This window comes from Melospiza melodia, chromosome 14, assembly GCF_035770615.1.
Source record: "Melospiza melodia melodia isolate bMelMel2 chromosome 14, bMelMel2.pri, whole genome shotgun sequence".
NCBI classification, from domain to species: domain Eukaryota; kingdom Metazoa; phylum Chordata; class Aves; order Passeriformes; family Passerellidae; genus Melospiza; species Melospiza melodia.
The window spans coordinates 15,423,404-15,564,595 of NC_086207.1; the positions used below are offsets into that span (position 1 = coordinate 15,423,404).

At 46.5% G+C, this 141,192-nt stretch overlaps 3 protein-coding genes and 2 long non-coding RNA genes across 8 annotated transcripts; 3 read left to right on the forward strand and 2 right to left on the reverse strand.

Moving 5' to 3' along the window:
- Positions 1-20,314: 20,314 nt before the first annotated feature.
- Positions 20,315-101,738, forward strand: GALNT10 (polypeptide N-acetylgalactosaminyltransferase 10). The gene is made up of 12 exons (XM_063168887.1): positions 20,315-20,488; positions 57,465-57,567; positions 58,444-58,582; positions 61,911-62,077; positions 79,022-79,207; positions 80,711-80,894; positions 81,779-81,896; positions 89,986-90,093; positions 91,862-92,083; positions 93,352-93,468; positions 95,186-95,335; positions 96,022-101,738. Exons 1-12 carry the CDS (start codon positions 20,315-20,317, stop codon positions 96,187-96,189), a joined length of 1,836 nt encoding a protein of 611 aa, XP_063024957.1. The 3' UTR covers positions 96,190-101,738.
- A 3,493-nt stretch (positions 101,739-105,231) lies between these two features.
- Positions 105,232-111,426, forward strand: SAP30L (SAP30 like). Its single transcript, XM_063168888.1, has 4 exons — positions 105,232-105,488; positions 107,262-107,384; positions 109,004-109,102; positions 111,034-111,426. The coding sequence occupies exons 1-4, from the start codon at positions 105,303-105,305 to the stop codon at positions 111,160-111,162; spliced, it is 537 nt and encodes a 178-aa protein (XP_063024958.1). The 5' UTR covers positions 105,232-105,302; the 3' UTR covers positions 111,163-111,426.
- A 10,531-nt stretch (positions 111,427-121,957) lies between these two features.
- LOC134424800 (uncharacterized) lies at positions 121,958-138,012 on the forward strand. Of its 4 annotated transcripts, none has more exons than XR_010029487.1 (3): positions 121,958-122,053; positions 128,206-128,300; positions 137,539-138,012. It is a non-coding gene; the product is annotated as an uncharacterized LOC134424800 (long non-coding RNA). The 4 variants fall into 4 exon arrangements; XR_010029490.1 differs by having other exon boundaries at positions 137,546-138,012; XR_010029489.1 differs by lacking the exon at positions 121,958-122,053 and adding an exon at positions 125,457-125,664.
- Positions 124,936-126,116, reverse strand: HAND1 (heart and neural crest derivatives expressed 1). The gene is made up of 2 exons (XM_063168889.1): positions 125,560-126,116; positions 124,936-125,105 (listed from the first exon to the last, which is right to left on the reverse strand). Exons 1-2 carry the CDS (start codon positions 126,064-126,066, stop codon positions 125,004-125,006), a joined length of 609 nt encoding a protein of 202 aa, XP_063024959.1. The 5' UTR covers positions 126,067-126,116; the 3' UTR covers positions 124,936-125,003.
- LOC134424799 (uncharacterized) lies at positions 127,116-129,325 on the reverse strand. Its single transcript, XR_010029486.1, has 2 exons — positions 129,230-129,325; positions 127,116-127,584 (listed from the first exon to the last, which is right to left on the reverse strand). It is a non-coding gene; the product is annotated as an uncharacterized LOC134424799 (long non-coding RNA).
- Positions 138,013-141,192: the final 3,180 nt, after the last annotated feature.

The window sequence follows — 141,192 nt, forward strand, 5'->3', positions numbered from 1 at the left end:
ATCCAGAGCTTTATTCCTGGCCCACAGACCTCTGAATCCATCAACTCCTCCAACAGAACTCCCCCAAACCGTGTGGTTGCTGTTCCTTTTAACCCCCAGGGAGAGGGAAAGGGGGAGAGAAGGAGCACGGAGGGCTACCAACCAGGTATGGGGGGAAGTCTTAAGGGACTAATGAAATGATACCTGGATGGCCCAGGGGTGGAGGGCATCTTTTCAACTCTGCCAATCACTCGATGCCTTTCTGGAATGCCAGGACTGACAGACAGCACTCAGCAAGGGTCAGGGTGGAGGAAAGGAGTGGTGATTGACACACCTGGAGAAGGAATCTACAGGGAGGAACCCCGAGGTATCTGAGACAAACCATCTGAGACAAACACCACAACACAGGAGCCTGGCCATGCTCTGCAGCGAGGCCAGGTCCCTGTGCAGGTGTCCCCTCCCCAGGTTTCTGTGCAGGTGTGCCCTCCCCGGGTCCCCGTGCAGGTGTGCCCTACCCAGGTTTCTGTGCAGGTGTGCCCTCCCCAGATTCCTGTGCAGGTGTGCCCTCCCCATGTCCCTGTGCAGGTGTGCCCTCCCCAGGTCCCCGTGCAGGTGTGCCCTCCCCAGATTCCTGTGCAGGTGTGCCCTCTCCATGTCCCTGTGCAGGTGTGCCCTCCCCGGGTCCCCGTGCAGGTGTGCCCTCCCCGGGCACTGTCCCCAGGTGCTGGGGGAGCTCGGGGCTGCCTCTGCTCGGTTTTACCAGCGCTCCGAGGCTCAGCCTCATCGCCATTCCGTGTCCTCGCGGCGTCTCCTGACACTGGATCATTTACAATGCCCAGGAGGCAAATACAATGACTCATTATTATTAGTTAATGAAGCATCCAAGCACTAAACCCACAGTCTGCCGAACGGATAAAGAGCTCCGGCCGAATCCGATTTAGCACGGCTGCATCTCGGCAGCTCCTCCGGCAGTGCTGCAGCCCCCGGCCCCTTGCCAGCCTGGATGGGGCAGGAGCAGGGAATAGGAACAGGAGCAGGGAACAGGAGCATCCATCCCCCTGCCAGAGCACTTCTGGCTGCTCCCACTCAGCAGAGACTGTTGCGGTGTGATTTCAGGGTTTACCTCAGAAACCCAGGTCCCTCCCCTGACAATTCCCTCCCAGATGTGTCAGTCACCTCTCCTTTCCCTTCCCAGCACTGTCTGTCAATCCTGGCATTACAGAAGGGCCTCGAGTGATTGGCAGATTCAAAGGATGCTGTCTACCCCTGGGGGGGCATTGGGCCATCCAGGTGTCCTTTGTCCCTTGAGATCTCCTCTCCTGTACCTGGTTGGTGGCTCCCTGCCCCTTCCCTGCCCCTCTCCCCGGGGTTAAAGGAGCAGCAACCACGGGCTCAGGGAGTTCTGTTGGAGCTGGTGCTGCATTCAGAAGCATTCTGGCTGCCTGTGGGCCAGAATAAAGCTCTGGATCCAAACCCTCCATCAGAACCGACTCCTTTCCTTCACCATCTCCTTAAAGCTTCTCCACCAGAGGTAAACACGAGGAGCAGCCCCTGTTATGGGGGGAAGCTCCATCCCAGCACCACCAGAGCTTCTGCAGGCCTGGACTTGTCTCCACATGCTCAGCCGCAGCACCCAGCCAGCCCAAAGTGTCTGTGGGGTGAAACACCACACACCCAGCCAGCCCAAAGTGTCTGTGGGGTGAAACACCACACACCCAGCCAGCCCAAAGTGTCTGTGGGGTGAAACACCACACACCCAGCCAGCCCAAAGTGTCTGTGGGGTGAAACACCACACACCCAGCCAGCCCAAAGTGTCTGTAGGGGGAAACACCACACATCCATCAGCCAAAAGTGTCTCTGGGGGGAAACACCACAGTGCTGCTGTTTGGTTCAGCACCAAGGCCAGACACACTCAGGCACATCCCATCCTGCTATATTGGTAATATTCCAATATAAGAGACACCAGTGAGGCACTGGTATTCCCTCCTGCAGGGCAAACCCCCAACACAGAGCTGGCTTCAAAGCCACCACCCTCGGGGACACCAGGGGACAAAGGATGGTGCTCTGCATTTCAAACCTGCACCCTGGGTCAGGGTGGGTGAGGGCAGGGGAGGCAGGAAGGACATGGCACGTCCTTGGCCGGCAGCACAGATAATGCAGAATTTCTCAGGCTGCATCTCCCTTCCCAGAAGAATAAATATTTGATAACAAATTACTTTGAAGATAATCCACTTAATCCTTTGCCATGTCTCCAGGTTTCAATATAATTAAAGCATGATTAATGTTCTAAAGAAAAGCTGAAACCCCATGCTTCTTCTTGCCCCCCCTGCCTGCAGGGGATGGGCTCAGCTCATGACAAGGGATGATGGGGTCCTACCAAAATCACCACAGGTGGTCAAGTAAAGTCCAAAACTGAACCTACACACATCCTGCATGGCTCAAACCACCAGGCTTGGAGCAAGGACAGGCAGACCAGATGTGCTTCTGGCTCCGGGAAGGGCTGACACATGCATTCTCATCTCCCACAGATGCATCCCTGGACTGGGAAGGGGCTTTTGACCCCATACCAGCTTCCTTCCAATTCTCCACCAGCCCCTCACTTTCACTAGCCCTTGTCCCCCACTCAGGGCTGCTGATGTCCCTCTGGTATCCCAATTTCAGGCTGTGGTCTGCAGAGCTGACAGGATGCTCTTGTGCATCTCCCAAGGGCTGATGCAGCTCCAAACCTGGAATTCCAGATGCTCAGCCCCTTAACCCCACCTCCAGAGAGGCAAAAATATGTTATAGTGGTATCTTGGCAGGGATACACACGTGACAGAGCAGAACTGTGTGGGCTGGGGAGCAGCACAGAGGGGAGATGTGTGGGCTGTGCCCTGCTGATGGAGTGGGATCACCTTTCCAGTCCTCCAAGCACTGAAACCAGGGTTGAGTCAGTTGATTAAAAATAGAGAGTGAGGGGAGGTGTGAAAGCCTTGGGAAAAAAAAAATAAGAAAACAGGAGAAAAATAAAGAAAAGCCAAGCAACCTAAGACAATCTGCATTTGCCTCCCTGAAGGTCCTGGAGCTGGGAGGGGAGAGCCTGGCACTTGGGTGTTTCAGAGCTGAGAGACCTCCAGGGAGCCATGGTGACACCTCCCTGGTGCTCCCAGATGTGGCAGCACTGTCCCCATAGGGATGGTGGCAGCTCTGACTGGTCACAGCACACAGTAAGGGATCCCAGGGATGGTGAGGGGTGCTGGCGGCAGGTGACACCACTGGAGCTGGAGGACAGAACCCTCCCTCTGCTCTTCTCTTGCCAGCACAGCTATCAGGGATTTCAATGTGCAGAAACACTTCGTTCCCTTGTCCTGGAGCTGTTTGCAGCAAACCCAGGGTGGATTTTCTGAACTTTGCTGATCAGTGTTGAATGAAGCTCCCTACAAACCATCCCCACAATGTGTCTGGGGCAGCACAGGCAGAGCTTGTGCCAGCCACAAGTGTGTCCCCTACCATCAGGGAGGGGCAGTGTCACAGACATCTTTTATGAAAAATCCTTTCTTTAGGATTTTTTCTTCTTGAGAAGCTGAGAGTCTTTAAGAACAAAATGTAAACAATGATTATCTAATGCAACAGGATCTGTGATTGGCCCATGTTGGTTGTTTCTAATTAATGGCCAATCACAGTCAGCTGGCTCTGACTCTCTGTCCAAGCCACAAGCCTTTGTTATCATTCTTTTTTATTCTATTCTTAGCTAGCCTTCTGATGAAATCTTTTCTTCTATTCTTTTAGTATAGTTTTAATATAATATATATCATAAAATAATAAATCAAGCCTCAGATCCTCATCTCTTCCCTCATCCTCAGACCCCTGTGAACACTGTCACAGGGCAGAGCAGAGGAAAGACGCAGCCCTGGCTGCTGACACTCACATTCCACCTCCCTTGTGGCAGAGCAGCTCTCCCAGCCAGCACTGGGAGGATGGATGTTGCTGCATGCAGCTCTGCTCCTGGTCCTGCATCACTGGTGCCACCCCCTTTGTCATCCCCAGGGATTCCCCAGCTCTGAGCCAGCTCCTCTCAAGGCTGGGAGCCCTGAGGAGTTCCCAGCTCCAGCACAGGCTGAGGGCAGCCACATGAGCAGCCACAGTGCTAGAGCTGAACTGGACTTCTTGTAGGAGGTGATCCTGCCTGGAGACATTGCAGCATGCCCATGGGCAGGGAGCCTTGGTGCCACACTTTGCCTGCACCTAACCAGGATATGGATCCTGGCTAAAATTAACACTGTGCTTTCACTCCTCAGGTCCTGGCAGGGCTTTCCTCATTGTGTGCCCTAGGATAGTTGTGTCTTCAGGTCAATCCTGTTAAGAGAAGCTTTGGAGCTCAGGACCATTCACCATGAAGTTAAAAACCCCCTTAGCAGAGGTAGCGTGGGAGAGCAGCACGGAGCTGCACTTATCAGACAGTGCAGCCCAATCAATGCTGGCTCTAAGGACACTGGCAAAGCCACGGCATTCAGAATATGAGCTCTAGCTATTGAATGTCAATAGCTGGCCAGTGCTTTCAAGCATCAAACACAGCAGGCATCTCGCTGCAAGTCAGGATGCTGCCCTGGAGCTGCTTCTGCAGCCGGCACGCGGGCAGGGACGTGGAAATCTGCTGAAGGGAAGGAGCCAGCTGTCAAAGCCTGCCAAACTGTCAATGGGAAAAGAGTTACACTGCTGAAGGATCAGTTATTCAGCAGAGATGGCAGTTTCATTGCTGGGATGAATCACAGAGCCGTGGCAGCCATGCTGGGGGAGCTCTGGCCGGCAGAGGCTGTGCAGCCATCGGGGTCTGTGCTGCTGGAGGCTCTCAGAGTCATGCTGGGCACCAGGAGCAGGGTGGGTTTCCAACAAAATACCAGCAAGTTTTGCATCACAAGCTGCAGGGCTGACATTAAATGATAATGATAATGATAAGGAATAAAACTCAGCACGTTCCTGAGTGCTCACAGGTGCTCAGCAGAGTGCAGCCTGCAAGGCAAGAGGGCTCTGCTCCGTGTGCTTTGCTTTTGCTGCACCCTGGGATAGCCCTGAGGAAGGGAAGAAACAATTGCTTTCACAAGCCCTCCTCCCTGCCTCTTTCCTCCTTCTGTTTTCCCCATTGAATTCAGACTCCCAAATAAAACTGAGCAAAGAAACTCTCCTGGTGGTGTCTGACAGCTCTCTGCAGCAAGAGGTATTTTAGGAGCATCCTGCTGGCCTTGCTCTCCTCCCTTACAGGACCTGGACAGCCACAGTGCTAAAGACCAGTGGGAAAGGGATTGAAATCAACCTCAACCAGCACCTCCAAACCCACTTGGCAATGCAGGAGCCCCAGAGTCCCTTCCCTGGCTGTCCCTCCGCGCTGTCCCCTGAGCCCTGGGATGCTCCTGAGGGCTGTGCCCACACTGAGGCACTAAGGGTTCACCTGGGGCAATGCCAGCAGGCAAGTTTTGTATTTATCTCCCTTGAAAATATGTCCTTAACAGGCAGTTAACATTATGCTTAAGTGACAACGAATTACACATTTCATTTAAGAGCAGGCACAAGAAACAGTGTAATTCCCTATAGACTAATGGTGCATTTCTCCTCACAGACAGTCAATTAAATATTTAATCAGCACAATAGCCAGTTAAGTATTGTATATGGCCATAAATACAGCCCAATACATTTCCATGCCACATTAAGCTGAAGCTTGTAGACACTTGTCTCCCCAGCATCAGGCACAACAGCTCGGTCAATGCATCCTTTGAAAGCAGATTCTATTTATTGTCTGTCATATTAAGGAGGCATCATTTCTGTCCTGTCCCAGCCAAGTGTATTAACTCCTCAGCAGCACCATGTGAATAATCTGCATCAAATTGTGGGCTAGGGGAGGATTCCTGCCTTCCTGCTCAGCAGCTGTTTGTGAGGTGACTGCAAATTTTTTTGAATAATTTCTCTTCGGGTCACATCCTGGAGCTGCAGCAGTGGCTGGAGGGCTCCTGCTCCCTGTGCTCCTCAGATGCTTCAGAAGAGATGAAAGATTCAGCAATTAAAAACACAAGCTACAAAAAGAAAGGGAAAGAAACGAATTCTGCTTCTCCTCATTTAATAGAGAGGACTGAGGTTGGAAAAGCAGCAAAATTTAGGTTTGCAGACAGAGCATTGCCAAAAGGAGGGAGGAATGGGGCTTATGGAACTCCCCAAGGACACAGCAGAGCGCTGGGTGTGGGTTCTTGGTGGCAGCACAGCACAGGCTGTGGGCACAGTGGAGCTGGCCCCAAAGGAGAGCAGGGTCTGGGCATGCAGGGCCATTCCAGGGCAGTGTCCAGAGAGAGAAACATTCATTCCTCTTTCCCACCACTATCTGGGAGATGTGTTCTTTCACCAGTGTCTTCTTTCAGGCTTGATTTCTGCTCTGCTTCCTTCCAGTCCCCACTTCCCAAGCTCTCATCGGCTCGATTATAACCGTAAGGATAAATCTATTTATGGTGCCTTGTTGCAAAATGAATCAATAAACCTGAAGCAAGCACAAGGCCAAATCCTCAACATCCTGAATGGTTTAGTGTCAGCTGCAGCAGGGGCTGCCTCCCACATCCCCCCTGAGTCTCTCAGGGGTGCTGTTTGCCAGCACAGGGTCATTCCTGGGACAGAAAATTGAGCATATGGATTATTGACAGATGATTTTCTTTTCTGGCTTTTGAGCAACTTCAGATGCAACTCAAAATCCTCTTTTAAGTTTTGGCAGCCACAGTGATCAGTGCTGGTAAAGCAATGAGAGGAATATGAATCCCCTCTTGTGCTTGGAAAAGGGGTCTTTGCTTGATTTCTGGATTTCAGGCACATATCAAGGGCACGGCACCTGAATATGGCAGAACTCCCAAAAATTTGGGACCATGTAACTGGAGGGCTGTACCAGAGTAAATCCTACAAAATGCCACTGTAAATGGCTTTTCAAGGGTTGTGAGCCACCCTTTGGAGAGCTGGGGACTGTGTGTAAGGAAAGGGAAAATTATGGGAGGGACACTAGATTTTGGCTCATTTTCCCTGTTTTAGAATAATTTCTGGGGAATTCTGTTACATTACATAAAGGTTTGGGAAAGTAAAGACTGTGTTACTCACTGGAGGCCAACGCACAGATGAGGTACCCCAGGCTGAGGGGGTCACACTTGCCCAGTGAGCTGTGGTGGCAGCCAGGACTGTGACAAGTGGCTTCATGACCTCCCAGAGCTCCATTCTGACACAGAATTCCATCCTCAACCTGGCCACCATACTTCTGCTGACTGCATCCTCTTGGCTTTAAGGCACACGAATGCCCCCAGTTCTGTGGCCCTTGCCTTAATCACAGCCTGAATTTCATCAGAAGTCAGTTTGGTCCTGGGCACGGGGAGAAATGGAGCTGGGAACTGCCCACAGGTGCCCCCAGCCACCCCCATGGGCTCCCTACTGATAAATCCCCTTCCATTAGGAAACAACAGGCAAGCACCAGGGCTGGTTTACACTTTTCTGTCTCTGTTGCTCTTTGTTCAACCTCTGCAACAGCTGCCAGGAGCCATAAATCACCAGGCACAGTCCTGGAGCTGGGGATCACTGTCTTGTAAAACAAACATCTTCCAGATTTTGTAGCACCTGATGCTGGTTACAAACTGTTGGTTGTCAAATTCTTCCTCTACCATTTATTTCCCAGGCCCTCATCTCTGCTGCTCCTTGTCTGCTATATATCTTCTGTTTATTGTTATTTCTTTTCCCCCTTTGTTTTAATAACTCTTTTACTGTGGATTCTTGTAAAAACAGCTGCTCTAGCCAGTAAAAGAAAAAAAATAAAAAAGAATATTTGGAAACAGATGCCCTGGCGTTGCTTCAGCTGTAATCTGTTAGATTTATAATTCCTCTTCAGTTCAATATTGATTCAGAATAAAGCAACTCAAAACACACTGGCAGCTCACATTCTTTTGTAGTCTCCTCCAGTCTTTCTTCTTCTCTGCCACAACATTTCTTTTCTCTTCATCCACACAACTCAAAAAATATGCAGAGGAACAATCCAGTCCAAGCTGATGACATATACCCAGGTGCCTGTAGAGCAGAGAGTTTATGTCTGTGGAAGCTCAGAGGAATGATGTCAGCTCATTTTTTATTGTTTTAATTTCTTTCCTCTCGTCCAGAATGATGTCCCAGCACCCCTTTAAGTCACTGCCCTGTATTTCAGGGACTCTGGGAGTCCCCAGAGCCCACAGGGAGGCAGTGGCAGAGCACAGCACCTGCCAGAGGACACAGCTGGGGCCATTCCCTGGGCTGAGGGTGCCCAGGGAATGGGCACTGAGGCTCCTCTTCTGCCTCTGAGCAGCTCCACAGGGGTTACTGAGTCCCCTGGCACCACACTGGGAAGGAAAAACCAGAATTCCCCTTCCATAAAGTGCCCTGAGAGCCCCCACAGGGCAGGAGAAAGCTGTTAGCACACATCTCAGGTCTGTGGAGGAAAAAGCCCGTTTAGGATGCATGTGTTAGACATAAGGCAGCAGATGTCCCTGAAGCCTGACTGTGAGTGCTTGAGGGCCACAGCACCCTCCCACCAGCACACAGATTCCTTTTGACTGACCCCACACCAATGAGACTCTGCCTATGTGCTGAGTGGAAGGGTTGTCTGAAGCCTAAAAGAGGAATCTGCTCTTTTGAACATTTTCCCACACTTTATTCAATGCCACCTGCCTCTTACATCTCCATTTCTCCCAGGAATATTTGCTTTGAATGGTTGGGACTATTTGTAACTGGCCAAGTCCAGGGTTCCTTCCTCATTCCTGAGAAAACTCTGCCAGTCCCACAAGCTGTGTCTTCCCAGTGGAGCTCTCCTTTGGGTCCTGTAAATGTATTAATTTCTTCTTTAGGAGAGGTGGCCTGAGCTCTCATTGGATTGTAAAATGTCAGATGGCTTCCAGTCTCACATCTCACCCAGATATGGCACCACCTACATTCTCCCCTTGGAGAGATCCCCTCAGATTCTCCCCTGTGTTCTCTTCTCCTCTGGCTTTTTAGTTTTTCCTTTTCCCTCTGAGGAAGTGAGCCCAGCTCAAGGGCAGCACACAAAGCTCAGCAGCCAAGTGTCTGCACTTACCTAAAGCCAGGTTCTAAGAGGCATAAATTTAGGCAGTATCAGTCCTATGATAAGGTGGAAAATGCCACTTCTAGCAAAGCCAGATTACTGCAGGGAATTGGGGAAACAGCTCCCAGTGGTCCAACCCTCAGCCAGGTTGTCTCAGCTGGGACAGAATTTCCCTGATTCCCCTGGCTGTGTCACACATCAGCCCAAAGCTGAGAACCCCTCCCGCAGTCATTTGCATCCCTGAGCCTGGAATGGCAGAAATGCTTCTAGAAATGTCCCCAGAGGCTCCACATCAGCAGGAGAGCTGCTCTCCACCGTGGAGTGTCCTGTTCTCCCCAGCACAGAGCCTCTGTCAGGGTGGGTGGTGGTGTTTGCAGGGGTCTTACGATGAGGGAAGAGACGGGGATCTGACTCCGTGTTTCAGAAGGATTGATTTATTATTTTATGACATCCATTATATTAAAACTATGCTAAAAGAATAGAAGAAAGGATTTCATCAGAAGGCTAGCTAAGAATAGAAAAAGAAGGAATGAATAACAAAGGCTTGTGTCTCAGACAGAGACTCCAAGCCAGCTGACTGTGATTGGCCATTAATTAGAAACAACCACATGAGACCAATCACAGATCCACCTGTTGCATTCCACAGCAGCAGATAATCATTGTTTACATTTTGTTCCTGAGGCCTCCCAGCTTCTCAGGGGGAAAAATGCTAAAGAAAGGATTTTCATAAAAGATGTCTGTGACAAGGGTGGGTGATTCTCCAGTAGGGATGGGCAGGCACTTGTTTTTAGCAAGCTCAAGATCCATCTTCACCATGCTGGCCCAACCTGATTCATGTGCTAGCCAGGGAAAATGGCAGCCAGGAGCAGCTTTCTGTGCTGAGAGTCCCTGTGGTCCCCAGCCGGATGTCAGGCACAGCCTGCTGTAACCAGACAATGTCCCCTGCCCCCTGCCCAGCCTGCATCCCAGCAGAGCTCACAGGCAGCTCTGGAAAGCCACCAGGGAATGGCAGCAGTGAATAACTGTGTGCTCCCAGCACAACAGCTTGGGATAATTGTGGCTGGTTGTGGGTCTGGGGTGCACCAGAGTGTCAGCACATCCTGAGCAGGCCAGCAGGGTGACAGACACCAGGGGTGCCTCCCTGCCTCTGTGTCCAGCTCTCAGCAGCAGTGGGGGGGTTTGCCGCTTCAGTGTGTCACATTTTCTGTGCTGTCCCCTCCTTCCCATGGGAACAGCACCAGGACTGAGCCCTTTTGTGAGCTCTCAGGTCTGTCAGCTGGAGAGGTGGGTCCTGTGACCTGTCTGAGGTTTGTCACAGCGTCCTTGAATTCTGCTGGTGCAAAACAACTGGGATTTAACAAGTTGGCAGTCTCTGAGGGGGAAAAAAAACCCCTGTTCTGTGGAAGCATTTCCCACCAGCTCTGTGGTCACTGTATTTTTCTTTCCAGAACTGATGCATTGGCAGAGAGGCACAACCCACACAGGGTCCCCAGGGCGGCTCTCCCTGCCTTGCACCTCCTGCCTCTCAGCTCATTTCCAGCACATTCCACTGCTGTCCATCACCACTCTGCATTTCCAGGGGTGTGCAAATGCACACCCTTTCCCAGGGGTACCCAGGCAGGGCCAGGTCCTGCCCAAGCCCAGAGGGGCAGCAGGGTGGTGTGGGCAGAGCTTGCTTGCCCTGTGCCAGGGGCTGGCAGAGCCATCACCAGCCAGTCTGGGATTGTCCTCATTTGATTATATCTTGGCTGCCTTCAGGGTGCTAGAGGACAATGCACAGAGCCAGGACACGCCTGTGGGCTGGAGATGGAGATTCATTAGGCTCATTGCATACCCCATTACACACTTATGAGACTCTCTGTGGCTCTGATGCAGCTCTCTAGAAGATTTGCAGTCACATTGCTCTTCCCTGGTCTGTCTGTATTTATTTCAGGGAAGAAAAGGGGAGCTAGGCATGATGGTGGCTGGAGAGACAGTCCATGTGGAACTATTCCCATAGGAGAGTCCACACTTCTGCAATCTCTGTGCAAGGAACAGGGAAATGTGATTTTCCAGACGAGAGCGTCTCTTCTCCAGCGCTGGACACATTTGCTGTGTTTTCCTTCCTTTCTCCCTTCTCAGACAGCCCAGCAGCAAAGCAAGATGCTGCTCTCTCAACTCTGCTTCACCCAGCTCGTCCTTTGCTTGCTTTCCTGGGCAAATCTATGTGTCAGCTTCAGGCTGAAATCCAAGAGTCCCAGAACTGACTTTCCTGCTCAGTTTCCAACAAATTAAGCAAGCAAACACCAGAACTGTACAGGAGAGTTCTGGGGCACAGAAGAACGTGAACCCCTTCCCTTTGTCTCTGCCCTGGTAATAGGGGGACCCCCAATACCACTCCTCTGACCCCACAGCTCAGGCCAAGGGACTTTTCTGCCTGCTGTTTCCCCTCTGTGATACGGACAGGGTTCACCCTGAGGTCTTCCTTGGGTGGATGAGTTTTCCTGCCTCCTCTGAAACTTTTTGATGTGTTTCCCAGGAGGGGAAGTCCGGGGACATCCCATGGGAAATGCTTTGTCTCACAGTGCTGTGTACTGCAGGATGATGGCTATTAGCACGCTCAAAGCAGCTGTCAGTCACCTTTCATCCTGCTGCATCCCCTGGGAATGAGGCAGACAGCTCTGCGCAGGGCTTTGCTCACCAGGCTCAAGTCTTTAACGTGGGCCTGCTGAATTAACAACCCTCAGCAGCAGCCACAGCAATGGGATGTGACAGCCCCAGCCTGGGATGCCTCTGGTGCATTGTGTGGGACCTGCAGACTCACCTGACAAGCAACAGGGATGTTAGATGTGCAGGATTTTGCTTCCCAGGTTCCTCCAAAGGCAGCAGCATCCCTGCTCTGTTCCTGCTCCCTCCCCAGCCCAACACTGCTCCTCCCTGCAGAAGGAGCCCAGGGAGCACTGAAAGGCTGTCACAGTGAGTGCTCCTGATGCTCCAGGTTAATCACTGCCTCTCACTCACACAGACACTTCAGGCTGATGTTTGCTGCCCCAGGAGACTCATTACTGCCTGCCTCACAGGGCAGGAGGAGGAGGATGGGAGGGATGAACTGCACACTACAGGGGGAGGAGAAGAAAGGATATTTGGGCAGCACTGAACTTCACCTCTCCAAGTGCAAACATCTGGTCCAAGTAAGTCACTGCAGCATCTTCCCAGCCAAAGAAGGGGAAAATTTCTTCAAAGGAGAGGCTGCCTGTCAGAAATACCTGTTGGGACAGAGCCTTCCAGGGAGAAACTGCCTCTTCATTGACCTCCAGATAGTGTCTGTGTACTTCTGAATATCAGAGCTAAAATGTAACAGAATTTCAGTTGAATTACAAGATTCAGCTGATGGGAGCTGTACAATTCCTTCCACAATGTCTCTGTGAGTCTCAGAGGCCAGGAGCTTTATCAGGCTCTGAAGAAATAGAAAGAACAAGAGCAACCCTGGGGATGTGAATAAGAAAACATGAGGTACCCAAACCTCTGATGTTAAGATACGAATTCATCTCCAAAAGATAAAAAAAAACTGGCAAAATACACTGAGCAGCTGAGCAGCCCCATCCCTGGCTGATGCCTCCCTGCAGCCACAGGGCAGCCTGTAGGAGTGAGGCTCCCTGAAGGTGCAGAGGGCAGAGACTGAGACACAGCTGAAGGTCTGAGCTGACCCAGCAGGGCCTGAGCAGCGAGCTGCTGGTGCCACAAAGCTGCTGGATCTCCCTGCTCAGCACCAGGGACCAGCATCTGCCCTGCCAGCCTCATCCTCTCATCTCATCCCACACTGTCACAGACATCTTTTATAAAAATCCTTTCCTTAGGATTTTTCCTCCTGAGAAGCTGGGAAGCCTCAGGAACAAAATGTGAACAATGGTTATCTGCTGCTGTGGAATGCAACAGGTGCATCTGTGATTGGTCTCATGTGGTTGTTTCTAATTAATGGCCAATCACAGTCAGCTCGGACTCTCTGTCCGAGCCACAAACCTTTGTCATCTTTCTTTTTTATTCTATTCCTAGCTAAGCCTTCTGATGAAATCTTTTCTTGTTTTCTTTTTGTATATTTTTAATGTAATATATATCATAAACTAATAAATCAAGCCTTCTGAAACATGGAGTCAGATCCTCGTCTCTTCCCTCATCCTAAGACCCCTGTGAACACCGTCACACCACACCACGTCTGCAGCCACATTTCTCCTCACAGAGAAAAGCAAGGCACAATTCTTCCCATTAATATTTCTGGGTTTCACATTTTCTGAACCTCAGAGAAAGGAAAAACAATTATTATCTCATTTGCTGTGCCTGTGTTTGTGCAAAAGTAGGATGCAATATGGAGATTGTTTACCCACAGTGATGCTGTTTTGTTTCCTTGGCCTGTCAGGGCCAAGTGTGTAGCCCCACATTTCTCTTCACAGAGAAAAGCAAGGCACAATTCTTCCCAAGAATATTCTTATCTCATTTGCTGTGCCTGTGTTTGTGCAAAAGTGGAATGCAATATGGAGATTGTTTACCCAAAGTGATGGGGTTTTGTTTCCTTGGCTTATCAGGGCCAGTGTCTGTGTGTGTGTGCCAGGACAGCTACAAGATTCTGTGCAGTTGAGTGCTTGGCAGATTCAGTTTAGATTTAATGTCATATAGTGGAATATAATATAGAATAATATAGTATATATTATAGATATAGAATAATATAGTAAATATTATATATAATATTATATATTGTATATTATATATTATATATTATATATTATATATTATATATTATATATTGTATATTATATATTATATATTATTATATGTTATTATTTATTATATATTATATATTATGTATTATATATTATATATTATATATTATATATTATTATATGTTATTAGATATTATTAGATATAATTAGATATAATAAATATAATAAATAATATATATATTATTAGAATAATACAATATAATAAAGTGATTAATATAGAATAACTTAGGATAAGAAAGTGATTAATTAGCCTTCTGATATCAATGGAGTCCCCCTCATCATTTCTCCCTGCCATGAGGGTCCGCCCATTTCAATACACGTCTGCCTTCCTTCTCTGCTTCTCAAACACAGCTTTTTCTGCCTTTCTTTGTAGAGACAGAATATAAAGGACAGAGGTCCTGGTTTCCACCTAGCTCTTGAACACAAGAGCCCTTGGAGAGGATCTATTTTAAGAGAGGAGAGCCTTCCCACTGCCGGCAGAGCAGTCCAGCAAGGGCAGGCTCAGTGCCGTGCCCTCCAGTCGGGCACTTGAGACACCTGCTAACAGCCTCTCCAGCTGCCAAATGCTCCTCCAGAGTGGCACAAATCACTGCCTCCACCACAAACCCTGGCAGGATCCACGGGGAAGAGGGGGGAAGGCAAAGCCCCCGCTGCACACCTTCTGCACTGGCTCATGGCACGGGTGGCAGCAATGCCACCTTTCCCCTGCTGGGGGGCTCAGGACCCCTCCAAGGCTGAACATGTTGTGCTTTCAACCCACAGGGCTGGAAGAGCTGCCCAGGCTCCCCTTGCTGAGGGCAATCATTTTTTCCTCAGCATGAAAAACCCTGAAGCTGATTTTATGTCAGATGCAGAAGATCCCACAGAAGCCACTTGGCACATTTTGTTCTGTGCTCAGAATCACAGAATCATTTAGGTTGGAGGAGACCTTTAAGATGATGGAGTCCAACTGTCAACCCAGCACTGCCAAGCCCACCACTAAAGCAGCTTGTGCTCCACGGTCACATCTCATTTTAGAAAGCCCCAGTGTGCCCACTCCAGCCTTGCCTGGTAGGTAATTCCCTGCTTTTTTGATTCTTCACTTGGGAAGGTTCTTCTTGACATCTGTTCCAAATTTGATTCTCCTCTATTCAGGTTTTATAGCCCTTTTTCCTCTCCCCTTGGTAATTCAGATGATATTATCCCTATCACTTAAGTTTTTAATCACTTCACCTAAATTTTCTTATAATCAGCTTTATTTTTCCCTTTCCATATTTTTTTAGTGGTGGGTTACGCATCTTTATCCTGATTTCCCCTTTCTACATGGTTATTTTTTATTGGTGTAAACAGAGTTTATCACACTTAGCAAATAATCTGTTAAAAGAGAGCTTGAGCATACAGGCATTCTGATCCACTGCAGATCCACCCTAAAGAAGACTTTGGACCCCAGTAATGTTCCTGTCACCCCAAAATGCATCCAGCAAGCTGGAAGAAGAGCAGGCCCATCCTCCAGGTTCAGCTCAGTGATGTAGAAATGAACCCTGCTCAGAGTAAAGCTGCAAACCTCCATTGAAACCAGCTCTTTGTTGCTCTCACATATTGGAGAGTGCCTTTAAATTCCTCCTTGTCAAAACCATGCAAGCCCTTGGCATGCCTATTCTAAGAGCTGGTACCTGTTCCAAGCACTAATGCTGCTTCAGGGGACAGAAAAGCAAGGCTGAAGGCTACGATGTTCAAAGCTGCCTTAATTATTAGAGCGTGAGCTTCCAACCCCCTTGAGAAGCACAAGTTGAGTGTTGGCCTCAAAATTCACAGCGTGCTCAGAGCAGCCAGGGATCCAGGGAGGTTTGGGGACATCTTGACTGCAGTCTGTCTGCCTGGCTCCACCAGCCTTGGATTGAGTCCTGTTCATTGCAGCAGCTCTGAATTCAGAGCAGAGGGAGCAGACAAGGCTCATTGCCTATTCCAGCCAGAGAGACTGCAACAACATTTGTGGTTTTCGGGTTTTTTTCCCTTTAAAATAAGGTTACTTGAGTAGACAGCCAGGAATAGACACTCAGTCTCCTCGTTCCTATACTGAGCCCAACTGATAATTATGCACAAACTGTCAGGGCTGCTTTGGGAAAGCAGTTCTAGAACTGAAGCAGCCTGACATGCAAAGCTTTGCCTGGAGAAGTGGTGTCCTCAATGACCACCAAAGTCCAGCAGGGAGAGCTGGGACCATTCAGACCCTGCACAGTGCAGCGAGAGCTTTTTCTCTTGGCCACCACTGTTCCTGAAATTGGGCAGCCTGGCCAACAGGGGCAGGGATTCATGTTTGTCCTGAGGAAAAATATGTTCCTGTGCAAAGGAAATCTGTGGATATGTAGGATATGTATCTGTTTGCAATGTGGAATGCGTGAGGCTCCCTCCTTGCTTCATACTCTGCTCTGGTATTTATCCTCCCAGCAAGCCATCACTGCCTCATCTTCCAGGACTGTGCTTCAACTTAGACATCAGCAATTTCCCCTGCCACAGGCAATCAGTGAAATTACCTGACTTAAGGCCAGAAGAGTCAAAAATGTTACACTTTGGAAACCTCTTTGCACAGCTTCATTGCTTTTGCACATCTCCAGGCTGCAGACAGACACAGTCACTTCTTCCATTTTGCACCAGGCTGGAGCAATGACCACTGGTGATGGCACCGCTTTCCAAGAAGGACCCTGAGCATCTTCCACCAGCATCCAGCTTCAGCCACCCTCCCCTGCCCTGCACTGCTGGGCTCTGTTTGTCCAAAGTAAATTCAGGCAGATTTCCCTGTTGACCGTGGGGATTTTGCTTGCTCAGGTGGATCACCATTTTTATTTTATTTATTTTTCTGCTAAAAGTCTGTTCTATGTGGATAAAACCCCAGGTCAGTCACGCCACAGGTAACTCCCAACCAGGGCACAAGGATTCATGGATGTTGGTGCTGTCTCTTCATTTCTTGGGAGGGATGGGGAGAGGGTTGGATGCTCTCCCGCAGTGACAAGGTTTGCAATTTCTTTTTAAAAGCCTGTAATCATCTCACTTCTGTGAGCTATTCAAGCATTTACATTGTTTTTCAGCGTCTTGAGTGCTGGCTGGAGGCAGCTCCAGGGTTTGGGGGAGTGCAGCAGGGTGGCTGTGGGGGGCTCTGCTGACAGGCACCCCCATACTGAGCAGAGCAGAGCTGTGCTCCTGCCCACAGGTGAGCAGGTTCCTCTGCATTGGCTTTTATCAGGAAAGAAAAAAGGGGGGAAAAACCCCAACAAATCAATTCTGCTCACATGAAATATGAGCTGAACTTCCAACTAATAAACACCGAAGGATAAAGAAATGCCACGAAAACAAAAGTCCTGTTGTGACACAGCCATGGCTGAGCTTCATTCATTTTTTAGAGATTGTTTTTCCTTTTCTCCTCCTGGCTAAAAATGAGATTTTCAGAGAAGAGAAAGCATCACCAGCATACAAACACATCTCAAAAAAGGAGCTGACTTTCCCTGTGGGTGCAGCCATCTGACACAGGACACAGGGTGGACACAGAGACCTGGATGGAGCTCCCTGCAATGTGTACCTGCAGCACTGGGAACCCAAGGGAAAAACCTAGCAGGCTCTTGGGTGATATTCTTCCCCATTTATCCCATGGCAGATATGCCATCCCTCTGGCAGCGTTTTCTCCCCTAGCCCATGCTGTGAGGCTGGCACAGCAGTGGGAGCATGGAAAGCCAGCTCTTGTCTCACTTATGACCACTTGGCAGGAGAGGGGGGATCCCATAACCATTCACCTCACTTGCAGGGGTCCAAAGGACTCCCTGCTTTCCTTTAGCCACCCTACAGAAGCTCCAAGGTCGAAATGCAGCCCTTGACAGGAGTCAGTCCCTGCCCTGAGGAGCTGCAGGCAGAGACCAGAAGGCAGGAGAGCCCTGATTCCCTCAGCCTGTGCCATCTCATCTCCGTGCTGTCATGCCATCTGTGGGCTCTATCCCAGCAACTCCTGTCACATCCACTCCCATTAGCATTTCTCAGTGCTCTCCTGCCCTTTCCCAGCATCTGCTGACCAAGTCCCTCCGGTCAACCCTGCTCCTCGTCCTTCATCAAGGCTTTTCATTTCCATGCTGCTGTTTCCCACTTTTGCTGCACTCTGCCCTGCAGCTGCTCAGCACACGAGCTGCAAACCAGGCAACCCAGCTTGCTAGCAAAGAGAGCTTCCAGACAGGGATTGAGCTGCTATTAATTTATCCTATATTTGTTTTGAAAAGATGCCTGGGGAAGGTACACCATTTCCTTTTCCAGTTAGAGGCTTAACAGCCACAGGCTTTCTCCTTTCTCAGAAATGGAAATCCATGTTTATTTTGCATGTACTCTGTCAATCCCCAAGGCATTGCATCCAACAGGCCAAAATCAGAGCTCTGTCTCCACCAAAACACTTCAGGAGAAAGAGCAGAGGGAGACATGCTCTACCTTTACTAGAAGAAACATCTATTTATTTGGGACCAAGGCAGCTGCATAGAGTATAAATTATTTTAATTGGTAAACCCAACAGGACCCACTCCCTCTTAAAGCAAAAAGTAAGACCTGGAACATCCATTTGCAGAGTCATCACTGAGGAGCAGCCAGACTGCAATTCCTAAGAGGCTCTTCAGAGGGTTTGATCATTCAGGATGCTCTCCCATGTACAAAGTACTAATCTACCTGCAGCACCAGCCATAATCTGCTCCCTGCTAAAACTTGTGCGACTCTGCTGAAGCCAATTTATGAAGCAAACATTTAATTTAGCGAGCAGGCTCACAATCCTAAATTTAAACATATGTCGAGCCAGCGAGTGGCTTTGTTTTAATTAACTCTCAAACTTTGTGGCTGTCATTTCTTTATATAAATGAGGATGTTCTGCCAAGGGCAGCCTGTGTGCATCCCTAGGAAACCTCCTGCTATTTCACAGCCACTTTTCAAAGAGCTCTCGCAGAGGTAAGGGGATGTGGATGTTATTATAAGGGTCCATATGGCAGTACACTGGCACTGCAGCATTAAATCAGAGGTATTGTAGCTTTCCAGCCCGGATTCTCGCAGCACCAGGTAATGTATATGTAGCTTTATTGTTGTACAATTTTAGCGGCCATGCATTATTCAGGAGCAGCCCGAGTCTCTGCACTGCCGGAGGTGATTCAGCGATGATAAAGGGAATACGCTTTGCTCTAAAGCAGGAGTGAAGGGATTTCACGGGTCGCTATCTGCTCCACCCACGGAGAAACAATGGAAGCGTTAACACTTCTGCTAAGGAAATCAGCTGGCGACAAATCCTCATCGATAATTAAAATGAAAGCGCAAGCTGCCTTAACGTGTAGTTAGACTTAGGAACCCTAACCTGCTCTCTAAATTAAAAGCTTTCCTTGATAATTTGCCTCTCGCAGCAGGCGCTGAAATCTGCTAGAAGATGCCATCTAGTGGGTTATGGAAGTTTATTTAAGTTTAAAGCCACTTGCTGATGTGGGGCGAGGGTGGCAAGAGCTGCAAATGCTGGGGTGCGTGATGGTTTCTTTTTGTTGTCGCTCCAGGAAATTCGGCATTTCCCCGCGGGGTTTTGCATTGGAAGAGAACTAATATTTATTTTCCCCGTGCCCAGAAGGGCAGTGGATTGTCAGAGCTTTGCTGTTGACACAGCCGAGCCTCACGGCTGTTGTGCTGGCAGAGCATCTTCCCGAGCGAGCGCCGGGGCTGCTGCTCCTCACTGAGGACACGGATCCGCTCCCAATTCTTGGGAAAGCTGGGCCGCCATTGCTTTTTTCCCCTAAAAAAACCCTTCAAACACTAACCCGTGCCTCTAAATTGAGTCGTTTTCATTATAGTTGAAGCCACTTAATTGCTATCCGGCTAAACAGCAGTGGTTTTGAAAGCGAACTAGGGATGGGGATGGATTTGGAGGGATGCTTCGATGGCATCTCCATCCCTGCTGGAGACTGCCTTGGTGTCCCCCGGTTATTGTGTGCCCATGGGGGCCACCGGGACCCTTTGGGGAGCATTTGCAGCCCTAATCCTTCAGCCTGCCCCGCTTCTCTCAGCCCCAACTCCCATCTAAGGGGTCCCTCCCTCATTAAGGCGTTTTAAGCCAATTAACCACTGCGACCCCCTCCCCACCACCGACGGCCGCTTCGAATGCCGCTCCGCCAGACACCCCGCCGTGCCGCGGCACCCTGGGAGCGCCGTTCTTAGAGAGTCATTAGCGGGGAGTCATTAGCGGGGAGTCATTAGCGGGGCTCATTAGCGGGGCTCATTAGCGGAGGGTCATTAGCGCAGGGTAATGAGCGGGGAGCGGGGCGGGGCCTCCCCGGGCGGTGGGCGGGGTCTCCGCGGCCCCGCCCCCCGCGCGAGCGGAGCGGAAGTACCGGAGTTGCCGCCCGGCGCCGCCGCCGAGCGCGGGCGAAAGTTGCGCTCCGGGAGCGCGGCGGGGGCGGCCGGACCGCGCTCCCTGCTCAGCCCGCGGCTCCTCGGCCCCTTCCCGCCGCTCGGCCCGCTCCCGGCAGCCGCTCCGATGCGGCGGAAGCAGAAGCGGCTGCTGCAGGCGGTGGGGCTGGCGCTGGCCGCCCTCGTCTTCTTGCCCAACGTGGGGCTCTGGTCCCTGTACCGCGAGCGGCAGCTGGAGGGCGGCGGCGCGGCCGGCGGGGACGGGGCGGCCGCCGCGGGGGCAGCGGCCGGGGAGGCGCCGGTGAGTGGCGGGGCTGGGGGGGCCGAGCGGCCCTGGGTGTGCCGGGGGGCTCCGGTGGGATCCGCCGGGCGAGGGTCGGGGGGCTCCGGTGGGATCCGCTGTGGCACGGGGCTTGTGCGGGGCTGGGCGCGACCCTTCCCATCACAGGGGGCAGCGAGAAGCGGCAGCCGCCCCCATGAGAGGATGGAGCAGGGCAGGGAAGCCGGGTGGGCTCGGTGGTCCCCGGGAAGGAGCTGGTTTGTGTATCCTGTGCCTGCGGAGGAGGAGCAGCGCGAGTACTTTCTTGGCAATTCACGGGAGGGTCTCCTCGCCTTTTTTCGGCTGAGCGTGGTAAGGGAATAATAAAGCAAGGTCTTTGCTTCTTGCGCCAAGGAGCGAGGCAGGGCTGGTCCCAGCCGTGCGCAGAAAAGAACGCCGATTCCGCTTCCCAAGGGTGTGTGTGCCTCCGTGCCATTTCTCCTCACCTGCCCTGGAAGGGTGTGGGAAGCAAACATCACCTGTTACTCTGCCTCCCGCAGAGCTCAGGGCGAGGGCTCGCAGGGAGGACCGGGTGGAGCTGGCGGATTGTGCCCGAGCAGCGATGCTCCTTTGGGAAAAGCGGAAAACTCTTCCTGAGAGGCAGAGGATGCCCGCCGGATATGTGGCCTGAGGTTGTTGCAACACATGGCTACTTTCCTTTCCTGTCCCACTAGTGTATAGTAAATTTCACAGCCAAACCTGTCTATGCGGCGTGTGAGTCAGGAAGGCTGGATCACCCAAATTAGACGTTTTGGAAGCACAGTTTAGCTGCACTTACTTTTGGCTGTATAATAGCTTTGTCCCCTTCTGGGTTTAGCTTTGTGCCATTAAGAATGATTGGGACTTGAAAGCTTGAAATGTCATTGTGTAACTATCAGTTCAGCTGCCACTCTGAAAGGCTCTACTTGTTCAAAACCACTTAAAACTCTTATTCGTCTAAATCTTTTCCTCCTTGGAGACTTCCTGCTGTAACTGCACCGTAAAGGTGGAGAAACCTGCTGTGACAATTTCTGCTCTGAGGGAGAGAAGGCTCTCAAAGAGCTGTACTCAAACTGGGACTGAGCTCTTCTTTCCCCCAAGAAACGCTTTTTCAAATTCAAGCTTTTTAGTGTAAGTCTGGAGAAAACCATGCTCATGTCCCATGCTGCTGGGGAAAGGGATCAGCTGTTGCCTGTCACAAAACATTAATTTGCTGCAGATCCTCAAATCTGCACAGAAATCCTTTTGACTTGACCACACACTGATCATTACATGCCTGGAGTTCCTGATGTTGCTGCCTTATGCTTGTATTTCTGTGGGATGCAGGGAGTCGATTTTGCACGACGGGTAAAAACCAAGCCCTGCTCCATAGCTTCATGTGTTAGGGCGGAATGAAGACCTTTGTAAAATCGTGTGTCCTCCAGAGTAACGAGGAGAAAGTTGGTAATTATTCTTAGGAGGCTTCAAAGTGGCAAGTTGGCTTTTATGGTTTTGGTCTTCCAAAATTGTCCTTGCACTGTAGGCTTTGGGTGGATGTAAGCCAGGCAGCATCTCTGCTGATTTCTGTGTCCTTGCAGTGATCTCAGTGCTCAGCTGTCCTGAGCTGCCGGTGTTGTACACAATGCCTGCTCCATTTTTCTTTATGTCTCTGTAAAGTATGGCAGCTGTCAGTGATTTGAGATCTGCTTTTGTTTTGATGGTGTGTGGAGCTGGGCAGGAAACGCCTGTGCAGCTCGCAGGAAAATTCGCAGTAAAACCTCTCTGCACTTGTGTAAATCAGAGCTGCTGGGTTTCAGGCTGAAGGCTTCATCTTCCAGTCTAATTAACGTGGAGTTATGAGCTGCAGGGGGTCTGTGAGTGAAGATGTATTTGTGTTGTGAGCTTATTTTTTGAATGATTTGGCCCTGCAATGATAGCTCCAGTTACATTGAGCTAGGGAAAACATAGCCTTAAGGACAACAGGCTGTCTTGGTAAAAATAATTTCAGATGAAGCAGGATAAAAACAACTCAAATGTGATTTTGTTTTTCTGTTTAGTTGTGTGGGTTTGTTTTACTGTTGTCATAGAGGTATCTGCCAGCTGACTGCAGAGAGTTTTTTGGGTATCCTCACAATTAATTGTTCCAGCCTCCCTTCCTTGGTCCCAACAAGCATTCATGGGTTTTGTACTTAATAATCAACTTCCAGCTTGTAAATGAATATGCTGTTTGTCTGAATATTCTTCTTGTTCCTGAAGCCTTTCAAAAGAGCTGACTTCTTAATACAAAAACTCCAGATGATAGGAGAGAATATAATGAAAAAATATATTCAGAGCAGTCAGAAAAGATTTTCTTCTGTTTCTGGCTTTAATTTGCCTTTTTGTGCAGGCTAATCTTTGAATTGAGGACATTTCCTATGTACTTCAGAATTGAGCTTTTCAATGAAATCTCTGTCCAGGCTCATTCTTTCTCTTTAAATGGTGTCTGCTGTTTCAGTCAGTAGTTCTATCCCTCAGAGTAAAAGCAGAAGAGGGGGAAACGTTTTAAGAAACAGCTGAATTAAAGCTATAAAACAATTCCTAGAACCTTGTTGTATTGCTAAAATTTTGAAGTTTGAAACCAGGCAGGAGTTTCTGTTGTCTGCCTGTGCTGCATGTTACCTTCAATAACATGGCAATATATGCATCACTATAGGTGATTTGGCTTTATTTAATCTTTCTAGTGCCCGAAACAAATGTGTCAGAAAATTAAGCAATCAGAAACGATGTAAATATATTCCAGGGAAGATTATTCTAAACGGTTTCTGCGGAAGTGCCTAGGCAGCTAATTACTTCTGTATTTACATGTTCAGGGGAAACATTATGGTGGCTGAAAATAGTGTCTTGCTTTAATAAGGAGGGTGAGGTATCTGCTCTTTCCTCTGCCTTTGGGTTTGTTCTTTTGCAGCTCTGTGGGTGTTTCTCCCTGCACAGAGGAGAGATGGAGAGAAGTCAGCAAGGTCCTGGCCTCAAGGTCGTGCTGCAGATCTGCTTGGAAAAGCTGGAGCTCTGAGTTAGTCCTTGCTTAACTGCTGTGTGCTAGAAGTGGCCTCTGTCACTCTGTGCAGTGCTCAGCAGAGGAGATGATCTGGGAAGTTCTTTTTTCCCTTTTTTCCTGGGGTGTGTAACAGGTCTGGCATTAAATGGGGCCGGTGGCACCGTGGCACTGAAGTGTTTCTGCTGACAGCCTAGAAGCTGCTTTGACTTCGTGACTGTGCTGTTTGCTCATCACTACGTGAGTCTCAGCGTGCTCACGGAATGCAGATTGACTTTTCTGTAGATTCATCTTTTTCTTTTTTTAACAACTATTCAATAAGTAAAAACATACGATCTGTGGGTGTGGGGGTAGGAAGAAGCAGAAGGAATGCAGCTATTCCTTTTGTCTCTTGGATCTCTGCTGTCTGCCTCAGAGGCTGCTGAGCATCCTCAGCCCAAATGTTTAATTGATGTGGATGTAGCTTTGCAGTGTGTAAACCCTGGGTGAGTTAGGCTGTGGGCTGGTGGCTTGTGCTTGGGCTAATGCAAGTGTTTATGTGGCTTTCAGTGCTCTGCAGAGCTGCTGCTCTGCTCCTCTGTGGTCAGGCTGGAGATCCTCGCTGTGTGAAACCTGCAGTTCTGGGAATGTGGCTTTTGAGCTCGCAGAGATGCTAAGCTGGAAGGTTTTTCTTTGAATTGCTGGCTGAAAGCACTGTAGCAAATGAGCTGCCTTTGGTGGCAGTGCGTTTTTATCTGATATGATGAATGCTTTATGGAGTCGCCCTGTAGCTTGTTGTAGCAGTAATTTGTGCTCTATAAATTAACTCGGGAGCATGATGGAAGTGTATAAATCACATCGGTGATTGTGTGGTGCCCTCTGCTGCCGGCTGGCTGGAGTGATGTGGGGTACACCCTCCTGCTGCTTCCTCGGCAATCAGAAACCAACTGCAAACTCGGGGTTGAAAAATGCCTGGGCAGGGTGCTGCTGTTGGAAAGTTTGGAGTGATAAACTTTGGCTTTAGTGCCAGTGAGCCTAAAGTTTCCAGCTAGCATGGCTGAAAATGCAGCCCTGGTGATGGGTGAGTGGGGGAATGATGCTGCTTGTGGCCTCCTCATCTGAGGAAGAGGATGGGCTTTGCTGTTCTGACCTGGGGGCAGCTGGGAGCTTGTCAAGGTTTGTCAGCATTGTGGTGTGGTTGGAAAAAACTAATAAGGAAGACCTAAAGCACAGTCCAGATGCCAGGAGCCAAAAAGTTTTGCAGTAGAAATCTTCCTACCACAAAGAAACGTCACCATTGCAGGAATTAAGCGCACATGAAGCATGTTTGAACAGCAAAACAGAACCACTTTTCCAATAACAGAAGGGAGAAGAAGGACTTGGGAAAAATCAGAGGAACCCTGTTGTGCTCTCTGCCAGCCAGAAGGGAATTGGGCAGCCAGCTTGCTGTGCTTCACAGGTTCCTCTGGTCCTGTCCCAGACCCTGCTGCTGCCCCACAGAGCTCGTGGGCACTGCTGTGTTTGCCAGGCACTCAACAGCTGATGTAAAGGGAAACTTTGAAAAGCTTGTTTTGTAAGCAAGCATAAAACAATTGGCATCTAAGGACTGGAGTGCAAGTGCTACAGCTGAACAAGTCTGTTTTAATTCAAGAGTGACTGATTGAGTGTGGGCTGCTCTGGAGTTTATCACTTCAGTGAGTGCACTTGTGAAATGAGCAGGGTTTCCTGAGCTAGGTAAGCATGTCCTGCACTTGTGGTTGGCAAAGGGAGCTGAAGTGGAGTGTCTAAACCATCTCACAGCTGTAAAGTGCAAAGTAAAATCTGAAAATATGTTTATAAAGAAAGTGGAGCTTTCAGTGGCCTTCCCTCAAGGTCTCATTGTGGTGATCTTTGTTGTAATGGCAACACAGAGCTGGATGAACAAATGGGCTGTGTTGTAGGTCTCCTATGCTGTGTGAAAATAAATGGTTTATTGTACTTTGTTCTTCATCATTGAGCAGGTCCTTCTGTTATTGGAAAAGTGGTTCTGTTTCACTGTTCAAACATGCTTCATATGCACTTAATTGCTGCAATGGTGACCTTTCTTTGTGGTAGGAAAGTTTCTACTGCAAAACTTTTTGGTTCCTGGCATCTGGACTGTGCTGTAAGTCACCGTTGAAAACCATAATCATGTGGTGATCTCCAGAGCTGTGTGCTTTTGCTGAAAGAATATTAATCAAACTGCAAGAGACAACTGATTTAAGAGCAACCACAGTTGTAAATTTCCTGGCAGATAACTACCAGGTATTTGACTTAAGAGGACTGGAAAAACTAACAGGAATTTACTTATTACCAGTGAGGAGGGTTGGTGAAATTAGGCAGAAAAATGTTATCAACCAGACTTTGTTATATAGTGCCACCTCCCACTCCCTGTTTGAATACAGGTACAGGTGTCACTAGAAAAAGAAAAAGGGCTGCAGTTTCCCTTCCTGTCACTCTGTATTTGCTTCCTTGTGTATAGAAAACTGGCAAGGCTGAATGGATTAAAAACTGTCTGCTGTGATGGCAAGCAGACATTAATGATTATTTTAACAGTCATTCATTTAAATATTATTTCAATGTTGCTTCAGTCAGACTGAGCTAGATTGGGAATAGTTACTTTCTGTTAATTGAATTTGCTCTCTGTTCCTATTCTGAAATCAAATCAGGAATAGCCTTTCTGCCTGGCATTTGCACTTTGTCTTAGCCTGATCTCCTGTCCCTGGACAGAAGGATTTTGGTCAGTGCTAGTGCAGTTTGGCCACTTGGATATTTCTTCTGGATACAGCTTGGCCTGGGATTCCTGTGCTTCTAGGGAGTTGTATAAATGACATTCTATCTTGCCTTCAGGCCCCAGATTGTTTGCAGAACCAAAGCTGTCGGTGGGGATTTTTAGCAGTTCGGGGATAGTGTGAATCTGTTTATCATGTTTCACAGACTCCTGAACAAATTCTGGTGCCTGAGTCACTTCCAAGAGTGTATGTAACAGTGTGATGCTTAATTTCCAAATCCAGGGATAATAGCCCCCACTTCCTAATTTTAAAAATTCATGCTCTACTTTTGGACTGCCTTTTGTCTTGGTGGTGGTGAAAAAACTTCATTATACTCTGTTATCTCTTAAAGAGTGTGCTTGTGGTTTTCCCTTCAGGTCATGACTTCTTACAGCTCAGGGAGCCAGTGAGTGCTGCTGGTCCTGCTTTATTCCACATGAAGCCTGGCCCCTCAGTGGCAATGGTATCTTTTATATCAGTGTAACCAACACCTGTGGTGGTATTTCCTGCATTTGTGTTATCCTGCATGGGTGATGGATAGGCAACAAGGAATGGAGTGTTTATCTACACAGCTTTGTTAAGAATATAAGTAGTAGTGGATATCAAATTATGGCTGACTTGTCAGACTCTGCCTCTTTTGTTAGATTTACAGGGCCTGGCAAACGATTGGAGAAAGCTGCAGATCAGTAAATCAATACCAGCACAAAGAGTTGCCAGGCAGTCCTCCTTTTCAAATGCCTGGGTAGAAGAGTTAACTTCTGCTGTGTCTGAGATCTGCTGGCAGCTCTGCACCCCCTAAAATACAAGAAATTAATTGTTTGACATGTCTCCTTATTGTTCCTTGTATAAACTTGATAAAGCTTTAACTTGCGGCTTCAAAGAAGGGAGGTCTACCAGTTTTTGGTGCTTAAGTTTGCTTTTCTTTCTAAATAATTACCTCTCTTCCCTTTTGCAGTTCCTCCATTTTCTCTAATCTTAGCTCTAGGTTATAAGAGAGCTCCCTGGAGCATATATCTATAATTAAGGCTTTTAAACCACAATTACAGTGGAGCATCAGCGGTGCTCTGCTGCGACCAATATCCAAGGGAGGAACTTGCTTCAGAAGAAAAGTTGTTGATTTTATTACAAACAAAATCTCTCCCGTCCCACTCACAGAGTTTCCTCTGATACTGCTTCATGCCTTCCCACTTTGCTGAGTTATCTTCCTAAAGCTGATGTCCACTAATGGCCCGTCTTCTGTAGCTCACAAGAATAAAAAGGTTTTATTTAGTCCCCCTGTCATTTTCTGGAAACACAGGCTGCCAGCTCTACTGCAAATCATTCCCTCATGAGTACATTCGGAGAACTCCAGGGTTTAAAATGGAAACCCTGTTTTAAGCAAACTCATGTAACTCATGTGGATATTTTGATTCTTCCTTTGGCCAGGAATAGAAAGCAAAGGAAGGGAGGGAGGATGGAGTTCAGGAAGGCTTGACTGTGTTGTGCTGCCCAGCTTGGTGGAGAAGCTCACTCTTAATATCACCAAATAAAATGACTATGTCTTCCAGTCTCAACTTCTTATTGATTTCTCAGCTTTAATACCTTTTTCCTTTGCAATTAGCACAAGTAGCAGAAAGCAACTTCTAATCTAAACCCTGTCTTTGAAAAAACAGTGAATGCTGACATCCTCCCCTGTTAGGCTGCAAATTGCTTCTGCCCAGAGGTAACTAATTCCTGATCAAAGCATCTCCCCTCACCACTAATGTGTATTTCTCATGTGTGTGCCATGTGTAGCTGATCTAACAGTGACCTGACACCTTTCCCTGATGCAGCTTTCAAAGGGAGAACTTGTCCTGTTCTTTGTGGTTGCAGATCACAAGGCAACTGCTGAAGTGGAACTTCCAAAAGGCATATCAGATTTTTTTTTTAAATATACAAAAAATGCAGCTGTTTACTAAAATAATGACCAGCAAAGGGGTTAAATTTCAAACAAAAAGAACTCGTGTCTTAAACTTGGATGCCTGTAAATGAAGCCTGTCTTCCTGCTGCAGAACTATTTGGTCATAAAAATAAAAGATTCACAGAATAGCAGTTAATCAGTCTGTCTCCTGCAAGAGTTCATTTTCTGGATGCATGGAATTTCTTGTTTGAATACTCTCCCTTTCAAAAACTCTGGTTAGATTGGCGTTTTGTGTTTGTTAGTCAAGGTCTTGTGATGTTTTGGGACTTCACCAGATCTTATCTGTAAACACTGTCAGCTGTTCCTCCTCCACACGGAGCTGCCTTGCCTCAGCCCTCCTGAACAACTGGGGCTTTTTTACAAGCTTAAGTTGCTATGAAAAGTTCTGCTCTGCTTGATCCCTAAAGCCTGAAATCCTCTGCTTGCAGCTATGTGTGCAAGCTAAGGTGACTTTTCAAAGCAAAGTCATTTCATTCTCTGTCTGCTTATGATTATTCAGAAGACCTAATATTTAAATCCCCCTAGTAGCCAGTCTTGTTTTTTTCTTTGTGGAAGATCACATAGGCTCGTTTTTCTGTAAGTTGCCTTTATTTGTTTTCAGATTCATTTGGGAGGTTGCTTTTCCAAGTTGATCACACTAGCAAGGAAAGAATTTTTCTCCATGATGGCAAAGAACTATTTTTTTTTCCTTTCTTGAGCTTCCCTAATGTTTCCCATCCTTCAGATGGAATCCAAGGAAGAAATGTTCACAGGGATTAGTAAGCATGAGCTGTTTCTTAATAAATAAAACAGGTGAAACAGAGTTGGAGTGTTCTTAACACTTAGACCAAAGTTTTCAAAGATGTCTTAGAGTATGATGTTGCTTTGAAAAATAAGAGTCTTAGTGACTTTGATCTAGGGTATGGGATAAAAATAACCACAACCAGGACTGGCATCCCGTAAGATTTCTTTTTGTTTGTTTTTTGGGAGTTTTTATAATTTTTTTAAAAGAGTAAGCAGCTCCTTCACTTCTGCTCAGACTGACTTTAATCTTCACTCTGCTTCCTTGGAAGTGGCTCTCTTTAGAGACTGTAATTTCAGCGCAGATAAATACAAGCAAAATATATTCCATCACTGAAGAAAATCTGAACCCCAAAAACTAGATAAATAAGACATAATGATGTTGTAAAAGGCTTCCATTGGGCAAGGAAGTAATTTTCTGTAACATTACAGAAGGTCACTTAAATTTATCCTGTCCAGCCATGTTAGCCACTGTGTAACAGGCTTGTTCAGGATCTCAAAAAGAAGTGAACCCTGTGATTATCTTCTGTTTTCTCATTTATCTCCCTGGTGGCCTGTTGCCAGTGTTTTATGTGTGATAGCCAAGTAAGAAGGAATAACTCCTTTTTTCCACTCCTGCATGTTGGTTTTGCTGATCCACCAAATACACTCTGGGCTGTCACTTCCCTTTGATTCTCAGGCTGTGTCAGAAATATTTAAAACTCCTATGGATATCTTGCTGCTGCATGCTGCCTGTTTTTTTATGTGTGTTGCTGTTTTGGAAACTGATTCAAGGTACTAATTTAGCCTAGAAAAAAAAATCTCCCTTCAGAAAACCAGCATCTGCTCACAGGTCTTATTTGCAGCAGTGAAGAAGTTATATTGGTACTGTTAAAGTGTTTGGAGTGAAATTTCTCAAGATTATTTTGCTTGCTTGGTACTGAGGGCATGGAAGGAAACTACAAATATCTGCAAAGTATTGGAAGGCCTGGGATATTGACGTAGAAACTGGCAGAATTGTATCTGATTTTGTGAATGGAGACCAGAGAACTATCCAGGTTATCATTGTTGCTGTTGCAGCTGATTTTTGGAAATGTGATTCTTGACCCATTGTGCCCCAGATTGTGTCTGATCTTCAGATGTGAATTGTGTGCTCTGCTATGGGAGATGGGGAAAGTCTTATCTGCAATGTGTGAAGGTCCTACTTGTTATCCTTGATTTTTGACTGCTGCAGAGAATCTGTGTAAAATCTGTATAAAACATAACAAGTCCTCATTCATTGTACTGCCATATTTTCTGCAAATAGGAACTTGGGCTTGCTGATTACAGAGTCTTTGGCAAAGCAATTACAAACTAAAAAGAAAGTGTCTTGAATTGCAGTTTGTGCCAACATCCTTTTCTGTGCATCTTGGCCAAAGCTGTTATCAGCATAAACTTACACCAATCACCCTGGGTGAAAGGCCTATGCTGTGGAAACAACTGATGGTTTGTGGCTTTTCAAGTGCTGATATTTTTATAATAAGTGGCTGCTCCTGGTAGAAATGCATCTGAGAAGTTATGAATTGTCATGAATACATGAGTAGAGAGCACTGGCATTGCTGATAAATTAGCTGGGAATTGTCAGCTGTGTAGTAGAACTCAAATATTGGCTTAACCTGAAAATGTGAAATTAAATAGAAAAGAACAGATTTTCTCTCTGGATACTTGAAAACAATAACAAGTCATGTGAAAACTTGTTTTAGAAATTATTTCTAGAGGGTATGAGTTTTCAAGCCTAATGCAGTGAAGTCTATTTTTATAGTCCTTGAAAACAAAACCTGACAGACCATATTTGCCAGCACTTATATTGCTCTGGTGACAGTGCTTCTTTTTAGAGCATGCCAGAGGAAATACTCTGTACTGGAGCATATGCCAGTGATTAGTGGGGCCAGTGCTGCAGGATGAAGTGGAAGAAATATGGCTGTGTGAAGAAAAAGCTGAATGGACAGAACGTGAGAAATGTAGTGGTTTATGGGTCAGGTTTAGGGTAGGAATGGAAAATAGTTATTTTTAGGGATGTCTGTATGTGGCTGACATGCTGTCTTCCAAATCACTGAGGTTTAACTCAGAGGATGACTGCTGTATTTCTCTGTGTGTTCCCCATAATTTCTTCTTCATGTAGAAAACTGTTTTCCCTTTGAATCGATCCCTGTTTGCATTCTGCAGGTGTTACATAATGCAGGTATTTGTATGCTCAGGGTGAACTGGAAACCTCAGGAAGGGAGAGACTTTGGCACCCACCCTTTTTGTGGATTTGAGGGCTGAGGCAGAGAATGATGCCCAGAAACCAGCCAAGTCTCTCCAGACCTGACATCCTGGCTCCAGCCAAGCCCATGAGGTGTGTGCTCATGTTTGGGTTTGGGATGGGATTTGCAGGTCCGGCTGCCCCCAGAGCCACCTTGTGAAGGGTGCTGAGGTCAAAACACAGCTCTCAGCCCCAAGTTCTGGGTATTTGTGTTCAACTCCTGGGCTGGAGGAGGAGGAGGAGGATGGAGCCCTGCAGTCCTTCTCCAGCATCACTGACTGCTTTCACTCCAGAGCTGCAGTGCAGCAGCTACAGCCCTCAGCTGACTTTGCCTCCCTGCTTTGACCATCCAGAATAACAAATATCTGTGTTCTTTGCAGGCACCAAAATGTGCAAACAGCTGCAAGTGATTTGTGTGCAGTATAGAGGCACAACTGTACATAAATGTACACCAGGTGAAAAGACTGTCACAGACATCTTTTATGAAAAATCTTTTCCTTAGGATTTTTTTCTCCTGAGAAGCTGAGAGGCCTCAGGAACAAAATGTGAACAATGGTTATCTGCTGCTGTGGAATGCAACAGGTGCATCTGTGATTGGTCTCATGTGCTTGTTTCTAATTAATGGTCAATCACAGTCAGCTGGCTCAGACTCTCTGTCCGAGCCACAAGCCTTTGTTATTCATTCTTTCTTTTTCTATTTTTAGCTAGCCTTGTGATGAAATCCTTTCTTCTTTTCTTTTAGTACAGTTTTAATATAATATATATCATAAAATAATAAATCAAGCCTTCTGAAACATGGAGTCAGATCCTCATCTCTTCCCTCATCCTAAGACCCCTGTGAACACTGTCACACCTGTCATACCCAGTTGTTTTAATGGGATCCTGAAATTCCCCACAGACCCCACTGTGGGAAACAAAGCTGGAAGTTGAGCTGCAAGATGCACAGCCTTGTGATTTTCAAGTTTCTTGTATATTTAGCCCTTGACATCATAGGTTAGTCATCAGTCAAGTGCTGTAAAAATGTTCTGCTGCCTCACCCTGCTTTTCATATCTTGTCACTCGACATTGGAGTGCTCCAAAATTTTTGCCATTCAACATAAATGGGAAGAAAATGAAAATGCTCTGTTCCCTTTATCACAATTGATGCCTGTACTTGAACTTTGCCGGTATTTGTTTATGAAAACTGCTTGTTTTTCCCTCTGAAATGTTTTTGTCAGAGCAGCTCAATACAACTTGTATTAGGGGAAGTCAGAAGAGGTTAGAGAATCCTTGAAAAGTGGAAAAATAATAGATTAGATTGCCACATAGAATTACCTAACTGGTATCAAAATTAGACTGCTGCTGCAAACTAGGTATTTGGCTATTAATATTTAAAGAAATAATGCAAGAAGCCAAGCAACATTCATCAATGCAAGTTATAAAATAACTGTCTTCAGCTCACTACACTTGTGATTTACCTGATTTAGACCTTTTTTTTGCAAAGTTTTCCCTCATATTTAAGTGTTTTAAAGCTATTTTAGGTCTGGTTTTTCTAAAAAAACATGTAAAGTTCTTGCTTGTGAATAACTCTTGAGATAACTGGAAAAACAGAATTAAATTATTTGGGCCCTTTAGGGAAAAGTGAAGGCTTCATGAGATTTGATTTGTATTTCTGTAGCACACAGGAGGCCTAGTCAGAAGTCTGCAAGGAGAAAATAAAGCACCCAAAGGCAGACTGTTTCCCATAATGTAACCCAAACTGAAAGTATATATTTATTTTCCTTCCCTAAATTTGCTCTGTAGAAAATATCTTAAAAATTTGATTGTTTGGTGGTATTTGTACCAAAAAAGAGGAGCTTCTCAGCAGTGCAATAATTAGATTTTTGTACTGTGTCACCAGTACTGCATGGATTCTGAAAGGGACATCTGGATTTTCACTGGTGACTGAATCCAGTGTTTAAAGATCTTGATGTTTTCAGTCTGATATGTGGTGTCTCTAAGTTGTCATTGTTTCCTACTTGAATCTGCTGGCTCAGGCATGAGATTCTTGGATCCAGTTTCCTCTTAGTTTGTCAGAGCTGTGAAAGGAACTGACTTTGAAACCTTGATTACAATTCATTTTTTGCTTCCTTGCAATTGTTAAAGATGTCAGAGTTTAGGCGGAGCAGCAGTTTACCTCATTTGGGAGTCACAGCTTCGCAATGACTTGGGGTCTTCAGCAGAATCTTTTCAAGCTCGTGGAAATTGGATCCATCTGAAATGGAGTCACATTGTGTCTGCAGACACACCCTGGGGTTTTTCTGTTCTGCTGGAGGGTGGTGGAAGCTGTGGCTCTTGGTGAAGTGTTGTGGTGTTACTGTGGACTTGTTCATCACCTGCACTGATCTCTGCTCAGGAGGGGGAAGAGAATTCCAAAGGAAATTTCCTTCCATCCTGCTTGGGAACGTCATCAGCTTAACATGAACGAGTTTGGGTCTGTGCTCAGTGCTGCTGGATGATGCAGCTGGGATTCTGTCCTGCCTCCCTAGACAGGAGCAGCCTGTAAACCATCACCATTCAGTGTGTGTGCAACCTGCCTGGGCTCTGTGCAGGCAGCAAGGGGCAGGATTTAAATAATGGGATCAGATCATGCACCTGGATCTTGTTTGAAATCACAGGGTGAAAAGCTTCTAAAGCCTCTAAAACCTCTCAGCAGCTCCTCAGAAGAGGAGAATGGTTGGCACACAAGACCCTGAAATCTGATGGGTTATAGTGCACTCTTAAAATTTAATGAAATGTAATCCAAGGTTTTAATTGCATGTCTGGGTTTGTGCATTTCATGTTGACTTTAGCAATTCTGCGCAGTACCTAATGAGGCTGAACTCTTTGTGTAACGGTGAATCTCCTCCAAAAGATCTTTAGATGAAGAAATATTTGAAAGAGCAGGGAGGGAGAGACAGCAGTTGCAGATATCACCTAGTTTCTTGAAGCTCCTTGAGTTTTAAGTGTCCTTTGTGGTTCAAAGTAATCTTGACTTCAGTTTGTTATGAAAATTTCCTCCTTGCTGGTCTGCAGGATGGCTTGGGTGACCCATGGCAAGTGTGTCAGAGATTTCTGTGATCTGCAGCCAGAGCAGTGGAAGCATCAAACAGGCTCTGCAGCAAACATACTGCAGAACAGCTTTCCAGGGGGATTTAGAAACATCCATTTCTTCATCTGCTCCTCAGGCAGCATCCTAATCCCAAACCCAGCAGCCAGAGTGGGCTGTGATGGGCAAACACTTGGCACTGACTCCAGGAAAGCTGATGTGCTGGGAGCTGGCATCCTGTGGATCTGACACAGTGCTTGACAAAACTCTGATCTGTGCTAATGGAATTGCCTGAGTGGCCTCAGTTTCTTCACTGTGGAGTCACCAAGGGGGATGTTTCAAGTCTGTGGGGTTGAATATTTGCTCCCAAGGTTCCCACCCAGCTCCAGGGTGGGAATTGTGTTCTCAGCAGGTCAGTGTGCAGCTGATGCACAAGGTGGCTGCACTAAAGCAGCACTCGGAGGTTAAAATGCATCAGGAAAATAAAGTTGTCTGGCCTTAGCACCAGTGACCATCTGAGGTGATCATTGTGTGTCCTCTCTCTTGCTTTCATGTGTCAGAATTGCTCTGGTTTCTCTCCTGGTCTGCAGCTTGAGAGGAAATGTCTGTCATGTAAACATTTTTGTTTATGTATAACAAACTGTAAACACTGAGGTGTTTTGGTATCTGCCAGTGTAAGGCACCATCCAGAAACAGTGGCATGGGTTGGATGGGCAGCTTTCAGAAAGAGAAAGTTGTCTCTGCCATAGCTTCTGCTGCTCCATCTATTTCTATCATCATTTCTATTGCTGGAAGGGGACTGGCTGTACTTTGGAAAGGTTACAGTTGAAAGAAGTTACAAAACAGCACCCAGCAGGGTATAATCTCCTCTAAATAAGTACTTGATAAGGCATTTCAAGACATAAGCCTTCTTTAAAGAGTAAATGAAAGTTCATTGGTGTCCAGACAAAGACCCTTTGGCCATCTGGACTTGACTTACTGTTGTCTGCTCCCGTGTGAGGAAGGGCTGTCTGAGCTCTGGATATAAGGTGCTATGCAACACTTAAGCTCCCCTGACCTAATTCACTTGCTTTTTTGCTGGGGCATGGATTAGCGGTGGCTTGCTGGTGCAAAAGTAAGCAGCAGTTAATTCTTGTAAGTCAAGTCCTGTATGGCTGTGATTTGGGTAATGCCATCTTTGTGGAAAAAGCAGGGCAGATTCCTGAAATGAAGTGATAAAAGAGTGGCAGGGGTGATCCTGGAGGCAAATACCAGCACAGCAGATGAGTTGTGTGTTCAGGTTTGGATGATGCTGGCTGCTTCTGACTGCTGCTTTCCCTTTCTAAGTCATGACTGATCTCAGCTCAGGCAGAACAGGCTCCCTTGGAGGCCTTAACACATTCCACAGGATTCCAGATTGTTCTGAAAATGCTTTCTAAACACTCTGGTAATTAAAGATTTCTCTAAGTCAGAATTAAGATATTAAAATGTTCCAGGCATTTTGTAGAGGTCTTTTCAAAGCTGGCTGTACATTCCTTTCAAAGTTGATCTACTGCCTGTTATGAGTTGCGAAGTAATACTGTGCTGCTTGTGGGTTACAGATAAGTTCAAATAAACAAATGGTTTGGGGTTTTTGCAGTGGCTTGCCGTTTTGTGAACTGATATTGCTATTGAGTCATTCTTTAGGATTTTGCAATGGTGTAGCTGTGGTTTTTCAGCAGTAATGGAAGCAAAAGTTTCATGTGTCAGGGAGGGCACTTCTAAAATCCCTGGGTATGTCAGAACAGGTAGTGCTGCACAGGACAATGGTCTAACATCCATCTAAAATGCTTTTGTTTTGTTTTTCAGAACCTGTGTCTGCCTCTAAAAGACTGGGTGATCATAGGTGATAGATTTTGTATCATACAGAAAAATTGCACTGTGTGGTGAGTTTGCTCTCTCAGCTGTGGTTCTGCAAGAACTCAGTGTGCTGCTGAGGTGATCTGAAGGGGACAAATGCCAAAGAGAGAAGCTGTGCTGTCCTGGGTCTGTCCCTGCCAAGCTCTGTGAGAAGAGAGGGTTCTCTGCCACCAAAATAGCAGTGAGAGCCTCAAACCCTGCCCTGGCTGTGGATGTGTGTACTGACATGGATTGAGTGCTGTTGTCTGGGTTTGAATCAGGCTGTTAGTGTTTTAAAGGCACACTGCAACCAGAAATATTCTGTGTATCAACATGAAAAGGCTGTGTATTGGAGGGAAGTGGATTTCTGTAGCCGTAAAGTGAAGTCCTTAGCTTAAAATACATGTTTGTAAGAGAGCTCTGCTTCTGCTTCCTTTGCAAATCCAAGTTCTGCATAAGTTATTTTGCAGGTATTTTGGAGGAGCTTCAGTGGAGTTGTAACCTTTTCCTGGCTGGTGTGGTTAACTTCTGCAGGAAGATGATAATCAGTGTCCCCTTGACTCAGTGTTAGGAAACCTTGGCTGCTGGTTCCAGGGTAAAGTCAGGGCACTGGTGCCTTCCTGAGCTTGCAGTTTGCTTTGGCATTTTGCTGCTCAGCTCTATGAAGTTACAAAAGGTTTAAAAAAAAATTGAATGAGAACCTTGTCAGTTTATGTTGCTTTTGCCAGGACCCAGGAGCAGCTGTGAAAGAGCTGATAAAGTTGATGTTCCAGTTCTGACTGGAATTTGGAAGGGCATTTCAGGTTAGAAATTGGCCTGAAAACAAATGTGTGGTTATAGAGAGCACTCTTGTCATGTACATCATCCCAAAATCTTTTACAGTAAGTGAAATGTGAATTGTTTTCTGTTTGCTCTGCAATCTTCTGCTGGATCAAAAGCTGTGCAATTATCTCTCCTTATTAAAAGTTCAGCAGAGGGAATGGATGACTGTGTCCATGTTTGCTGTGCAATTACTGTTAAGGAATGGGAAAGCCTGCTGAGGGGTCAGTCAGCAAAAGCATTACTGGGAAACTGCATCTGTGGAGCACATGGGAGCAGAAGACAAATCTTTAAATGTCTTTTGTGTTCTCAAAGAAGGATGGGAGGCAGCTCTTACAAACTTTGCACTGAGATCAGAGTCTAAGCAGTGAAGGCAGTGAGTGCATTAATCCATGGCGCTGAGAAAATGTTTCTTTTCCTAAGATAACAAAGTTTGACAGGGCTGTTTGTCTCCCTTAAGTTTCACAGGAGGTATGAACTCAAAATACATTGTGCTCAGCCTCTTCTATCACTGTGCTAGATAATTCCTTTGTAAAATATCTTGCCCAGAGAGATCAAGTTTTTAGCACAAGCCTTGCTCCCCTGTTCCTGCGCTGGTTTTCAGAGTGTTTTACAGATGTGCCTAGTTTGTGAGAGGTGCTTTCTCCAGGGCACCAGAGGTAAAAATGAAGTTTAGAGCTGCTTGCATTTAAAAGACAAGGCTGTGCATCATGGCTGTGTGAACAGTTGCTGCTTTCTGACCCACAAAACAACAATTACTGGGGAGATGGAGTTTTTGGGGAAGGTTTACATGGTTTTTAACCACTTCACTGCAATCTGGAGCACAAGCTGTGTTTGCTTAGAGGATTTCCATCACTCTCCCAGTGCTCTTGGTCTAGATCTGGCTGGTGGAGTGTCCTTAGTGATGCTGAGCTGTGCTCAGAGGCCACAAAATTGTGCTGAACATTTGCCATTTAAATTGAACATTTTTGACTGCCTGTAGCACAAGTTATTTAAGGTGGCTTTAGCCTTTACATTCAGGAGTGCCTGTTTAGGGCCATAGGAGCAGCAGCTCAAGGACCTTTGCAGCAGGAAAACCCCATCACCTTGTTTGAATGGCTTTCATTCAGAGGGAATGGAAACCTGGGTCAGCACTGGGTTCCTGACTGATTTAAAATCCCTGCTCTCATGTACTTCTTTTGAAGCAGTAAGCCACTATTTATTTGAGATGAAGGTTAAATTTAAAACCCACAATGTAAATTACTTGGGAAGGGATGTCATTTTGTGCACCCATGATGGTGATAAGCTGAATAAAACAATTGCAGGAAACTTATTTCTGGGGGAGTGGCCAAGGGAGGTATTTCAGCCATGGCACTTTCATGATAACTTCTGGAGCTTGCTCCTCTTACCAGAAAGATTATGAATATTTGACTGGTACAATCAAAACCAGCTGGATTTGGGGAATTTTAAGGGGTTGTTTTTTAAAGCATGTTTATAGAAGTCCAATTAGTAGAATTCAATTCATAGGAGTTTAAAAATTAATGGTAACTTACCTTATGAAATATGAATCACTTGAGACTAAACTAAGAGCAGACATATGGTTTTGATTTTTTTTTTTTTTTCCTTTAAACATGGTCATGGTGCTAAGGCCAGACAACTTTATTTTCCTGATGCATTATAACCAGCTGCAGATGTTTTAGAAGTTATCGCTTCTAAATGGGCTCTGACAAATGTCTCCTGGAAGCCAGCAGCTCTAAATATTACACACACTGAATTCCAAGGAAATGTTGAAAATAAAGTTTTAGGAATTAAATGTTCAGTGTCTGAATCAAGAAAATTTACTTTCTGCCTCTCTCAGGGGGATTTGCTAGCTGAGAACATTATTTTGTGAGACAGGCACAGATGTTAGTCAAGGCACACATGGAGAGTGGAACAAATATTGCCACAGATGGTTTTGCATGGTGTTATTTACTGGCCCTCTACTGCTAATACTGGAAGGTGGACACCTGAAAGGGTACCTTGGCATAAAACTAATGCTGACCTGGAATTTGTAACAGGTGTACAGCTATTCAGCACTAAGGCAAAAAAAATTTGAAGTATTTATTAAACCATATGGAAACGTTGTGTTTCGTGCATCAGTGAGCAGGGCATGGCCCTCTGCTACAAAAACTTGTGATATTTCACTTGCTCTGTTCATGATAGAAGTAAATAGTTTTAACTGAAGATTTTTGTGTGCTTGTCTTTTCTGCATAGCTTTGAATCACCCAGAAGGACATTTTCCCATATATATGGCATACAGAGCATTGCTTGTGTATCAGGTGTGTGGCTTTGTGGGGAGAGAGGGACCATATGAATATTGACATGGGAATTGATGTCCTTGACTTGCAAAATTCAGACAGCTTGATTCATCACTGCATAAACCATTCACATTCATTTTTCCATACCCTGAGAGAGAGAGAGAGTGGGAAAATATCTGTGCTTTTCTGGAGACACCTCATTGCCGTGTGATTCCATATGCAGCTCTCAGGTCAATGGAAGAGGAAGGAGGTGTCCTGAGGGGACAGGCTGAGTGACTAAAGGCTGAAAACTGGGTAGCAGAAATACCTCTTCAGGCAGGGATGTGCCAAACAGGCACTGCGTCTGACAGGGTTTGTTCATGTGTTAGCAGCTCACCAAGTAATGGTGGTCCTTGAAATTTTATTGAGAGTCATGCAAAAAGTCTTTATGGTGTTTTAAAGGAAAATGGGAATTGCTGAAGTGTTATCAGTAACTTTTACCTTTTTTTGTGTGAGAGCTGTTTTGGTAAAAAGATATTTCAGAACGTGGTATGTACTGATTATATGTATGAAAGGGTAATGATGCATCTAGTTTGTACCACACAGGGTGACCAAAGGGAATCTCCTCGCCTGTCTGTGTTACCCCTAAAGCTTTGGTCTGGTTTAAATATAAGCCAGCTTGTGCTCCCTGGAATCCCTGGAGCCTGCCTGGCACTGGGGAGCCATTCCAAGAGCAGATTAGGGCTGGAAGCATCAATGGGACCTGCCTGCTCTGCTGGGAGGGACATGGCACCGTGCCCTGGGTGGGAGCAGAGCCCAGCAAATGCAGGTCTAATGATTTGGATTTTGCTATTTCACATTAGTGTTTAAAACTGCTTAGATATAATCCCCCCAGCAAATCTCTGCATGCTGTGGGATGGTGAACACTGGCTGCTGCACGCTGGTTTTTAAGTATGAACTGGTTACACTGAATTCTTGTGCAGCTGAACAAAGGCTCTCTCTGGTGCCTGGCAAAGAGGAGAAGTTTTCATGTCTGATTCTGTTTGTACAGCAGCATGAAATGGCTCTTTGTATCGACATGCTATAACAAATGAAACATTCAGGCAGAGGTTTGGTTTGATGCTGGCCAGTTGTGTGCTGGCTCTGGAAAATCACAGAATGTATGCATAAAATCCTTGGCAGGGAGGAGAACTTGTGCTGAGTTCAGAGTCCAGAGCTACTGGTTGCATTGTTGTTGAGTGGACATTTTGGACATTTTTCCTTGGCTTACAAATCATTACTAAGAAAGTTTATACATTGAAAGTTGATGTTTGTAATATGAATCTTTTCTTAGCGGTTGCTCACCTAAGCCACAAAGAAGTTTCTTCCTTTGGTCACCCAGGATATTTCCACCATCTCTTGAGCTTGCTCTGGTGTCATGCCATAACTCCATCAGAAGAAAAATATCTCAAAGATAGAATGTGCCCCTCAGCTGCAGCTGTCTCAACATAATTATGCTCAGAGGTCCTTTTTCTCTACTGTGTGTGGAGCCTGAATCCCTCACATTCCAGATAAAAGACAAGCCACAGTTCATTTTCTGAAACATCAGTCAAAATGCACACAGTATTTTTGTAGAGCTCTTAGAAGATTGATCTGAATACTCTGAAATCCATAGAAGCTATGAACTTTGGCTTGCATCTTCTTAAGGAAAAGAAAATGATCCTACCTTTGATGGAATCTAGCAGAAGGTTGGCTTCCATTTAACTTGAAGGAATTTGGGGTGGTTTCTCATCTCTGTGGTCTAAGTGGAATATCTTGGCTTGTTTGAAACAACTGCTGCTTTTTAAAAAATGCATTTAAAGGAATTTTGGAGGTTAAAGTATTTGATTTTCCCATGTCACTCATCATGTAGTGTAGTTTCTTCAGACTTTCCCCCTCTTGGAGGAAATATTCAGCTTACTGCAGTGAGAGCTGCTGCAGAAAGTGTTCCAGGAGAGTTCTTACAGAGGATAGAGGATTAAGTGATGAAAGCTTTTATAACTACATGAGCATTGGGTTAGTTTTGGGTTTTTTGGGTTTGTTTTTTGGTTGTTTTTTTTTTTTTTTTTTTTTTTTGCAAAGGTCTTTCTAAAGCTTGCAAAGAAGATTAAATAGAACAGCGTTACTGTGGAGTTGTTTAATCGGGCTCTTCTTTGACTGTCACTGAGATTAAAAATGTTAACACAGGTTGGATGCAGTTCTAGAAACTAAAGCAACTGCCTGTTTAAAGTTTCATCTAGGGAAGGTGACTTAATTTGAGCAAATAATTAGATTCAGCTGTTTGGAGATGTTAAAATAGGTGTACTAAGCAGACAAAAATGTGTGGAATTTCTCACCTACTAATAATTATTTATTGATTCCTTTAAGGCTGGCACTGAGGTTTCCCTTCTCTTTTGACAGAAACAACTTTCTGCTTCAAAAGGTTTTTAACCTCTTTGATTTGATAAGCCTAAAAGTTGGGGAGAGGTGGAGGTCGATACATGTTCCTGTATGAGGAAGTTTGATTTTTGGAGTGGTAGAAATGGCAGGAAGAATAGTAAATTAATTGCCTGAATGTGCTCTGCTGCCTGAAAAATAAGGATGCAGTAACCAGGTCTGTTAATGAGAACTGTGACAGGGGTTGTCTCAGTAGTAGAGGCAATTTGATGATCTTGCCCCCATCTTCCAGTTTACTTTTCCCTCCACTGCCCTGGTACAGCCCTGGATGGGGACTTACTGCAACCAGATCGATGAGAGAAGCTGGGTTTGAGACAAGAAAAAAGCCTTAAACTGAGCTCTGCTTCCCAAGATGATGAGTGTAGAACAGCAGTGTAATTCAGCAAACTGGTTTTGCTCAGCTGTGTAGAGTAAAAAGATTGTTGGTCTCACCCCTCCAAGGAATTTGCAAGGATTTACTTCAGACCATGGACAAAAGTGTCAGGATTTATCAATCTAAGATTAGCTTTACTTGAAAGTACAGAGCAGCCTTGATTTTTGTTTTGTTATGCAAATTGGACACTAATTCCACTGAATTGCATGTACTAAGAATCTTTCTTTTTACTTTTTGGCAAGATTGACATCTCATCATTACAGTAAGTCTTATGGTCCTCCCTCCAGTAATGTAATTTGTGAAAATCCAGTCCTATGTAGGCTCTTCTGAGCAGCTGTCCTAAATGGGATTACTGAAACACAGACATTTATCTGAGCTTTTTGCTTTTATAATTCATAATAGTCTACTGCTCTGGCTTAGGCTTTATGGGATGGTGAACTTGTCTTGCCTCTTTGCACAATGGTAAATTTATGGAAATACATAAATATTTCCTAATCTGGGAGCATCATGTGGACGCTTAAATCTCGAAGTCTCTTTGCTTACTTCAAGTTTCAGAAGCTGTTCTTAGAAATAAAAAAGGCTAGTTCACTTTATGTGTGGCCTCTGGAGTGTTCTGTGACATGAGGCATTGGAAAGTAGGTCTGGTTGAAGTCATCTGTGAAGAAGTACTGAGAGAGAAGTGGCACTTCTGTCTGAGGTGGATACTGAGGAGGGGTGAAAATGTTTCCTGCTCTGTCTGCATGGTGAAGTGAATTTAGATGCCTCTGAAAGACCACTCTGCTTGGCATCTTGCTGCGAAATGCCAAGGCTGACTTTTAGTATGTGTTAGATATGAATTATGAAGTGATCTGGGTCCATATTCAATGTGCATCTCTTAATAGCATAAAATTATTCAAAGCTGACTTGTTTCCATGCATTAAATGTCTGGCATATTTATGATTATCTTGCCTTTCTAGGAAAGGTGGCAACTTCCACATCTAACATTTAACATTTAGGTTGTGTTTTGGGAAGGCAGTTGCTCAGTTGCTTTTACTTTTTTTTTTTTTTTTTTTTTTTTTTTCACATTACCTTAAAATATGTAGCTTGTCTCCCAGTGGTTTTGCATGTGCTGACACCCAAAACCGGCACTGTATGGAATGGATTTGGGATTCAGACTAATGTTCTTGGGCAAAACACACTTGCCATGTAGCATCATGTTTCATGATCTCATGGGGAGAGACTGCTCTCAGGATTAGGTGTGGCTGCCTGTGGTTTGGGCTGAATAATCTGCCTGCTGATTGCTGCTGGTTTTGGTAACCAGTGTGGTGTCTTTTCCCCCTGAAGCTTGACAAGCACCCATCCTGCTGCAGTTCCACCTTTATTTAAAAAGCCATCTTTCTTACCACAGCCTGTGTCATCCATGAATCCTTACCCTGAGAGCAGCACTGCAGAGGAGATGTTTTCCACAAGAGGTTAGTTGATTAAATGCTATGACAAATTATTACAGCTACTTGAAAGCAGTTGCTTCTGTCTTTAATTTTACAGTGTCAAGTTACTCTGTCTCACTCAAGTGCCAACACTCTCCAGCTGCTTTTTGTCAAGGTCATTGTCCATGGCTCACCTGTGAACGTGTTCTCTTCTCTGGGAGGGGGGAACAGATGTTTCTGCCTCCAAAAGATGCTGCAGGAGATGGTCAGCAGGCTGTCAGAAGCAATCTTTATGGGCAGGCTGGTCTTTCACAAGGAGATGTGTTTACAGAGCATGAAATGAACATTTTTGCACAGAAGCAAATAATTGCTTACAACGGAGACTTTAGTAGCAGATTTGAAGCTTGGATGATCATTAGTAAGGTCAGCTGGAGCACACACAGTGTCTATCTCCTGAGCAAAGTCATCCAGGACTTTTTAGCTGTTCTTTTGTGCTGAAAGGTTTTAAGACATCGTAATGTTCACGCCATGAGCTTGTCACTTTTGATAAAAACTTGTGATAGGCTGTGCTGCTACCTGTATATATGTAGTATAGTTTCTTGCAAAGCATTCTTGAATGGAAAACTATTTTTGGACTAGCAGGAAGAGAGGAAGGAAGCCCATGCCCATTATGTCAGTCTTAAATTAATATTTAATAGTATTCCAGCATTGGCAAGGTTTTTAAGATTCTCTGCATGAAGTGTGTGTGAAACAGGCTGTTGTCACAAGCAAAAGGGATCTCTGTGGAAGCTTTCTGTGGTCAGGAGATGGGTCTGAAGGGCAGCGGCTCCCAGGCAGTGTTGGCTGCCCCAAAATGCTCTGGTTAATGCTCTCACTCCTCAGGTCAGAGCTCTTCCTTGGGCAGTAATGAAAAATGGTTTCCGAAGAATGGCTATTGGCAAAATTAACCAGATTGATTCTTCACTTATGACACAGATCAAGACTTGAACTTCAGTCTTCTATGGTAATAAGACCAGTTCATCATCAGTAATTGCATCTCTTTGTTCCCAGCAGCTTCTTCAGCCTCCTTACTCTCCTCCAAGGTCACTTCCTCACTCAACAGATGTGCAAGTCTGGCAGAGCATTTAAAATCCACAGGGCTTGAAGGAGATGAAGTTTTTTTGTTAAAGCAGTTCTGTTTGATTGCAGTTCACCACGTCACAGGACTGAGGAAGTCTGGCTGATGTGAGCTGTGAGTGCAGACACACCTCAGAGCAGGGGGAGCCTCTCCCCTCTGCCCACCACAGTTGGAAATGCTTGAGGCTTGGAGTGCTCCATTTTCCAAACATCTGCACTGCTTCAGGGAGGGAAAAAACTGCCAGTGTCACAAAGGCTGTTCTGAAAACCTCTTTAAAATGCTGTGTGTTACACCCATGATATAGGACATCATTCTCCAGAGGGCAGTGGCCCTTCTTCCTTCATTCACATGGTGCAGAACAGCATTAACCATAACCCCTTTCAGCACAGTTATCCTTGTCTGTGCTGAAAGCCAATGAATGTGGCTCTTAAAAGGAACATCTGAGCATTGCCTGAATACTCCCAGAACAACTGTCCTTGAGTCCAGGGAACACACAAAATCCAGGATACAAGTTGTGTCTCACTCCCTGTCCCCATTAAAAGGAGGCTTTAAAATAGTTTATGCTGTTCTGTACAGGGCTTAACAGAGATTCACCTTCAGAATTCCTCCAAAGAGCTGAAGTGGAGCTCCCTGTGTGAGCTGAGCAGCCAGCACTGTTTTGCCAGTGCTGTTTTTGCCATGAGGTGTTACACCATCAATTTTCAGAGGACTCCAGAGAGATGAACACACAATGAATTAGTCAGGCACTCTGTAACACGACCTGCTAATAGCCTGTCCTCTCTGAAACAATCCCAGCAGTGGGAACTTAATTCTTTTCTCCTGTTTAATGAGACTTGGTAGAACAAACACCTAAGCAAATCTGAGGGGTTTGTAGCTGTCATTCTCTGCTGCATCTCATGTATAACCATGCGTTTTATTTCTTTATTGATTTTTTTCCCCTTTTTGTCGATGTCTAAGCAGTATTCTTTCAATACCAGATATAACAAATTCTAGTCAAATTGGGTGCTTCTTTATTCTGGTATGAGAAGCTACAAAAACTGTATTTCAGTGAATGTCCTGCTGTACAGCAATTTTTCTCAGTCCCATGGAGCTTCATTATAGCGAGGTCAGACTATGCCGTAGAGAAGAGAATTTATATTTTATCATAGGGCTAACTTCTATGCTCTTGTAATGACCCTGAAGGACAGTAAATGCTCTAAATAATTCAGCTTCTTTGGAATTTAGTTCTGCTGTGCTATAGGAGCTAGGATAGATCTAGGAAAATATAAAATATTGTGGGATATTTTAATGTGATGCCTAAAGGATACTCATGAGCATGTTTGGCTGCTAAACTCTATCCAGGAAGTGGTCGTGTAAAATATCAGGAATTCAGTGCATTCTCAAGGGAAAGACCTCCCTTAAGATGCTTGTGGTGAAATGAAACTCCTCAAAGTCTAATTACCTCTTGGACCAGGATGGAATATATTAATTTCGCTTCCATAATTCCATGTGTGGTACTTCTAATTTCATGGCTTGGCCTTTTCTTCTTTGCAGCAGTACGGAAAAGTGTGAGGGCTGTTTGTAATGCATGCCTTTCCTTTTCTGCCCAGTCATCTCTGCCCTCATCAGCATCCATTATTCATCCATTATTTTGCATTTTCCTGCGTGTGATGTTTTTGTAAATATCTCAGGATGAAATTAGCTTTTTTCAAACAGCAGGACAGGGTTCCATACAGTCATGATGATAGAACAGCTGCTGAACAGCTGCATAAAAAATCATTGAAGTCTCACATTTGTGCAGCTAATGTCTTCTTTACCCTTTGAATTGTATCCTAAATTTTTGATGCTTTTTTCTGTGGCCAGGACTGCTTTTGAATTTTAATTTCATTCTCCAGTTAGCGACATCAGCAGATTTAACAAGCCTGTTTTCCATTCCACGATTGAAATCGATAGATAATTTCACAGGGTCTAGAAGGATTCTGGCAAAGATTATTTTGACACATGACCTGAATGTTTGCATCAGAATTTGTAAGTTTTTATTAGATTTGAGTGAATTCCAATCTGGATATTAACAATAACAAGACTCAGCCTGCTCAGTTTTACATCACTGAGTGGCACCTCTCTTTTCTCTCCTGCCTGCCTGATCTGCTTGTTTCTTCCCTTTTAATCCTGACACTGCTGTAGTTAGCAGCAGTTTGTCACTTTTAAGATGACATCCAGAAGTGATTTGTCACCTTTTAGACATATACAATGTTTTGGTGTCTGCATCCCCATCCCAGCTCTTCCTCAGTTCCCCAGGAGCGTTCAGCATCTTTCAGTTATTGCAAATACAATCTGCCTTCCACAGGCAGCCTAACGCTGCCAACCAGCTTCTTCCCACACCCAATTAATTTGTTTTTCCAGCCACTTTTTCCCCTATTACAGGCTCTGGTCACTACTGAGGGCATCTCTAGAAGGAACTTGATCCTTCCCTGTCCTTGTTTCAGCCTCACCTCATCCCAGGCTGCAGGCGTGGACAGTTCAGCCTTGGGGTGGCATAAAGATGTGTGATATTCCCAATTTCGGTGTGATATTCCTGGTTCCTTGCAGTGTTTGTAAAAAGGGCTGGAGTGAAGCCTCGTGAGCAGGTTGCTTGGGAGAGGAGTATGAGCCTTGGGAAGTGTGAGGAGATGATGCACACAGGGTGCCCAGGAGTGCTGCAGGGAGCTGTGCCAGCTTTCCATGGGAAGGGGTGCCAGACATTCTCCCTGGCTGGGTGCTGTGCTTGGCACTCAGCTTTTAACTGCTCACAGCCCTCTGAACATTGCTCTAAATGTGATTTATTTTTAAGGTGCTCAGCACTGATCCATGGGATAACCTTCCCTGAGTGGTTCCTGGTGGGTTTTTTATCCATAATTCTGTGATATGTGTGTTCTTTCAGTCATTTTTGCCACCCATCAGTGGTGACCTGGTCTCCTAGAAGAGGTTGATGACTGAGTCTGGGATTTTTGTGCACTCTGATCTTTATGAATTTGGGAATTTGCATTTGCTGGGTGAGCAACAGTTAAATAAATAACTCCTTGGGAAGAAGAGCCCTGTTCAATGTTCCTTTTCAGTGCTGATGTTTTCAGTTTAACATTTAACATAACACTGTCAGGAAGCATCAAATTTGCCAGGAAGGTGGTAAGGAATTCATTCAAAATCTTTAAACAGCTGAAAGGGAAATAGGAGTATTCTGTTGATGAAAGCCAGAAAATTGTGGTTTTTCTGCATTGCTGCTAGGAAAAAGCTGTGCTGAGGGTGATGCTGTTGGTGGGGATCAGGGAGCAAACCTGTTTTGGAGCACCACCTGAAGTAATAGTAAAAGTTTATTGGAAACAATGATTTTTTTGCCCCTAAACTAAAGCTGTCAGAGTGGTTGTTGATTTCCCAATGTCTGCAAGGCAAGTGAGCAGTGTCAGCACTGAAGGTACTGCCTGAAGAGTGTGGAAAATCAAACAGAAAAATGATTGTGGTTCTTTTTGCTTTATTGTAGAGGAACTGCGTGGTTCAAGGTGTTTCTAAGTGTTATGTAGGCAGATTAATTGTTCCTGGTAGCAGGAGATAAATGGGGGAAGAGTCCACTCTGAAAATACCTGTGGGCCTCTTGATGGCTCAAGTTCTCCCTAAAATCCTTTTGGCTGAGTATTTATTGTGCACCTGTCTGCATTTCCAGGGGCAGTTTAGGGTTAAGCTGAGCAAGGTGAGCTGGCAGAGCAGCTCTGGGGATCATTCCTGTGCTGGTGGATGCTGTTCATAGATGTTCTGCCATCCTCTGGTTTTGGGTCTGACTCTTCCACAGATGACAGTCAGATTCTGCCTCCTCTCAAATATCTGTCTAGAGATACTTCATTAATTTTATGTAACTCCTAATGATGGGTCAAGGCTCAAAGAAAAAACCCTAAAATACAGATTTTTAATTTTTTTTTTCCTAGTAGCTTTCAAAATTCAGAGGAGAAACAGTTTCTAAGCATGATATGCAGCTTGCTGTGGGAAGCACTGTGCTGACATAAAACACATTCTCAGTACCTGGCACACAACAAAGTGGCAGCTACAGTTCTTATTCCAGTTTTTGAGTCATATCTGTCACGTAGGTTTTGCATGTATTGAATATATTTTTCCATAGCACTGAACATTGGGTCTTTTTTTACCTTTTTGGAGATTTTGGAGATTTCTGAAGAGCAGTATTAACCTTTCTGAAGCCAGTGTACTGTGTTTGCTGACCAATCTTTGCCCCTCACTAGGCATCAAACCTTCCATAACGTGCCCTTGAATTTTGTTTGTGTAAGTTTGGCAGCAGCCCAGTTTCCATGAGGAAAGGTAAATATCTGATCTACACTGTCAGCTGTTGCAGACTGCAGCAGCTCTCTCAGGCTTATGGATGCCTTATGGTGCTCTGCCTGCTTTTTTGGGCAAAATCCTGAGCTTTTCTGTTTACTATTATGAACTATAACTGTTGGCAAGCTTTCAAACTGCCTCGCTCATCTTACCTCAGAAAACATGTTCTAGTGCAGTCTCACTTGTGCCTTTATCACAAAGTGCAGAGTGTCCTGGTAGGATACTTTGCACGTTGCTAAGTCCCCAAAATTAAGTGTTTTTCTCTTGAAATGTCTGTCTCTGTGGAAAGTACTTAGAATTCTTCTTTTTCTTGTCTAGCAGCTAGATTTTTTCCTGTCCTTGCTTTAGTGATTATTGAAGCATTGGCAGCCTTATCTTTTTTTATAATTTGATTTCTTTTTTCATACCAGTTATGCCAGTTTATACCAGGATCCAATCAGGTGGATTCCACTGAATGAAAGGCACAAATTACCATGTTTTATCATTCAAATAGTAATAAATGTTGTACATTTTTCCCTGTAAGCGGAACAGGTCAAATTTGCAGTCACAGCTTTGGCAGGTCCACCTACATGCAGCACCACCTGAGTTGTCACCTTGTATTGGTTGAATGCTAGGAATTTCACCTCTGTGTAGTATTTATGTGTTGAGAATATTCAGGATGCTATTTCGATGTATTTTTAGTGAGATTTCTGCTAATATTATACAGTGTGCTTCTATGCTTGTGTATAAAATATTTGGAAGTTGTGTTCATCTCAGCAGTCCTTTATTGGCTTAACATTCCTGTAATCTGATCTGGAGTTTATAGAGTACAGGGAATTCACCAAAACGATGGAATTAATAGGTTTTGTGTCCTGCATCTTTATTAAATCTTAATACAGATTATTCAACTATTTTTGCATATGCAGCATAATCTGTAGGTGCTACTGGAAAGTCATATTTCAGAAACAGTGCTCAAAATTTTGCCTTTGTAGGAAGCCGCTGCACCTTGTGGGCTGTTCAGCTGAGTGAAATGGAGTGTGGGTATCTGCAGACGTGTGCCAGGTTCTGCTTCAAATGGTCAAAACCAGCTTGCTCCCTCCTTCTATACGCAAGGCTGTATTTTAGACAGCTTCAGCTAGCACTAGATTCTGTGCAAAACAAAGTGCATCTCTCTGGATTTCCCGCCCTTAGCTTCTGCCAGGAGTTCAGTCCTAAAGCAGCCCTTGGACGTGTGATAAAACACTAAATGTGCCCTGGTTCCTTGGGAGAGCTCATCCAGTTTTATGTTTCCAGCAGAAAGGGAAGGTGGGAGGGGTGGGAAGTCTAATCTCATTTGGAATGGCAGTTGAGAGATTACTTTGTCTGCATCTTCATTTTGTGTGTTTATTGTCCAAGCCTCTCCTGCTGTTATACCTCAGGCAAGGTGAGGAGGGGGCTGTCTCCATCAACCAGAGGCTACCAAGGGTATGAAATACTCCTTGGGAATTTTATAGGGTGTTGCTGTGTCTTAGAGCAAGGTCAAAGAATTATTCCTGTTGCTTGAGGGGAAAACAGGGTGGTTTACCCCAGCTAAATGCCTGCAGGAGCTTTTTCCAGGGTGTTCAGCAGATTCCTGAAGCTCAGTGTGGGAGGTGGAGCAGTTCTGGAGATGGAGAGGGCTGTAAACGTTTTAGTGAGCAGAAAAGATGAGAAAGCTCTTGTGGGCAAATGAATTCTAAAACTAGGCCAGCTGGGGTTTTAACAGCTGAAAGGAAAGTCTGAGAGTGAAACTGCTGTGCTATCACAAGATGTGCTTAAATTCAGGGAGGAGAATGCTGCTTGGTGCTCTGTGCTGACCTTGGAAGGGGCTGTGCCTCTGCAGGCCTGGGCTGAATTAGTCAAACAGTAAGTTCAGAACAGCAGACATCACAAAACTGTAATATTATATCTAAAGGTAAGCAAAGAACAAAGTGTGAGGGGTTTGGCAGAGACAGATGACTAAGCTGGATGTCATGTCACTGTCCTCAGCTGATGTCTGCAGCCTTTAATCCACTCATGATCCAGGACTTTTTACAAGATGAATTTTTTTTTTGTGCTAAGGGATTTTTCAGCAGTTGATGTTGAATAAAACTTGTTAACCAAAGGAATTTAAAGGGAGGGGGGAAGTTTCATTTCAAACAAGTACTGTTCTAGCACTTGATCCAAAACCCTTACTGCATTAAAAAGCAGAGTCAGCTGAAAGCAGCAGGCTGTCCCATCCACTGAGTGTTCTGCAAGGAACATATTCTTTAATAACTCCAGCTCCCAAATGTCCCTGGGTGTTCTGCACCAAAGGCTCTGCTTTGTGCCTGTCTGCCTTGATCCCCTCAGCTGGTTCTGGTCCAGCTGTGGTTTCATTCTCTGACACAGGGTAAGGACTGATCCAGGAGTGCCCACAGTTATCTGGGGCTCTGCTGCTGAAGGAATCAGGGTATTTTCATGCTCCAAAGCCTGGCCTCCTCAAAAACAAAGCAGAAATCTGAATTTCAATTTTTAACTGGTGTCACAGCTAGTAAAGAAAATTATGGCCAAGGTATAGCATTCTGCAGGAAAAATTCACGTCTGGTTCAAGCCTGTTGCTTGGATGTGAGTCCCAACAAGCTGTGAAGATGAACTTGGCTTTTTTGTCTTTGAAAGCATTTAAAAATTCTGCATGATGGGATACCATTTAGTCCTGCGTGTCCTTATAATAGTTCCTGAAATGTTGGAGGTATGAATTATGTTAATGTACCTTTTAAATTTTTTATGGACTGAAATAGCTTCAAAAATTAACCTTCTGAAAACACTTGGGTAGATCACACAACAGGCTTTTAGCAGCCTTTTTTTCCAGTAGTGTGTTGCCTCCTGTTCCAGTAAATGAGGAGCTTTGATTGATTGAGGTTATGCTCAGCTTCCTGACCCAGGAGCAGCCTCCAGCTGATGTTGGTGATATTTTTATTTTTCATTAGCTCATCTGAAAGTCTCAGCTGTTTTCCTGCCAGTGAAAAGGATGGAGTCTGTTTGTGCTGCGTGAGTGCTGTACCAGTTTGTTGTTCAACACTTGCTGATAGAGCTCTAACAAACCAAAAAAAAGAATTTAATTTCTTCATGGTGCAATAACACTTGCAATCTATTTATTTATGAAAGGGTTACTTATATTTGGCATGGATGGCTCCACAATCATTAAAACCTGAGTTTGCTGCAGTGAGAGGGAGGATACCTCCTGTTTTCTCCTGGATCTGGCTTCCCTCACATTTTGCTTCCTGAAACACTTCAGGTCCTGTAGGTTTTGGAAGACTGGAGGGAATCTGCCCATGGATGTTTTCTCTTTCTGCTTTGCCATGTCACAGAATGTGACAACTGGGTTGTTCCCAGGTGTGTGCTCTTGAGTGTTCCACTGAGTTCACCTCAGGTTGCAAGTTCCTTTAATAAATAGAGGAATGGTTCTTATTTGCTGCTTTCTCTCTCCCTGTTATTTTCCTTGAATTATTTTGGCATCTTCAATATCTTGTTTCAGGATATAAGTGCAAGACAGACTTGCTGAGATGCTGGGATAAGTGAAGAGATCTGGAGTGAAGCAGATGCCCTGTTTGACACAATCTCCAAAAATCATGGGTCTGATTATTGTTCCTTGATTTGAAATAAAATAATAAATCAGCAAAACAAATGTTTGGAGAGAGTTTGAGATCTGTACAGCGTTATGGTTAACATAAATGCTTCAGCAAATCTTTTTTCCTCATGTGTAGAAAACTCTTGGCTTATGTCTCGATCCGCACTTCCTTTTTTCTTTTATTTTGGCTGCAGCCAGACACACTAAATAGTGATTAAACAAAAAATTAAAATTCTGTTTTTGTGCATTTGGCGTTTGAACGCTGATCAATTGCTTTGGCGGCGTGTTCAGTAACAGTGTGGTAGACAACAGAAGGGGCTTATTTACAGCAATCTGTCTAAATCCATTTTCAGTGTATTGCTTAATATGCCTTTCTAGTTTAGTTCATTTTCAGTTTTTAAAAAATGAAGGCTGGAAACAGGCAGGAGAATGGCTTAAGATATTGCTGGAGAAGTAATCACTCCTTAGTGGTAAACAACTTTCAGTTCTTAAGGGAAAGAAAATGTGCTTGAGCTGAAATAGAACTTATGGGCTTGTTGGAGGAGTTACTGGATGGAATTCAATGGTGCACTTATATAGCCTGAGTAGATGATCGTAATGAAACCTTCACGCTTTAAAATCTGATTTTTACGTGTTGTTTACAATTGACCATTTTAAAAAACAGCAATATTTTTGCAAAATGGGAAGCTAACACAGAGCAGAAGTGAAAATTGCTGACCTCTTTTATAGGGATAGAAATTTACCCTAGCCATGCAGAATTGGCAGCTCCAATGTTCAAACAATGGTCACTGCATTCCATAGATAAAATGCACATAAGGGGGGATGTGGTGGAGGGTTTGGACAAAAATGTTCCACCTCCTGCTATGCAGTTAGAGTTAATGAGAAATTAGGATGAGAGTGTAAATTGAGATGAAATACAGCATTACATGTATGACATAACTCCCCATAAATGAGATGCTTGTTTAAGAGTTAAAAGAAACAGTCAATCCTAGGAAACTTGCTGTGTTTTGCAGATTGCTCTGATATCACAGTCTAGAGCATTTGTTGAAGGAGTATCATCAAGTTATGTAATTTGCATAATTGAGTCAAATCCCATGCAGCATCCCTGAAGGAAACCACTAAAAAAAGCAACATTCTGGTCCCTGTATGCTGTGTCTGGATTTCTAGAGCCTCAGACTTCTTTTACAAATAGGGGGCTGGGGGAAGAAAGCAAGAAAGAAGAAGAAGAGCTTCCAGAATTCCCATCAATGTCAGCAACCTGCCCATTTTCCCAGGGAGAGGGACTTTGAGGACATATGTGCCCATCCTTCCTCTGCCCGTGGTGGCACCGTGCCTGCAGCCTCACACACAGCTCTGCTCAGAGTGATGGCATCAGATAACTGCAGGCAGGCAGGGGGAGGGCAAATGCTTTACAGTTCACACTGACTGTTTTTGGTGGTCTGCTGAAATTAAATTGGTGTTGAAAGTGGTTTTTAACCAGAAATACAACACTGATGTGGCTGCTGCAGCTGCACCTTCCTTCCAGGGCTGTGTGGATGGGGAGGGCTGGCAAGGTCACCGAGGCAAAGACACCAATGTTCCTTTTCTGGCACTGAAAGTCACTTCAACATTAATGTTTAGACACTGTTGACAGAACTTGTCAGTGACTCACAGCAGACTTTTCAGTTATGGTGTTTTAACAGCGACCTGCAGAACCAGTGTAAGCATTGTGTGTTTGCTTGCAAGGGATACAGTAAGAAATATTCCAACCTCTTAACATTTACCCAGGCTGAATTAAATGTAATGGAGGACTCCAGTGTTGGATGAACTAAGGTAACTTCTCTGCCAAGGACCAAAAAAAGCTGCAGAATGCAGCATGTCTGCCATGACCTGGAACTGTCTCTACCCTTCAGGATTCTAAAAGCCACTTGGAGGTTTGTGTACACCCAGCAGAGGTTCAGGTCGTGCTGCCCTGTGTGAATAGGACAGTTTGGTGTGAGCTGTACAGGGCAGGAGCACCATGAGCAGTGCAGGCAGAGGAGCTGGGAATGACTCACCCTGCACAGTCCTCGTTTCATTCTGTCAGTGCCAGCATCAAGAAGTGTTGATCCTTGTAAGTCTCCAGACTGAGAGCAGTACAGAGCCTGTTCCCAGCACTTCAGCATCAATGACTCTCACTCTGGGCACCTCTGAAGTCCCACACTGCAGTTCAGAGAGCTCTGGATAACTGATGCATGTGCTTCATCGTTTTCCCTCTTGCTTAATTTAAAGTTTACAAATTACTGACATGTGTGGCCCTGACAGGGTTAGCTTAACCCAGCTCACAGATGCTTTTGTGTGTTAATTTATCTAGGACTGAGAGAAATACATCTGTGTGCTTGACTTTCTACTGTCTATGTGTCTGGTTGGTGCAGTGGGTAATGCAGTGGCAGTCTCTGTGATTTTGTTTTTTCCTGTTTTTGTTTTCCTTTATTTTCACAGCCCTGGAGGATGGTGTGCTGCTGCCTGCTTTCCTTCTATCTCAGGGTTTAAATTGCTTGCATTAGGTTGTTGCTTGCTCTGAGGATGTTTACATGCACATTGCTGACCCCTCTGAATAATGGCTCGAAGCTGTGCAGAAAATTTACTTCCCTGTACACATTATCCTGCGCTGAGCACACAAACACAAGGAGCAGCCAGCTCAGAGCCTGGGGCTGCACACACTGAGCAGGGATGGCTGTGAGTGCTTTTTAATGGCTTTTAGGCTGCTGCTGTGCTGGGACAGCTGTGTGAGGGTGAGAGATGCTCCTCCTGACCCAGCCCAGTGCTGTGGCCTCCCTCAGAGGGGTCTGGAGATGTTGGTGTGAACCTTTTGGGGTGTATTTCCAACTTCTCTGTGCAGGACATCTCCAGATTCATCCCCTGTGCATTTCAGTGTGTTTCAGAAGGAATGTGTCCTGGTTGTGTCCCAGCTGGCAGCTCACCCCCGCCGTGGGGTGAGAGCTGGCAGAGTTACAAGTGAGAAAACTCATGGGTTGAGAGAAAGAGTTGAAAAAGTAAAGCAAAAACCCCACAAAGCAAAACAAACCAGGGAATCCATTCCTTAGCACAGGCAAGTGTTCAGTCTCCCCCAGGAAAGCAGGGAAGATAAATGTCATCACTCAAAAAAACTCCTGCTTCCTCCTCTTCCCCCAGCTTTATGCACTCCTTGTGACACCACATGGTTGGGATGTCCCTGGGAACAGCTGTCCTGCCTGTGTCCCCTCCCAGCCTCCCATGCTCTGCCACCTTCCTCTCTGAGGGCAAAGCAAAAAAGCCGCAGCTCTGGCTAAAGCCTGCCCCAAAACCATCCCTGTTTTATCAACACTTCCCAGCTCAAAGCCAAGTCACAGCCCCACAGCAGCTCCTGTGGAGAAAATTAACTCTACCCCAGCCAAACCAGCGCAGAGAGCAGTCTCCATGGGTGCCTGCAGCAATGGACAGGGGATGTTTTCAGAGGTGCCTCTGCAGTTCTAATTTTAAGTTGCCCAAGTCTCAGAAAGAGATGAGATTTGAGCCCCCTTCAGCAATGCTCTGTTAGGTTGGATTTTGCTGTTTGCTGGTGGGTCTGGGTTTTTCTCTTTTTCTCCAGGTTGCCTCCATTCCCTGCTCACTTTTTATGGGTTTTGGGGTGCTGGGGCTCCCACAATCACAGTGGGTATTGTGAGGTTCAGGGTTGCACTGTGTGTTCTTCCTTCTGCATCCAGTCCCTGGACACTCTGGCCATGCTCTCCTCTGCAGGGGTGGGTGAGGTTTCCACAGCAGCTGCTTTTAAGGGATTTTCACACTTTTAATGCCAGCAAATGGCAGGAGGGACAGTGGCATTGTCAGTGATTCTGCTGGTGTGCTTTCAGTCCAGAACACTACAAACAAGAGACAAACAGACCTAAAATATAAAAATTTCAGACCTGCCAGTTGTTCCTGTGCCCATTATGATCCTTGTGCAGAAGGCTAGTGCTGAGAAAGTTGGCAAAACTCTGCTGGCAAGGAGGTGCTCTGGGCTGGGAGAGCTTTCCAGGACTTTTCCTGGCAGAGGAGGAGACTGGTCAGTGAGCTGGCCTGGCAAAGAATTGTTCTTGTAAAACAGAGGCAAAAATTTCACAGCATGGCGGTGTGCTCTGGTGTGGGTTATTTGGTGGGAGTGATCAGAAGGGGTGGCATTATCGCCAGACAGGAATTTGCAGGAGAACAGTGGTGTTAAATAGGACAGCTGGAAAACCACAAGGCAGGTTAAGCAAATTAGTTTGATATTTCTGTGTGGTGAGTCCAGGCGAGCCCTTCCATGGCAGGAGTGTGTGGTTTTTCACCAGCTCAGCTGCTCGGGGGCTGCACTGGCCTTCCCCTGCATGATGTGAATCAATATCAGGCTTTTGCAGTGCCTCTGATGACTCCTCTTCCCTTCAGCAAATGTGTCTCCATCCTGAGCAGTCAGAGGGGAGCTGGAGACATTGGATTTCTGGGGATCTTCATTTGCTGACTTGTTTTCAAAGCACCCCTGGCTTGAATTTCAGGAACAACACAATGAAATAGAATCTCTAATTGGGTTCACCAGCAAGAGTCTTAATAAATGACCTTTTAAATCTTATTTTGATCTTATTCAGGTGTGGTAGTGTCTCATTAATAATGATCCTGCAGTAGTCTCCCAGTACATCCTATTTAATTAACAAAAAGGCTGTAAGATGTATTGGAGGTTTTCAAAATGAAAATGGGAGTTTTTAATAGATTCTCTGATTAAAAAATAATGTTCTGCATATGTGATGGTGCCTGGAAAAATATCACTTAACAGACACAGATAAAGTTCTGAGACAAGCAAAACTCACTTCCTCCCTCACCCCTTTCAGGCTAAAAGCCACTTGCTTGTGATGATCTTACCTTAAGGGAGATATTTAATTTCCTCTTACAGGAAGGGGAGGCTGCTGAGGAAAGATTTCATTTGTTGTGTATTTATTATATATCCAATTTTTTGTTTAAAAGGCACCACATGTGAGGCAAAAGAAAGACCCTTACTTTGCTGATGGACAAAGGAAAAAGGACTGGCACAACAAAGAAGCCATAAGGAGGGACTCAGAGCGTGTAGGTAAGATTGCTATAAAAACGTTTTAATACAGATTGTAACTTTGATTTTATTTCGTAGGCTGAGTGTAGAATAACATGTTCAACTTTAGGGTCAAGGTAATGTTCTTGACATGATGCAGCATTAAATTAAAGTTCATAATTAAAGCAAATTAACCTGTTAATATTTTAACTGTGTTAATCCCAGTTAAATTTGTTTTTCCTTGACTCCACAATAACTGTTTTGAGGTGCAAATGGATCACTTAAATCTTGGTGGTTTTATGACAAGTGAAAAATTGATTTTTAAGAACTTACGCCCCCTCCCTCAAAAAAGTGTGCATGCACCTCTCCCAAAAATGGGAAATCCAGAAAGAAAGAATAAGAAAAAAAATCTGGACTATAACATTCGTGCAGGTCTATTCCATAATTCTGAGGTTTGTCTTGCATTGCAAATAAGGCTCATTTTGAATGTCACAGCTTTACAGTGATGTGTTTGCAAGGGCTCTGCCCCTCAGTGCAAGAGCACAAATCCATCTGTGCTGAGAATTCCAACAGTGCTGAGATATTCAAACCACATGGATTCTTCCCACTGTGAAACAAAAGGCATTCTGGAGATCTTCCACAGCATTGCCAAAACCCCTTCATCTGTTTCTGGTGTTAGGAGGAAGATTTTTACCTTGGATTTGCACAGCTGAGTGGTTTGTAGCAAAACTGCTTATCAGATAAAACTGTTAAATTGACGTGGTTGACCTGGTGCTAAATGACACAGAGCACAAAACTCATAAAGTAATGTTCAAAGGACTCTAAGATGCTATTTTTTTCTGCTGTATGGATTGGTTTCTGGCCCGTTAAGCACTAATTAGCAGCAATGATCTGTATTTACTTTCTGTCTATCCACAGGAAATGGAGAACAGGGAAAACCTTACCCAATGACTGATGCAGAGCGAGTGGACCAGGCATACAGGGAAAATGGCTTTAATATCTTTGTGAGTGATAAAATTTCTCTGAATCGTTCCCTTCCAGACATCAGGCATCCAAAGTGAGTATACAGTTTGCATTTCTAGGAGTGAAGCTTTGCAAGCCCTAAATTACCACCTCTACAGGAATGTGTTCTTTTTTATTATGGACTCTTGTACCTTTGTTCATAAAATCCAATCTTTGCACAGCTGGGTCCTGGTATTTCCTTAATAAAGGATGGTGTACAGTAATTTCAGTGGGAAATAGAAGAGATCAAATCTGGGGGAAAAAAATCGTTTTTTGATTTCAAAAGACTTAAAATTACCACAAACTTGCAACCCTGCTCATAAGAAATCTTTAATGTAATCCTGAGGTTCCACTTATGTTGGCCACTAGCTGGAAATGACTGCGGAATGCTCAGGAGCAGAAAAAGATGTGAGCAGCTTCACTCAACTATGTATGAAGAGTTTTACCAGGTTTATGGATTATTTTTGTGGACATCTTCCTCATAAAAGCAGCCTCATCAGGGTTTACAAGTAGAAACGAGTTCCAGTTGAATACTGACTTTAGAGTTCATCTGATTTTGGACATGATGCTGTAGGATGGTGTTGAACTGGATTTTGGTCAAGCCAGGAGTTTTTCTCTTGCACAAGTGCATCAGTTAGGACTTAGCCCTTGTTTATACAAAGCTGAGAGGTTTTTAAATACTGTTTCTGAGGTTCTTAATCTGAAAGCATTGTTAGACATTTGAATATAAGATTCTTTTGTGTAAAGCTGTGTTTATCACAGTTTACTAAATCTGAATTCAACATCTACGTTATTCACGAGATACAAGTTCCAGAAGTCAGGTTTTATAATTTGTTAACTGCACAATTGAAATATTACCTCTTCAGCTGTCACACCAAACTAATCAAATACACTGGCTTGACACCCTTTCTCAATATAAACACATAAAAAAGGTAGTGAGTATAGCTCCATAAATATTTTAGGCATGCAGCTGAAATGTTTAAACATAGAGATAAATCAGGTAACTGAAGATGTTTTTGGATAGGCCCATTTTCAAGTTCTAGGAAACACATTTTGAGTTCACTAATCTAAATTCTACCTGGCTTCCATTTACAGGGTCTGCCTTGGGCTGTGGGAACTTAAACATCAGATAATGCCAGTATTTTGTTATCTGAGGGTTTAATGTGTTACCTCACATGCTCCAGTGTTTCCTGAAATTGCCAACTCAATGTTGCTGATTCTACTATTTAAATTTTTGTAGAATGTTTAATTTATTTTTTTTGAAATTTAAAATTATTTGAAAATTACAATTTTTTGAAATGTCTAACTCCAGCCTCAGATAAAATTAACAAGTGGAGTGTCTGGGACAACTTAATCTGTGATTAATGTGCTGCTGCGGTGGTTTGCTTGTTGCCTGACAAATCCTTTCCCCCGGCACAGCAAACTGTAATTGTGGGGGTCTCAAGGAGTGGATAAACAGCACAGTGCCCAAAGGGTGCTGGGATTAGCTGGGCAGGCAGCAGGGTTTCCTATAATGGGGATGTGCAGAGAAGAATTCACAACTGGAAGGATCTGCTGTGCATTCTCTGTACCCATTAAAAATATATACATGAAATGGTGTGGTTTGTGTTACTGGAGAGGTTGAGGAGGGCAATTTGTAACAAAGTTAGGCTGGGACCCAGCCGTAAAGTTATAAGTCCATAAAGAGTATTGCAGAAAGAAGGGAGCTGTGGTTTAGAGCCCCTTACATGCAGTGAGGAGTGTGAGGAGAAGGTGTGCTGGGGGAAAATGCATCATCTGCCTTGCCCTGAGCTTTGGGGCCACACCTGGGCTTCTCCCCAGTGGCTGTCCTGGGTGAGGAAGGGCACAGAAGCAGCTGATGTGTGAGATGGTTTGTGTGGATTTAAATATACCAACCAGCGTGTCTGCTTTCTGTTAATTGTGGGACTCAGGGAGCCAGGGCACAGCATGTGCTGGATCTGCCTGGTGCACACATACAATTGTTTGTTTCAGCAGTCATGTCTTCCCCTGATAACAGTTCCTTTAGGCTCCTCTAGGGTTTTTAATATTAAATACTAATTTTGCAGGTCTTGTAAAGCAATTGTAGATACAGTAGCTGGAGGGAAGCAATTTCTCTCCATGCTTAATGGTTAAACTTAATAGCTGAAGTTTTCCACTTGTTTAAGTTAGCCAGAAAATGAGGATTCCAGTGTAAGAAGAGTTAGAAACAATTCAAGGGCTCTTGGTTCATACTGGAGCAGAACTGTAGCTAGTAGCTGTTGGAAGAAGGTTAGGGTGGCGATGCCAAGGGCTGGATGAAAGCAATCCCTGCAGCTTCAGTTTGCATCTTGCATCTGTGCATTGCAGCCACAGCCTGCAGGCTCTTGGCAGCACCCCAGGACAATTCATTACACCCAGAATAAGTCACTGTCCTCTCACACAGGCACCAGGGTAACTTCCTGTAGGCATAGATGTGTTGAGCTTGTATAACATAGGTACATCCTCTCTGTGCCCTGGGAAAGGTACCAGGATAAAGCTGCCAGAGCTGCTCTCATTTCTGTCTGTCCTTCCGGGGGCCAGGGCAGGGAATTGCTGCCTGTGTGCATGGGATTGTGCACAGTGACAGCCTGGGGGCTGTGCAAGGCACAGGGAGCACAGTGGGACCTCCCTGCCCTGCTCCTGGGCACAGGGCTGCTCGTCCATGGTACCCCCACACACCTCCATTCACACAGCACACACTGGTTTGTTCTGGACACGGGGGGCTCCAGGGATGGAATACATTTTTGGCCCCTAATGAAAAGCTACTGAGTGGTTTTTAACTACCTTGGGTCACTGTGTGGCCTTAGAGGTTTAACCAGGTGTAAAGTCCACTTATGGCCACACCTGCAGGAAAGTAAACACTGCACTTCATACTGCAGAATTTTATTAATGAAGCTACCTTGAAACCAACCGTACAAGGCAAGAGTTTGTTACCCCTGTTTCAAAATCAAGAAAATTAATGCGCTCTGCGTCATTTTGAGGAGTAAAGAAGTTTACTAAATTTACTTTTACTAAGTTGCTTACTGGTAATTAATATGGACGTGCTGGTGTGTTTTGGTGTGTCTGGTGTGTTCTGGCAGCACCTTTTGACTTGCCCTGTGTGTGTCCAGCTGCAAGAACAAGCTGTACCTGGAGAAGCTGCCCAACACCAGTGTGATAATCCCATTCCACAAGAGTTTGTTACCCCTTTTTCAAAATCAAGAAAACTAATGCACTCTGCATCATTTTGAGGACTAAAGAAGTTTACTGAATTTACTAAGCTGCTTGCTGGTAATCAATACGGAAGCACTGGTGTGTTTCGGGTGTTTTTTGGTGTGCCTGGTGCGTTCTGGCAGCACCTTTTGACTCGTTCTCTCTGTGTCCAGCTGCAAGAACAAGCTGTACCTGGAGAAGCTGCCCAACACCAGTGTGATAATCCCCTTCCACAACGAGGGCTGGTCCTCGCTGCTGCGGACGGTGCACAGCGTCCTGAACCGCTCCCCGCCCGAGCTGGTGGCAGAGATCGTGCTGGTGGATGACTTCAGTGACAGAGGTAGGGTGGCTTCATGTGACATCCCCGTCCCTGCCTAAGGGGCCAGTGCACTTGTAAATACGTGTGTCATGACCTGAGGGGTTTTACTTGCCAGCAGCAGAGCTCAGGGCAGTCTTGCTCCGGTGCATTTGAAAGCAGAAAATTCATGTTACAGATTCAGGGTGTGCTGGTGCAGCTGCTGCTGGCATGGGCTGTCCTGTGTTCTGGGCAGTATCAAAAGGCAGAGAAGCTGGTTTTAATATTCAGCTAAGGGCCTGTGTAGCCCTTAATGTAAAATGTTAAATGTTGACTCTTGAAATAACAAAAAAAAAAGCCAAGAGGTGGGAAGGTGGGAATAGCTCGCTCCTTACATTCTACTTTATTTTTCCTTTCTTGATGCAGAACATGTAAAAGAATCCTTGATAAAAGGTTTCCATCTGGGACTGCCTATGACTTGGCTTGCCTTTCTCATGAATTTTGTGCTCCTGAAAAGTAAATGTGCAGCATCCAAACCTTTTCTCTCCCTTGCTGGGAACTTCCCTCAATATTCTGTACTGCATTGCCTGGAGTAGTTACTTTGGGTTGGGTTGCAGTCTGCAGAGGTGTGGAGTCACTGGCACACACATCACCACAAATGGAACAGCCACTTGGCATTGCAGCACCAATGTGTGCGTGTAGTTGCTGAGATCTTTTTCTCTGAGCCACAAATCCACACAGGATTGCCATTTAAATGGTGCCTGATGCAAATTAAGCTGCACTTTTCCTTGTGTTTTGCACTCCTGCTGTGGTGGAAGAGGCAAGGGAAGGAGGAATCAATGCCCCTGTCCTGTAGATGTTACATAGGTGCAGAAATCCCATGGGAAGTCCTCTGACTGGTGTTGAAGAGGGCACAGTGACTTTGAGGGGTTATGGTCAGATCTAGTAACTCTGTTTTCTCCTTTAAAGTTACTCTTTAGCTTTATGAGCCGCAGAGTTCAAGCCACTGATATTACTCGAGTGAGGCAAAAGAGCTTTCTGTACAGGATACATCTCCAGAAACCTGACATCTAGGAAGCTCCTAAATGAGTTTGGAAACAAGCTTGTGAATATTTAGTGTTCTGCCCTATTCTGGCTTCCAAACAGGCACTGACCAACAGCTTGGCCTGAAGTTCTTCTCTCATTAGTTTGCAAGCAAGGCATGCTGCATTGAACAAATCAATGTTACATGAGATAAGTATTTCTTTGGAGAATTTTCAGGCTAAGGTGGGGAGAAGGAAAACCCACCTTCCTTACAAGGTCTTTTTATTGCTACTCAGTCTAGAAGCAAATTAGACAAGCTCATGCTGTAACCACAAGTGAATTGTACAAATGGATTTCTGTTCAGAGAAGTGGAAGTAATGAAATTTAGTTTCCTGTGGGTCTGTTTTCCTTGTTCTATAGATGTGCCCTGACCAGGTGAAAGAGAGCCTCAATCTGTACCTGTGCTGTTTGTCCATCTCACTCTTCTCTATCCCACCTGCCTCTGATACGACAAAAACTCTCCTCCCTTGGTCATCCATCCTTCATGCAAAGGTTGCGAGGAGTAGTTGGGATTCATTTGTGTGCAGCATCTATTTATAAATGGATATAAAAGACTCCAGGTGCTGGACAGTAGGCTAAATTGTCAAGGGAAGAGAATAACACTCGTGCAAAGAGAGTATGTTAATAAAAACTGGTGTGGGGTTTCTCTTTGGGGTGGATTTTTCTTGTTTGTTTTGTTTTGTTTTTTTTTTTAAACCAGTATTTTCCTGCTAGCAGAGTTGATTTCTGCACACTGGGACAATTGCTGGTTAGGATGAAACATCTTTCCTTCAGTGCTGTCAGTTCTGTATCTGCACTTTTCTTCCTTACCCACACTGAGGTTGGCTTGCACATCCCTCAATGGGCTTAAATAGATCCTTAGTCTTAGGGGGCTCTTAAATCCTAATTACATGATCTTGACTTGAAAGGATGATGCCTACAAACTTCTGGTTGTAATTTATCCATTGTTAAAAAAAAAAAAAACCAAAACCAAAACAAAACCCTAAACAATAAACACTTCAACCCAGTAACTGAGAATTGATCATTTAATGCATCAAACTGAAATGCATGAAGGAGCAGAAGTTCCAGGAAAACTTTTACTTGTATCTTATATGTTTGAAAAGAGCACATTTTTATATTTGGACTGTTAGGCAACTGTTCTGGTTATCTGTTTCTTATTATTAAATTGGGAAGATAATAAGAACTCCATGTCCAAGCTGATGATCACCACAGCTGTGCCACAGAACTGGAGAGCAGTAAAAAGAATGAGAAGAAATTTCTTGATTTTTCTTTGCAAATCTTAAATGATTGGTCCTCTGCATTGTCTGCAAAGCATTCTGTATTGTCCTCAAGAATTCTGTGCTTCTGTTTGAAATAACAGCCCCCTAAATTTGTAGCAGCATCTTTTAAAGTTACAGAATCACTGTTGGATGTAGTGACAGCAGAGGCCATGGCTGAGATCAGAGGGGCATAGGAGGAACAGTAAATGTCATCTCCTTCCCTGAAGAGATCAGTAAATAGTCACCATAAACTCCAGTGAAGAGCCAAGGATGGAAAGGATAATCACTCAATAAAAATCTATTATTAATTTTTTTATGGAGATGTTACTCTGACAGGATAAAACATTGGATATCTCTGCTGTACCTCACGCTGGCCTTTCACTCGAGGGTTGTCTAAACAGACCTCCAGAACTTTAATAACTCTTTAAAGAATATTCTTCAATAGCTTGACCTTCCCTGGCAAGGAGATTCTCTCTGTCTCTCTCCTGCCAGCATTTCTTGTGTGCTGACCTGTGCTGGGGTTAAATGTGCTGGGCTTTGCTGCCCTTGAGGTGCTGGAATATTTCTCTCTTACTCTGCTGTTTCACTGCTTTCTGGGAATGTTGGAATGTTGGTGCTGATCCATCAGCCCCTTTCATCCCCGTGTCTCATACATGGAGATTCTTTGCTGCACATGAAGGAAAGGGGACTTTGGTAATAATGGAAATAGTAAGTGTGGAAACCTGGCTACTGCAAGCAGTGTTTTTCCTGACAGATGTTATTTTCATGTGTTTTTGATCTGGTTTTAAGCTTGAGTGTAAGGAATTTTTGGTGTGTCTTATGCAGAGGGCTGAGAAGTTGGCTAACTGAGTGGCAGGAGAGTGAAGACAGATTTCTGGGTTAGTTGGTGGCTGCTGTGGCCTGCAGCACACCTGAGGGGCAGCTGTGGCTGTGCATTATTGGAGCTCCTGGACAGATGAATCATCTTCTGGAAGTGTCAGCAGCCATTTATTTCTTAATTTGTTCAAAAGAGACAAGTCTGTGACCTTTAGCAATAAACATTTTTCATCCAAAAAATGCTGTCCTGATGACAGCAAATCTTAACAGGGAGCAGCAAAAGCTTTACAAGACATGTTTTTTAAATGTTTCCTTTGCTTTGTACTTGGAAAGTCAAAATGTGCTGGAACAACTTGCTGTCTGGAACGGTGTGGGGTTTTTTGTATGCCTGCAGTATAATGCAAATGGTCCAAATCTAAAAAAAGCCTAGAGCCATACCTCACTCAAATTTTGTGCAGGATTCTGTGTCAGGCAGAGTGCTGTGGGAAAGGCTGCCTGTCCATGGGTGTGGTGGCTCCATCCCTTTGCCTTGAGCTGCAGTTTTTGTCACCTCCAGCAGCTCCTTCTGACACTCAAATCTTCCTCTCTGGGGTTTTTTGGTAGGTTGGGTTGATTTAAAAGGAGCTGCTTTCCATCATGTGCCATTGGTCACAGCAGAGGGAATATTGCAAGGCTGTCATTTTTGCCTTCTCTACTGGTAATCTCTGCTGTCAGTGTAGCACTGCATTAAGACTGTTATAATGCTTTTCTTTTCCCCACAAACTTGATTGAGAGTGATGTAAGAACTTTCTCCCCAGTTCAGAACACTTGCTGGTATTTTCTGTGCAGAAGAAAATAGTTGAATATATAATAGTATAATAAGTTGAATATATGGTATAATAGTTCAATATATTGAAGAGGGAGGCACCAATTCAGCAAACTGTTGTTGGAGAGTAAGAATTAACCTGTCCTGCATGGAACAGAGAACTGCCAGAGAGCCACAGGCTGACCTCCAGGGTTTGATGAACCCCAGCTTCTCCAGGGTGGTCCAAAATAATGCCTCCCCTTCTGGATAAGCAGAATTCTGAATGCAACACATGTGAATAACCACTCTACAATTCCTGATTATAAAAACTCCTAGCTGTGGCAGTCCTGTGTGGATTTGTGGCTTCACTTTTAATTTCTATAGCTATTCTTTCAGTCTGGTAGGTTAAATTAAACCTTTTCATATGCTGGCTTGCAGGATACTAATTACATCCCCCCAGCCTGTTGTTACCAGAATGGCCCTAAGTAAACTAAAATGTTTTTTCCATGTATATCAGTTTTCTCCTGGGGACTGTCATGTAAAATTTGTTTGCTTTTTGAATATCTAATTACCATGCTGCTGAGTGGGAATTTGGTTGTATTTTATCACAGAAATGGGAGGAGGAGAGCTGAAGTGGAATTGCAGGTCAGTTTGTAACACTGCAGGTTTTTCTATCAGCTCTGATGGCATTTTGTTATTGATAGCTGGGAACAAGTCACAGGCAGGCAGTTCATGGTTCTTCAGGCTCTGCTTCAGCCCCTGGGCCTGCAGCTGAATTGCTGTGCTGAGAAATGGAGCTGTTCAGCTCTAGTGTCTGTCCTGTACTAAATGAATTGTTGGTCTCCACCTCATTCCTTGTGGACACCTCTGCTGTAAAAGCTGTGTCTGTGTCTGCATGAGCAGATGTAAAGCTGTTCTCTGTGTCAGCAATAAATGATCAGCCCTGAGCTGGGGGAGCAGGGATGGCACATCCCTTTGTAGGATGCTTGTCACAGTGTTCTTTGCTTTTCACCTGTTTGGTAGCCCAGCACAGCAGTGGAACATCAAGCACCCCTGCTGAAAGGCAGAAGGCAAACTCCTCTGTTTTGGAGGTGAGGTCTCTTGCAGGTGCAGGTGGGACTGGAACAGGTGCAGAATCACAAATAGCTGAGTTTGGAAAGGAAATCTGGAGATCATCTAACCCAGCCCCTCTGCTCAGCTACAGCAGGTTTCTGCAGATCTTATTATTCACTCAAATTTTGAAAATCCCCAAGGATTGAGACTCCCTGATATCCCTGGGGAACCTGTTCTGCTGTTCAGTCACTCTGTCAGTGACCTAGTTGAAAAAAAAAAGTAATTAAAAAATACCTTATGCTTAACCAGCACTTCCTGTGCTTCAGTTTGTGCCCAAGGACTCACAGGTCCTTTTCTGCAGAGCTCCTATAACTTATCTAGGAAACACCTGCAAAATAATACCTCTAAAACAAACTAATTGTTTGCATTTATGTGCTTCTGGAGCAAACTGATATCATGGATTTTTCAGCCTTTCCCCTATTGTCAGGCATGGTAGGATTTTTGCCTTTTCACCCTTTGCCGCAATGGAAATTTAAAAATTATTCAAGACATTTGAAGCTTACTGTGTGCAGGAGGCTGTGACTTAATTGCTGAATGTCATTAAAAGAAACATCTTGTGGTGTACTTGGGGCTGGCTGTGTGCTCAGAGGAAAGGCTACACACCACACAGGGTTTATCTTATTTTATGGCTGAGCTTGACAGAAATCAGTGATTGTGGCAAAGTGCTTGAATTCCCTATAAAACTCATGTTTCAGCATTCATTTATTTGCATATTGAGTGACAGCCTGTTCTTACTTGTTTTTAAGATTACTTTGGTAGAAATGACAGTGTTTTAGAACAAATGTTGTCCCTTGTTGAAGAGGAGAACTGCAGCATCAGTCATCTCCAAAGCATGAGTTACATGCAAAGCACTCTGTTGGTACAACAATCAAGCTGGATGTGGCAGCACTGAAAATACTGCAGTCTCCAAACATCAGGATTGTTCTGGAAGTGTTAACCCAGCTGGGCCCCGTGCCCAGGGTGCTGCATGTCTGTACCTTGGCAAGATGTGAAATCTGAGCATCCCTCTCAGAGCAGCCAGGCAGAATCCGCACCTGGCAATGGGAGGCAACAAAGCTTTGGGCCCAAGTGTTTGAGTGTGTCTGACCCAGGGTGACAATGACAAACCCAAGTGTTTGAGTGTGTCTGACCCAAGGTGACAATGACATTTGCAAAGTGAACCCTCTGGTCTTTTCATCAAACACAGCCTGGTTTAGGGAGTAGCTCTGTAAATGCATCCTTGGCTGCAGTGGATTTCAAGGAGAAAATTTTGTTCTGAGGAATGTGTATGGGAACTCATTTTCCCCTGGGTGGTCATTATGGAGATTTTGGATTTCAGTTCATCTTCCAACACTACTCTGTTACCTTGCACCTCATCTTAATTTGTGAAAACTTTTTTTAGGAGTCTATTCTATTGATACACTCAACCATTTAAATTTTTATTTTAATTCATTCCCTATCAGAGGGGAGACACAACCAAATCCTTCCTTTTCCCTTGACAGATAAATCCCTGTGACATTTTAAACCTCTCTTTATATTGCAGTACAGGTAATTCTGGAGCTGTGGGATAATCTGAATGGAAAACCAAATGTGAGTGAGGGAACTTGGCTGAACCATGAGCAGCATAATTTGGTCTGGAGGGCAGAAGTCACTGAGGAGTGCAGTGAGGGAGAAGGCCAGGGGTGATTAATGTGTCATTTGGTGCAGCAGCAGGTATATAACAAATACAGCTCTGTTCCATTAACCACATCTGCCAGGCCTTAATTGAAAGAAATCATGTTCTGAGTATCTGAAATAGAAAAAGGTTTAATACTTGAATTCTTTTTGATCTTTAAATGGAACAGTAACAGATTTATGCAGCTAAAGAGATTATCTTTTCATCTTCAGGCACATGCACTGTAAAAGTATTTTTTTTTTCTCGTAAATGCACTGAAGTGCATCTGGTTAGTACATCTCAGTATGGAGTGACTGTGCTTAGGACAAAGTGATGACAGCCTTTCTTGCTGAATTATCAATATTTTCATCTTAAAGCTTCTTACCAGAAAGTATGGAGAAAAGGAGAAAAAGCCAAGCTCTTTTGGGCCAAGTGTGCTTTTCCACAACCTTTAAGTGTTGCTTTCAAGGTCTCATAAAAGTTGTTGTAAATATTGTCCCAAAGAACTGATAGAAAGATTATTTTTGTAAATTAAGTTGCAGAATAAAGAAGATTTTTTTTCCTTGTTAGAATTCATTGCAGATCTGTTTAGACTCATGAAAAATGTCTTTGAAGTGACAGACAGACAGATCTCCCTTTGGGTGAGTGGGAGAAGATTGGTTCTTCTTGGGTGGAGAGATGTGCAATTTCTGCCCCAAGCTGCAGCATGGCTGCCAGGGAGCAGAGCAGAGCAGGGATGTGAGTGTAGGAGTGAGTTTGTGAACTCACCAGGAGTGAATTTGTGAACTCACCAGCATTCCTTTCCATAGTGAGCACCAAGGGAGCAATAAAATAAAAGCTGGTGCAAATGTCCCATTTTTGTTTATGAGAAGAGAGTAATTTGTTATTCTCCATTTCTGGCAGTGTCTTGTGAGTGTGGGATACTTCAGATAACAGTGACAAAGTCTGCTTTGGATCAGAGTGAGATATGGATGAAATTCAATTTTATGTTTTCCTTCCTTTGAGTATCCATTTTTAATGTGTGTTTAATGTCTGTACTCGTGTATTCCCCTTATAAAGGGATGTCTAAAACCTGCACTGTTCATTAGGCAACGCCTGGGGACCATTAAAAGTTTATTCTCTGGTGTTTTAAAAAGTGTGAGGGCCTGTTGTAGTTGTTTACTGCAGCTTTGTTTGTGACAGCCTAAATTAACCAGTTTACTTTTCATCATCTTGTGTTTATTTCTGTAAGATCAGTTGCTGTGGCTGAAAGATTCTTCTGGAAAGGAAATGAGGTGGCTTTAAAAGGTCGAGTGTACTGTGACCTCTTTCTCAGCTAATTATTGTGTAGTGAAGGATGTCTGGCAGTCTAAAGTTAAAAAAAATAAATAATTGAGGAGCAGAGTTTCCATTACAGCTCATTAAGTAAATCTCAGTGCATTGCTTGCTACTAAGAAACCCTACACATGTAGCTTCTGTTAGAGGAGCTTTGCAGGGAAAACAGCTTTAATTTCATTCTCCTCACCTTGAAGTACATGTCCTCATCTGCTAGGAGTCAAAAATCTAGATATCTGCCAGCTGCAGTGCAAATCAGCATTTTAATGCTTTACAGCTGCTTCTCTATAGAAGTTAATTAGAAATGTGATTCAAACACCCTCTGCCCATGTATGATATCTATTACTGGTAATCATAGCTTCTGCTATTTAAACCTGCATTTGGAGTGGTATTGACAAAGCAGCTGTTTCACACTGGGACTTTGGTAAAGGTGGAAACTTCTTCACTCTTCAAAAAGCATTTAGCTTCCTCAAAATTGGAAGCTAAATGCTGCTTCAACTGAAAAATAAAAGTGGATAAACCAAAGCACATTCCTTCTCTAGTTTTAATTGCAGTTATATGTTCTTAGTAAAGAGGTGGCACACAATTCTGCCAGTGTAGCATCAGTTCCTGAGGAGCACTGCTGCCTGTTCCCCACATCAGGGATGCACTGATGGAACACAGTAATTTAACTCTGCTGGGCAGGGGAAGCCAAAGCTCCAGATTTAAAAGCAGGGACCTTCAGCTATCAGCCTTGCCCTGTCCTCTGTCATCCAGATAAAATTAATGTGTTACTTGAGAATGGTGTTGCCCACAAGATGGCTTAGTTTTGGTATCAGTGCAGCTGGAACGGGCCTGGATTTGTGCTTCAGGATTTAATAGATTTATTGACCTTTCTAGCAGATGTCACTGACTTACTGTGATAGCTGCATTTCTTGTGAGTAAAGTAAACCAGAGTGTTGGGAACTGATGGTGAAGAGGCCTAGAAGAAGAGTAAAATGTGAGTTTGTAAATTATACTTCTGGCATGGCAGAGTTTGTTACTCCAAGTTGCTTCTGTGTGTTCTCTCTGCAGCTGTATTGCTATTTTTTTCATTTGCCAAACACATTGTTTTCTGTTCTCTGACACACAGACTACAGGACAGACCTCCTTCTGCTTTGTCATTCATGGTTATTAATGTTCAAGCATCATTGTAGGACTGAAGGATTATCAGTGAGTTTTCTAATATTCAAAGTTGGCTGCAACCCCAGAGCAAAAACCCTGTAGTTCTCTGCTATTAATTTTAGGCTTCATAGTTGTTCTTCCTCACTTAGACACTGGAGATCAGAGCCTGTGGGACCCAAAGGGTGCATTCCTACCAAATCAAAGCCACTTTCAAGTGAGTTACATCTCTAATGGACTGTTCTCTAACAAGACAAAAGTCTGGAGCAGATTTCTCTGTCAATCCTTGTGCTCTTTCTGGAGTATTTCCTTTTCTGATGATTTGCACAGAGCAAATACTTTGAGGCCAAGAAGTTCTTTGCCTCTCTCAGCACTATTCATGTACAAAGCCAGCCCTCTGAGGACTGGTTTGTTTTGGCATCTTTTTTTCTTTTTTTTTTCTTTTCCCCCTGCAAAACTCAGTGACTTTTAAGGCTTTAATCTTGCAACTCTGATATGTTCCAAAATGTTTCAGTAAGAACTGTCTTAACACTTCATCTGCCTGCATCTCTTCAGATGCTGGCAAGTTTTGCCTTGCTGTTGGTCATGGGCTTTAGGCTCCTGTCATGATGCACCGTGCAGAACATCACTGCCAGCAGTGGCTGTGTCCTGGAACACTCCCTGGGCACAGAGGAGGCTTGGGAACAAAATTCTGAGATGCTTTTGCACCCCTCCTTGTCTCTCCAGTGCCCAAAAAGGAGTTGATGGTGTAGGTTCAAAGCAATTAAAGATTTTGAGAGTGCAGGAATTCCTTTGGTTAAACAACCGGGCAGACAAAGCTACTGGTGTGGCCTTAAGATGAGTGCAGAGATTGCTTGGGTTGAAGGCAGGAATTAGGGACAGTAATGCCCTTCCTTGCCAGTCACCATGGCTACACCAAACTTGAGCTGAATATTAAGTGTACTGCAAGGAGTTCTTCCCTGTTTTGCAGCTACAGAGGCTGTGTAGGCCAAAACCTGCATGTCTCCAGTGAGTGTGTGCCAGCACAGCAGCTCTGAGGTTAAAAGCAATCAACAGGAAATCACTGAGAGTCACAAAATACCCTCTTTAGATGAAATGTAGTCAACAGAAGAGGAAAAAAACCTAAGTGGGTTGCCTTAATCTTGATGCATATTTAATGAAATGGGAAGGGAGAAGAGTAAACTAATGAGAATGACTTGAGTGTTTCCCCTGGGAGAGATGGTTCTGGCAAAGGGGGAAAAACTGATCCTGTAGGTTAGCCAGGAGGTCAGTGTGCAGGAATTAAGAGGTGATGCACACACCACAGGTTGGGTGCACTGCTCCCAAGGAACAGGAGCTTTAAACCTTTACAGCATGAAGGAAAGATAAGTAAATGGATTTCTCTGGATTCCCTCCGGAAGCAGCAGTTGGAACAGACTCCTTTACAAATTAAACTTTCCTGAGAGATTGAGAGGTTGTGGTGTCACTGAGATGATTGCTCCCTGTGTATTTCCCTGCTTGGAATTGCAGCCTACTAAACTTTCCTTGGGGTCTCAGTGTGTTTATATACTGATGCCAGTAAGTGTGAATTTTCCCATTTTAAAATTACACCTTTGTGTTTGCATTCAGTGCTGGTATCTCCTGAAGGATTCCTGAGCAGGGTTGGGATGTTTGCTGCAGGGTGGAGGAAGCACTGAGAAAGTTCCCTTTGCAAACTGAAGGGTGAATTGATGGCATGGCAGGACAGCAGAAATTCGTGAACGTGAGTTTATCACAGCCCAGGCTCACACCACTGGTCTTTTCCCCACTAACTCTCAACCTGGCTTATTTCTTGGGCACCATTCTTCCACTTCTGTGCACTTTATTGAACCTGAAACAGAAGCTTGGTTTGAAATGGTTTGAAACCATTTAGAAAGAGAACAAAACCAGTAAGGTTTTCAGCAAACCCTTTTAATCTTTGTTAAGTCCAAACCATGCTATATTGTCATGCTGTATTATCATTCAGCTATTGTCCCATGCACAGAAACCCCTTTCCCCCCTCAGATTTTGTTTTTAAAGTTGTGCTGGGACCCAGCACTGATGCAGAATGGGCAGTGGAAACTGGACCCCCACCCATTTTGGAGTCCACCCCAGAACTGTAATCAGTGAAGCCACAAATATTAATTCTCTCCCTTCTCGAGCCTTTTCCTCTTTGTAAGAAGATTCAGCTTGGAAAGCTGTGATCAGCCTAATCAGTTTTCTATTACTGAGACTGGTGCTCATAGTACAATTTGTTAAATCAATTTATTATCCTCCCAACCAACTTCAGTGATCAGAGCGTGAAAACATTGAAAGAAAATTAAAACTAGTGGAAGTGCTGCCTGTTTGGATAACAGCACATTTTGCGGTTTCAAAGGATTACTCATCTGCACCAAAACAGGGAGAGAAGTTAATTCCAGTGATTTAGAATCTTCTATTTCAGGGAGGCCTGGCTTGCACATTATGATGGATTCAGGAAGAAGTATAATTCGTTCTTAAATTGTTAAACAGCACGTTGGGGCCAAGTAGCCAAGTAAAAATGAATGGATTCATTTGTAATCTTCAACAAGCATGTCTGTGTGTGGGAGGGTGGGGATGGCAGGCTGGGGTAACCTGTAAACAAATGCCAGATGCATGCTGGCACTTGAGGCTTTGCTGTTGGAAAGCAGCCAGAATAACCTGCAGAGAAGGGAAATGGTCCTTTTCTGCCTAAAATGGAATTCTGCAGATCCTCCAGCCCTGTCCTCCCGTGCCCTGCAGTGGGAGGGGGAGGTTCCCTGGGTTTTCAGAGGGCAGTGGCTCTCCCATCTCCACAGCTTCAAGATTCCGAGTGTAAACTAGAGCAAAGCACCTCAGCAGGTCCTGTAGGGCAGAGGGACCTTTGGTGCTATCCACGGCATCTGAGTGATGTGGGAAGGTGTCTGGGAATGTTCCTTTTTCTGCAGTGCCGTTCCTTCTGGTTTGGGTTCATTATACACGTCTGGAAAAGGCACTGGAGCTGCAGATGTGCTCCACAGTGTAAAATTCAGAAACCAAATGATGGTATCACGTGAACCAAGAAATGTTGCACTGGCAGGACAGAAGTGTTTCACTCATAGTTCTTTCACAGGACATAAATCACTTTAATAGTTCCAGTCATGGCTGGTATTTTTTTTTTCTGTGGCAAATATTGGCACTCCCTTCCCTGCCAAATACTGCAGAGCTGTTACAGGGACTATAAGCTATTAAAAAAAATAAAAAAATAAAAAAAAATAAAAACAACTCCTTGGACTCTTCTGTCTTCCCCCAGTTTCTGCATATGCTTGTTTTTTTAATTTCTTAGGTGCCTCTTCATGTGGCAGAGTACAATGTTGGAATGAAAAGTCAGCTGGATAGGAGGAATTCCAATCTTGGAAGGTTCTTGCCATGACTAGAGGGATCTGAGGGCAGCTCTGCTTGGATGAGACCACCACAGAAATTTGACCTATGGGAAAAAAAATGCCTTATTTTGGAAAGTTGAGGGATGCTTCTGTAAAGCAGGCTAGCATTAAAGCTTCTCTGCTGTCTTCACACAGCTTTATTTACAGCTCAAAGTAAAGAAAGCAGCAGTTCTTGACTGGTATACACTGTGCATCAACGTTATTGCAAAGTGTGCTAACAAACTACCAGAATAGTTTTTAATCTGCAGATAATCTTACTCTCATTTATATTTTAGGGCTGTGTTACTTTGCCCAGCATAGGTACAGCCATTGGAATCTGTCTAGTTCACCTAACAACTTTCATTAAAGAAAATTGCCCTTGTAATAAAAATTACTCAGTGTGACAAGATTCCATAATATTTTTTTTTTAGAGCTTCATTAAATTTTGTAGCAGTTAACAGCACTTGTTTGGGTTTTTTTTTTTAATTTTCTTTTAAAAGCAAAATTTTGCTTAATTGGGACAATATTTGAAATAGAATGAAATAACTGTTTTCTGTCTGGGTGCATAGAACTTGGGCCATGTGGCAGAAATGGCACAAGGGTAAGGAAATAAAAAAATCCCTTTGAAAACCACATTTTACTGAGTTTTCTGTATTGTGAGGTTGCTCAGATGTCTGTGACTCTTCAGTCAGGCAAAGCAGATGCAATAAACTCTGCCTGCTTGCAGTGCATGATAGAGAAGTCTTAATCTTACAAAATGCAGTGACCAAAGATGGATTTTTCTGCAGCAGCTGGGAGGAGCAGCTTACCTGAGCATCGCCCTGCAGGACAGCCCTGAGCAGGTGTCCCTGCAGCAGGGTGAGCTCACAGGTGCTGCTGGAGCACCTGCAGCTTTTCCTTGTTCTCCCAACCATCAGGGATGTGATTCCTGATGTGTGAGGCGCTCCAGCAGTGCAGCAAACAGCAGGCTCCTCTCTGCAAGCATGGAATGCTTTGGTATTTTCTCGCTGTGGAAATGCAGTGAAGTGCTGAAGAAGCAAACCCAGCTTTTGGGAATGCAGTGAGGAGTCAGTGGATTAGACTTTCTGCTGTGTCTTTGCAGAGTGCTTGCTTGAGAAAACTCCATAGTTCCTATGCCTTCCTTTCCCAATTACACTGTAAAAATGGGGAAATCTCCATTTTGAGCTGCTTGTTCATCAATAGATACCTGTCTAAAATCACCCTGCCCTCAGTCAGTGTAGCAGAGCAGCCATCATCATCCTCACAGCTGATGTGGCCAGGTCCAGTGAGTGTGTGTTCACCTTCTGGCTGTGTCAGACCAGACCCCAGGACAGTCTCATGTTTGGCAGCAGGCTGAGCATGCTGTGCCTGTGTCCCTGGAGGAGTCACTGCAGCTGCCCCCGGTGTCACCTCAGATGAGATTGCACCACAAACCAGAACAGTTCAGAAAGGCAGGTGATGCTGAAATGGAAGTGATGAACACACATTGTTTGGTAGACAAACCTCTGGGATCTCTCATAGTCTCATTTTTCTCGTTTTAATCAAAATAAAGAGCTGAAGAAAGGCTCTTTATATTTTCCATTGGTTTGGAGCTGTGGATTTTTTGAGACTTTCCAGTGCTTCATAGATTTGGCTTGAATAATGTAAGTATTGTGCAGTCTGATCTTCCAAGTGTCTTCTGCTATTATCAATCTCTGGCTGTTGTTAGGGAAATCAGCCTGAGAGTGTCTGTGTGACAGTTCCCTCCTTTATTATAACGAGCACCAGCAGCCACTCTGGTGTTTATCTTGTCTTGGGTACATTAAGTAAAGTCTGCATCCTGGTTTGGGCTTAGCTGATTTATGCTTGAAGTGAGGATTGTTTGTTCTCTGTGATGAAACAATCTTTTGTGACAAACTAACAATGGCAAGGGATGAGCTCTGATGTTAAACACTGGTAGCTTTTCTTTCTTTTTTATTTTTTTCTCTTCTCGTTTTAAGTCTACCCACTGCCTCAGGAAGAAGGCAGCTGCACTAATAATATGTCTAGTCTCTGTGGAAGGCCCTTATTTGAAAAATCTGTAATTGAGTGGACAAAATTTCTGGTTGCTTGAGAGGATCTATTCAGAAGAGACCTGAAAAGAATGAGGGAAAAGCACACTAGACATCAAGAAGTCCTAAGGGCTCTATTGAGAGGGAAACCTATGTAGATATTGTGAGACAATTACACTTGTCAGGCAAAACACTAAAGTGGATCTGTGAAATAAAATCCTGGGGAACGTTAAACAAAGCTTTGAACAGGACAGAGAGCTTGCTGGGAATACCTCAAAAGCAAGGGATGTATTTGGGTGGTGTTTGAAGGAAGGCACATGATGGCTGCTTCAAAGAGCAGGCACAGAGTGTGTGTTAGCACAGGGCTCCTGTCCATTCTCACAGCTGCCAGGTCAGCACCAGGGGGAGAGCTCAGAACTGGGTTAAATTTGTGCTCCTTTGCTCTTTTCAGTGAGCTGTTGCAATGCCCAGCCTCCCTGGTGCCCTGATCAGGGACACTTTCCTGCTGCTGCCCTTTCCAGCCCCTGCCTTTGATGCCTCCTTTGGAAGCTGAGGAAGATGTGCTGTACAGAGTGGAGAGGATGTGTTCCTACAGAAGGCAAATGCCCTCACAGGGTTATTTGTATTTCAGTGATTGCCTCTAGTCAGGTTTTGTTGTGTGAGATTTTAAGGGTTGCTTGCTTAGATGTAAGATAAGAAGTTTTGTCTAGTGAGGCTTCTTTCCTGCATCAGTTACTGACTGCAGTGGGTGGTGTGGGGCATTAATGAACAATCTCTGGCACCCTCTGAATGGGCTTTGCTGTCAAAACTTCAGATGCCTGAAAGATCAACCCATTAGTGATGAGGCCAGCGTCAGCTCAGCCTATTTTTAGGTTTTTCTTTGCTGCTTCACTCTTTGATGTAAAGACAGCTGTGTTCCCCTCGCTCGTTATGCAGACCAAACTTTTTCTCTCCACTTTGGAACAAGCTGTCCATTGTTTTGATCACTCAGTGATCTCTCTCTGCAGCTCTCCTGTTTGAATTCTTGTTAATCGCGGTGACTGCCACTGTGTTAATTCAGATGTGGCTCCAGTCCATGTTCAGTTGTGTAAATATTTCCATATTTTAATGCAAATCTCTGATAAGCATTTGAGGAATCCATCCCCATACACAATGTGGCTGTGCCTGCCTTGCACGAGGAGTATCTGACTAGGCTTTCCCTGGTTTTTATTTATGCATGAGTAGATTGTTATGTTGTGTGTTTTGAAGAAACCACAGAGAACTTAAATGCTCTGAGTGTGGTTTACTTCTGAAAACCAATTCCCCTGTGTCTTTTCTAAATTACAGTGGTTTTCCACAAGTGTCCAAGAATCCTGGCTCAGCTGTCTTTTTATTCCTCTTTCTCTCCCTCTGCCTCTTTCTTTCTCGTCCTATACTTTTTGTTCCTTTTTTTTCCTCCTTCTGTTTAACTGCTTCTAAAATTTTGGAACATCTTCAAAAGATGCTTAGGCACAAGTCTTGCTTAGGCAAGACCTTTAAAAGCAGTAGGTGTTATTTCCTTTTTCCTGTTACTGCATTTGTTACCTGTCACAGACATATTTTATGAAAAATCCATTTGCTAGGATTTTTCTCCTAAGAGAAAAATTTCTCTCTTCTGAGAGGCCTCAGAAACGAAATGTAAACAGTGATTATCTGCTGCTGTGGAATGCAACTGCTGTATCTTTGATTGGTCTCATGTGGTTGTTTCTAATTAATGGCCAATCACAGTCAGCTGGCTCAGACTCTATGGTCAGTCACAAGATTTTGTTGTCATTCCTTTCTATTCCTTGCTAGCCTTCTGATGAAATCCTTGCTTCTATTCTTTTAGTATAGTTTTGTGACGGTGTTCACAGGGGTCTGAGGATGAGGAAAGAGACAGGGATCTGACCCCATGTTTCAGAAGGATTGATTTATTATTTTATGATATATATTATATTAAAACTACACTAAAAGAATAGAAGAAAGGATTTCATCAGAAGGCTAGCTAAGAATAGCAAAAGAACAAATGAATAACAACAGCTTGTGATTGGCCATTAATTAGCAACAACCACATGAGACCAATCCCAGATGCACCTGTTGCATTCCACAGCAGCAGATAACCATTGTTTACATTTTGTTCCTGAGGCCTCCAGCTTCTCAGGAGGAAAAATCCTAAGGAAAGGATTTTTCAGAAAATATCATGGTTACATAGTTTTAATATAATATATATCATAAAATAATAAGTCAGCTTTTTGAAAACATGGAGTCAACATTCTCATCTCTTCCCTCATCCTGAGACCCCTGCGAACACCACCACAGTTACCTGTTGAGTCCCCGCTTCCAAAAGCCATCTCCCTGCGGTGAAGCCAGAGCAGGGCTTTAAGGAATTGTTTTTGCAGCGTGCCAATGTCTGCTTTGCCCCCAGAGCACCTGAAGAAGCGGCTGGAGGATTACATGGCGCAGTTCCCGCGCGTGCGCATCCTGCGCACCAAGAGGCGAGAGGGGCTGATCCGCACCCGCATGCTGGGCGCCTCGGCCGCCATCGGGGACGTCATCACCTTCCTGGACTCCCACTGCGAGGCCAATGTCAACTGGCTCCCACCTCTGCTAGGTGAGTCGGGGGTGCTGAAATTATTCTCACCTGCCGCTTTCCCCTCCCGCTGTAAGTGGGTAAAAGAGAGAGCAAACCGACCGCAAGGCTCAAGTGAATCGTTGGCAATTTGTAGTGTTTAGTGTGAGGCTTTTTTCTGTTCTGGAGTCCTGCACTGTGCAGTAACCTTGTCATATGGTTTTGTTAATTAAAGAGCAGAAATCATATTCTTCTCATTAAATGAAATAATTTGCATCTTGCTAGAAGAGTAAGCCAGCACATCGGCTTACAGAGAGGAATGGCTTTGTGATACAGAAAAGATACATACTTTTTTTTTTTGCATACAGTTTTTGAGTAGCTTTTAAGGGTTTTATCTCCTGTATAACTATATTTAACTTCATAGTCTGCAAGGCTGTGAAAAATACTTCTTGTGAATGAGAGCTGCTGGTGTGTATTTGTGGAACACGGGCACCCCTTTCCGAGGCAGCGCTCCATCTTTGAGGAGGTGTCAGTTCCTTTCAAGGATGACTAATTGAAGGGACAGTGCCTTCTGTTTCTGGTACCTGCCTGCCTCCAGCCAGTACCAAACTCCTTCACAGCCCTGCTGCCAGTGACCTGTCAGAGCTCTCTGAGGTGTGACTTTCTCAAATAGGCTGTGGCAACAATAGTCAAGCAGAGGTTTAAGAAAGAGTCGGATTTTCCTGCAGGATTGATGGATGGTTGTCCTGTTGCTTTCACTACAGTTTATATTTGGCAATAGTTTGAAACATTTGCAGCTTTATGAACCCCAGGGAGGGAGGACAGAATTAGCTCCAGTGCCATTTAAATGAGAACACAGAGAGGATGCTTTGGTTTTTAAAGCACAGAAAGGATTTCTGTGAGATGTGTTTTGGAAGCTGAAACATCATTTTACCCCCTCTGCTCTAAGAGCTAACTTCCAGCAAGAGACCATCTCAGTAACAAAGTATTTAAGTAATTCCAGGTGTTTATGCAGGAATTTATCCTGTGTTGTATTATTTGGTTGGAAGAAAAGGCTGGAGGGGAGGAGGTAACACTTGCATTTCTTGAGCCTGCTGAGAGTACTTGAGCCATTAGTCTGAAATGCTTCCTGCCAGATTCTGGTGTGGCAATTAGGGCTGGGTGGTGCAGTGGGTTATTCCCTGGATCTGGATCTGCACAGAAGGGGTTCACATCCTGGTCACCTGTGGAAATGAGGATTGCACACTGAGTACATGAAGTCTGGTTTTAGCCTGGCAGTCAGTTCTCTGTGCTAGTGTGGCTGTGTCTTCCCAGTCTGCTTCTGGGTGATGGGTGCCTGGTGTTTTTCTCTCAGTGATTGCAGAAGTAGCAGATAAATTGATATAAATTGGAGCATCTGCTCATGAGAGTAGGAACAGGAAGAAAGCTCTGTCATTCTTGGACAACTTCATATTTTGATGCTCTTTTTTTTTTTTTTTTTTGTAATTTCATGAAGAAAGGAACCAGCTGGTGCAGGTTTTTCTGACATGTTTCTCCCATCTTCAGATCGCATTGCCCGAAACCGCAAGACCATCGTCTGCCCAATGATTGATGTCATCGATCACGACCACTTCGGATACGAGACCCAGGCTGGAGATGCCATGCGAGGGGCGTTTGACTGGGAGATGTATTACAAGAGGATCCCCATTCCTCCTGAGTTACAGAAACCTGATCCCAGTGATCCCTTTGAGTAAGTCACTGAAGCTGCTGAGAGCCAGCTAATGAAATAACACCCTGCTGCAGGCTTGGTTTACACCTCAGCACAGCAAAAACCAGGAGCTGGTGTTAAGCTACTTGCTTTTTTGGCAGCTGTTTGCTTTGCTGGTTTAAAAGAAATGCATTGTGTAGTAGCTGTGAACACTCTCCTTTTCATTGCTGTTTTTTGCCACGTTAATTCCTGCAGGAGTCAACATTTCATTGAAAACTCTAATGTGTAACAATTAATGCGGTCATTTATTACTGAGATCTTTCAAACATAACTTAGTATCCTTACTGCTCTGCCAAAAACAACAAATCAATGGTGGGTTATGTGTCATTCCCAGATGGGGGAAGAAGAAAACTTAGCAGAATAATTACAGCAATTTTGATTATTACAGTGCACTGCAGAAGAAAATCTGTGATCAAGTTGTGCTCTGCTGTTGCTCTGCTTGCCAACATTGAGACAGTTCTGCTGTCCTTTATACTCTGCAGTGTTTAAAAAAAACCCAACCAACAAAACACTTTTTGAGGTCAAACTCAAAGGCTTAATCTTACAATAGAAGCAGAGCTGTGTGGAGCATTCAGGTCCCTTGGGCTGAGGTGGTGTCCTGTCGCTTTATGGTCAACTCCCTGCTTGGAGGAAAGGCATTGGCAGGTTCTGAAGGGAGCCTGCTCTGGTTCTCCTCATTTGCAAGTGGGAAATCAGTAGATAACCCCAAAACAACTGTTTGATGCACTGACAGGGCTGTAAAGGCACTGGGAACACTGGGTGGTGGAAAGAATATTTGTCAAATCTTGCTTTGTTTTTAAAATGTTTAGCTAGAGATCTGTGTCTTTGTAATGTGTTTGTAATATGGAGTCTGGTTTTTCCTTAAGGTCTCCTGTAATGGCTGGAGGACTGTTTGCAGTCGATAGAAAGTGGTTCTGGGAGCTGGGAGGGTATGATGCAGGTCTGGAGATATGGGGAGGAGAGCAGTATGAAATATCCTTTAAGGTGAGCCATGTTCTCTGGAAATTACTTTTGTTTTGAAAAGTAAGAATTTGTTCTGAGGCGCAGAATGTGAATGATCTGTCTTGTCCTTACTTTTGTGTGTGACTAAAGGTGAAAGAGCTGGGAATAGTGAGATAGTGCCCAGAAGAATGAGCACTGATGCGAGCAGTGACTGTGAGGGTGAGTTTTGGAGCAGGATTAGCTGGGCTGTGCCTGTTCTGTGGTCACAGCTCCAGTGCAAGCACTCTTCACAGCAAGGGTAAGTCAGCTGTGTGGAGCTCTCTGCCTCTGGGGCTGCTTATTGCTCACCTGGCAAGATGTGAAAGTCTCTTCTCCTCGAGGGAAGGAGGATTCCAGTTCCAGGAGGACTTCAGTGCTCAGCTTGAGAGGAGAACAGCTTTGTCTGAAGTCAATCCAGCTGATCCTGGCTGTGAGGAACTCAAGCTGTTACTTACCCAGGAAGAAATCTTCAACAACTGGAGTCATTGCTGTGTCTGGCAATGACTTTGGGTCATTATCTGCCTGGCCTGGGGACAGTTGTGCCACTGACTGATTGAGCTGGTCAGTGGAGGGCTTTAAGAGTTAGCCAGCTGACCAGAAATCCATACAAAGAGTAACAAGTCACTGTAACCTACCAAGACTGTTGGTACCTGTGCTAGGTTGAACTGTGGAACTCTGAAATACAATTTGGGCAACCCACCAGAATGTCCCAAACCCCTGAAGGCAGGTGCCCAGTCTTCTCTTCAGTGGGGGGAATCCTTCCCATAGCCTGGACCACACTGAGTAGAGATGTCCACATTAAACTCTGTTTGAGGTTTCTTTCAGAGGTTGAATATTGGATTTTACAGGTGTCTGCATGCCACTGATCTAAGCTAGCTGACCTTAGCAGGAGGCTGGAGGATAGCAGGGATGTGGTGCACAGTTTGGCTTCAGCAGCTGAAATTCTGTCTCCCCTGACAAGTCATGGCTGATATGACAGCCTTACAAAATCATACAGAACAGATGCCAGAATCTCCATGCCTCTGTGCAGTTCAGAGAATATCAATCCTCAGCAAGCCACGTTGCCATACACACACCCCATGTGCTGCTGGGCAGAACGCAGTGGGAGAAAAGACCCTGATTTTGAGACAGCCTTTTCTTCCATCATTTCCCCACCATAACCCACAAGTCACCTTGGTTGTCCCTTGTCCTCTGTAACAGTGGCAGGAAGGGGGGGCTTGGGCACCCTCTCTGGGGGTGCCACTGTGGTTGGAGCCATTCCACCTTTGTGTGTGGTGTGTAATGAAATTGTGTAAGGCACTCATTCTCTGCAGGAGGGGCAGCATTCAGGCTCTTCCTCTCCGACAATTCTGGTTTCCAAGAGTGATGACAGTGGCTGGGCAAGCCCTTTGTCTCCAGTGCCACAGCAGACAGTCACACTTCTTGATCTGCAGGAAATAAGACTGCTTCATTCATCTGTTTGCTTATCCCCTCTGAAACATGCTGTGTTTTATTTCAGTCCAGAGATGGTGATTTATGGAGGGATAAATTTGCTTTAATTAATCTCTGCAAAGACCCCCTTTTTTCTTTCATTGTGCAACAGAAAAATGAAGTTTTCACTGAAAGAGGCTCAGTGTATTTTCAGAAATTAAGATAAATTGATACATTCATCTGTGGCTGATAGATTTAATAATTCTGCTGGAATTGCAAGAATAAAAGGTTTGTTCATAGAATTTATGAAGCTATGACATTTCCTGGTGAGCTTAGAGCAACGTTTTTACCTTTAGAAACAGACTGAGATTTTGTAGTTAAAGGTGCACTGTCAAATAATTTAAAGCTCTGGCTTTAGGTGTGGGGTACCTGCTTTCACATTATTTATTATCTCATGGGAATTCAGATTATAAGCACACCAGATTTACAGGCCACCTTTAATAAAGAATCTGTTCCTGTCCCTGGGTGTTGTGGGTGCAGGTACTCTTCTGTACTGCTGGCCTGTGACCAGGCCATGGCATTGGATCTGGTCTTTTTGAGCCTCACCAGGAGTAGAGGACTTCTGGGGGAGGGTTTTTTTTGATTTGGATTTGGTTTTGCCTTAAGCATATTCTTTTTTTGGCCATTCATGGACTGTGCTTTGCTGGTTTTGCCTTTATTTTAAAATACATGGCTCTGTTGCTGAGAGACTGGAAATAAACAAGTTTATTTAGGAACCTCTTGCCTTTCTTTTTAGAAATCATACGTATTTCTGTTATTGGCTAGCTCTGCTTCCTTCTGAGCAGAAATTTTCAAGCAAGCCAACAGAGAAAGCATCAGTGTTTAACACCTCAGAAAATATTTAGCTAGAGGGTAGATCAAACTCTAGAAGCCTTGCACTTTGTATGAAACATGTGCATCAAACATCATTAGAAAACATTGCATGTAGGAGGGACAAAAACTTGACGTGAACTTTCTAACCTTCACTGCTAGTTTGTTGTTTTCTGGGTGTTAGCAATCCCTTAAAACAGAAGTTTCTGGTTCAGAAAGGAAGGAGTTGATCTATCCATATTGAAGCAGAAAACGGGCACTGCTTCCTTCTCTTGCCCTGAGTGCATCCGGAGCAGCCCAGGGTCTGTCTGTCTGTCTGTCAGGGTGTTCCTGCTCAGACACAGCAGGCACATCAGTCTGCACTGTGCTTACAGGTGAATTCCCAGCTGCTGACCTTAAAATGTGTTCTTTTATTTTGGAAAGAGGGTAAACCAGCATTCCCAGCTGTCTCTATGGGGCGTTTGTCACCTTTCCTTTCTGCTGCCCCCTGCTTCCTTTTTCAGCAGGCTTCATTCAGGTGGGGTTCTCTGCTTTTTTTGGAGTCACTTCTCCTCTCTTGCAGTCTTTCCTGATCTTTTTTTTTTTAATCTTCCTGATTGTGAAAACAAAACTCAATTCTTTACCCAAAGTTATAATGGAGCTTTCCTCTTCTAAACACAGTTTAACAGCTGCCTACGTAAGCACTTCATTTTTTTTGACATAAGTGCATTTAATTTGGAGCAGTATGTGTGAAGCATTTAAACTGTTCCCTTCTGCAAGTGCTACTTTGTACAGCACTTATCTATGCTCAGTTTTATTTGAGATGGTGTTGCCTATTTTCCAGTATTTTTGTGGCTTCTATTCTGTTTGGCTTACATAAATCTTCACTAAACTGCTTCACGCCTCTCTTCCATAAATACATAGTCTCTGATTTTTTTGGTTATGGGGAAACAGAAGAGTAAAAAGGGATATGTCTGACTTGTGTAGGCATAAATAAAATATAGATGTACTTTGTATCTCAGATCCAAGTGATGTGGTTCTCAGTCCTTTATTTGCACACTGTACTTGAAGAGTAAAGAATGAGAATCCAGAATGTCCCTCTCCAGGTGATAAATCATTCCAGTTTTAGAGACGTTTGCTTTGTAATTTGGAGATTGTAAAGCCTTCATAAAATGCAAAGGGCTCAGTGCAAACAAGCCAAATTGACAGTTTCCCTGAAAAGAACAATTAGAAGGGAGACAAAAGAGCTGGTTAGTACTTGTGGTCTTCAGTTCTTACTGCAGCAATAGGAAAAGAGCCATTGCACTTATTCTGGTCATTGTAGGTCATTGCATTTTTCCAGATCCTTTTCCCAAACCATCAACGTGGATTGCTTCTGATTTCCACAGCTTAAAACATGTTCCATGTTTTCCAACAAATCCAAGTGCTGCACAGCTTCTGTTCACATGTCTAATGCCTGCCTCTCCTCTGCCCCATGCCAGCAGCACGTTTCTGATTCCCATTTTGCCCCTGGGCTCTGGCAGGTGTGTAGTTTGGGTGCAGCTGCCAAGGGATCCCTTCTGACAGCATTTCTGCTTGTGTTGCTGAAGTTAGTGCTGATTGTGAGCCTGCACTGCTCATTCCAGGCACATCCTCACTCCACTTTGCAGCAGCTCACGTTTGCCCACCCTGGAACAGGCCAGGCATTCTGCTGCTTTTTTTGTGTTGTTTTTTTTTTTTTTTTTTTTAGCCAGCACATGCTGCTTAATTCTAAGGCTCTCAGCTGCAGTACAGGGTGGCTTCTTTCTCCCTTCCTATCTGGTGATGCACAGTTCAGTTTCAGACCATTTCCTTGAATTTTTTGCCTCTGTGCACCCTCTCCTTGGTTCAGGTTCCTGAGCAGCCTCCCACCAAGCAGCAGCAGGGAAGTGCTCCCCTCCACTCCCTGAAATGTGATTATTAGAAAGTGCTGTCATTGCTCTCAAATGGTGCAGAGTGTGAGGAGGGGCTGTACTGGTGTGTGCTGTGTGAGAAGGTGCTGTGCAAACACACAGATCCCAGTGCCTCATGGGCTGCCTTAATCTCTCAGAGAGCACCAAGTCCCAGCAGCAGGAGCAGCTGGTGCTTCCAGTACAGAGGATTACAATTTCCCTGAGTTATTGCCCTTGCTTTCATCCTCTCACCTGCTTTGTTATAAAGAGAACCCCCTTGACTTATCCTCTGTGCCCTTTTCTTCCCACCTTTCAGTGTGTGCTCACACAACCAGCCAGCTGCTCTCTGTTGGTCCATCCCATGGTCTTCATTTCTGTTGTCTCTTGCAGAAGCAGCTTTATTTTCAAGGCTTAACTATCCTTTGTGTTTTTCCCCTCTCTTGGGAAGCATTGGCTCATCATGGTGCAGTCTTTGGAAACCATAAACCTTGTATACCCAGATAATTTGTGTTCACACACCAACTGCAGCATTGTATTGTGTGTTTGAGAGGAGAGGTTCAGCTGTCTTACCTGACATTGTTTTCTGAAATTGCAGAAAGGGAATTGGATCAGCATAACATTCCCATGTAGAGAATAGGTGGCATATTATCTGCTGCTTTCACAGCATACTGACTGAATCAAAGGCTCTGGAGTCACTTTATGAATATGGAGTTACAGCTCTCCAGGCTGCTGGGAAGATGGAAGCAATATCACCAGTGCTAGTTTATTTCCCTTGTGTAGTTTTTATTATTAGGGTGAGATTGTGGCCTTAGCTAAATCTGCTCAGTGTGCCCGTTGACCTCAGTGTAGCCAGGTTTTCCTTTAATTCTAGATCTGTCAGCTGCTGGACTCCAAGCCCAAAATGAAGATTGGCAAAATTGTGCCTGAGGAGGAAGAGAAATTTCCTGTCGTCTCTTGATGAGATCTGATTAGATTATTGTAAGAAGCCCTGTCTGCCTGACCAGCTTTAATTCTTGTTCTTACGGCGTAAATGGCTGTTTGAAATCAGGTGCAGGTTCAGGCTCTGAGGTTTTCTGTCATGTCAGCTGAGGAGTGAGGCAAGGTGTGTAAAACACCTGGAAGAAACAGGCCTAGAGAAGGCAGCAAGTGACAGTCAGTGTTGTGGGGAAGGCATGAGGTGCTGCCCCACAGCCCAGCACCATTTCAGCTCTCTGACAGCGCAGTATTTTTAGCAGTGTACGTTCTGGTGTGTCATGCCTGGGAGCTGTACTCTTGTTTAAAAACAACCAAATATCAGTAAGTGAGTGGAAGCATTCCCTCAGCTAGCACACAGTTATTTTGGGTTTGCTTCTCTTGCATTTACTCTTTGACAGACCCCTGGATGCGATTCTCTGACCTTTAGCTCTGGCTTTCTAATGCTTTTGTTAGCTGTGTTTTACCAATGCATATCACGCTCTTTCCCTCTCCCCTTTCTTCCAGTTGTATAGATAAGGACTGGTAATTGTCTTTATGGAGGTTGTAATGAGTTCTGTCACCACACAAAGCAGCTCACTAATAAAATAAATCAAAGCAGCAACGAATGAATGGAAAGCATGCCTTTAAAATTAGATTTGTACTGCGGGTGCCATTCTGTCACTTGCAGTGTGAGGCAACGTTAAAAAGGCACAGAGGTGACAAAATACCTTGAAAGGGTCACTGAGCTCTGCTGGTAGGGATTAGGAAGCCTTCCATTGCCTCCATTGCAGCATTTTAAAAGCATGAGCAAGAAAAGAGTAAGTCAAACTGATGTTAGGTTTTACTTATTAAGCAACTCAGTTAAGTAGCTTTTCTGATCCCATTGCATGTGTTCATGTGATGTTGTCATTTATGCCTGGAGTCTTGTACCAGCTTGGAGCTGCTGGCCCATCAGTTCTGTCCAGCTTCCCACTCCTGCTGCCTCTCCAGCTGTGCAGCACAAGCACAGCTCTCTCCTCTCCAGCTGTACCGACTGCAGGGCTCTGCTGCTCAGCTCACACAGGGACATCACGTTCCAGAAAACTGGATTGGTGCTGGCCTGGCTGAAAGCCCTCCTTAGAGACAGGGCAGGTGAGGCATCCTGTGGGCAGGCAGCAAGGAGAACAGGCTGTGTTTGCAGCCAGGCTTGTGTTACACCAAAATGCAGCTGCTGTGAACCCCTCAGGCTGCTTGCTGCAGGGTGCAGTGCAGGTTATTGAGGAGTTTGTGTGTCTGTGCAACTGAGCTCTGGGCTTCTGCTGCTGCTCCTGAGGGTTTTTATGGTTCCCAGGTCTGCTGCAGCTCTTACAGCCTTGCACAAACCATTTCTGTCCTAGAAACACAAACCATGTCCAAATTCTTGTTTTCTCAGCCTGTTAATTTCCCAGCAGTGAAATCACACTGGCCCTTTGCAGCCAAAAGCACGGTCACTGCAGAATAAAAAGCATTTCTAATTCCATAAGAAACTTCACAGAAGCTGACTGCTAGTTTCTTTTTCATCTCTTCTGCACCAGCCTCTCAGGACACAGCAGGGACAAAAGGAATGAAATTCTGTAGGAGTGTTTGTCAACTTTCTTCTTGTCTCTCTCACCATAACGACATGTAATTAAGTACCTTGAACTTTAGAAGTTGCCCATGAAAAATATTTCTCTAGCTGAGAGCAACCAACCTCCATTAGGTTATATGCAGTCAGCAAATGACTGTAATTATTAGGGCCAGCAGATAGAGCTGAAACTCCAGAGGACTTTAGTGTCAGAGCTAATAATTATGCAGCAGCCTTGGCCAAATATTTCTCTTCCGAGCTAAGTATTTAATATTGTCACTGTAGAATATTAATGGAATTGCCTGCTCTGTGTGAAGCTGTTGACTAAGCTCATTGTACAGTGAACTCTGGTGGCTCAAATTAGCCCCAGTGAACAGGGAAACCAGGAGCACTGCACCAAAATCCACGGCCTTTGGGGCACTCCCATGGGATATGGGGACAAACAGAAGGGCAAAGGCAGTGCCTCCCTTCAGGAATTCAGAAAGTAATTTTTTTGGCAATCTAAAGGGTACTTTTTCTTTAAGTATTGATTGGATATTTCTGAGAAACACAGAAATATTTCTTAAACCTAATGAGGTAGATTGACTGATTTAGAAAGCGTCTCCTTTTGTTTCACTTGGACAAAATTCCTACATCCACACTATACAGAATAAAAGAAAGTTGTTGCAGAGTGCTGGCACAAAGTGAAATCTTCCCAGATGGGGAAGGAAGCTTTTGGGCCCGCTCTAGACATTAACCAAGCATCAAGGTAGTCATCTCCAACTTAGCAGTGTGTTCTACAGACTTCCTGAGGGCTTTTTTAAAGCTATTTATGTGTTCACCAGGCAGAGATTTCCACTTAATTGTAAGGCTGCAAAAGCAATGAATGAATGTTAGCAATGAAACCATAAAAGAGCAGTGATAACCACAGGAAAAAGTAGCAGTTTCTTCTGATTTCTGGCACTTGAACAGGCTCATGAATTCCCTGGAGCCTTTTGCATAACACATGACCACCTGTACTGGGGAGATGGCCTCCCTTTTACAGCCTCGTTACACAACCCACACCCAGGGGTTTTTATGGCAGCCCAGTTTAACTGTTGTGGTTACTATTGCTGTAATAACATATATCAGTTTAAAGCAAGGTGTGTGCTGTTTTCTCATTGATTGGATTTTTTCCCCTGCTCTTTTCTGTATAGAAGGCTTGAGAGCACTTTTGCTAAATCAAAGCTTGCTGAATGGCTCTAAGCAGGTTGTTATAGGATTTGGGACTAAGGCAGGGAGGGGAGGGGATTTGGGAAGAGTGTACTTTAATGTAAAAATCTGGGTTAAGTTTTTTTAGTACTTGCAAGTCTTTTCTTTTTCATTTTCCTCCATAAAGCCAAGACTGAATGTGTTTGCTGTTCCACAGGTATGGATGTGTGGAGGTCGCATGGAGGACATCCCTTGCTCTAGAGTTGGCCATATCTACAGGAAATATGTTCCATACAAGGTTCCCACAGGAGTCAGCCTGGCAAGAGTAAGTGGCAGTGGCATTGCCCACAGCAGCAGTCTGTGACTGTGCTGCTGTCTGCTCTCACCCCTCAATGGGAGGCAGATTTAGGGGTTTTGTCTGTAATTTGCGCTTGTACAGTGCAAGCTGAGCAGTTTTGCAGTGGTGGATGTGTAGCACAAAGGGAAGAGAGCCCAGGGAGTTGCAGATGTGTGTGTGAGCAGCTGCCATGCTCCAGACATCAGCTACTGCTGGGCAGGGACTTCGTGATCAGGCGCTGGCTATAAAAACAAGATATGGCTTTATTTGTATAATAACTTGAGTCATTTTATAGCTGTGCTCTCTAAGAGCAGCAGGCTTCAGCGTGGTGATTGGTTTTGGTGATTGAAAGACCTCTCAACTTCAAGCATCACAGACCACTGAATGGGCAAGCTGTAATTTTCCACAGTGGAATGTTCCGTGCCATCTTATTTCCTAATCTAGTGTAGCCCAAAGAAGAAAGAGCTTTCTTCTATCCTGCACTGGGTTTCTCTAGCTAATTTTCAAATTGAGGAGGGATTGCATTGCCCTCTGGTGGGAGAAAAACATCCTAGGAGCAGGAAGGCTGCAAAACTAAAAACCTCAGAGAGGTGCCCTGCTGTTCTGAAATCCTAAGGCTTGCACAGTGTTACAGTGCTTTAATGGCATCACCCCAGTTATAGATCTGTATTTATTCCTCAGCCCAACATTGCCCTGTCAGAGCTACAGAGCACTCTCCTGTCTGTGCCATCTCTTCAGGAGGGAGTTGGGCTTCTTTTGATTCACAGTATTTTGATTTCAAGTATTTGGCTCTTGTGAACTCCCACAGTGCTGGAAGGAGACAGCAGAGAGGCAGGAAAGGCTGTTTCTTGGCATCTCAGCAGACACCTTGAGGTAAACACCTGCTCCTGTTGTGTGCAGGTTGCACTGGGGGCAGGATCAGCACGCTGCTCACTCTGAGCTTCCCAACTTCTTTGGCAGTAAATGATCACTGCTGGACTGAGCAGCTTCAGGTGAGGAGTCACAGCTGCACTTGGCACATTACCAAGGGGCAGCAAGAATGTGCCTGATGTTGCCAGAGAGCAGCCCAAGCTCCAGCACTCTCAAGGGCACTGTGACAAGCAGGTTGTCTTGAGTGGGTGGTGTTTGTTGCTGTCTTGGACGTGCACAGGGGATTAAGCTTTACAGTAATACATGAAATGTGCTGCTGGCACAAGGTAAAACCCTTTGCTTCTATTCTTAAGGGTCATCACCTGAAAGCTCTGCATTCCTGAGGTATCTCAAGAGTTTTACCCAAGAAAATGGAAAAATAGTGCTAAGAAAGAGTATTGTGAACTAGAGCTTTTCAGAAGGGAGTACTTCAAATCGCATTCCTAGATGGATATAAAAGATGCAATAAGAAGGATTTAAGAAAGCAGCTTTTTGTCAGAGACCTTTGAATGTCCTGTGGTATTTACCAGCATCATGCTCTGACTACTTTCCTTACAGAAAAAAGGAAAGAAAAACAACTTTTGATTAATGTTGTTTTTCTTAGCCACAAGGAACTAGATATAATGGCCAAGTGCCAGGATTCTGTTTTGACCTCAACTGAAAATATCTTTCTAAAAGTCCCTTGGAACTACAGAGTAATAAAAATAATCTTTGTCCTGAAGCTGGAGAGAAAGAGTGGATGTGAATGAAAATCCTTTCTGAGCAAAAACACGCCAGCTGCTCTGAATGCTAATGGTGGCTTGTGCAGCTCTCTCAGGTGGCTTCCCCTCTCACTCTCCCTCCCCAGAACCTGAAGAGGGTGGCTGAGGTGTGGATGGATGAGTATGCAGAGTACATTTACCAGCGCAGACCCGAGTACCGGCACCTCTCGGCGGGCGACGTCGCCGCGCAGAAGGAGCTCCGCAACAACCTCAACTGCAAAAGCTTCAAGTGGTTCATGAACGAGGTGGCCTGGGACTTGCCAAAGTTCTACCCACCGGTGGAGCCTCCAGCAGCTGCCTGGGGAGAGGCAAGTTTGTGCTCTGGCATCTGCAGTTTGGTTTTTTAAGGCTGCCCATGTGCCTCGGTTGCTGTGAGTAAGGTGCGAGCGAGTGTTTAAAGATCTGCTTGATGTTTCAGAACCCAAAACTCCTCTACCATTGCTCTGGCCTGATCAAAGCAGGCAGTTGGGCAGGCAGCTGCTTCTGTTAGTGCACAGCTCCAACGAGAGTAGAGACTTGGCTTGTTCTGCATGTTGTGTATTTAGTAGAAAGCAGAATATGCCAGAGGGAGGATTAGGGAGTAGTGGCAGCTGAGCAATAGTGAAATCTTGTATTTCCAAAGGGCTTCACAACTGTGTTGAGCTACTCTTGTCCTTAGCTTTCCCATGTGAAAGGCAGGAAAACCAATTGTATTTTTGAAAGTCAGCTGTGTTCTGGGAGTAGAACCACCCCAGCAGTGAGGCTGTGAATTGTTACACACAACTCTCATGGCTGAGTGTTTTGGGTCACTCAAAGAATCACTGACAAAGGTGTTGGCAAAAGCAGGTGTAATATAAAAGTGAAAGCATGACAAAATTTATCGGTAAGGTTCACTCTACTACTTTCTAGGATGTTAAAGCACACAGAGAAAAAGCAAACTAAAATCTAAAATCAATTAATCTAAAATTGAAATCAGCCTGTGTGAAGACTAGGGGTGGAAAAGGGTAAGGATAAAAGAGTAAGGGAGATCCTCCTGTGGAGTCACAAGGTTCAGAGTGGACTCTCTTACTAAACTTAGCTCTGAACTCAACCAACAGGTTTAACAGCACTTAAACTTAACAGCACTTAATCTATAGCTTAAGTTATATAATTCAACAAAAGCTTCTGTAGAATTTACTATAGCACAAGAGTTACTCACAGATCCGAACTACTTAAGAATCTAGAAGAGAAGCGTTCATTGTACATTTGCTACAGAATATTCACACTGGTACAGTCCTAAGAGAGGAGGTACAAGGTACAGACCTGTGGAAAATGGCACCACCAGACAACGCAGCCCACAGTGGGCTCTGCAGTCCTGTCACTGCTGGGTTTTGCTGTGTGCTGGGGGTACAGCTGGATCCCATTTTGGGTTCTGTGCTTTCTTCCAGCTGTTACTCTCCAGCTCAGACTGATAGTTAAGACAGGAATCTTAAAAACTACCTTCATACAAATACTGGTGAAGTTTGAGATTATTTGAGCTTTCTTTCCTGGTTAGGAGTAGGACAGTGAGTGATTAATTCACTATTTCAGAGATTGAGTGATTAATTCACTATTTCAGATCCGCAATGTGGGAACTGGACTGTGTGTGGATACCAAGCATGGAGCCCTGGGATCCCCGCTGAGGCTGGAAAACTGCGTGAAGGACAGAGGAGAGGCAGCGTGGAACAACGTGCAGGTAACAACCTGAGAAGTCATCAGCCCCTGAATCTGGGCAGGGGCAGGATCCAAGGAGCAGTGCTGAAGGAAGGAAGGACATTCAGAGCTGTCAGGTGCACCCCAAGGCTCACATGCTGCTTGTGCTTTGGGACAGGATGTGGCTTGTGCTTGTGGCACAGGGGGTCTGGAGCCTGGCAGGCTGTGCAGAGCTTTTACTTCTGCTTTGAAGTTTTTCAGAGGGAACAAAAGAAATGACAAGAAAACGGTGTGCCAAAACAATAAACCAGTAACAAGGCAGCTGTAATATGTAACAAAGTGAATATTAACTTCAAAGGTTGTGCTGAAAGAAGTGATAGAGGAGCATCATGCATATTAATGAACCTGCAGGAGCATTCAATAACTGTTCACTATCATCCTCCTGACAGGAGGCAAATGCATTATAAACACCCAACCATTGCTGGGGAGATGAAACCAGCCAGGTTATAGATTCACCCTCTCAACATATGAGGTGCCAGAAACGACAGCTTTATTGTAACAGAAGGGAGGAAAATATTACTTTGCCTAAACTGTAGCAGCTGAGCTGAGAAAGAATCAAGAAAACAATGCCTCTATTACAGAGCCATGCATAACTCTTCAGGGAATGGCTTCAGTAGTAGGAGACAGAGGGTTGTTGCATATCAATTTGATGCGTGAAAAATAGAAACAAAACCAATTTACTCAGGCACAGTCCAAATCTAAGCCTCTGTTGTGTCAGGAGGATCTTGAAAATTAGTTTTGGCTTATGTTTAGGAAGAGAATGTGGCTTGAACTTCTGAGTAGCATTGAGCCTAAATGATTGTGGTAATTTCTGTCTCAAGAGGGATTTAAAAGACAGCCAAGAACAAAGTAGTTTCTTTGTTCAAAAGTTTTTGGCCACACTGCTTCAAATAGCAGCACCCTGATCATTACTTGCCTTTCTGAGTGTCCCGTGAGAGATCTCTGAGGAGAACTGCACCTCCAGCTGCCTCCAAAGGAGCCTCCAGAACAGCCTTTTCCTTAGGGACTGAAGGGAGGCATGCTGGCCTGCAGAAGCACATGGGCCAGGGCTGCCCTTTCAGCAGGGACTGCATTGCCAGGCACAGATGTGCTCAGTTACTGGAGTTAAAACTCCTCCTCTGCTCTCCAGAGTCCCTCCTTCATTTCACCTGGGAGTGCTGAGAGTTCACTGCAGGGTCAGTAGAAGGGAGCATCAGGAAACCACGCCCCAGCGTTTGCCCTTCCTGCACTCCTGTGGGTGGGGTGGGAAGCTGTGGCTCCTGCTCTCCTGTCCTAGGGCTGTGGGACAATTTCTCAAGGTGACTGCAGGCTGCCTGGGCAGCCTCTGGTGTTCACTGCCAGCGTTAACTCCGAGCTGCTGGAGCTCTCTGACTTTTTTTGCTGGCTGGGAAGGGCTGTAATTGGTCAGCTGCTCACTTAATCCTTGATGTATGTCTGCATTGCAGAGACATCCAGGGCCGCTCTGGTACCCAGGCTGACCAGCATGGCTGGCTGCAGCAGCACAGTCTCGTTTCACATGCTGGTACAGAGTCCCCTGGTCAGCAGTCCCTGTCCCCAGAGGCAGCAGGAGTTTTTCCTCTGGGAGATACTGTCCTTCCCTTGAAGCCATCCCCACCCTGTGGGCACAGGGAGCAGCATTCTGCCAGTGAAAGTATTATACCCAGTACCAGCCATTGTGAGGGTCCTGTTTGTCCTGACAGGTTTTCACCTTCAGCTGGAGAGAGGACATCCGTCCAGGGGATCCTCAGCACACCAAGAAGTTTTGTTTTGATGCCATTTCCCACAGCAGCCCTGTGACCCTCTATGACTGTCATGGAATGAAGGGGAACCAGCTCTGGAGATACAGAAAAGTGAGTCTGTGTGTGTGGGTGTATTCTCAGCTAAGGTGTCAAATTGCCTGAGGCGCTTACGTTTCCTGAAAATGTCACCACAACGTTTTATTCCTTCTCTTTGTGTAGCTGTAATAAGAGAATGTGCAGACAGCCTGTTATTGGTTAAAAAGAGGCGACTCCCTGTTTGAGTGGTTAGAAATGTGAGGACCCCAGGGTTCCTGAGCAGGGGACAATCTGTGCAGTGTCCCCACAGCTGACAGTGAGGTGGTGCAACGCCCTTGAGTTTGCAAAGAGGTGTTCTTAAAGAGTTGGTTTGTTTGAGCACTGCAATGTCCTGCCAAAAGTAGATAAGGATTTATTCATTCTCCTACTAAGCAATGCTATTGTAGGCCACAGGTAAGTAAATTCTTGTCTAAGTGCTGTGTCCCAGTCCTTGCAATCTGCTGGCATGGTGCCCCAGAGGGATGCAGCAGGATTCCAGGAGAGCCCCTGGGAAGCTCTAGAGGGTTCCTAGTGCAGGTGAGGGATGGGGCTGCATTCTCTTGGAAGGGGTGGGAATGAACCCAGACCCTTATCAACCAGTTAAGTGTGGAACAACTTCAGATACACCCAAGTGACATAATTGGTTTTTAAGACTTCTCTTGGTTTTAAAACAACTTTTCTTCTCCACTTAAGCAAGCTGACATCAAATTTCTCTCCTCCAGGACAAGACCCTCTACCACCCAGTCAGCAGCAGCTGTATGGACTGCAGTGAGAGTGATCGAAAGATCTTTATGAACAGCTGCAACCCTTCATCTCCAACACAGCAGTGGATATTTGAACACACAAACTCAACCATCTTGGAAAAATTTAACAGAAACCTTGATCTTTAAAAGACTGAGAGAAAATATATATATATATTTTACAATTATAGTTTTTACTGGGGAGGGTTACAAAAAAAATTTTTTAATACTTTTTTTTAAACACTTAATGAAGGTAAAAGGGAGAATCTCAGGAGAAGGTTAATTAGCAGGCCAGTCTTTATTGTGAAGATGCTGCATCCTTCTCTTCTGGGGATGGTGGAATTTTAAAGGCTTTGCCAGAGCCACTTCTGTGCTGAGACTCAACAGAAACTCTGTTTTTAGAGGAGTCTGAATGTGTTTCAAGTGACACTTTTAATTTTTTACCTTTTTTGTTTTATTTCCCACTGGGGTCTGGTGTTAAATGATTTTTGTTATCCAGGACCCTGCAGGACTTTTGGTAGCTGCTATACCACCCACTGAAGCATTCCCACATAGGTGCTTTATCTTCCAAACTCCATATAAGTAAAATATTGAAGACAAGATTTAAGCCTCCAATCAAAGAAAAAAAAAAAAAAGCCCATTATTGTAAAATGAAATGTGTATTTTTTTGCCCAGAACCAAATATATTTCAAACAGGTTGAGTATTATTACTTTCCAAATCATAGCTCTGATGAAGGAATGAGCTCTAGTGGAAGTGCAGCCAAGTGTTGGGAATATGGCTGTTGTTATTAGCCATGAGGAATCTGAGTTTCTGCTCCATTCGCTTTGCAGTCAGTTTGTCACTCACTGTTGAATCTTCAAGGTGAAAGATTAGCAGAGGGTTTTTAAATAATAAGTTCTTACAGGTAAAGACTTTATGCTAAGAGCCTTTGGATATCAGGTTCCAAATTTGCCTCTTATAACCTTTTTAGCACAGACATCTCTAGGATTTCTGAGTTAAATCTACTGCGTGAAGACAATTTCCATTCTTCCTTTAGAGCTTTGAAGGCTAAGTTAATTTACAGTTGGTGTGAGCAGATTAATTCAGGATAATAAAGTCAGGGCTGAGATTAGCCATTGGTCTTTATCCATTTGTTCATCAGTCTGTAGTTTCTTGAGTCCTGTGGTCAGTGGTGTTCTAGCCTTGTAGAAATGTGCTATTAATCTCTCATTTCCCAGCACCCACAGCACTGTACAGTTTACTGTGACTGCAAATCTGTTTGCTTTAGCAGAGACATGGGACTGATTGACCCATTGCCCTGGTACCCTCTCCTTTGTGCAGTGAATGAGCAGTGCAAGGTGTTACCCCTTCTGGTCTGGCTGTGGGATCTGCCCGACATGAACCAGGATTGTCTCATCCCAGGAGCTGGAACATACTGACACTAAAGAATGAATGGAGGACCATTGGTTCAAGTCTATCTGAAGCAAGTATTTTTTAAAAATCTGGATTAAAATGAAGTTGTTGCAAAAACACATTTACTAGTTCCCTTTACTGAAGGGAGCAGTGGCATTTTCTGGTAAAAGCTGGGAATGCTGATGCAGTGAACAGATGCTGTGTAAATTAGTGACCAGGATTCCTTTGCCAGGAATTGCCCAGCTCCTTGGTTTATCTAGCTGCCCATGCAGGGGTGTTGCAAGAGTAGGCAGCAGGCACCCAGTTCTGGGGTCACGAGGAGGGAACCCCTGTGGGATGCCTGATGAGCATGGTTAGAACATTGCCCCTCCTCAGAGGCACAGGGCAGCTCTGCTCTGGGATGTCTCTCATGTGAAGGCAAGGAGATGCTTCCCTGGTGTCCCAAAACAAGCAGGGTAGCTCCCTCTGCAGAGCTCCAGAAGCAAAAGCCCTTTTGTTGCCAGTTGTAGGGTTGTGTCCCATGTTTCAGATGTGCTGGAGACCATGTGGTGCTGTGCCTGGCAGCTGGGAGCAAACAAGGACACAGCTGTCTGTCCCCAAACTCTCCAGTCTGGTGTATTGTGTAGGAGGCTCAGAATCATTTCCACCTCTCATCCACACAGCTGAGGCCATGTCTGACCTTTCCTGCCAACTTAGCTGGTCCATGGAGAACAGGAAACATGGGCACTGCATTGCAGCTGGGAACAGGCTTTGCAGATTTTGGTATCTAAGATTTTGGGAGTGAAGAAATAAAAAACAGCCCTAGACTTCCCTTGTGACAGCTCTGCAGCAGTATTGGATGGGAGTGAGACCAGCTTCAAGCAGAGTTGACATCTTATGTTCTCAGTTACTACAGTGTCTGTCATTACATCCCTTTGCATTTCTGTGGGAGCCTGAGTCACCTTCCAGCACTTTGTGTCTGACTGCTGCTTTCCCTCAGTTATTAATGCTCTCATTAGCAGAGTAGTGCTGACTGTGGAGCCACTAGATGGCCTGACTAGATGTCTTTATGAATGTTTTAATGCCTGTGGAACAAGAAGCTGTTCGTCCATGAGCAGTGCTAGTTTTTTATAACTGGGACACAATCAGCATATTCTGTAAATGGACTGTAGGTTGTTCTGCTTGCAGGTTGCAGCTTTGTGTGTCTTAGTTTTCTCATGAGAGGATTAGCTTCTGTTTCTAAACTGCATGGCTTGCTTTGTACTTGGGCTCACCTTGTGAAGGGAGCCCTTGCTTGGCTCACTGGATTCTTGCTTCAGAGAGAGCTGCAGCAATGAACAGGTCTTTTACCACTTGGTAATCTTAATTTGGAGAGAAAGGTCAGCTCTTAGCAGCTTGCACCAACAGATTAGGCAATAGTTGAGGCAATTCTGTTTGACAACCACCACCAGTACACAGAAACCAGAGATTTGGTGTCAGTGTTTGTACCAGGTCCATCTCAGTGTGGTTGATCTCTTTTCTGAAGGTTTGGGATCTGAGTGTGGCAAGAGCCTCACAAATTCTATATGCTTCTGACTAGCTCACTGGGCTTTGAGCTATTCATTATTTGCATCAGTTACACTTTTCAGTACCCTAGAGGCTTTGCTGACTAATGCAAAGACTTAATATTAGCCAACCATCCAGTGATTGAGAAATATAAGCTGTATTTTATCATCTGCATCTTTAACTGAGCCTTTGCAGGGCAATCTCGTTAATTATTCTAATTACTTTTGGTTATTTGTAAGCAAAATCACTAAAGCATGAGTACATAATTAAATCTTCACATCTGCATGCAAGTCAAGACTGGAGATTAAATACTGGTGATTATCTAATGCCAAATACATGTTTTCATATTTTCCCCCCAAAGGTATTGAAATACCCCTCTCTTTGTGGTTGTATAAGTTTTGCTGCTTTTAAGTATCAGAATCCCAGACTACAGGGTGTGTGTTATGTTGCATAAAAATCCTTTGATTTGCTCTTGAAGCTGTTGTTGATCTATACTGGTGCTAATCTCTAAGGCCTACAGACAGTAAATAGGTTTGGGGCTCTTATATGTGCAAGGTGTCTTTTCTCATACCTAGGAAATTAATTATCTTTTTCAAACCACAATAGAAGAAAGTGTGAGCCTTCCTGAAAGGGGAATACAGCATCATTAAAATAAAGATGTGCCTTTTTAAATGTAAATGTACAGCAAATGCTTAAACTTGAACCATTTCCTAGTGCCTTGCTGGACAAGAGAGGAGAGGGGAAGGGGTTGGGGGATAAGGATGTAAAAGAAAGCTTGACTCCTGCAGGGTTTGTGTGTGGGATCTTTTTTTCTAAATGTCTGATTTTCAGTGCAAAATTTGTGTGAACAACAGTAATTCAGAAGCTCCTGGGCTCCCTCTGTTAAATCGATGTGGTTAATGACTCTGGGGAGGTTTGTCACTCCTAATAGGGAGACTTGGAAAGGTTGGCAGCTTCTCTGGGTGTGCTGTAACAGCTGAAGCTGTACTGGGAGATGTCTTGGTGAGCTGCTGGATGTTTCACCTCATGGTGAAGGCTCATGATTTCACTGGCATGCAGGATCCTGCATTTTATTTTGTAAGTATGCAAATCACAAACAGTCCCAAAAGCATATAAAATCTGTAGCAGAAGTGTCTTTCAGAAGAAGCTGATGCCTCCCATCACTGGGAAACTTTTTCAAGAGTGTATTAAAATCTCTAATACAGCAGTAGCAAGAAAGCAATTCTCAGCCTGACTTTCTTCGTGGCTGGCTTTACAGCAGTCTGTGTACAGGGCTTTGCTTTCCTGTACTACTGGAGTGTTCCAGTCAGCAAACTCCTTCTCCCTGAGAGTCAAACAGGCTCCAGCAGCAGTGCAGGAGCAGCACAATGCTCTGGGGCTGCTGCAGGGCTGTGACAGCAGCTCTACTGGCTCACATCACCCAGGGGAGACATCTCCTAACAGTCAGGCTGGGCAGTCATGGAACTGCCAGGTGAAAAGGGAGAATTTATTCTAAATTGTCTTTCAGGATACAGACAGGGACTTGGAATTGATTGGAGAGAACAGCCAGCCTCTGGCAGTCAGCCTGTCATGCTTGCAGTCAGAAGAGCCCTGGTAAAGCCCTGTGTGAAACAGCCCAAGTGATGCAGGTGTACCTTCATCCCACAGCCCCTTCCAGCTGCTGGGGCTCATGGATTCTGGGTGCTCTCACAGGTTACACAGCAAAGGGGAGCTGGCTGGTGAGTCAGGAGCACTGGGTGCTCCCCAGCTGCCATGGCCTGTTACTTACCTTAAGCAAGGAAAGTCTGTGTGCTGCAATTTCCCAGCTTGTGTAGGATTCACCTTTAAATGCTTTATTTTCTGACCTAATGAGTGTTGAGTCCAGATTTTAAAACAAGCTGCACATCTTCACCTGGTTCAAGTGGAGAGATATGTGGTGGGTGGAGAATGGGAAATGAGATCTGAAATTGCCATCAGCATTCAACACAGACTCATCAATTCATTTCATATTCCTCATTAACCAGTCAGATTGATTTATTCACATTATAAATTTGAAGTGTAACCAAAATAAGCTCACCTCCTGCTCTGATTTCTACTTTGTAGTGCCATGCTTTAGCTTGGAGAATATGTATGGAACTAGGTAATGATAGATCATGGAAACCCGAATAAAAAACCTGTGTCTGTTTTTGACTCTGCCTCTGCTAGCTGAGTACACTCCTTAATTGACTGCATTTGAGCTTTCTTGATGCTTCTGTATGACCCAAAAGGCTTCAATGATTCCAGCAGTTGTGAGTGATTTGGGAGTTTATATAAAGCCATTGGATCAATGTGGTTTTAAATATACTAGTTCAATTCTTGGAGAAAAGTCTTAATCCCTGATAGTGAGCAAACAAATGTGAACTTCAGCCACAAAACAAGATAAAAACTGATCAAGCTAACAGCCTGAAACCTTAGCCCTTACGATAACAACAACAAATAGCTTTAGCCTCTAGGGTGGAGAAGGGAATTGGTTTCAAAATGCATTCTCTAGGATCTCGGTGATTAGGTCTAAGTTTGTCTGTACCTTGTACTGCATGCATTTTCTCTGTAAAACTGGATGGTGCCTCTTGAATCAGTGTGTATTTATTTTGTGCGTATTAGGACCAACAGCCTAATATCTGGGGGTGGTAAAGGACTTGTAGCACTTTAATGTAGTAGCTTTCATAAATTGGGAATCATTGATAGAATGCCTAGTGTTTTTAAAGTTGAATGGACTTCCTTTTATAATATATTTAAAATAAATTTTTAATGTGTTTTCTGAAAACTGTGTATGCAGATGTGACTGTCCCCGCCTGCTTTGCTCCATGATTGATTTCCCTTCTACTTGTGAGAATAAACTCAGCTGCCCTGGTGTGGTGTTTCCCCAGCACAGGTTTCCTGTGGTGCAATCCTGAAGGAACCATGGATATAATGGATGACTTGTGCCCAGGTAGGACTTCCCTGGGGTTCACTGGCCTTGGTGGGGCACAGAGGAACAGAAAAACACGGCTGTGACTCTTCTTTCTCTGCCTGCTGGCCTTGGGAGTGACTGCTGGGAGATCCATCCCCACCCCTTATTTGCAGGGGAGGGCTTTAACAGCTCATGCCTTGTTTGTGTTCTGATCTCCACAAGAGAAGTGTGTCAGCATTGCTCATGTTCCCACTGGGACCCTCAGTGCTTCCTGCTGTCACCACTTCATTTCTTCAGTGCCCTTCTCAATGCTCCTTTTTACTCAGCACCACTGGGGGGAAAAATGGATGGGAGACAAACATTGAAATGTGTGAAAATTGTGTGTGTGGGAAAAGGAGCCTTTCTGGGGGGACCAGCAAGGCATGATCCCCAGGAGAGACTGTGCTGTGATTCTTGGCCACGGGAACATTGCCCAGGGTAAGGATGTGCCAAAAGCTGTGACAGTTTAAGCATTTTAGCAGGTTCAATATGTGCAACCCCAGAAGAGTGCTGGGGAGAGTGGGAGTCTGGGGGAAGGTGCCAGAGCAGTGTTTTCATTGGCCTCCCCAAGGTACTGTGGAAGGAAATGGTCTGATTTCTGATGATGAAAAGTTTAAAGAAACCTTCTTCCCAGGACATCTCAAGCAGCACAGACCACTGGGAGAGAAGTATTTCTGTCCTGAGCCCCCTGAATGGCTCCATTAAAATATTAAGTTCCAGATGACAGCTACACCACTGACTTTTCTTCAGAGTGTAGTGCTGCTCCAGGTGAGATTTACAGGCCTGCACAGGCTCCTCTAATTTGATTAGAGGCTGACTGGGCTGGCCAGGCTATTACTGCTTCAGAGGTACTAAAGCTGCCTGGGTACTGATGGGTTTATGAAACATTGTTTCTCACTTCATTGCAGCTCCCACAAAGAATTACTGGATCAGGTTAGTGATAGATACCTAATAAAGAATGTCTCGATGAGGCAGTTTATTTTGCAGAAAGCTTGTTCCAGACTAGCAGACTGTGAAATCTGGAGGTTCCCACGAGGATAAATATGCTGAAATAAACTCCAATTATGAAAACACCTCCATGCATTTTTTTTTTATTTTGAAAGACTGAAAAAAGTGCCATCGTGTTAGCCTGAGCAGGAGGTAATTAGCATCGAATTAGCAAACAGACAATGACAAAAGCTGGGTTTTTCCTTCCAGTGAGCATTGCAAAAGGACTTAAAACCTTTTTATCTGTAGGCATGAGAGGTTGCAGCCCAACATGAAACACAATCTGATGGTCAGTACCAGCCTGTTCTGACACTTACTGTGCCTGTTTCTTCCCAAAACACAGTCAGGGAGCACCTGCACAATCTCCTCCTCAAGGGGACAGGAAGAAGTTCTGCTTGTTCCCCTTTATCTCCTTCCTTGCTGTTATTATCATCTGTCCCTACAGTCTGTGGGTTTGGCTTCCTGAGTGTCAAGATAATCCTTCTCCGAGATTTCCTCAGCCAGCCATTTGATTTTTATTGGTAATGTTAAGATAAAGCCAGAGAGCTTGTTATCAGCAGCTCTGAGATCTCTGTCAGCCTCTTGGTGTTTTCCCTTTCCCCCAGACAAGGGAATATCTGCATGGCTTTGCCAGGAGGGTATTACTTCAGGCAGGCAGATTCCAATCAGTTTGGTCTGGGGCTTTTATAAGCCGTGGTGTTTTACTGTTTTAGATCTCTTTGCTAACTGCTTGTTTGCTCTGTGGGTAAAGCCATTTGTTTCCAGCAGCTTGCCGTGAGAACGGCCGGCTCCGAGGGAGCGCGTCCCCGGGAGGGTGCACTGTGGTTCTCTGCTGGTCACATGCACAAACAGAAATTACCGATTGCCCGAGGGCACCCGCAGTGAAAGCCAAGACAAGAGGCGGGACTGTTGAGGAGTACGAAGTCTCTGCCCTCCAGATCTATTCTGAGGCTTGTTTGGTATTCTAAGGAGTGCCTGGAAAATACAGATTTTGGCTTTTCTCAGTTGTCTTGCGCAGAGCATGCAGAACTGCTTGCCAGCGTTGCTGTGTGGAGCAGCCTGAGCTCATGACCAAGGGCTTTAAGGAGTCTCTTTCTTTCAAAGGTATTTGGTGTGATTCAGCACAGCTCACCCAGTGCTCGCTCACATTGTTCCATGTGCAGGATTTCAGGCTTTGAAGTCATTTTAGTCTGTAGAACCTTTCTTCTGTCTGAGCAGAAAGTCCTTTCTTCAGGAAGATGAAATCCTTTTCCTTTTAGAGCTGCTCAGGAGCTCTGACAATAGCATTTGCTGTCTGGTGTTACAGAAGTCACAGCATTTCCAGAAGTTACAGCTTCCCTTTACAAATCAGCACGAATTTCATTCTTTCCTCTTTTCTCCCCTTTTTTATTTTTGGGGAGATTTGAGGGTTGTGGTGGGGTTTTTTATTGTTTTTTAAGGGTTCTTTTTGTTGTGTTTTTTTTTTTTTTTAAGATGAAAAATGCGAAGTTTAAAGTCACGTTGCTTTGAGAAACAATCCTCCAGGTCCCATCTTTTCACTATCCCTGCCTTGTGACCAGGAAAAGAAAAAGAAGAAAAAATATAAAATAAATACTGTATTTCTTATAACATAAAAAAATTACATTTCAGCCAGGAACTCCAGCCTAGGCGATGACCCTATAACAGGCATTTGTGGCTGTGCCGCCCCGAGTTCTGTACGAGGGCGGGGTGGGAGCCGCAGCTCCAGGCCTGTTACGGGTCCGGGTCTGTCCCAGGAGCGGTGCCGGTGCCGCCGCGGGCGGCTGCAGGACCCCGCGGTCCGCGGCTGCATGCGGGTGTCCCGTGCGCGTCTCGGCAGCAGGGCAAGCTCCAGGCCAGCGGGGTCCGAACTCCTCCCGCCTCCTCCGGGGGTACCAGGCCGGCACCTGCCGAGCAGCGCGGGGAGCGGCCGCGTCCCCTCAGCGCCGGGCGGCCGGGCCGGCCAAGCCGCCGCTCCCTCCGCGCGCCCCTCACGGCGACCTTCCGGCTGCGGGGGCCGGGCTGTGGCGGCGGACGGACAGCTCCTGCAGCCAATCGGCGCTCGGAGCGGCGCGGGGGGCCCCGCCCCTCCAGCCGTGCGGGCCAATCAGAGCCGCGCCTGCCGGCCGGGGGCGGGACTTCCGCGGCCGGGGAGGCGGTTTTGTGTGTGCGAGCGCTGCGCGGTCCCGGCTCCCCGCGGGCGGCGGCGCTTGGGGGGCCCGGCCCGGCCCGACCCCGCGGGCAGCGCTGAGCGGCGGCGGCGGCGGAGGGGGGCTCCCCTCCCCTGCCGTAGTGGGGGGCCCCCGCGGAGGCGGCGGGGTCCCCCCGAGGGCGAGGTAGTGACGGCGGCTCGTCCCCCGGTTGGTCCCCCGGTTGTCGGCTCCCCGCGCGGGGTGAGGGGCGGGCAGGTGGGCGATGAATGGGTTCAGCACCGAGGAGGACAGCCGGGATGGGCCGCCCGCCGCCCCCTTTTACGGCCAGAGCTGCTGCCTCATCGACGACGGGGACCGCTGCGTGCGCCCCGCCGGCAACGCGTCCTTCAGCAAGAGGATCCAGAAGAGCATCTCGCAGAAGAAGCTGAAGCTGGACATCGACAAAAGTGTGAGTGCGGCCTCGGCCGGCGCTGCCGGGCGCTGCCGAGCCCTCCGGAGGGGCGGCCGGGCCGGCCCCAGCCGCCACCGCACTGCGGTGCCTCCGGGGAGATGCGGATCCGCCCGGCGAGTTGAGCTCCCGGGCGGCCGGGGGGGATCGCGCTGGGGCTGGGGCTGTGTGCGGCACACCCGGTGCCTCCGGGCCGCGTCTGCCCGTCCGCAGCCTTACAGCGTTCGGGAAGGGGAAGGACGTGCCTGGGTGGACCCGGCTGTTCCCCGGGTGCAGAGCCGGCTTTTCCCTGTGGCTCTGCCCGCCGGCTGAAGCACAATGTAGCTAAAGCGCTAAACGCCGTGTTTGGGAGGCGGGCGGCGTGCGGGGAAGCCAAGGAGAGAGGTGTCAGTGTTCGGAGGCACGAGTGCTGTTCCCATTGCGGGCTCGGCTTGGAGAGGCTGCTGCTGTCAGGTGAAAACAGCGCTGTGCTGCTGCTTCAGTCAGGCGGCACTGACGTTACTTCTTTAATTGGGAAGAATTGGTGTTGTGGTGAAGCGGGTTAAAGACCGAGCTGGCGGTGAGATGTGCTGCCTTCTTCATTCAGCAGGGTTTATCCGCACACAGAACAGCCCGGTTTGCCGCCTAATGACATTGACAGCTGTCAGCTCGAGATACAAACGGGTTATTTGCCCAGCAGAGAAATAGGCAGAGCAGAGCAGATCACAGAAGGAATTTCTCAGAAGTGACTTCGTTAACGGAATTCAGCTCTGCACACTTTTTTTTTTCGCCTGATCTCTAAAGATCAAAACCACTGAAAACAAAGCAAAAGCAAAAAAAATAAAAGGTGAAGTTTTGAGTCAGTCTGTTTGGCAGCTCCCCCAGTTGGTTGGGTCCCTTCTGCACAGCCGAAATGCATCGTGTCACGGGAAAAGTGACTCAGTTTGAAACATATTCTTAAAAAATAGAGCATTTCTCCCAGTTGTAGTTCTCAGCAGATTTGTCTAGTGGCGTAGTAATTTCTTACATTTTAGAAATGAGTCTTTGTTGACAGATGCCAGGCTTTAGAAACAAAAAGGGGAAATGAGACTAATGCAGTCAGAACAAAGGGAAAGTGTAAAGCAGGCTGCATGGAGTGATTTTGGATGTAGGGTGCCTGTGTTATCTGAAGATATTTTGCCCATATTATAGATACCAAATAATTTTGATCGTTTGAAGTCCTTTGTTTTGCTAACTCTAGTGGGATTATAGTTGTTAAAAAGGAGATTCCATTGCTGAACGAGCAATAGGAAGGAGGCTATTCTGCATTTGATCTGTTTGTTTTAATTGAGGTGATCAGCCCAAGTTTTATTTGTCAAGGTTTTGAAACACTTGCCTTAATAATCTTTTGTACTATTCAAGCCAGAAAGTTCACAAGAATGGAATAGAATAATACATTTTTTGGTAGTTACCTGCTAGTAAGTCCCGAAATAAATGCACTTCCTCCAGACAAGCACCCATTTTTTTTCCTGACATATGATTGCAACCATAAAAAAGAAATTTATTATCTCCAGAGGTTCAATTCAGCTGGAGCTTGAGTTCTTTGTTTTCTTTGCCTTTAGTCTTTGTAAGGTGAGTTATCTCTGAATAAAGAGTGTGATATCAGGGCTGGGATTTAAGGTTAGAAATTCCTTGATGTCAGTCGGTCATACCAGTCTTGAGGGATGCACCTGACACTGCTGTCGACGTGACTGCTGTTGGATGCTGTTTCACAGTATCCTTTTTGATTGCTTTTTCACCACTTCTGCTTCTCAGGTGAGACATCTGTACATTTGTGATTTTCACAAGAACTTCATTCAGAGTGTTCGGAACAAGAGGAAGAGGAAGACGAGCGATGATGGAGGCGACTCTCCTGAGCACGACACGGATGTTCCAGAGGTTTGTGGGCTGCTTTACCCCTTCTTAGCATCTTGAAGTTTCGCTTGGATGTCCTCGTCCTTCAGAAAATATTTATATTTTAAATTACAAGGCCACTGAAGCTGTTGTGGAGTTACTTTCACTTTCCAGGAGGAGTTTTTTCTAATGTGTGGTGTCCTAATTTTCTTCATTCCCCTATGAGTTCTTTGCCCATGTAAAGTTTTCTATAAAAAGAGGTGTGATAAGGTAACTTCATGTACATACAGTTAAAATCATATTTTATACTATTTTTAAGGCATTTAAAGTTATTTTTGGTGGTGTCTGATGCCCCAATATAATTCCTTGTTACTTAGTATGCATCATTTTGCAAATACACTACAGAATTCAATCGGTCAGTCTCTTTGATTGGGTATTTGATACCCAGAGATATTGAGCTGCTCCAGATATTTGCATGGATGGTATTTTTTCGCACTATTTAAATCTACCTTTAAATAGTTTGTAACACATTTTTATTTTCAGGAGATAGGCCTGGGGGAAGCTTTCTGTGATAGGATTATTCTAGAGTTCTCTTTCTCTGTGCCACTGCGTGCTGCACTTGCTTCAGTGGTGTTTCTGCCACTGTTGACATGGCAAAAGTTGTGCAGAGGTGATGTTCAGAGAAGCAGAGCGTGGCCACAGTCAGCAGAGCCCTCTGCTGGAAATGCCAACCCTTTTGGCAAAAAGCTGTTTATTTCTGAAAGGAAAAAAAAAAAAGCCACCAAGAGTCATTTTGCCAGCAAAGCTGTGTCTTGGTGCAAAGCTGGTGCACACACCTCCTGTGTGGAGGTGTTGAGAGAGTAGCAAGTTTTTGGTATGGGTTTTTTTTTAAGATAACCTGACCTTTTTTTATCACTGTTCATGTTTCCATTCTACAAGCTTCTCCATCAAAACTTTGCTGTTCAAGCTTTGCAGTAGTTGCCAGGGTGATTGCTGAAGACCCAGCTGGCATCTAAAAATGTTGGTGCTGTAGAGCACACAGAGTATTTGGTGCCTGAAACCTGAGGGATGCACGTCACCCAGCTGAACTGGGAACTCTGCACCATGTCACTTTTAATGTCATTTCCCTCTCACTTTCCAGCAGAGATTCCTTTTGTCTTTGAAACTTGGCATTTCCCACATGATCTTCATCTTCCTTGCTGTAACCTCGCCACCACCCCCTTTGCTTCTAAACTCTGCACTTCCTATTTAAGTATTTGAATTTCATTTCATCTCTGTATTCTGTTTTATGTCACCAGCCGTTTGTTCAGTGCCTGCTAAATTGTTATTTCATGTGTGAGCTTTTTAAACCTTGTGGGAACAAAAGGTTCCCCTTTGCTTGGAGGTTGCAGAGGTGTAATTGAGAGCAGAAATTGGCCAGCAATTCTGTTGACAGCATGTGAACCAGAACAAAAATTTCTATTTCCCTGGGGCTATTTTGGTCCTTTAGCATTAACAAATACAAAATATACTTAGGTTTGTCAGTAAGACAAGCCAGTGTGCTTCTGAATGCAAGCAAGGAGAAGTGCTGTTGAGGAAGAAGTAGTTATTTTTAGATGTTTTTAGATAAAATAACTACTCACAGAAGCTAAAGGTAGTGCTCATGCCCTCTTTATCACTTCCAGGTTGACTTGTTCCAGCTCCAAGTGAACACCCTGCGACGTTACAAGCGACATTATAAGCTGCAGACTAGGCCTGGACTCAACAAGGCTCAGCTTGCAGAAGTAAGTGAGGCAGCAGTGATGTTATCTCTGTTACAAGGAAACTTTTTATCTCCTCTGTTCAAGGGCAGATTTTGTGGGCATTCACACCTGTGGGACTGACTGGTATGGACCAAGTGCCCACTGGAAGGTTTCAGGGAGTGATGCCAGCAAAAAGCTGCCTGCTTGCTTTCACCTGAGACAGGCTTGGAATGCACAGAAACTGGCTGTTCAAAGCCTGTTTTAGTAACTTGCTTGTCTCTGCTTCCCTTCCCACCTTTTTCATAGTCCCAGTTGGTGCCCTTTAGGGAACAGAAACAGGATCCAGTTGTTGGTGTTATTTGGGGATGGCTGCTCAGCTGAAACTCAGATTTAACCCACTCATTGTCTCCCTAAGTGCTCCTGTTAGTTTCTCTTTCCTCACAGGCACTTGAACTTGTTGGAATTGCTTATTATTGAAGGCAGCATCACTGTCCATGGATTCAGAGTTTTCATTTCCCTCCCTTGTCCTGACATTTCTGTGTAATAAAAGGCTTTTTTTCTTAAGGGCCTCTGCTGCTTTCTCACCATATGGGCTTTTTGTTCAGAAAGAACTCTCTGTATCTCTCTGGTATTTGGGCAAGTTGTGCTTGCTGTGCTTCTCTTCTGCTCTCTTTCTTGACTTGATCTGAAGCCATGCTGTGGAAAAAATCTTCTCTAAACTTGTAAAAACTGCAGTAGTTACTGATTAGTACTGAGGTTGATTTTGTAAGTTGTGGCTTTCACAACTGTCTGCCTAAAACTGTCTGGTTTGCTTTTACTTTTGCTTTAAAGAACAAAAACCTGGCAGACCAAAAAAGTCAGCAAGACACTGTCTTCCTCTCTTTCAAAGTCACCCAGGGAGTGACTATATAGAGAATGTGCAGTATAGGGCATGTAGGAGTAAATGGAACAGAGTAGGGTGGTGTTGTTCCTCATTAGCAGTCCTGATTTGTCATATTTTAACTAACCAATTCATGTCTGTCAGCTGCCTCCTGCCATGAAGGACTGCCTGCTTAAGGAATTTACCATGAATGTACCCAAGAGGAAAGAAAAGATCAATTACTGTGCAGGCAGAAAATAAAGGGAGCCTAACTTAAAGCTGTCACACAGTTCCCAGATTTCCTGTGAAGCCTGAGCAGCTTTGACTCTGCTGGATCCTCATCCAGCTCCCATGCTTGAATCACTGCTGCCTGAGGCTCTCTCACTCCTCATGCTATCCCACTGTAAGGGAAAGTCAAGCTTCCATAAATCTCCTTGGAGTGACTTATTGCTCAGCCTGCATCAGAATCCTATTCTAGAGCTGTGTTGAGTACCAAAAAAAGTTTCTTCTATGTGAGGAGCAGATCTTGTCCAGCTCCAGCATGTTTTCTCCATTCACTTTCTGAGGAAAAAATCAGCTGATATTTCAGGGCTTATGCTACTGTCAGAGAGGGGCAGCCCTAGCCAAACCCTAACCCTCCCATTGCAAATGTTCATTTCAGTGAAAACTTAAGAGTGCAGAGGAAATCTTTTTGGATGAAACTTTGCTCCACCTGGTTCACGCAGCAAAGTGCTGCAGTGTTTCTGACACTCTCCTTCAAAACACGGAGGTGCAGGGAAAACTCCCTCGCCAAATAATCTCAGCACAAAATGTTGCTGAGGAGAAGCTGTGCTGCTTTGGCAGGAGGACATTCTGGTTTCCAAATTCCTCTTGTAGGTTGGCTGCAAATCCTGCTGACATAGCAAGGCTATGCTGTGTTCATACACACATTCCAGCTGTAAAGAGAGAGGGAGGTAAATGAGGACTGACAGTTGGAATTGGTGCGTGTTTCACTCAGAGGATAATGCGCTCAGTGGCCATAAAATCGTTTTTGGAAAGTGAAGAGAAACCCTGTCCTGATTATTTCTAGTTTTTAATTCCAGCATTCCTGTCTCTTTACCTGTTGTCCCTCTAGACTGTCAGCCGTCATTTCAGGAATATTCCAGTGAATGAGAAGGAGACACTTGCATATTTCATCTACATGGTGAAGAACAACAAGAGCAGGCTGGACCAGAAATCAGAAGGCAGCAAACAACTTGATTGAAGATTGACAAGGCTTGGAATAAGAGAGACCTTGAAGGAACATGTGGTATTGTGCATTTTAGGTTTATAAAAACTGTTAAAATATATTGTAAATTTTTTTAAATGCAGTGTCTGGATGACAGAAAAAAATATAGACATTCTTATGAGGAGTATTTGAAAACATGTGCCCATCATGTTTCCGAAGACTGCTTCCCCTCATTTCAAAGTCATATTGGAATAAAGAAATGAGGATAATGGGGAAACCAAATAAATCTGTAGAACTGTGGAGTTTGTCAACTTGGTGTTTTAAACCATTTCTGGAAATCTACATCTCAGTGCAATTCAAATGCCAGGTGGAATTTTTTTCACTGAATTCAGGCTGCATCACAAACCACCATGCAGTTTGTCTTGGTACAGGACTGGAAGAGCAGCAGAGATAAAATTCATTGTCAAGGTGCATGGGTCAGAAGTTTGTCTGAAGCTTGCTGCTCACCTACACATGCTCTGTCTTGCCTTGAGTCAGTGCTTCAAGTCCCAAACTTCTACAAATGCTCCAGCTCAGCAGATCTACTCCAGTGAATGCTACTTGACCAGTCTGAAATTGATGGGGGTTTTTTTGCCATTTTTTTCCTTCTGACCCCATCCAACACAGATGCCAACCAACTCTCTGCAGTCTCTTTTCTAATTTCTTTTAAGAACTCACTAATTAAATTTTCTGTAAACATTTAAAAATTTCTGCATTTCTCTGAATGTGGTATTAAGGCAAACACAACCTATTTGCTGTATCTGATCATGTTGGTAGAAGTGCTTATTTAATTGATTTATGCATATTTCAGTGATAGTAGGTGAAACAATGGCTTGAGACATCAGTCTCTTAATTTCTGTGTCAGGTCAGTATTGCTCACAAGTGATGTGCATTTTATACTGAAGCTTTAGCAGGTGGCACAAAACTGCTGTGTGCATTCAGGGGCTCTGTTTAGTATAAAGCAGATTTATGGGTGAGGCACCATAACCAGGGCAGTGATCTGACTGGAGCATTTCATGATACATTTCATTTCCCTTTGCAATGGGCAAGAAGCATCAAAGCATTTGCCTTTCATGAGCATTACATGTGCTTTCATGAGAGCTGTGTGAGTGAGGGTGGCAGGGCACTGTAGGAGGAGATCACCCTGATTTTATTCAAAGCCAAGGTGTCCTTACAGATAATACAATGATTGTTTTGGCAAAAGGAGCTTTTAAAAGTGTTGGTCATGACTGACTGTTCTCCAGTGACCTCAAATTCTCTTCAGGGGATCTCATGATTTAAAGCACTGCTCTGTTTCTTTGCTGTCCTGACCAGTGTCTCCATTCTGGTACAAGATGCCAAGACTCCACATAGAGAGGATATTCTTAACAAGCCTTAAGCAACGAAATGAACAGTAGAAAACTTCAGCTAGCATTTTGTAAATGGCAGGTTTTATTATTTCAAAACTGGATGAAGCTTTGTTTAAGAGCTGAACACACTGGTCATGGTCCCAGCTTAGCACTGCATTGTGTTTTGTAAGGCATGAAGGGTTCACTTAGTGAAGCTCTTGTTAAAGCTCTCCCAGGGTCTCTTTAAAATTGAAGTCACAGTTTAAAGCAAGTTGTTCACATCACTCTGAATCATTTGCTGATACTCCAAAAACATGTTCAACCAACTTCAACATGTCTTAAGTCCTGTGTCATGGGCAGAAATACTCTGTTATGGTACATGTCCCATTTGTGACATCTGGGGAGTGTGATTATTTCAGCATTTCCTCATTCAATTCTGTGTGGATTTTTAGAACATCATACAAGAGAGAGGTTCAAGGAATGAGGAGAGAATGTCTTGTGTCAGTATTTCACGAATGTTTAAAAATTTGCTATTTCTGCTGGTCCTTTCCTTATTGAAAGGGTGGAGTAGTTCCCAGATCAGTCAACACGATCTGGCTTCTCTCACTCGGGACAGATGGTTAGAAGGGTACATTCTCTGACTGCATGTGAACCTTCAGAGTGCTCATGTAATCAGAGGATCCTACCAAGGGAAAATGAGTTTCTGAGTTGAGAGGGTTATGCCTCAGAGTGATTCTTCCCCTCCACTGGTCACTGGTGAGGCCACACCTCGAGTGCTGTGTTCAGTTCTGGTCCCCTCAATTCAGGAAGGACATTGAGGTGCTGGAGCAGGTCCAGAAAAGGGAAACAAAGCTGGTGAAGGATCTGGAGCACAGGTCCTGTGAGGAATAGCTGAGGGAGAGGAGGTTCAGGGGGCACCTTCTCATTCTCAGCAACTCCCTGACAGGAGGGTGGAGCCAGGTGGGGCTTGGCCTCTTCTGCCAGGCAGCCAGGGACAGGACAAGGGGAAATTGCCTCAAGCTGCACCAGGAAAGCTGAGGTTGGACATTTGGAGGAATTTCTTCACAAAAAGGGTGATTAAATATGGGAGTGGGCTTCCCAGGGGGGTGGTGGAGTCACTGTCCCTGGAGGTGTTTAAGGAAAGACTGGCACTTGGTGCCATGGTCTAATGGACACGGTGGTGTTTGGTCATAGGTTGGACTCGATGATCTCAGAGGTCTTTTCCAACCTAATTGATTCTGTGATTCTGTGATTCTAGACCAAAACTGTAAAAATGTAGTTTGTTTGGGATTTACTTTTTTTTTTTTTTTTGTGTGGTTGTATTTTATTTTGTTTTATTTTTAAGAGTAAATAAATCTGTTGGGGTGTTTTAGTAGCCAGCAGCAAAATGATTCTTTTCAAGGAAATATGGTGGCAGGTTCCATCTGTTCAGGTGTATTCACTGGAATGCTTTTGTGCCGAGGTGGTATCCAGGAAACTTTTCTTTTCTTTTTTTCCTGAAATAGTCAATTGATGTTAAACGTGATCCTTGTTGGTTTCACTTCTAAAGCGATTCTACTTTTTTGAAAAAAAAAAAAAATTCTTAATGAAGTGTGATGATGAAGAGATGTTTACCAGCCATTAGCAGTTGTTTATAAGGTGGAAAGCTTGGAGGCAAGACACCAAAGAAACAGAAGAATCTTTGGCTGTCAGACCCCATGGCCTTATAAACCCCTTGCAAATGCCTTATTACCTTGTTCTCAACTTAGCTAGAGCAAAACACCTTGAGCAACAGAAAGCTGATGGTCTTGTTGGAAGGGTCAGCCACTTGCTGGCTCCCGTGCTATGAACTGAAACCACATGTCAATTCAGTAGCAATATCCATGTTCAGGGTGCCTGTGATTCTTGAAAAGCATTTAGTGTCTAATAACCAGAAAACGCAACAATGCAATTGTCGTGTACGATACCGTGCTGTGTGTTCGACTCCTTATGCTGCATGCCAAGTAAAAACAAACAAAAAAAGACTTTCCAACTTTTTATTTTAAATGTCAGATTAAATGTGTTTGAACCTCACACTTGTGAAGCCATGAGGTGGGACATTTTCTCAGCACTTTTAGATGGGACTTGTTGGAAAGGTGTAAGACCCAAATCGCTTTGGCTGGTATGATAAGATAATTTTTTTTGCATTTTGCTTTTCACAGATGGGCCTTAAATTCTGTCTAGCTTTGAACCATGGAGCACAAGCCTTGGGGGCATGGAGGATGACCAGATGTCATCTTCTGTTTATAATAGTGGAAGCTTATTTCTTACAAGCCTGCATAGGTGACATTCACCCTGGGGCAGAGGAATTGTCTCTGAAGGTCTCCAGCCATTATATAGCCTAATGCAATTCCATAGCCTAGCTCAATTCTCATTGCAGAGTTCCATTAACTTAATTAGAGTTCTGAATAGATCCAAAGCCATTAGTATGCAATCCAAATAATGCAGAAACATCTCTTCTGGGCTTAATTTCATCCTGTATGCTGACCCTCTGCTCACTTCAAGGGAAGAAGAAGAAATCATTGCTGGTCGTTATTGGCTTGAGCTCAGCTCAGGGGAGTTGGAAGCATGCAAAGACTCGAGTCAGTAGCAGCCTGATGGCTGAAAAGTGCAAACACATCCAAGGAGGCTCTGTTAGAATGCAGTTTTTAAAATTTCATAATCTGAAAGATTATTGTATATCAACCTGAGATAAACAGTTGCAGTAAAAAGTAATGTTTCTTTTGCCAGGCACTTTAGATGCTCAGCCTGAGAGAAGCAAAGCTTTGTACCGCTTCTCTCCAGTATTTTGGTGTCCCAGTTTTCCTTAGAAATGTGGCTGTAAACCACTAGATACCCCAGGGTGCAAGAACTGACCAGAACATGTCAAGCCTAGCATTTCAAGTGAGTCAAAAGTGCAAGCTGGGTTCAGAGAGGCTTTGAACACAAGAGCTGAAATAATCTACAGTAAATGGGAATTTTCATGTGGGTCGTGATGGCACAGGGAGGATGGAGCAGGACATGGCCCACAGGGAGACTGAACAAAACACACTTCCACAGCAGCAGCAGCGTGGAGGGAGACTTGTTCTGTGTCAGCTCTTGTGATGGATGTTTTATGAGAGGGGGAGGAGGGTGAGCTGTGCACTTTACATCTTTTGGTTGAGCCAAATGTAAATACCAATGGGAGATCTTCAGCAGGAACTGCGGTTGGAGGGGAGAGGAGGGCTCTGCTGAGGGACTCTTAGTTTAAGTTTGCAGATCCCTGGCTGCCTGGAGCACTAGAGTCACTTTGTCTCTACAGTTTAGAAACCTGGGTAATACAAGGTGGCCTCCCTTCCCAAAGGAGTCCTTGTGCTGCCCAGAGTAAGGACAGAAGAGTCCCAAAGGTGAAGGAATGTTATTGATGCCTCACTGCTCGTGTCACTGATGCCCTTTAATCATGTCTAGCTTATCAAGTTAGGGAGGTCTCATTTTCCACTTTGGAAGTGCAAATGAACTGTTAGGATGTAAGATACTCCTTGCACTTTTCACAGCTATCCCTGGTCTCCTGTTTTTGACTTGCTTGTGAACACAGCTGGTTGGGATGAACTAAATGCTTGAACAGAGTGTGGGGAGAGGGGGAGGCTCCTGCTTTGAACCTGAACTTCCCTTGCAAGCAGCTCTGCAGGCCATGCTGTGCACCAGCACCTCTGGCTCACCTGAGCCTCACCAGGGCTGGCTTTACTCCTGTCCTGCCCTCACCTCTGCTCCACAGCTGCTGCAGGGGACGTGGGTAGCCGGTGACTTGCAGAATGGTCTGGAGTCTTTTGGCAGGCTTACTGGGAGAGAAAACTGTGTTCCCTCTTCTGTTTCTGGCCTCCATGTGTTGTGCTGATCTTATGCCAAATGTTTTGGACACCTTGTATTTTTAACTGTGTAATATAGCTGTGTATTGTTAAAGCAACTTAGTAACTTATAGCAAAAACTGTAGAACTCATTTCTCTGAGGTGTAGGAAATGTCCTGCTTCCACTGTGTATGAGACTTTAACTCTGTACTGTCTGACAAAGATAAAATTCTGAATTTCACTTTAATAAATGATCTATCTAGCAACCAGGCCCACATTCCCTTGTTTGCCTTTCTGCCCTCAGCACTGATGGTTCCAGAGCCAAGAGAGTTCTGCTTTGTGTGGATGTTTTGTGCCGGGCTTCTCAGATTCTCTGCTTTGTGTGGATGTTTTGTGCCGGGCTTCTCAGATTCTCTGCCTTTTCCCACCCACCTCTCAGGGCTGAGAACACTGCAGACATGGAGCAGAGAGTGGCACTGCCCATGGGAATGCCAGGCCTGCAGTACAAATCTCAGGTGATGGGATATTTCCTGACAAACCCAGGTAGGTTGCACAAGTGCAATTCATGGAGTCTTTTGAATGCAACAAAAATACAGCAAAATACAATTTGCAAGAAATACAAAACTACAGCTTGCAAGAAAGAGGCTGTTGAAGAGCCACATGCCCTTGCATTCTGGGCATGTGATGGGAATTCCTCCCCTCCTGTATCATGAAGCATCTGTCAAGTGCAGCTTCTCATTTGATTCATGTTTCCTATTGAATCTTCTTTATGTCTAGTTCAGCCCTGTGCGTCTGCTCCTTTCTCAGGCACATCCTTGGCTTTGTTTCATGCATGATTTATAGCTCCAGTTGTCCAGAGTCAAAGCTGCATGCCCGGCTGACAAGGTGGGCACTGCTCCAGAGCAGTAATGACATGGACCATCCCAGCATTCAAGATCCTTTGCCTTGAAATGCTTTGTTTCAATTCTTTTTCTGATATTCCTCCTGACCATCAGCCTTACAAGCAAAGGTGCCTCACTTTTTTTGCTGCACTGAAGAAGCAAATGAAAAAAACTGGGACTTGAGTATTTGTTTGTCTGAACTCTGTCATGGTGTTTTTAAAGGCTCTGCTGGCACTGTTTGAGTTGTGCTTTTAGCCATGATTTTTAGCCAGGAAAGAGGTTGTAGTGTAGCATTTCACACACTTGGGTTCTCACAGAGGAGGATGATCAGATGTCAAAAGCTTTACACCCAAAACAGATGCTGGTGTCCCCAGTGCCTGCCTTTGTGGATGTGCCTGGAGGCCTCAGTGAAGCAGGATAATTTTAGAACATGCTGCTGTGCCACAGGAGGCTGTCCCTGCCTCGGGGAGCTCTCAGGCGAGGAAGGCAGGACCAGAGGTGGCACAGGTGGGCACCAGGGGTGGATCACACCACACAACCTGTGTCTGTCAAGGGTTTTTAGGGGGTTTCAGGGGAGGATAAAGGCAGAATAACCCAGTGAAGGGGAAAACTGTATTTGCATTCCCAAATTGATGACTGGGGGTTCTTCTGCCAGCACAGTGAGAGGGAGAGGCTGAAGGAGGACAGCTGTAAGCAGCAACCTGTTGTGCAGGCGCTGACTTTAGTACAAGAGGGCATAAGGGAAATCTGTGACAGAAATAAACTACCACTTAATCTGTTATTTGTATAGAGTAATGAATAATGCTACTTAATCTCATTAAACCCACAGAAGATTTCAACCTCGAAACCAAGGCGGGATCTGCTCAGTCTTTTTAAGATGCTCACACAGACAGACGAAGGAGCCGGCAGATGGATGCGATGGCCGGGAACAGCACAGCACCCCCTGTGCACTCCGGGCTGCCGTGCGAGGGCAGTGTTCGCCCAGCAAGGCGGAGGGGGAATCGCCGTCCCTCGGAGCCAGGGCAGCCCAGGGGCACCGGGGCCGTGTCCCCATCCCCAAAACGCCTCCTTGGCAGGAGCGGGCCGTGCCTGTCAGGGACCGGAAGCGGGATGATGCTGTGCTGGGATGTGGAGATCATAAAAACGCTTTGTTTGGGTTTTCAGGGTTTTTTTCCTGGTTGGACGTTGAAATTGAACACGTCCGATCCTCTGCGTGAGCCGTCCTCGCAGCCTTGATGGAAACCAGGCATTGCTTGCCTGCTCCCCGGCAGAAAGGGCAGCACAGAGGAGCAGGGAAAAATGTGAATGTGCATTTAATGGTTTTGTGTCTTAGAGATGTGGCTGTGCAGGAGGAGTGTGGGGGGAAGAGACTCAGGGCTTGCTTGCTTTTTTTTCTCTGCTTTAAAAAAAAAAAAAAAATTCTCCTCTATTCAATAAGGAATAGCTACACCTTCACCAGCACTCAGTCTCACTCTGCCAGGAGCTGGAGTCCATTTTACATCTCTTATCCTTGCAGGCAGTGCTGGCTTCTTCCCTAAGTGCCTGAAAATGCCCCAGTGTGCTTTTACTTAATTGCCTTTTGCACTTTCTGCTAGGTCTGTTCCCTTTACCTGTTGCAGGAAGCACCCCAGCACCTTCAGCAGGAGCACCTTGGTGCTGTGGGGAAGAGGGAACTCTCAGGTAGCTGAGGTGGCTCTGCTGCTTCTCCTACACTGCCATGGACTGCCAGAGAGCAGTGATGGGCACCCCACAAACCCTGGGTCCCTTCCTGGCCTTGACACCTGTGTGGGCAAACCCTGCTGGATCCAGCTCCTTGGCACCTCACTTTGCTGTCTGGCTTTGCAGCAGCTCCTGCACCCAGCCCAGCTGCTGTGGCCTGGGAGGAGCCCAGGTGAGCAGAGGAAGGAGTTTCAGAGTTCCTAACCCAAACTCAGAACTCCTTCCCACATCTCAGTTTGGAAGGAGCTCCTGGCCATGGCAGGTAAACCAGCCTGCTCTGGCCCCTGCTGTCCCCTCAGCTGCTCCTGCAGGTCAGTCACAGGCCATGACAATTTTGTCAAGGTAGCTGCAGTTTGAGGGGGAAAAAATGCTTTTCCTCTCAATCCCTCAGCCTTCAGCTGCTGGTGATGCCATAAATTCCCTCACTTCTCTGGTTACTGTAAAGTTTTTCAGGGTGGTCAGGACCTGAATTCCTCACACAAAAGAAGAATCAGGGGGGAAAGGAAAGAGCAGGAAGGGCCTTTCCTGCCTTGGGGATCTGTCACAAGGGCTCAGCGAGGCTCCAAGCCTGTGCTGTAGCTCTGCAACCCCTCTGCTCTTAGGTGACTGCCTCTCCCTCCCCTCTCACCAGTGCACATCCTCTCCCAGCCAGTGCTCCCCACTCATGTTCCACAGCTCTGTCTGGCTCTTTGGCCCCTCTGATCACTCCAGGGCTCCTCCAAACCTCCAAGTTTGTTATTGCACTTCAGCTTTGGAGTAACCAGGAGAGACAGAGCTCATCCAGCATCACAGGGCTGTGGCAATGAGTGCTGCTGAGCAAAGTGCCTGCATGGTTCCTGCCCTGAGCTGTACAGCTCTGATCCTCTGCCACTCCTTCCATCCTGGGCCTTAAATCCAGCTGCTGCCTGAGACACAGGCGGGCTGCTGTGCCACCCCACACCACCCACCCTCACCTGAGATGTCGTGGCAGATCACTGGGAAATTGCAGCAGAGTCAGCACTGCCAGGGAAGGTGTTTGCTGCGGGGATTGCTCCACACTGGGCAGGACAGGAACAGGTAATTCTGCAGAGAGCTGTAGGTCTCCCATCCTCTGCAATGGAGAAGAAGCCTTTATGGAGTAAAGGAGAATTGCAGGTTGGGTTTGGAGAGGCAGGGACATGGGATGGATGATGAGTTTGTCCACTGCTTAAAGGTTGGCCCAAGGTGCAGGGCTCTTGGTCTTCTCCCAACAAAGGCAGCTGCATGGAATAATTTACCCTGGGCAGAGCTCAGTGCAAGCAGAGCCAAGCAGGAACTGCCACAGGGGTGAAAACCCAGAGAGTTTGGATTTGGTTTAGAAAATAAAATAAAAGCAAGCAAGAAAAAAAAAATCAGTGTTCATCTACCTTTGGCTGCAGAGTGTTCCCGTGCTTGGACATCATTCCTACAGGTAAGGATTAGAAATGCATCATCTCCTTAGATGGGTCTGGGCATCATGTGAGCGTGGAGATTTGAGGAAGAACTATTGAATGTCATGAACTTTGAGGCTGGGCGGGGCCTGGCTGGCAGAAAACCTTCCCACCTGAGCAGGGCTCCCAGGAGCCAGCCCGGCTTAGGAGCCAGCAACTGGCCCGAGAGGCTGCGAGTGTTGGGAGAGGATCAAAAAGCTCCCCTGGCAGTAAATCTTTCACCTGCCATGTGACTCACTGCGGCTTGTGGCCATTCCTCCGGGGTCGGCCCCGGGTCAGGATTTCTCCTGTCTCTTTAGCCCCCCAAACCTGGAGATTTTTGTCTTATCTTTGACGCCATCTTGACACCGAAAACAAATTATGGCCCAATTACCCTTACTCAGAGGGGCTGGGCTACCTTAACTGGCCGCAACTCCCAGGCGCTTCCTTAAGAGCGGTAATTAGGGGGGCGTGGGGTGGGGAGGGGGCAAGGGCTGGGGGTACCCGTGGCATGAGGGTGCAGGAGGGGACATCCCATCGCATCCCATCCCATCGCATCCCATCCCATCCCATCCCATCCCATCGCATCCCATCCCATCGCATCCCATCCCATCCCATCCCATCCCATCCCATCCCATCCCATCCCATCCCATCCCGCTCCATCCCTGCTGCGCTTTGGGCTCGCTGGTGTCCGGGCTGGGGGCTGCCCTGTCCCCCGCCTCCCCAGCTCTGTGTCACGGCAGGGCCAGCCCAGAGGGGCCCCGTGACGGGAGCAGCAGCCCCGGCCCTGGCCGTGACCTTCGGGACGACCTCGAGCGAGTCCCTGCCCGGGCTGGGGACCGGCTCTGCCTCTCATCCAGGCTGGGACATTTCCGTGCCCGCCCCGAGAAACGCGGGACAGCAGCATCACGGCTGAACCGCCCTAACAACCGACCTGAAACTTCTAAAAATTATTTTTCTTCCCATCTTTCAGTGTCATTACCCTGTCCTCTCCTCTGCTCTGTCCCTGAGCATTTTTTGCCCAGGGTTGTGCTGTCTGCCTGAACCCGGCGGCTGTTTTGGGAGCTGGCAAATCCATGAGCCTGGACAGTCCTCATGGGTGATGGGGTGGCTGGGTCTTGGTGTTTCTTTCTTTCCCCCCACCCCTTTTTTTTTTTTTTTTTTTTTTTTTTGGCAGATTGGTATTTTATTTGGCTCCATCCTGTCTACCGAGCTGTCCAGTGTAACCCTTCCCTTGCTGCTTCCGAGATAAGAATAGGCTCCCCCGAGATCAGATAAACAGGCCCATAAATACCTGCAACAACAAGAAGCGGGGTCTGGGCTTGGCAGGAAAGGAGGGAAAAAGAAAAAGAAAAAGAAAAAGAAAAAAAAAAAAAAAAAAAAAAAAAAAAAAAAAAAAAAAACAAGTCAGAAAAGGAGCCATTCCTTTGCATGCCAAACCAGGGGGGCAGAGAGAGGAGTGGGAAGCACCCAACAGCCTCCTTGCCCTTATCATTGCTCCCATGGCCGGACAGGGAGCCAGGGCCAAGCAGGGCTGGCAGTGTCCCCTGCCGTGTCCCCTGCCGTGTCCCTGGCGCTGGATTCCAGGGCAGGAGCCTGGCTCGTCCGGCGCTGCCCCGGGGCCAGGCGGTCCCTGCGTGCGTGTTCCTCTGCCCGGGCCCCGAGCGGCTGCTTCCCAGCGGCATCAAGTTCACGGCAGGGTCGAGCCGAAGGTATGTGCAGGGCCCTGACCGATGAGCTGGGCCCTTCGATGGCCAGAATCTCAAAGCTGGTGGCCAAGCCGCTCTTCCAGCGAGTTCTGGTGCCACCGGAGCGCTGCCGGGCGCCGCTCCGAGCCGGGGCTCGCTGCCGGAGGAAGGGAGGCTGTCCCTGGGCAGGGCTCCCATCCCCTGCAGCTCCTCTCCCTTTGGGGGTGACCCCATCCTGGGCTGGAACAGCGCCGAGCTGGAATTTCCACTCCCTTTCCCGACCCCGGAGTGGCTGCGCTCCGGTGCGGAGCTGGGCTCGGAGCTCGCTGCTGGCAAACGCAGCCCTTCCAAAGCGTTCGGGGCAGCGGGGAAGCCCGAGGCGGCAGGAAATGTTTAGTGAGGTTTTTTCCCCCCAAACGCTGAGCCACTACCTCACAGGAAAACCCCTTTGCTGGGCAGGGAAATCCTCTGCAGCCGCGGAAACGGAGAGCGCTTTCACTCGCAAAACTCGAGGGGCAGGGGAGGCTGGCACTGGGGACCCTTCCCCAGCAGTTTGCAGCCAGCAGGCACCACCACCAGAGACCTGTGGCAAGAAAAGAAAAACTCCTGCGGATGCAGGCAGAACATCGCCCTGGCTGTTGTGGGTGCCCCTGCCCAGAAGCGAAATTGGAAACACGCGGGGTAAAAACCAGCGGAGGTTTCTGGCGTGGTGAGAGGTGCGCAGGCTGAGAGTGATGTACCGTGGCGTGCCGGTACCGGGGACACGAATCCCGGGCAGAATCACCTTTGCCTCACAGCAGAGCAAGTCCCGAGTCCCCTTTCAACCCTTTCCCTCATCGCTGCCGAAGGGCAGCCCCGGCTGGCACATATGAACAGGACTGCGGACACATTTATGGGGCGCTGGATTGTAGTGTTAGTGACAGCTTGGGAGCTTTCCCATAAAAAGCCAGCCTTTAGGAGAGTCTGAAACTTAGACATAAAATAGGATCTTTGAGGCTGACTTTCTGTACGTTTTCTTTTTTTTTTTTTTTTTTTTCCCCTTGAATGCATTCGGGTTTAGGAGTGCCCTACTCTACTTCACTCCTGGAAGTGTTATCATGCTAAACCTCTTATAGCTCAAACAAAAAAGTACCACTGCGGGCGAGCACTGCTCTTCTCTGGCAGTCAATTTTCATCTCAGCCTCGCTCAAAGGGATCAGAAAATAGATCAGGGTCAGGGAAGGCAGCCGTGCAGCCGCTCCGGAGTGAGGGAAGGCTGATTTAAGCAGCCAAATTCTTCTTCGTCGAGAGTTAATTACACTGGCTGTACCCTCCAATGTTTGTGTGTCCCTCCGTCTATATTTGTACACATACACAAAGTGGCTGTAAAACCCAAGCCCCTTCCCGATGGGTGAACTGGAATATTCTTGGTGTGTGCCGATTAATTGATGTGTCAGTATTTTACAGACGTTGCATCATTATTTCTATACCTTTAGTCGCAATCAAAACCTTGGTTTCTAACAGAAAATGTAAACGTCTCTGCTGTGAGCCCTCAGATTGGCCCTAGAATAATGCACACATTTTCCCGTGCTGTTTTTCTTTGCCCCAAGGAGCCTCCCGAGTGTCAGGGTTTATCCCGGTGTCTCTGGGAACGGCGGCGTGGCCAGGCTGGGAAGGCAGGATCAGGATCAGGATCAGGCTCCGAGCCCGTGCACGCACCTCTTGGAACTCTGGTGAGAGCACCGTGAGTGCACAGCGGTGAGGATTTGGCTTTAATTATGAAGGATTATTAAGGATTCATGCCTGAGTGGTGACAGAATTCGGGCTGCCGTGAGCGTTGCTGTGTCTGAGGATGGTGGCATCCGTTCGGATGGCGAGGAGGGGACGCTGCTCCTTTGAAACGTGGCCGGGGCAGCGCCGAGCAGGGGATCCCTGTCACAAAGCGCTGCCGGTGCCAGAGCCAGGGGCCGGGGCAGCGCCGAGCAGGGGATCCCTGTCACAAAGCGCTGCCGGTGCCAGAGCCGGGTGCGATGCCCCGGCAGGACGGGGGAGCCGAGCCCCGGCTCTCTGCGTGGCCCCAACAAAACCCGGGGCTCCACAGCTCGGTGGTGCCTTCAGACGCTGGAAAGGCCTGATCCTGCCATCCTTCCCCAAGCCAAATACGAGCCCAGTCCCTCTGGCTGGGCTCCTGAGGAGGGGAGGGAAGGGGTGGTAGGGCAGGAGCAGAGTCCGTGCCCTGGAGGAGGTCCCGGGTGCGTTTGCAGAGCTCCGTCAGCTCCTGCGGTGAGCAAGGACGGCATAAACATGTCTCAGAGGATCCCGAGCTCCTCAAGAAGGAATTCCCTGGCATGGATCGGCCCCACAGCAGAGTACCGACTTCAGGGATGTCTCTAATCCCGCAGCATCCCCGTGGGCAGCGCAGGGGACCCGGCCAGAGCAGCGCGATTGCCGGAGCAAGGGAAAGCAGAGGGTTCGGACCCGAGGCCGTTTGCATAAAGTTTAAATTTTATTAAATTTTTTTTTTTTTAGCTATTCAGTTTTAAATACGTGGTGTGGCGCGCTCGGTCCCTCGGGAAGTGGTCATGCAGATCTGAGGTAGAAAACCCGGCACAGGAGTGTTCCCAAATGCACCTCTAGGTAGTTTCACCGCAGCCACACGTCGGGCAGGCGGCGGACGGGGACAGGGGATCGGGGGCTCGTATTTACAGCAGCGAACGAATCGAAGCGTCCAGTCCGGCCCGGCGGGGCAGGAGCCGCCGCTCGCTGCTGGCAGCGGGAGGGAGCAACGATTACTGAAATGCGGGAAGGGGACGGGGAAAGGGCCCGGCTGGTCCCCGCTGCCTTCGAGGCGGGCAGGAGCGAGCCCGCAGAGCTCGGGGAGCATCGTCCGGGCGGGGGCGGCCGGGCCGGCTCGCCGAGTCCTGCGCCTGGATGGGCTCCGGGCCGGGCTGGGCGCTCTCCGACATTGCACATGGAGGGGCGGGCGGGGCGGCTCTCAGGGGTTCAGTTCCAGAGCCCAGACCTGCTGGGGCCAGCCCGTCCGGCCCTTCAGCTTCTTCTCGCCGTGCCCCAGAGGCTGCGAATAGAGCTCGGGCTGCTGCGGGAGAGGAGATGGGGAGGGGAGAGGAGAGGAGGGAGAAAGGAGCGGTCAGGAACGGAGCGGGGTCCCGGGTCGCGGGGCTGCAGCTTCGGCAGCCCGAGGACAAAGAGGGGCTTCAGAGGTGCCCACCCCGCACCCGCCCGTGCAGCACGGGGAGAAGCGGCCGCCCTGGCTCCGAATCGCTCCTGGGAGAGGCGAAGGGCAGAGCGGGGCAGGCTCCAGCCCCGGAGCCGCGGGCTGAGCCCTCGTGCAAAGAGCTCGGAAGCCCACCCGGCCCGTCGTGCTAATTTTCCTTCACATATTTGTTATTACTATTATTATTATTATTGGTAAAAAATTCTTCAGCGAGGCCGGGAGAGTTTAGATGGTTTTTTCCCCCCAGCCCCGGCGTTTTTCCCGCCCGCTCCTGGCCCGCGGGGAGCAGGGACGCGGGTCCCGATCCGCCTCTTACCGTCTCCCTTTTCCTCTTGTTCTCCCTGCCGTCCGCCTTCTTGAGCTCGGCTTTGAAGCCCTCGGTGTCGCCGGGCTGGCTGTCCTTGGCCAGCACCTCCATCAGGTAGGCGATGTAGCTGGTGGCCAGGCGCAGGGTCTTGATCTTGGAGAGCTTGGTGTCGGCGGGCACGTTGGGGATGCACTCGCGGAGCTCGGCGAAGGCGCTGTTGATGCTCTCCGTCCTCCGCCGCTCCTTCTTGGGTCCCCCGACGCCTTTTCGCCGTCCCAGGCGGCCGCTGAGAGCCTCCAGCCGCCCCGGGCCGGCCGGGCCGTACTCGGCGGGGCCGTAGTTGGGGCTCTGCCCGGCGAGCTCGGGGGTGGCCTCGGCCGGGTTGAGCACCCAGCCGGGGAAGTAGGCGCGCTCCTGGTGGCACCGCGCCGCCGGCCCGAAGAGGAAAGGGTCGTGCAGCATGTGGTGGTGATGGTGGTGGTGGTGGTGATGCTGGTAGCCCCCCACCAGGTTCATGATCCGCTCCGCTGGCCCCGGGGGCCGCTCAGCAGCGCTCCATGGCCGGGCGGGAGGCGCTCCCGGCGGGCTGCGGGGAGCGCGGCTCCGGTGGCGGAGGCGGCCGTGCGGTTTGGGGTGGGGGCGGTCGGGGTTTGGGGTTTCGGGTTTGTTGTTTGGGGTTTTTTTAACCCCTTCTGGAGCCTCCCGACCCTGCCTTTATATAGGGCCGCGGCCCCCCCGCCGTGGAGCCAATGGGCAGGGGAGGATGCGCGGAGGCCTCGGGGGGAGCGGGGCGGCGGAGGGGGCGTGCGCGGGGCTTGGGGCTCACACCTCCGCCGCCTGCCCTGCGTCCCGCCCGCTCCTCGCTTGCAGGGGCAAGGGGCTGAGGGAGAGCCGAGGGGCACCCCAGCCCCGTCCCGGAGCGCTCCGACCCCCGCTGCCTCCCCGCTGCCGGGGCGGGGGTGTCCGAGCCCCCGGAGCCCCGGGGAGGAGAACCGGCGGTGGGGCGGGGGAGCCGCGGCTGTCCGGAGCCCCGACGGCCCGGCCGAGCGAGCGGAGAGCAGCGGGGCCGGGGGATGGGGAGAAAAGGGGGCGAAGGTATCGGAGTGAGGTGGGTTTGGGCGGCAGGAATGGGGTGTGGGCTCCCTCCCTGCACATGGGGCTCCTGGCCCACGCCTGAGGTGCACGGCTGCACAGGGATGTGCACTGCACGCGTGTACAGCACACGCCCACGCTGCGCAGTGCACGCTGCACAAATCCACGCTGCACTGGTGTTGGTTACGCCGTGCGCTGCTGCTCACACCTGGGTACTGCACGAGTTGCACACAAGCACCACGAAGATGCTGCATGGACCAAACAATTCTGTGCTGTGCTCACACTACACAAACATGTTACACACCCATGTATGTTACACACGCCAGCAGCACGGATATGCCACAGGCACAATGTCACTGTAAGTACACGACTCACACTCGTGTGGCACATGCACACCTATCACACACATGGCTTATAAACACACGTGTGTGTGCTGCTCACAGACACTGCATAGATACATAAATATATGAAAATTATACTGTCCATGCACACAAATGTATTTACAATGGGGAGAGGGATACCTGCCCTGCGTTTCCCTGTCCCAGCCTGGCCACGAAAGTGCTGGGGGAACCCGCTGGGGTTGGGGTCCTGTACATCACCACAACCCCAAACGCCAGCCCGGGGAGGGGCCCTGGAGTGGGCAGCACACCCTGCTCGCCTCTGCGCCCGTGGGTGACACATCCCCGGCACGATGTCTCCCAGAGCCCTCACCCCCATCCCAAGGGCTGACCCTGCTCTGCTCAGGGACTCCAGAGAGGACAGGCCGGGCACGGCAGCGGCGATCACAGCTCGGCGGGGCAGGAAGGGGCTTTGGGCCCGAGGTATGTTAGCGATTAGCGGCGCTTTCCAGCGATTCATCTTGCAGCGGAGGGTGGAAACGTTGGAGGGTTGTTTGCAGGCGCTTGTATTAATCATCCGGGCTAACACACCATTAACGTCCTCCTGCATTTTAAAGATGACAAATTTTATTTGACTTCTCTCAATCACGGTTCCCGGGCGGATTCGGGAGCCACTTAAACGCCTCGGATTTTCCATCGTTAGTTGTTACGAGGCGGGCTGCAGAGGCGGGAGGCTGGGGGGGCCGGGCAGGGTGCGAGCGGGTCTCGGTTCTGCGGCTGGGGGGAGCCGGATCTGCCCAGCTTTGTTCCCCCCCGCTTTGTTCTCAGCTGCTGCGGAGACCCCGCTCCCCCACCCCCTTTAAACGAGCGCCCTGCGAACATTTGCTAGTGATTACTCTCCCGTTAGAGCCAGCCTTGGGCAGGGTAGGGTAGGGCGCCGTGTCCCCGCTTTCCTTCGGAACAGCCGTGGTTGGGTGGGGTCCCCGAGCCCGGTGGGAGCTGGTGGGAGCCCAGTGCCCACCTGGGAGAAGCTCAGGGGTCCCACTCCACACCTCACCCCTCCGTGCTGGCAAAGCATCACCTGTGGAGCTCTGCTCCTCTTACAAACCACACCAAGCTCCTCACCGAGCTTCTCCCCAGCCCTGCAAACTGCCGGGTGAGAGTCTGTGCCACCCAACCCCAGCTCTAGAAATACCTCCCAAAAATACCCCTTTCATCCCCACAGCCCCGCATTGATTGCACAGGCCACTTAGAGCCACATCCAGCTGGGAGATGTCACCTCGAGCCGTGCACCCGAGCCACCTCCAGCTGCCAAGCCAGGTGAGTCCAGCCCAAGCCCGGGCATTATCTTGTTTAATCCACCCCCTGATGGAGTCCCTGGGCCCTGCAGAGTTTGGAAGTGCTCAGCTGAGCAAATAGTGGGACCAGAGGGTTGACTTTTCCTTTGGAAAATCATTCTAATCTCTCGTGTTTTAATAAAATAATAAAACCAGAGCCCTTTTCATGCTGACACCTTCTAAATCAAACCAGACTGCCTTTGTCATGGCGTCCAAATTTAGCACTTCTCAAACTTTTGGTGAGTTCCTTTAATTTCACATCTCCCCACTCGCATGGGGGAGAAAACCCTGAGCAGTTTGGATTAGGAGATTTACGGTTGGCATGGCAGGAGGAACCACGTTTCTCTCCACCTGTTTTCCTTCAAATCAGAGAAAGATTTCCTTCCCTCACAGCCAGGTGATGGTGAGGGGGCCGATGCTGTATGTCGGGAGTGAGGTTATCCCAGGTCTCTGTGAACCCCAGCCCCCCAAAGCCAGCAGGGCCACCAAGCCCTGCATCCATCCCCATTTCTGGGACAGGAGCCGAGGTTTTGGCCCTGGCCCCTCAGCCACCTCCTTATCAGCGCCCAGCCCGCGGCAGCCCCGCTGTCCTGTGACTTTGACGCCAGCTCTGCTCCCCCCCTCTGGCTCCCTTATCTAAATAGGAGCGTAAATCAGGCCCTTGGCAGATGCCCTGGCAGGACAGGGACTCCATAAAAAGGGGCTCTGCTCCAGCTCTGTTTACACTGCAGCCCCGTAAAATATTCCCCTTGTCTTCCCTGTTAGCGTCTCCCTGCAGCATCCCAGCACCCTGCTGCACCCACAGCCCCCTGCCCCACGCTCCCCCGAGCCCCAGGGTGCAGCCAGGAGGGTCCCAGCCCTGCCACCCCCCAGCCCCACACCGTGTCCCCCCTCAGGCTGTGCCCAGGGTACCTCCTCACTCCTCCAGAGCCTCCGATCCCCTCCTCAGGCACTGCGGGCGCAGAGCAGGGCTGAGCCAGCTCCCCTGGGCAGCTGGGTTGTGTCTAAAGGTGCCCCTGGGTATTTATAGCACTTGTCTGAAATAATGCAATAATAATCACTCAGCACCTTCCTAACAGTTCTGCTCTCAGAGGCCTCGGGGGACGGTGGCAAAAACCCCTGGGAAACTGAGGCATGAGCAGAGTCTGCTCCAAGGAGAGCTGCAGAGGGGGATTCTTTTCCTCCTGGCAGCGTGAGGAGCAAGAGAACCTGCAGCAGTGAGTGGAATCAAGTCAGTTTGGTCAGCAATGAACTCAGCTCTGGGGTCACAGCCCAGGCTGGGCTGCAAAAGCCCACCCAGGGCATCTCTCCTCCCCAGCAGGGTTTGCCACATGTGTTCTGCTGTGCCAGGATGGGTATGATGAGGTTGATTAAGAGAGGGTAGTTAGTCATGGGAGATGGTTTGGGTTAAGCTAGGGAGAGGATTTGAACCTCTGAGTTAAAGGACTTAAGCCTTTTGCATTTCCTGAGCTCTGCCACGCTAGCTGGTCCTTTCCTTGGACGCGGTGTGAGGGGTGCTGGGGTGTGCAGAGCTCACTCTTGCTGGTGCCTGTGCCCTCCTGTTCCCACACACTGCCTGGGTCCCCCAGACTGCATCACAGGGCTGCTCAATTCTGCATCAGCCCCGCAGGAGCAACTCCCAGTGATGTGCAGCCTGTCAGAGCCCCAGGGATGGAGCAGGAGGAATTGGGAATGAACACAGGGCTGTTCCTGTTCCTGTTGGTGCCTGTGCCCTCCTGTTCCCACACACTGCCTGGGTCCCCCAGACTGCATCACAGGGCTGCTCAATTCTGCATCAGCCCCACAGGAGCAACTCCCAGTGATGCGCAGCCTGTCAGAGCCCCACAGAAGGAGCAGGAGGAGCTGGGGGTGAACACCTGGGGCTGTGTCTGGATGTTCCTGTTCCCAGCACAACCCACAGCACCTTCCTTGCCCACACCCCTCCTGTGCCGCCCCTATGGCGACACACAGGATGACAGCAACCATTGCCCCTCAAGAAATGCCATCTATTTATGGCCAAACAGCCACTGTCTTGCCTGGATAAATCAAAAGGAAAACAGAGCTTTACGGAAAAAAGTATTAAATTTTCCATGTGCTCCTGAAGGGATGGGCCAGGCACTCGCTGTTTATTTTTTGGGCTCTCTCTTTGCTAGTACTGTAAGTGACATTGTGTTTACAAAAGTTTTTATGTCATCAGAGCAAAGTCACAGCTCAGCTTCCTCTCCTGTGTATTTTATGTAGATGGATGTGTCTGTGAGGAACATTCAAACTAAACAGAGAGCTGGTTTATAGGAAAATGTATTTATTTGAAAAATCGTAACTCACAATTTCGGCAAAACCGGGCTCCACATTTATTGCTGCTAATGGGGTGTGGCGGCCATAAATTAACATGCAAAATTGCTGCAGCCATTTCAACAATGGCTCATTGTGCTCAAAGAAGGTTCATGTCAATTGGCAATTAGGTTTGGGAGCAAACAACAGGTAAAGGGAAGGTAACAGCAGCCTCGCTGCTGGAACTAGCCCCAAAATCATCACCCTAGGCTGGCATGGGTGCCCTGAGTCTCACTTGAAACAGGGCTGTTCCCTCATCTGATTGCCATGGAAGCCAGTGGAAGGAGGCTCCACCTGCCATAAGGGGAATTTCTATTTATATTAAATTACCTGTCATAGACATGTAATTGTAGATGACAGAAAAACCCAGTCCATGAGCTCTGACTGGCAGCCCAGGTGAGCCACGTGCATGGAGAGCAAGTCCAGTTGTTCCCTGGTAGACCTCTCTTCTTGAAGGAAGTTTTGCACTGAATCAGGAGTGATGCTCCTACCCTAAAGCCTCTTCTTTCCCACCCAGATTCCTTGCTGAGACAAGCACTGATCCCCAAAACCTTGAGGCTGGCTGCTGACCCTGGGGAACAAGCTGCCACTGTCATTGTCCCATCCTTGATCTGCTGGCTCGGGGCAGGGTTTGGCTGCTGGCTCCTGGTGACAGCTCTCCACTCGTGGGGAGCAGTGGAGAAGCGCTCCTGGATGATTCAGGTCCTGACAAAAACCAGTGCCTTTCCCTCCTCGAACCACTTTCCACTCCTGAAGCAAATTTACAAGGGCTCTAGAATGTCCTGCTCCAGGGCATCAGCCAACTGCTAGTGGCTGGGGATTGGGAAAGACATTTCCTCTGCTGAGGATTGCATAAGCGCTTATTAAGGCAGCTCCTGGCTCTTCAACAAAAGCATCTGGTTTGGGGCATAGCTGGAGACAAGCTGCTGGGTCTGGGTGGGCAGAGCTGGACTTGCTGCTTCCAGCCCTTGCCTTAGTGCAGGTTTGGGTCATCTCCTCTGTGCTGGTGAGGAAAGGGAGGTGGGTCATGGCATGAGATGTGTCCTTCTCCCTCTCCCCTGCTCTCCATTAATCCTGGTGGTGCCACTGTGGGGAATTCTCTTCCCATTCCTTCCAACTCCTGGAGCTCAGGGACCTTCCAACCCCAGGAACCACGACACCACGTGTGCATGAAGGATTTCCCTGCTCCCTGTTACACCCCCATCCCACATTCCTTGAAAGAGGAATTCCCTCCTGTCCCATTGCTGCTGTGCCTGGCACACAGACTGGCCTGGCTTGGTGGCTGAGCTCCAGTTCTGCACCCTGTCTGTGTGACACTGCAGGTAAAGGGCTTTGTGGTGAGAAAAGGCTGCTGACAGTGGTCCTGACCACCAAAAAAGGCTGGGATGCTTTAAACAGGGCTCTGCTGTGTCACAGGTTCAGTGTGACCTGCTGGCACTGCAGAGCAGCCAGAGCCAGGAACAGCATCCTGTCCATGTTTCCCTGTGGTGGGATCATGTCCTGGCATCCCTGCTTCCCTCCTTCCTCTCTGTGTGGATCCACATGGGGTTTTTGATTCATTTTGTCTCTAAGATTTCCAGGGCAATTCCAGTTCTCATCACAGTGTCTCATGCCAGGTCTGGCTCTGCCTTCCCAGCTGTGTCAGGGTATGAGGATGAGGACTATTAGTGGTGCCTTATTATCCTGGTTATACTCAGCTCTCTCAGAATTCCAGGTTTTCTCTCTGCTCAGGTGCAGGAGTTACTGCTCACTTCCATGGGAGCAGAGGGACTGATTTTCCCTTGGTTCCCCCGCTGCATCCTGAGATGTCTGTGCAGCTGCTGGGCCAGCCATTACTGCAAGATTCTATGAGATGGGTTTTATAAGATGGGTTTTCCAAGGTTGGATTGAGATGGTTTTAAGAATTAACAAGCATCTGTTAATACTTTTTTTTTGCAACAGAAAATTATTTGGGAGTTGGGGGTCTTAAATAATTTTAGTGCTTTTTCCCACCCTTTCCCCCCCTGTTTTATAAATGGGAGGTGGCAGAAGCCTCCCCAGAGCTCATTATTGCCCATCCCAAACTGGGATCCAGCACCCAGCATGGCTGTGCTGCTGCCTTCATAGGCATGGGGGGAAGTTGGGGGATTTGGGGGCAAAAAGGCACAGAGATACTGAGTGTCCTTTTGTCAGTGTGGTCCATGGTGTCACCATGGATATTTTGCCTCCTTGCATCCAGGCAGTCACAGGATGGGGACATGCTGTAAAAAGTGATTCCAGACCTCCAAAGAATAACACTTTTATTGTATATCAATATACACAGTAAATATGTGACTCCTCCTAACATGCTCTGGAGAAAAAAAAAAAACTGTCTGAAATGGAGCTTATTGGAAGGAAATAAATTGCTCCCATAAAAATGCTGACCCCTCCCTACTTCTCAAAACTGAAACAAAATCGTTTGCTGTGAGCTGAAGACCTTTCTTCTCTTGGCTCCTGGTTTTCCAAGAAGAGCAGGGAACATGAAGGAAAAACAAGCCTTCCCCATTAAAACCTGCTTAAGTGAAACTCCAGTTTTCTCTTAAACTTTGCTTGGAAACATTTGGAGCAGCTTCGTGCAAACCAGTTCTGCTCTTTGAAAGGCCATTAAAATAAAAAACACCCAACCCAAAATAGCCACCTCTGCAAGAAGCATCTTGTTTGGACAAAAGTGGTTTGTTTTACACCCTAAATCCAAACACTCCTGGGGAAATGTTGTGAAATCCACCAGGCTGGCGGTGCGGCGGCTCCAGGGATGTTTTGTGGGACATGGACAGAGCTGGTGGGTGCTGGCAGGGTGATGGCCACCACCAGCACCTCACTGCTGGTCATCCCAGCTGCTGGAGTGTCCCTGGCTTCAGCACAGTGCATTTTCCATCAGGGTGAGTTCTGGCAGGGAGGGATTTTGTACCGGTGTTCAGCCCCACTGTGTTCTTGCCCCAGAGCTCCTGTGGCCTCTCTGAAGGGTCCATCATATGCAGGAGCTGAGAATACTGGGACAAACAAAAACCATTTTCCAACACGGTGTTAAAACCCTTAATTTTTTTTTTAACAGACTCCATGTTATACCCAGAGCATAAAAAAACCCCACAGTAATTCCTAAGCCAGCAATACACACACCAGCAACCCTGATACAGTATTTATACATATATATAAGAATAAGATTGCATATATAAATAAATATTTTACTATATAAAAATAAAATAAATGTAAGTACAAATATAATTCTGATTGTATTTGTAAATATAAAGAAACATATGTAGCGTGTGTGTGTGTATATGTATGTGTATATATATATATAATGTATGTATATATATATATATATATATAGTGCTCCTTTTTCTGCTAGTGGCATCAGTCTGTGATTTAGGAAATCACAAATATTTCTATGCCAGGGTCTTTGGCAGTGAAGTTTTGCTGTACAGCTGCCCCTCCTGTGCAGCAAGCCCAGCCTGGTGAAGCCCTGCCAGGAGCACAACACCCATGGAGTTAGGGAGAATTGTTCCTCATGGATTTGCCTCAACTTGCCAGTTTATGGGGGAGCTGGGATCCTCTGGATGGGCACTCCACCTCGCTGTGGCTCTCCAGGAGGAAGCTGGCCCAGCCTCATTTGCTTGGTGTGATGCTGAAATCGTGGGGTGGAGGGTGGTGAGCCCCCAGCGCTGTGTCCTCCCACCCCAAGAGCTGCTGCCCCACCTTTCCTCTGGAGGGGATGGGGGGAGAAGGGGCTACATCACTGTGAAACTGCAGTTTTAGAGGGTGCTGATTGTTTTCTAGGGCCAAAAGGACAAGAAACATCATGTCTAAAGATGACAGGCTCGATTTGCTGTGTCATTAACCAGAGCCGAAACTCTAGATGGGCTGGGTCTCCTGTGAGCTGCATGCTGCTTCCCCTGCTGCTGCTGAGCTCTGATTCTGACAGATAAAGGCATTTGTGGATGCATTTCTCTTGCTCAGACCTTGTTTTAATTCCATGGATGCTATTATGCTGTCTGTGAGATGAGGAAGTTGTTTCTATCCCACTCCCACACGTATCTGAATGTGCCTCCTAAAATGCACTGGCTCCCCAGCACACATGTGCTCCCCCAGGTGCTTGCAGGGGCTTCAAATAAGGACAAAGCATAATCCTCCTTCTCACCAGGAAAAAAACTCTCATTCCCAACCTTCCACAGCCTTGAGATCTCATGGAAATAAGCCCCAAGGTCCAGCCCAGGAGTGATGGAGTGACAACGGTGTGAGACACAAACAGGCAGCAGAATCAGGAAGCCCCACAAAAGCCTCATAACCACCAATCTCTTGGTCCTGGCTGTGGTGACAAACCCCATTCCAGGTTAAAAGCAGCTGCTGAGACCGAGATGTGGTGGATGAGGAGAGCAGTCACCAACCAGGTGAGCTGGGCTCAGCATTCGGCCACACCAGGGCTCTGCTGGGCTTATGGACACCAGCACCTAAACACAGAGCACTTTTTAAAGGAGCACGGGTGCTCTGGGCTCCGAGCAGCCCCAGAAGCTGGAGGTGACAGGGCTCACAGGGAGGTGGCTGGAAAGGGAGCAGTGGAGCTGAGTGTGCATGAGCAGGCTCAGAGCACAGTAGGAAAAAATACCGCAATAGGCAAAGCATCTCCCGTTTGCCCCTAAGCTCTGGCTCTTCCTGTGCTGATAACAAGCCCAGTAAATCTCCTTCCAGCAATGAGACATTTTTTTCCCCTCTCCTTCCCCTCTTACAGCCTTGTCAGACCGTGCTGGCTGCAGGAGCTGGGGTGGGACTGCCCTCCTCACCCTCTGTAGGGAAGTGTCCCAAAGCATGCAGCCCCCCGAGCATCCCAGCAGGTTCCAGAGGTTTCCAGCCCTGCCCTGAGGTGTGGGAAGGAGCTGGGTGCAGGCAGGAGCTGTCTCCTCTCTAATTGCCCCCGGAGCCCCATGGCTGAGCCACTTGCTGCTATCTCAGGCCATCTCAGCTGGTGCTGGGCTGAGTCAGGAGAGATGGAGACTGATACTGACCCTCTGTCCGGCTGACAGGGGTGCAGGGCAAGAGTGGAGGCAGAAAATATGGGATGTACATGTCCAAAATCCCTCTGGCCTTAGTGCTTTGGCTGAAATAGGGAGCTCAGGCAGTGAGCAGGTTCCCATCAGCAGTTTGGTGCTCAGCCCTGGGCTGGATGAGCCGCAGTGACCTGCCAGATGTAGCTCCTGACCTGGGAGAGTTTGAGCCTGCCCGAAACCTGGCAGAGAGAGCATTGCTGTTCTGAAAAAGCAGCTCTGGATATGCTGGGCAGCAGGATGGGATTTACTCAATTTAGGAGTTGTGGTGGGACACAGGGCCACCATTTCCCATGCCACAGAGCTTCCTCCCAGTTGCTCTTTTTATGGCTGAGGGCCGGGACCCCTTTCTGGTCCCACCACTCTGCTGTTCCCTCTCCATAGCCAGGACCCTGACACTGAGTTGCCCCAGTAAATGCCACCACGCCATGGCTCAGCTGCTGCCCTGCTGGGATTTTCCTCCCTCGTGCATCACCAAACCCTGCTCATTCTCCTCTTCCTCTCGTGAATTCCTCATAAATTTCCCGCTGCTGGCTCCGCCAGCGCCGCGTTCCCATTAAACCTTGCAGGCTGATTGCATCTGTCAGTGTCACTGTCTGGGGCTGGAATGTGTCACCCTGCTCCAGAGGAGTCATGTATTCAGCCGTGGCAGAGCATTTCAGGACAAGGCACTGGGTTAGATCACGGAGGGACAGTTTTGCTGCAGTGGCAAGCGCTGATCCATCTCGCGGAGCGGGACGAAAGCACCGCCTCTGGATTCTTTCCTATTTATTTTTCCTAAACAGAGGGCTGAGAAGTGCAAGAGTCACCTACCAACACGATCCTGAGCTTTGCTGGAGCGTCCTAAAGAAAGGGAGTTTGCTTTAAAAAGCCTCCAAACCCCATGAATTTGGAGCAGTCATATTTTCCACTGTCCCTGTCATGTCTCTCACCGCTTTAGTCTGGATTCTTGGGGTGGCCCCAGAGCTGCATGTACTTTGGGGTCCCTGCTGTGTGGTAGCAAGGGCTGTGGTTTGTGGGGTCTGGAATGTCCCCAGTAGTGGAGGAAGCAGGTACAACCATGACCCAGCACCTCACCGTGTCCCTGCAGGCAGTGGGACAGAGAAACTCTGGTGGTGACGGTGCAGTGACCATGGGGAGCAGCCAGCTATGACACTCCCATGCCCACACCAGGTCCCTAATGCTGAGGAGGGGGGGTCTCTTGAGATATTAAATGTGATTATCAGACTTTCAGAGTTAAAACATAAAATGAAATTATGCTTCTGCTCTCTTTATCGATGTAAGTGTGCAGCTGCATGTAGAAACCCCACATTCTGGGAAATACTTCATCCTGATCATCAGAAGCTTCATCCCCTGACCCTGCCTGGGGAAATCTCATCCCTGTGTGTTTGGGTGGGGCATGGGGTGGATGAGGAGATGAAGGGATGCTGTAACCTCGAGGACAGGCACCCTTGCACAGCAGCTGTGCAGCAGGAGCCTTCATTCCCTGCACAGTGATGGACTGGACTGACTTCCTTTGGGATACATATCTTTGGATGGTCCCATGCCATTGGTAGCAGGTTTCCCATTGTTTTTCCTCAGTTACCTGTGCTGGTGTCCTCCAAGGGGGGCTCAGATGCTCTGGGAAGCTCCTCTCCCCAGGGCGCTGCCCGGTGACCTGCCTATGGTAAGGGTGGAAGAGACAGTCAGTCTGTGTTGCTTTGTTTATAAGAACATATTTGCAGTGATTGATGTCTGAGCTCGGGAAGTATGCTTGCAAGTGAGACTTTAAAACATGAATCAAACAATGTTTGGAATATGTATGCTGCTCTGTCAAACATTTCTCGGCGTTTGGAGTCTGCAGAGCCTGCGCGTCCAGAGGTACGCAGAGGTGTCTGCAGGGAAAGCATCCACCGCACTGTGAGGGTGAGTGTGGGCATCCTTCAGCCTCACCATCACCTCTCCACGCCGGGAGGCTGCAGGGAGCAGCTCAGGGCTTGCAGCATGGCCAGGGGTGCACGTGGAGGCGTCCCGTTAAGCGCCGTCCATCACGGGACATTCCTTCAGGCGACGCTCCTCTCTGCCAAATCCTCCCCTGGGCCTGCTGAGGAATGAGAGCAGCCCTGCAGGACAGAGTCAGCTTCCAGGCTTCCTTCCCCTCCAGATAACCCCACTGCCCGCGGAGAGAAGAAAGGTCTGGAAGGGGAGGGCCACGTCCAGATGTTCACGGAGTGCATTAAGACCCTCAGCCAGAGGAGCACATGCTTCAGGTTAAGCCCCTGAGCAGTCCCAGCTGCAGCAGAATTAATAAAGTCTTCACTTAATCACTTACTGAATGCTCTCCCTGATAAGGGCTGGGGTAGTTTGTAGTGGACAGGGAATCTTCTCAGTGTTTCCCTTTGCATGTCCTGTTTGGGCAGTCCTGTGTGGGCATCCCTGCACACTGGCATCCCTGCTGCCATGCCAGCTCCTTTGCCCATGGAGCAATGTGGGTTTCCCAGTCAAGAGAGCTGCCTGCACTATAATGCAGGGATTGTGGACCTCATCCCATATTTTCTGGAGCTCTCCTTTCTCTTCTATTCATTGGGATGTTCCACTTCCCACTGCCCATGGAGTGGGGCTGGACGTGGCTCATCTCAACAGAACCATCTGTGGAAATCACTGCCAGCTGTTGGAACAGCTCTGTCCCAGCTGCTTCATCCCCCTTCCTCCAGGTCCCAGGGGACACCTTGCTCTCCTAACCCCAAAATTGCCCTGGGCCACAACCCCACTCCACACAGAGGATGGATCCTGCTGATCCAGCTGAGGGGAGTGATGTCCTCACACTCAGGAACTTGCAGACATAACCTGATGGCGCCAGGTGCTGTGTCATGCTCAGAGAAGCATCATCACCCCAATAAGCTGTCCTGGGGGGCAGGATATCTGGGGTGATGCCAAGCCCACCTTTCCTGGGAAAGGGATTGGTTGGGAACAGCCTGAGAGGGGCCAGCTGGCTGCCATTCCCTGCCCATAAATGATGTATCCAGCCCCACACTGGGTGAGGCATTTGGAGCAGAGAAGGACACCAGAAACTGGGCATCCCTCCAAGATGGGCAGACCTTCCTCCTCCAGGCTCTCTGCCCACTGCTGCCCACAGGGACAGCAGGTCTGCCTGTCTTACCCCTCCTCCCAGCCATTATTTATTTATTTGTTTTCCACAGGAATCCCAAGAAAACCATTAGAAATTCTCCTGCTCCTCCACCCAGGCACACCACCCTTGAGTGAAGTCTCTCTGAGTGCATGCATGGAAAACACATCCCACGAGCAGATCCCCTTCTCACGGGCCCGCTGTCGTTGCCTTTTAGCACAAGGGAGATTTATTCACTTCACGGGGATTTTTAAAAGGCATTTTTTTTTATAGCTGGGCTTCTCCTACTTAGGGGAGATTAGGAGATCGTATTTCATGACTTCTTGTGGATCCCCTTTGGCAGGCTCTAATGAACTATGGATGAGTGACCATGGTAATCCAGTCTGGGCAGGACCTCATTAAAGTCACCAAGGCCCTTATAATAACTGGCTACATCTGATCACGTTACTGCTTTAAATCGCTGGTTCCTCTGGTATATGAGAGCCTGCTCTTAGCCCAGCACAGGCAGCAGCAGCTTTGCTCTGGGCTCTCACCTCCTGTGCTGCTAACGAGGCACAATTTGATTAACTCACATTGCAGAAAGGCCACAGGATTTCCCTTCACTGTTTTGCTCAGCCAGCCCCAGTCAGTGTCCCATCCTGCTGGGAGCAGGTGGATGGTGCAAAGAAAGGATTCCAGCATTTCCCGGTTATAAACTGAACTCTGGGAGAGGGCTGGCAAGTGGCTCTCTGGGGCCACATCCAATGCCTGTGTGATGGCACCAGGGGAAGCAGCACTTTCAGCTCCACACCTTTGAAAATCAGCCTGGAGCAGTTCTGGCTGTCCTGACTGGCAGCTCCCTGCTCCTGTGCTTGCCACCTCAAGCCCACAGCATCCCCACAGTGGCAGGGCTCACAGCCCCAGGGCCATGGGATGGATCCCATGCCAGAATCCCAGTAAGATGGAGCTCAGCACTCCACTAAAACAGGCATCAGCCCCTCTGGCAGTGAGGTTTGCCCTCCTGCCCCACACTGGGGTGGTGATCCTGACTCCTGCCTGTATCCCATCCTTACTGAAAGCAGACACAGCCAGCCCAGCAAATATCCACAGGAGCAGGGTGGGGGGAGAAAGGAGAAAAAAAAAAAAAAAAAAGCCAGATCCATCTGCAAAAACCCAGGCAGAAATGTTTCTTTGTCTTGGAAAGTGTCAGCAAAAGAAATTCCCTTTGAGGGTAGGTTTGTGTTTGCAAGCCTTCAAACCCCTCATCTGGACAATAACAGCTCCTGTCTCAGGGAATTGCAGCCCGAGGTAGCGGCCGAGCCCCAGGAATGAGAGGATGGGGCAGCAATTAGGGCTGTGGCTGATAAGGGCGCAGAGCTCAGGCACCTTGGGCTGGCTCATGCCAGAGCAGTGAGTGTGCACCAGGGCTGCGTGAGGCACCAGGGTTTGTAAACAGCCCCACCAGGGCTCTCCATCCATCGCTGCCCCGCTCACACCGGCTCCCTGCACCCAGCAGCAGTGGGATGTGCTCAGCAGCCATGGCAAACACCTCCTCACTGGCAGAAAACACCAAACCTTTAGTACAGGGGGGAAAAAGTGATTTTTTTTTTTTTTTTCTCATCTTGGCCACCCATGCTGTGCCAAACCCCCGCAGCTCCCGCTCCACTGCGGGTCTGCCATAGGGCACCAACTCCTGCCAGCTCCTCCTGATGCACAGGTACACCCAAACACATTCAGGACAAAAAAAACTGGGTTTTACAGCTGCTGGAAACCCAGGATCTGCCTTGCTGCCTTCTCAGCCCCTGGCAGGGAGCCCCAGGCTGGCAGGGGCTGTGCCAGAGCTGTGCAGCCCAGGCTGCAGAGGAGGAGGTTGATGCTCAGCACTGCAGGCAGAGGAAGGCTGCCTGGGGACTTCTGATCATCTCATTAACCACGAGAACGGCAGAAAATAATTGCTCGTGGTTCAATGCAGTCCATCTGTGTGGGATTTTCTCAATAATAAGTGCATACGGCCTGGTTTTAATGTTTTTCAACGTTTTTTAAACTGAAACATTTCCTAGTGCCGAAACCTGGGCAAAAATCAGTTCCAGCCCTGGGGGCAGTGAGGGGATTTAGAGGCACAAGTCTCAGGTTGACTTTTTAACAGGGTTCGTACAAACTATCCTGCCCATAATGCTCGTGTAATTGATGCTTTTGAGTACTCCAAGGAGGCCAAGGTCCTCAGAGGCTTTGAAAGTATGTTTTACAGTACTTTCTGATGTGATATATAAAAAAACCCCTGATCATGAGTCAGGCAAGCAAAGCTCTTGAGGCCGACTTAAAATTATTTACATGCGCACACACCCCTTTTTAAGTGATCACACTTAAATATTTTCAATTTTTTCCTTTTTTTTTTTTTTTAAGAA

What these genes read in the sequence shown, in the direction of transcription:
- HAND1 (XM_063168889.1), bottom strand. Translation starts at nt 126,066, where the DNA reads ATGAACCTGGTGGGGGGCTACCAGCATCACCACCACCACCACCATCAC. An exon ending in ACAAGAGGAAAAGGGAGACG is followed by an intron (nt 125,106 to 125,559) that starts GTAAGAGGCGGA and finishes CCTCTCCCGCAG; the next exon opens with CAGCCCGAGCTCTATTCGCA.
- SAP30L (XM_063168888.1), top strand. Translation starts at nt 105,303, where the DNA reads ATGAATGGGTTCAGCACCGAGGAGGACAGCCGGGATGGGCCGCCCGCC. An exon ending in AGCTGGACATCGACAAAAGT is followed by an intron (nt 105,489 to 107,261) that starts GTGAGTGCGGCC and finishes TCTGCTTCTCAG; the next exon opens with GTGAGACATCTGTACATTTG. An exon ending in ACGACACGGATGTTCCAGAG is followed by an intron (nt 107,385 to 109,003) that starts GTTTGTGGGCTG and finishes TATCACTTCCAG; the next exon opens with GTTGACTTGTTCCAGCTCCA.
- GALNT10 (XM_063168887.1), top strand. Translation starts at nt 20,315, where the DNA reads ATGCGGCGGAAGCAGAAGCGGCTGCTGCAGGCGGTGGGGCTGGCGCTG. An exon ending in GATCCCAGTGATCCCTTTGA is followed by an intron (nt 80,895 to 81,778) that starts GTAAGTCACTGA and finishes TTTTTCCTTAAG; the next exon opens with GTCTCCTGTAATGGCTGGAG. An exon ending in CAGCAGCTGCCTGGGGAGAG is followed by an intron (nt 92,084 to 93,351) that starts GCAAGTTTGTGC and finishes TCACTATTTCAG; the next exon opens with ATCCGCAATGTGGGAACTGG.